The sequence below is a fragment of the Mercenaria mercenaria genome, chromosome 12 (assembly GCF_021730395.1).
Source record: "Mercenaria mercenaria strain notata chromosome 12, MADL_Memer_1, whole genome shotgun sequence".
In the NCBI taxonomy this organism is placed as follows: domain Eukaryota; kingdom Metazoa; phylum Mollusca; class Bivalvia; order Venerida; family Veneridae; genus Mercenaria; species Mercenaria mercenaria.
In genome coordinates this window covers 60,818,125-60,962,303 of record NC_069372.1, presented here as the reverse complement: position 1 = coordinate 60,962,303, position 144,179 = coordinate 60,818,125, and the positions used below count along the sequence as shown (strand labels likewise).

The 144,179-nt window shown below is 34.4% G+C and overlaps 1 protein-coding gene across 1 annotated transcript; it reads left to right on the top strand.

Moving 5' to 3' along the window:
- The first annotated feature begins 56,241 nt into the window (after positions 1-56,241).
- On the top strand, positions 56,242-106,678 carry LOC123534804 (atrial natriuretic peptide receptor 1-like). Its single transcript, XM_053520192.1, has 25 exons — positions 56,242-56,378; positions 72,860-72,966; positions 74,355-74,558; positions 78,937-79,086; positions 79,638-79,819; positions 87,016-87,141; positions 87,855-87,990; positions 89,724-89,845; positions 90,794-90,902; positions 92,138-92,219; positions 92,681-92,777; positions 93,148-93,235; positions 93,782-93,897; positions 95,720-95,824; positions 96,415-96,486; positions 97,950-98,115; positions 99,570-99,716; positions 100,292-100,475; positions 100,823-100,963; positions 102,076-102,268; positions 103,009-103,078; positions 103,977-104,096; positions 104,765-104,848; positions 105,112-105,203; positions 105,976-106,678. Exons 1-25 carry the CDS (start codon positions 56,356-56,358, stop codon positions 106,027-106,029), a joined length of 2,970 nt encoding a protein of 989 aa, XP_053376167.1. The 5' UTR covers positions 56,242-56,355; the 3' UTR covers positions 106,030-106,678.
- The last annotated feature ends 37,501 nt before the right edge of the window (positions 106,679-144,179 follow it).

Below are 144,179 nucleotides of genomic sequence, written 5' to 3'. Positions count from 1 at the left end.
GCGGCGTATGGTCTAGATTTAAAATAATGGGTTTGCCCTAAACGAGAAAAGAATTGGCAGGACTTATCTGAGGTTATGGAGCCTACATATCACTGAAACTGCCAAGAAACAAAATTTAAAAAGTAGGCACCATATCCATAGCGTAATTATACAATACCCAGCACTATGAAAGCGGGAGTATTAGAACCTCTCGCGCCGAAAAGTTCAAGCTGACGATCTAAACCGGATCAATAACACGACATAAAAGTCCTGCTGAACGATCTGAGAAGATCGAAATATAACAGCCCTGATTATCTCTCAAAACTCATATAAAGATGTACTATTACATTGCGATAAATTATAAACGCGGCAAGATTATGTATTATATCGTTACTTAAGTTTTTTCACTTATCCATTTAGTGTAATTGTACATTCTTTGATGTTACTAATGGACAATTTTATACAATATAATCACAACAAGATATGTGAGTTCGGGTGTGATTGGGAAGCCTTTGTCGACAGAACGTGAAATTGCCTGTTCATAAGTAATTACAATCTATACAATTCTTAATCCTAAAAGTACATTTTTCATATCTTGGTACTTTTGAGGTTGTGAGTACTGCAGTCTGGTGTTATTGTTGTTAAGTTTAGGGTCTATCTGACACAGTTTAAGTCGTAGTATATTATACTACACACAAACAAGACCAGAATACTCATTTTCATACGTACACCAACACTTGTCATATAAAAGGAAAAGTACAAAGGGACAAAGGAACATTGTGATTATTTAAGTTTTTCAAGAAGAGAATAGCTTGAAAAACACATACAGATTAAAACATCCATCTTACGGGTAGAAGTCGGCGACAACAAAACTTTTCACGCTTTTCATAGACACTAAATCAGCATAAATAAAAACCGTTGATGTATAATAATTGTCATTTATCGTATACATTTATCTCAAACGTAATAAGCATTATTTCAAATCACCCGCGGATAACACTGACATGATAATCTGAATATAATGTTTTTCCAGAGCTATATCGTAAGTACGTAGTCTTGTAAACAAAGAGCAATTCTTATAGAAAATGCGTTTAGCAAAATTACCACACATTGCCCTGATTATTGTGACAGAAATATTACTGTCAATACCACGGCTTATGAAATAAATTTACGGGAAATACTTAAATTTGGTAAATTCTGGAGAGAATGTTTTAAATTTATTCTTGTGTTCTTGTTAAAAAATAAAGGTGCTTTTTTGGGAACTAATATCTGGACAGGGCCGGTTTCTGGACATGTAATAACTGCTCTGTTTAAGCATTATTCATCCGTCATCCGTTTTAATTTCATGTTTGTTCTTCTTATCTGTTTAAAACCCTTTTCTTAATCAATGAGACACGAAGATAGTATTGCACATAGGCAATATTATTAACCTGCCGGTGTATGTATTTGTTAGGGATCGCGGGGTCGTGAGTTCAATCCTCGGGCGGGGCGTATGTTCTCCGTGACGATTTGATAAAAGTCATTGTGTCTGAACTCATTCGTCCTCCACCTCTGATTCATGTGGGGAAGTTGGCAGTTACTTGCGGGGAAGAGGAACAGGTTTGTACTGATATAGAATCCAGGAACACTGGTTAGGTTAACTGCCCGCCGTTACATGGCTGAAATACTGTTGATAAAACGGCATTAAACCCAAAACAAACAAACAAATTAGTTAAGGAGTAAATTTTAAACGTATATTCCATTTGTACAGTTGGCAATTGTTACTGGTATAAATTACATAAAATGTAGGTTTGTCTGTTGAAGCGCTATTTTTTTTCTATATGTATTTGAATTAGTTAGAATTCGTGTAAGACTAAATCCGAATGATTGAGTTAGCTTCTCTTACTTTCGTAGCTGTCAGGTTGTCTTAAGTATACAATGTTGGAAAGAAAATGATAAACAGATGAGTAATAATGTTATTTATTATTTCAACCCGAAAATAACAGCAGACCGTCGTCACAATATTCGTCCGGGTATTGGTCTACTACTCTTAAAATTATTGCTTTATACGACCATTTTATTAAAAGCGTTTGTAAACCAGCCTTTCATGTCACTTCATGGGGCTGATTGCATATTTTGATGCAGTAGGAGATTTTCGGTGTGAGTTTTATTTATATCAAATATTCTTAGAAAATAATGGAGGACAAATACGAAAATTGTCCGACTACTAGTTCCAATTTAATATATATATCACAAAATGACATATATTTCAAGTTGAACTTAGAGGGTGATGACTTCTAAAAAGCAACAGTTACTAACGAGACATTGCATGTGTCTGAAATCATTCGTCCTCCACCTCTGATTCATGTGGGGAAGTTGGCATTACTTGCGGAGAACAGGTTTGTACTGGTACAGAATCCAGGAACGCTGGTTAGGTTAACTGCCCGCCGTTACATGACTGAAATACTGTTGAAAAACGGCGTTAAACCCAAAACAAGCAAACGAGCGCATTAAGTTCACAGCAGCTTTTTTATTTATTTGTTTCTTTCATCTTTTATCCGCATTTACCTTTTAACCTTTTAACGTTAAGTGTAGTAACCATCTGTCAAATAATCACAATAAACATGACAATGCAGCATTGTAAATAACATTGGAAATAACATGTAATTTCCGGTACGTGGTAACGTAACCCGTGTTTCAGTTCCAAAGTCACATATTTTCAAGACCTCTATAACTGATTGCTTGCACTGTTTATTGTAAAGTTATCAAGATATAATGAATAGGTTCGAAAAGGTTATTCAAAAGAGGCGTGGGATAAATAATACAAGTCAACATGTCAAAGTACAAAGTGTATATTCTTTCTTCTTACACTGACAAAAATAAAAGTGCATATTACCTGTGTCATTAAAAATGTTGAGATTCGTGTTTTGTATACACACCAGTTTAGCGTCCACTTCTGAAATACGGTAACATATACGTTTACTCGAAAATAAACAACAAAATACTTGTTTGTATCATTTAGCATCAACGCTCCTGGCAATATCTGCAGTTATAGAGACTTAAGAGAGAGGCAGGTGTAGTAATATTATCAATGTAGATGTTGCAACTTAATACAGATACTAGAAATCTATTTATGGAAAGAAATGATATCAAAATTCACATAGAATAATACAATACCTGTTCTGTTATTTCATTATATTTCTCTCTCTATATATGTGAAGCAAAATGATCTTTATGAAATTTATTTGTCGTAATTTGATTTGCGTCAGGAAATTCAAGTAGATGGTAATGATAAATGAAAAACTAAAAATGATGACACCTAATGTCACTTCTATGCAACACAAGGTCGAAAGCATTTACATTGAGTGTTTCAACAAGAAAAAAGCGAAAGCTGTTGCATATCATTTACATTAGACTGAACTTTACATGGAAAAAAAAAAGAATAAAGAATACTTGAATGATCTATTCGTGCTATAATAAGCCAGTATCTTAAAGGAAAATATTGTAATTTTAATAAAATACATTTGCTCTTCTTGACCCCGTGATGACACAGTTATGCAGCGCAGCTTCGCACTCTCCCAATGTATTCATCGTAATAAATAAACCATTGAAAAAGTACGATGGTTGTTCTAATGGTGTGTCTGTGCAAATAACGAAATCAGAATCATGAGCTGATTATTCGACATTTCGGCTTGATTAGTAAAGCTACGATGCTCACTGTATTCTTCTATATTAGTAAAGGCCATTTATGGCCAAAATGCCAAATAAAGGAAAAAACTCGCAAAGAATTGATTTTTTGTGTAAGTATTATACAAGATGTATGCAACAACATATAAAAAGTATAGAAAAGTATCATGATGCAAAATGTCTATTTTTGGGGTTAAAGTGTTTAAAATATTAATGAAACTGCGGATTTCTGGAATCGGCTCATAACAACAGATTTTTGCATCTAACGAGGTCCAGCTTTGGCACTACATTAGATTACTATATTGTGCAAAATGTAAACTAACTAGAAATTTAGAAGAAAACAAAATGGCGTCCTAAATCCAATATGGCCACCATAAAAACGACATTTAAACCAGAATTGTCGTCGATTTTATGTCAAATTGTCTCATATCATTGCCTTTACATATAATAAGCTGGTTATTGCTAGTAACAGTATGCAGTTTACCCAAGATGGAAAACATACTGCCAGCAGATTCAATACGGTGCAATAGTGAAGTATACAGACAAAATTGCCGAGTCATTCGGCAGTAGAAATTGTCGTAAAGCTGGGATAACTTCCCTATTTATTACCAAAACATATGAGTATGGGTACTTTTCTTTCTTAGTAAGATCATTTCCCATATGATAATCATGGTTCTGAGGCAAAATTACAAAAGATGTTTTCAGTTAATTTTCTTTTTCATTAAACAGGAAAATTGCACGAAAAATATGGTAGATTCAAATAGTCCTCAGCCTTTTTCTTCCCTTTTTCTTTTTAGCTCTATAGAGCTATTTCCCTTATATTTTAAAATAATTTTTCTGAAATGACATGAAAGATCCATGCTTGACATGTAGGTAGCATTTCACAATGAAATAATAACATGACGGAATTTGTCATGGAAAATTATATCGTACACCACCACTACAATCTGGGGTCTCATTTTCAGCTGATTTTGCAATTTGTCTGTTTAACTGGAAATATTTTTCTTGCATCAAACATAACCCCCGCTTTTCTTTTGATTTTTATTCAGCACTGATAATATTCTTCAAGAAAATGTAAGTTACAGACATTCTAAATTGGTCCTGATGTGTGATATTGGAAATATGTCAATTTTATATACTAAATATTAGTATAAAGAGGAACAGCTATTTAGTGTGTAACGACATTATGTTAAATACAATTGTATGGTAAAAGAGAACCAACTATTTGTTAGATCAAGTACTCGTGTATTCAATGTAAAATATGTTCGAATTTGGACCAGCCAGAAACAAGTTCCACAAATAGCACCAGTCAAAGCACACCTCTGCTAGGGTATAGATAAGTAGATGAATTAGTAATTTACAATGAAGTCATTCTGTATCCACACATCAAGGATTCAACTTATAATTTATCCCAGTACCTTGAAAAAAGAGCTGTTGCAGCTACACTGTCAGGGCAGATAAATTATATAAAAAAGACGTTTGAGACTAAAGAAGAGTTGCAGTATTGTAACTAGGTTTCGATACGTTTGGTTTGGTAATCGTCTGAGTCAGTAAGAGAACGAGGTTCAACGTTATCGGCGAAGTACATCCAAGGCATTGGGGTCATTTTAATGCTATATTTTATAGCATATAAGCGTTGAGCATCCAGGAGTTATGGCAATCATACTGAGTTGCAGCTTCATGTAAGAGAACACCGCCTGAACATCTATGCGATAGAACACTCGTATGTTGTCGATTCAAAGACATTGGCTGACAGGAACGTAAAAAAAGTCAAACAGTATTCCCGGCCTATAGGAGTTTGAGCTGATTATCATTAGTTGAAGGTTGTTAGTTTGACATTGAGTGATTCGCCCGATTCCTGAAATCATTACAGTCATAAATCATTTAGGCGAGATAGCCAGAGAAAAAAATATTTATAAGGTACTGTATATGGTCTCACCAGCTCTAAGTTTTAACATAGGACAGTCAACATATAGCGATTGGACCCATTACATTGTTCAAGATACTAAAGGCGTAAGCATTTTCCTGTGTCATATAACTCGTATCCTGATATTTACATATGCTATGTGGAAGTGTTGTTATGATATAGATTCCTATGCTACTGCAAATCGTACTTTAGTAAAATGTATTCAATTAATATTTTTGTTAAAGGTTATGACACACTTAATAGCTGTTCTTTTTTTCATTCTTTATAACATTCACATATTCCCAATGACTGCAGCGCACATCAGGACCTATTTTAAATGTCTGTAACTTATCTTTTCTTGCAGAATATTGTCAAAACTGAATAAAAGGAAAGCAGGGGTCATGCTTGATGCAGAAAAAATATTTTCAGTCAAACACACAAACTGCAAAATTAGCTAAACAGTGAGATCCCAAACTATAGTGGTAGTGTATGATCTAAGTCAACATGACACATTCTGTAGTGTTAATATTTTATTGTGAAAATGCTACCTACATGTCAAGCATAGATCTATCATTTGATTTCAGCAAATATTGCAAAGAAAATAAGGAAAATAGCTCTAAAGAGCCAAAAATGAGGACTGTGTGAATCCGTCATTATGCCTATTAAGTGTCTGTATGCCTATAAGAAAAAACTTTTTTCCCAAGATTGTGCCAGTTTCAGTTGAAATATACATGCAAACAACCTAAATACAAGGTTTTAGTTTACACCAACAATTTTAAGGTTTTATGGCAATTTCAGTAACGTGTGACAACTCAAATTTTGGCAAAAATAGCTGTCACAACATAATTTTCAATCAGTTATCATAACTGTAGCCTACTTTTGCCCTGTTTTGACATTTTCTATTGTGATCTGCTACACTGTCAGGGCATATTACACATTTAAACTGTAAAATATGTTCAACTGTACCTCTAACTACTAGAAAATAGCAATCGTTAGGAATCCAAAATGCAGTTTTGAGAAAAAATACTGTGCATACACACAAATACATTGAAAATGTGGTCTTTTGTGTTTATCAATATTTAAAGCAAAATTGCAATAAATTTGTCATCTATCAAATTCTAGTAAAAGTAGACCTTTCCCATCCTCATCTGGTCAGATTTCATTTTTTACCAATGTTCCCTTGTATGTTACAGCACACTAAACAGCTGTTCTTCGTTATTCTATATAAAATTGTCATATTTCCAATGACTGCAGCACACATCAAGGCCTACTTTAAATGTCTGTATCTTACATTCTCTTGACGAATATTGTCAGTGCTGAATAAAAATAAGAAAAAAATGGGGGTCATGTTTGGTGCAAGAAAAATATTTTCAGTCAAACCATTATTAGCGCCATTTTCTTATTCGGGGTCTGTATTATCTAAATGACCCTGTGGCAGCCATTTTGGAATTAAGAAGCCATCTTGAATTAGTTTAAGACTGAAAATTGTGTGTTTTGAAATAAAATGTGTGTATCTTCTATGATGCTGGTCATTTTTCACACTATTTGAACTTTGTGAAATGCTTAAACGGTTTTCCTGTGTAATGAGAATTTAATGGCGGCCATCTTGGATTTTGGCGGCCATCTTGGATTTTTTAAAAATAGTCATGAGCTTAATTTTTTTTGAGTTATAATTCTCTACTACTATGCAAAATTTCGCTTTCTTAATAAAAATATTGACATCATTATGGGCCGATTCCAGAAATTCATAGTTTCAATTATATTTTTAAACTTTTTACCCCAAAAAAATGCATTTTGCACCATGATAACATTCTATACTTTTAGTATGCTGTTACATACATATTGTATAATGCTTTCACCAAAAGTCAATTCTTTGCGAGTTTTTCCCCTTTTTTCATAAATGGCCTTTACTATATGTCTAATGTTTCCTTGTAGACTGTATGGTTTACTTTATGTATTCTATGTGAGCCCGCCCGCTTAGCTCAGTAGGTAAGAGCGTTGGGCTACGGATCGCGCGTTCGTTAGTTCGATCCTCGGGCGGGGCGTATGCTCTCCGTGACTATTTGATAAACAACATTGTGTCTGAAATCATTAGTCCTCCACCTCTGATTCATGTGGGGAAGTTGGCAGTTACGGGTACTTGCGGAGAACAGATTTGTACTGGTACAGAATCCAGGAACACTGGTTAGGTTAACTGCCCGCCGTTACATGACTGAAATACTGTTGAAAAACGGCGTTAAACCCAAAACAAACAAAAACTTATGTATTCTATGCAGATGGTTATCATCAATATATCCATTCATACACTGCTGCTGAGAGTTGTTTTTGAAACGCTGCGTTCATGTTATATGCCTTTGTTTTAAACAATTCTTTTTTGTTCTGTACAAAGACTGTCTACCGTAACACTTGGCAATATGCGTGCATTTGAAGGTATATGTCTATCTGTACTGGTCAAAATTGATAATGAAATCCTTATTATGCTAGGCTAAGGATACAAAGAAGGGGACGAAACAGACAGAAGTTTGTTAGAGATTAATTATAATAACTTCATCTTCTGAGTCACTTAATAACCAGCGGTTGTGATGCCGCTTGTTTCGAACTTAGTCTTTTTATTGTCATAAAATTTTAAATGCATAGCTCAAAAGAATTAGTTATGCTTCAACGGGCTGCTGTTTATACCTCGTCCATCTAAAATGTATTAAAGAGAATGTTAAAGAAAAACTATAATAAAAAATGTTTGAAGCAAAACGAGTATTTTAGTCAAACATACACTCACTATTTCAATCAATAACGTGACAGTCCGACTTGTAAAAGTGATTTATGATCTATGTAATGAAATCAAGCTATGAAACATAAAGTACAACCATTATTCTGTGATGTGGTTTTGGAAGAAAGTAATGTTATAATGATGATAATACTATAACGGTAATATAAAGAAGCCCTGTCAAATAATATACACACCAAGGGCCCGACCAACAGAATAAAAAGAAATTTTTAACTAGCTGAGTTCCTGCGGACTGTAACTGCTTACATACATTGTGGTTACGAAATGTTACCTAGCCAAGTAGCAAAGTGATGTCACATTTTGCTTCGAAGTATTGATTTATCCGAGTCCTTGTAAATATGTAAATATCTAAGGGCGTAATTCCTACTTTGAATTGATTTTAGCATGAAATACAGAGATTTAAAATCTATATTTTATTTGAAAACATGAGGATTTACTACACGGTAAATAAATATGTGTTTTGTTTTTCATCATAAAATATTGCTGTCTGGGGAAAAGCAAATGTTAATAAGTCTTATCTAAATAAGAAAATGAAAGGATATTACTGATATATTAAAAATGGCCGCCAAAATCCAAATATTGCTTCCCATAATATGTAATCACACCAAATATTTCTAAAACAACGACGAGAACGCAACATATTTATACAGTATGATATGATTGGGTTTCCTTGCTTATTTATTGACATGTATGTAATGCTTGTTGATGTGCTATCAAAATGGCCGTTAAAAGGAAAATGGCCTCCGAAATTATGACCATGAAGAAGTATTTATTTCCCCTACTGAACCATCACTAGAAAATTAAATTAAAATCATGTGATAATAAATATGATTTGTAAAGTGTATTATTTCGACAAAATTTCAAATAACGAAATTCTTGTTATATTTATATGAGAGATATAATTTAAGAAACAACTATTTTACACATCTCATTTCAGCAACAGACAAAGATTTATATTTTACGTCATTTGTTAACAAAGTTAAGCATTATTTTAAATGAGTTATATTACAACTATTCCTATAAAACTAATGAATACCTGTACTATGTACTCTGCAAAAGCAAGTATTATATGTTTGTTATCCAGGTAGACAGTTCATAAAGTTAATCAACATTTGCCACCATTACTACCACATTGGCAAAGAGCTTTACATAGCATTGCAGCCCTCTAGATGAACAATCATTGATTTTTCAACAGCCTATGTTAAATGTAAGGTCATAAAACATCACACCATATTAAATATCTTAATCTAGGGTGTCCAACCGTTTATTCTCGTCAGGCAAACACACGTAAGGACTGAACACATACTATTACAGGTTTTCCAATGGTGAAATATTTAATTATTCTGGTGTCTGCTGTCGCACTATCAACATGTCGCATAGCTATTTAGAAAACTACCCTCTGATACTGTTAATTCTTTCAAAATGGAAACTTTCTGCGTCAGATGTACATGTGCCATAAACAGCCTCATAGGGGCCGTCAGAGCTAGAAATAGAAAATCCTTCAAATGACTTCTCATGAACTGCTTGATGGATCTGCGTCGAAATTTGTCTGTAACTTCGTAATAAGGTCCTCTCCTAACTTTGTTCAAATTAGGCCGCTTGGCCCTTTCAGATGTCACTGGAGCTAAATATACCTTTTAACCACTTCTTCTCATGAACCGCTGGATGTATCTTCATCAGACTTGGTCTTAGACATAATTATACGGTTCTGTCCGACTTAGTTGATCCCTTTTACGGGCTGCTAGAGCTAAAGTACAAATACCTTTTAAAGACATCTTCTCATTAACCGCTTAATAGATCTTCATCGGACTTTATCTATAGCATCATTATAAGGTCCTCTAAACTGGGAAAGCTTAGCCCCTATTATGGACCACAAGAGATAAAACTAGAAATACATTTTAATGACTTCTTATGAACTGCTTGATTGTTCTTCGTAAAACTTGGTCTGTAGCATCGTTTTAAGGTGCCCTACCAAATATTTAAAAATTGGGACCCCAGCCTCTGTTAGAGGCCTGTAGAGCTAAAAATTGAAATATCTTTGAACGACATCTTCTCATGAATACCTAAACAAAACTTGGTCTGTAGCATCATTATAATGTCATCCCCCGATTTTATGCAAATGGGAACGCTTGCTCCTGTTAGGGGTCGCTACAGATAAAAAAGAACCATTATTTAGAGACATTCTATTAATTCTAAAATAGCGTCAGCCTGCTCCAATTGTCTGTGTGAGCTTTTCCACCCAGTTTTAAAGACTTAAGAACCATTTAGAGATTAAAATGCATGTCATCTGTCACACCCATATATGTAATTAACTTCTACTGGCTCTGGAACTTTATATAATATTATTATTATAAGGTAAGGTGATGAAAACAATTTATGTTGCGAAACGAAACTAAACTGTAACATATATTTATGAATCACATTAGTTTTTCTACCACAATAAGTATCAGAATATGATCGGATGATATCTTTATTTTCATTTGTTTTGTCAATTCGATTCAGACTATTATTCATAGCTATTTGTTGGTACATTCTGCAAGGAATTTAAACAAAGAAAGATGTTTGCAGTTTCAACAAGCAACTCAATTTCTGTAACAATATTGCAAATTTTAAACAGTAAATATCTGGAATCCATTCAGATAAGTGTATAATATCAATATTTGCATAAAAAAGATTAACAAAACACAGATTAACTGGCGTAAAGAGTTTGAACCTCAACGTTCTTCAGTTTTCCATGAATGTCAGTCATTTCGAATTATTTCTGCTATTTTGATCTTTTTCAAACTTCCTTTCATTTTTGAAATCAAGAAGCAATATCCTCATTTTCTACCAAGTTTGAAGGAATGTGTTTAATGAAGATATTTTATATTTGGAAACAGTAGGTAATCATAAAATGCCTTCTGGTTATTCCAATGGCTATATATCCAAAAAGGGGAGTAAAATAAGATATTCCTCAAATGATATGCTAGCTTGGAAATCACCTTTTTTCGAAATATATCGTGTTTTTAATATATCTTTCATTAGTAATTGTTAAAGATGAAAACAAACAGATATATTTAACACGAAAACATCTTTCATATATTTCTTGCAAGTTATGGATCAATTTAATCTTGAACGTTAAGTGAAACAGCTCCACGGAAAGCAGTAACTAAATATTGATAAAGACGTGGAATAGATACCTGTCTCATCATTGGTTATAAGACAGAGAACTGAACATTCAGATTGTAAGAGAAAAATTGTTAATTCAAAACTGATGGAAAAACGTTTTAATGTGTATGTTTTGAAAATGCAGAATTAAGAAACATTTTAAATAGGAACACATTTATTTATAAGTAAGATATCAAACATATTTTAACACTTTATTACTCAATAATTGTGAATTATAATGAAGGATGAGATGAAGATTTTTCTCTTTTTAAAAAAAAAAAATACTTCAATTAAACCTTAAACCTTAAAAAGAAAACTTGAGACAATATGTTGTTGTTTTCAATTTCTGTCTTAATGTTATTAATGTGCGAAGTGTCACCGGAGCAGGTAAAAATCGGAATTATATGTGATATTACGCCAACAAGTTGGCAGTATTTATTCAAAGATGCAAGTGCGATTAACATTGCACACGACAAACTGAAATCTGATGGAATCTTACACGGAGACATCAGGTAAATATAACATAAAATTTGCTTTATTTATCATTTATTAGTTTACATACTTTTTTGGAGACGAACTAGGTAAAATTGAAGTGTTACACATTCAAACTATTTTCAAACATTGACTTACTACTATATAGATATTTTACAGAAGTTTCACATTTTTGTGGTATGATATATTTTACACAATTTAGATTTACGCTAATACGTTTTGTCCAGTCAAAAAACTACATCTATATTCAAGGCAAAATTTGATTTACTTCTTCTGGTTAAATAAAAAAAATCTTCTAAGAAAATTTATTCATATTAACTCAACTTTTGTTGAATCATAACAGTTGTTTCGTTCTGCAGTTCTGTATATAATTTCTTGCTATAATCTATAAAAAGTTAACTGCTGTATTAAGGTATGTCTTTTATTATTTTTGTTATTTTAAGAATTACTATTTTCATTTTTGATATCAATATGAATATTATGATGATGACTTTAATTAATATTATTATCAGTGTTATTATTGTTACGATAATAATAATATCGATGATAAAATAGTAATAATGACGATAATAAATACTGTTACACGCGAAGATTTTACCCCTTGGTAGGTATATTTCCACCATTGTTTTATTTTAACTTAAAGTGTTAACAAACCATTTTCACCTTAAAAATAGCTAGTGTTTTCCCTTTGTAAATGATTTTATCTTCCATAACATCTTAATCTAGAATTCATGAGTAAATTTTCAAACAATACCGCAAAAACACAATTATTGCTTTACTTAATATATCAATACTAATGCGTAGTTAGCAATAAAATATGATTTGCCATATATAGTGGTCACAAATATACCTTATAAATGGCTAACCCATATTCGTATTGTTTATTTGAAATGGTTCGATTGCAATATTTGTTTGGAACAAATTGAGCAGGATATAATAAATTTTAAAATTCTTCCCAACTGTGTTGATACCAGTGCGAGAAAGATCATAAAAAGTCAGTTTTGAGATTTTTTGTTGTTGGGTTTAACATTGCACCGACACAATTATACGTCATATGGCGACTTTCCAGATTTATATGGTGGAGCAAGACCCCAGGTGCCCCTCCGTGCATTATTTCATCACGAGCGGGCACCTATGTAGAACCACCGACCTCCCATAAACTAGCTGGAAAGCTTCCTCACTTGAAGTATTCAACGGCACGAGTAGGGCTCATACCAATATCTGTGAGCGGCAAATGATTAGAAGTCAGCGACCTTAACCATTCGGCCAAGGAGGCCCCGTTTAAGGAAATGTCACGGACAGTAGAACGCATGTAATATACATACTCAACACATCATCACGTAGCATTTTCAGCACGTCCATTCAGTTGTTTTTATAATGAAAACTGATAAAATATCCGTGTCCCTAACGATATGTACTGACTATAGATAAACAATGGCAGTGACAACGGTGTCTCGTAACAATGGATAGATAGCGGTTTCCATTTTGTTTAACTTCTGATACCTCTGATAAGTTTTAGAGTTGACCGTCTCTTAGGAGCCAGGGAAATCGATTCAAACATTCATTTATTTTACGCAACATTCACTAATTTGTGGGAATCATTAGCTCTGTAAACATCATAAATAACCAGTTGAATACAAATGCATTTAGAATGCATTTATCTGTTTTATTTAAAAACGTACCTGGCCAAAAATACGAAACTGGACTAACTACTAAACTATCCCAATGATACTGGAGTACTTTCAATATACACTAAACACAACTAAATTAGCAAGGTATATGTTTAAACATCATAAACACTGAATAAAAAAGTTTCTTCAATACACTTTGGCTATGAAATAACAGCCTATATCATTTCATAAGATTAATCATGAAAATCAAAAACTCCTAGTTTTTGATTTGTTGAAATACCATAAAGTGGACAATACCTAAAGCGCGTCTCCTTGCACTGAGAACACATCAAATTGACCTCAGGTCAAGGAGATGACCAACAACTCAGCAGAAAAAACTTAGGCGGATATCAAAATTATAACACTATTTATATTTTTATTTAAACAGATTAAATGTACCATTCTACAGAGCAAAACAATCAAATATGAATTATATACGGTATTTAATTACGTAGTTCCATACCAACGCATATGCTACCTCACAACCAAGATACTGACAGGCCCAATTTTCACTTTGAATTAATTAGCAATCAAATTACAAGACCATCAAAAATGTTGTAGTATATGGACTTAGGAAAACAGTCACCAGACCTAAGTGCCAATGATTAAATCTCTAACGGGAAATAATACAACCTAACGCAACAGAAGTCAACAAAGATGTCTTAGAACAAAGGCGACTTAAACTGAATCATACTCAGAGGCTGTTACCGTGAATACATGTGCAATTCAATTCCACATAAACCGTTAAGGGTTTGCTGGAGAGTAGAAAGAAAATTTAAGATATGATCACAAAATTTTCCAAGGGACAGGAGCCTTCCTTTAAGAAAATCATTCGTTTGGAATTATAACAGATAATAATATTCATCAATGAGAAAAGGTTTTCCATGAAAGCGCAGTCGTTCAACTGAAAATCCATGAAAGCGCAGTCTTTCAATGGAGACCTTTCAAGTGTATGGACTTGTAAAAATGTTTTCAAAACGGCATATCGTAAAAAACTTTGTCGTCAATTGTGACCTTTAAACAAATTTCAGTATGTACCTGATTTCAAACACTTATTGTTTAAAATATGAAATTACCAATTGGAAAATATTAATTGTTTAACATTTAAATATCCCCTTGTTGAAAGGATGTCCACGGACAAACACTTGTTTTACATATACCAATATCAATTCGTTGAAAAGAACGTCATGAATAAACCCTAAGTTGAAAAGAAGTCCATGGACAAACTATTTTGACGATTCATGTTGTGGATTGTTCTCGCTACTTTTAGCTCTGACAAAAACGGAGGCAGATATTATTGTTGATTGGAGGTAATTTTAGTTTAGTTTAGTTCAATCATGGTTTATTGCATATCTTTATTACATACATAATATACACATATCTAATACAAACGTATGAAAATAGCAAATGGGTTAGACTTTAAGTTATACAAACATGATAAACAGCCGTTCCCACTGCGTCTAATTATTTGTAGATTAAACGAACGGCGGTTTTTATTTCTTTTTTGTTTCTATCTTTTCTTTTCTTTTCGTCTGTGTCATTATTGGAGGTAATAATAGTGAAGATATAGCTAACTTAAACAGAGTTTATATGTCAATTTTTGTTTTGATTTATCAGCCATCCCATTTTTCTAAGACATATTCTCTTAAAATCATTTTTACTAATGAGTTCGCAGTTGCCTTCTTGTTGATTTCATGAATCAATTACTTACGATTATTTTAGGTTGTGTAATTGTATTTTCTTCATTTTACTGACTTGCACAATTACCGTAACAAAATGTTCAAAATGACGACAAATTCAAGTATAGACAAAATGTCTACAATGCATATTTTAATCCATGTTTCGTTTTAAAGAAGTTTTTTTATGCAAAAATGTAACAAAAATTGACACTACAAACATTTGTACATATCTTCTGAATGTTGAAAAAGATTTGAAAATTGTTTTAGAAATTTAGGTTTAGGAACCGCACATTGTATTTTTAAAATAACATGTTTGACTAAGTGCAAGATAGTATAAAAAATCAGATTGTCTCATTGAATGTTTTTCACCAATAGAGTACTACCCGGTCATTTTCTACAACCGCTCCTTAAAATCTCAAAAGCTAGAGCTACCTGGGTAGGCGTGAAATCTCTATAGACGCATAAAGACAACTTTTGTCGTTTACATTCAACCAATAGAGACAGTTTGGATCTAACAACTTCATTCAACTGCAAATGCACATGACGACCAATGCTAATTTACCAGTTTTGAAAATATCAGTATAATGAGATATTGTTATCTCAAAACGGTTAAAAAATGAAATTGAAAACATACCTAAGAAAGGTCTATAACAGTTTATGTATTTTCATTATTATTTTCATACGCATATCAGTTTTGAAATATGGAAGGGGATATCCGCCATTTAACACATTTTATTAGTTGATATTTCAATATGCCAATTCATTTCAAATGTGGGTTTTATAAGTGCATTATCCCTATTTGTATGTACATTAACATTATATCATTTGAATAATGACACTAGTCAATGTTTTTAATGAAATATTAAAATGTTTCAGTTATAAATTAATCAAAAAACTTCAAATGCAAACATTTTAATTTAAATTGAGTTGATTGTTTTACAATTGCAAAATTCAATTTCTTGTACATTTTTGTTGTTTTCAAAACATTGTTTATATTTAAATACATCAACAGTACTTTAAAAAACGGAGGCATAGATAAGATCTTATCTATGTGTCCAATAAAAACGAACATCATTCGCACAATGAAATGTTGATTATCAAACATATGATCGTCCTCATAATAATGACTGCAACAAAATAAGATTGTTCTCATAATAATTTTGACGTTATAAAACGAAGCCGAGAACCAGTCCGCATTATAGCGACAGAGATCGAAGTATAATAATTAACTGCTCCCTCTCCGGTGCAACGTCCATTTTCACCTCGTGAAAAACACAGCGACGAAGTGTTCAAACTTGCGAAATATGCATTTTTTAACATGTCTGAAAGTGTTTAGACCCGGCTCGAACCCCTATGACCATGATATATACAGGTATCATACATGGTCTTGTAGACTTAGGTCCTAGCTAAAGATTGAGACCCTGTTCGGGTACCTAGGATAGCCCGAGGGGTCAGGGCAGGTCGTACAAGGTCACAAGGTAGTGTTCGAACTTAGAAAGTCTGCCTATTTTGACCACGTCGGAAAGAATTTCAATAAAGTTCGACCCTGTTTCACCAAAACATATACATATCATATATTGATGTGTAGTTGTGGATCCTGGCTATCGATTGACACCATGTTCGAGTACATAAGATAACCCTAGGGGTCGGGGCGGGTCGTATAAGAACACTAACTTCGTATTTGACCATGTCTAAAAGGTATCGTCCGGGTTCGAGCCCCTATGCCAAAGAAATATACATATATAGTACATGGTCATATAGTATGAGTCCTGGCTATCGAATGAGACTAAGTTTGAGTATCTGACGTACCCATAACGGTCAAGGAAGACCATTTAAGGTCACCGGGAAGTGTTCAAATTTAGGAAATATGTCAATTTTGACCATGTCTGAAAGGCTTTAAACCTGGTTCGAACCCCTATGACCATGATACATACATGTATCATACATGGTCGTGTAGGTATATAGGGGTCGGATAAGGACACCGTTTTGTCTTCTAGTTTCGTATTTTGACCATGACTAAGAGATTTTCGACCGGATTCGAGCCTTTATGCCAAAGAAATATACATATATCCTTCATGGTTGTATAGGTGTATGTCCTGGCTATCGATTTAGACCATGTTTAGTACCTAGGATAGCCCTAGAGGTCGGGGCATGCTATATATGGCTACAAGATATGCCTCCAACATAGAAAATACGGCTTTTTACCATGTCTGGAAGGCTTTGGACCCAGTTGAATCCCGTTTGGCCAAAACATGTACCAGTTTTATGCATCGTCGACTAGGTATGGGTCCTGGCTACAAAGTAACACGATGTTCGAGTACCTGAGTTGGCCATGGGTGTCAGGAGAGTAATACATGGAAGTACGGAATTTCAGTTGATATTGACACTATGTTAGATTTTGACTTTTGTTCGAGTCTCTACATCTCGGGTACCTACCTATATGGATATGTTGGTAGATATCTAATCTTTACATTCAAACTACTTACAAGTCCATTTGATGCCATCAGGGCTTAGGACAGGTCTCAGAATGTGACCAAACTTGTTTTATGCGATAGGGTGCTGGCCAAGACTAAGCTGGCCCGAACAGGAAAGCCGTGAGAATTGCTCAAATGGTGTCACTGGACTGCCTTAACTGCTTTGAAAAGTTCATATTTGGCACGCTTCCTGTAGCTCCTGGCTTGCCCTTTGCAACAAGGTATCATTTATTGAAATCGGACATAAGTTTATGAAGATATGACTCTTCCGACAAGGTCTATCCCTAAATATAATATATGAAGTATGCATATTTTCAAGAAAAATTGTACATTTTGAGACGGTTCGATGGTAAATATATACAAATTACATATCTTTCTAGACAATGTTTAGACTTAATTTATAAAAGTTATTTAATTAAAATATCTTGTGTTGGAACATTCTACAATAATTTGAAGTTAATGAAAAACACGGAATTTTTCCGTACGGAAAAGTGCGGAAATAAAGCTTTTATCCTAAATTTCGTACAGACGGACGAACAGATTTTTTTTGTTACAACCTTTCAGATATTATATTTTGTATAAAAATAAGTTTTAAGTTTTTATTTAACGCCTAATAAATAGATTATATAAGCACGTTTTCCTTATTTTACGGCTAATATTTTACAAGCCAAAAATACCAAAGCTCAGCAAATGTTCCCGACAGCGTGTCCGTCGGGGAAAAATGATTTTCATATTCGTTTAAATGATAGTTCCAACTACTTATTAAAGGAAATTTCAATTTGATATCTTGTTCCTAACGCCTTTTATAATAAAATGAAATCGATACAATTTTCGAAAAAATGCGACAAAAATTACCGTTATATGGTCCCTTTAGCAAGTCTACAGATCGTACAGGCTGACAAAACTTACCTGAATCTATTTATTTCCATAGAAATAATAGATATAAACCAAACCGTGTTACTTTAGTTGTTGAAAAATATTTTTTAGATAAATAAGGTATATTTACGTGTTTCTTTTTACGTTTGGACCTCGCACCCATGTTCGAGCCCGAGCGACCCTTGGGATCGAGTTTAAACCTTGTGCTATACCTTTATGAAATAGTTATTGGAAAATTCTACAAATATACGTAACTTTTATTAAGATATCTTTAGTACTTTTGCCGTAATATTTGATTGAAAATGACCTTTTTTAAAAACTGATTTCAGGCCCGGGGCCAGAGCCCCTCTAGAGACCGGTCTGACCCAACCAGGGGGGTCCTGAATGTCTTTTATTTCGTAGTATTTAATAATATCTAGCTAACAATGTCAAAACCCTACGAGAAAAATACAGGTTTTGACACTTTAATTTCCATTTCAAAAATTCGATATCAGGGACATATCCGACACCCGGACCCTAGGTGTGGGAGGAAAAATGTTCGAATCTGACCTTAATCTTTTGCATATTGACTGCGTAACCCCTGCGGGATTTTGCCTGGGAGTGTCCATCATTCTAAGCTCTTTAGAAAAAATCCATGATTTTATTTGGTAGTCTAAGAGCTGAAAAATGAGATGGTGAAAAGTGAAAATCTAAAAAAAATGTATTATTCTGGTAACTTGGAATTTTCGACTTACTCATTTTTTTTGCCGTTGATTTTTTAAGGTCAGGGCTAGGGGTCGGGTCAAGACCAACCGTTTGGTAGATCTACTTGAGGATCAACCAAAGTCCGCCGGAAAATCCCGACCGGGTTCACTTTCTAAGTCGGAAAAAGACATCAAGTTTGACCCGTTTGAGCTTTGACTGTTTCTTTTGTTACTTCTATGTATTTTGATACTATGGTCATCATTTAAATGTTCAGAATTACCTAAGCTTTATTTTTGAATGGAACGGTTGCAGGCGGACTTATTTTCTTAGTATAAAATATTGTCGACACCGGTACATGGAGCGTTTATTATTTTTTACTGTTTTACGAGTTATCCCCCTTTACTTAAAAGGGCCCATTTTAGCGCAAAGAAACGAATTTTGCTTGACAACATACAATTGAAATGACTCAAATGTCATTCATATGACCAAACAAAATAAAATTGAAAGTACGAATAAGAAGCTTATCAATGCCATTTCAAGCATACTTAAAATGACAAAGTTAGCAAAAAAAGTTCTTATCAATAATTAAAATAATTGCATATAAAGTCCTTTAAATTAATTTTGACTCAACGGTTTTGACATTGATGGCATAGTTAGCAAATTGAATACTTAATTATTATTAAAATGTCTTCATATGAATTCTCATGACTGAATTATAAGAATCATTTTAATTTTCATTGGTTTCAACATTTAAAGTAGTGTTATAATGAAAATATCACAATTTACATATAAATAGGGATAATGCACTTCTAAACAGCAACATGGGAAATGAATTGGCATATTGAAATATCAACTACTATAATGTGTGAAGTGGCGGATATCCCCTTCCATATTGAAAGACCATATTTCAACTGCAGCAACTGGCTTTTGTTTTACGTTGTTAAGATTACAGAGCTAAGATGTCAAACAAGGTAGTGTCATGCACCACACAAAACATTTTTACGATATACATGTACCTTAAAGACACATCTGACAGTTTCCTATTTGTATATAGGCAAAACTTTTCCTACGGACAGAATTTCTTTAAACTTTATGTACTAACTGAGAATCAAGTTTAAAACGGAAATATGCATCAAAAATCATAGGTACCGGTGCTTGATCTTGAATGATCTGCCCTTGAAAATCAGAAAATACCAAAAACTCCAATTTTCAAAGGCAGATAATTCAAAATTAAGGCAAGGAAACTGTGCCTTTTAATTTATATTTCTGTTTTAGTCATCATTTGCATTCAGTATACAAAGTTTAAAGAAATTCGGTCTATGGGAAAGACCAGGACTTTGGGGTATCATTTTGTCATGTTCATAGTCAAGGACATTTGCCACAGTGTCTATATTAACATGGGGCAAATATTTCTTATGGACAGAATTTCTTCTTTAAACTGTGTTTACTGACAGAGAATCAAACCAAAAACAGAAATATGAAGCAAATCATAGGTACCCAGCCTTGGGCATGAATTGTCTGCCCTTGAAAGTCGGAAAATACTGAAACATCTATTTTCAAGGGCAGATAATTCCAGATCAAGCATCGGTATCTATGATTTTTAATAATATTTCCGTTTTAAACTTGATTCTCAGTCAGTATACAAAGTTTAAAGAAATTTTGTCCATAGGAAAATTTTTGCCTATATAAATATTGAAAACTGTCAGATGTCTCATTTCGACCATCTGTCACAGACATCATTTGTCACGTAGCTGTAGATTTCAAGAAAGGGTAGTAGAAAGTGACATGGTAATGTTTGAACTTAAGAATATTTCATCTGGATTGTTTTAGACCTGATAACTGACCCTACTGCCGGAACATACTATACATATAAATGTATTTATATATTACGGATGTAGTTGAAACCTAGAGTAGTTTTAGAGGCTGTAGGGTAGGCCATACATTAATGTCCGGTATTATATGTTCAAGTCCCCACATGCTGAGTAGAATGTGTGAATGCGTTGGTAAATGTATTCACTTCATATGTTTACTTTATTAACAAATGTGACCTTTGACAGATAGACAGACGTTCAAATCTTTAAGATATTTTCTCGTTATTTCGAATGATGTTTTCGTAATTACGAGATTGTTTTTCTTAACAATGCGATATTTTTTTAGAATTACGAGATCTTTTCTCGCAATTTCGAGATCTTTTCTAAATTTGATAAATAGTTTTCATTTAACATTATTCGGCTGTCATCTGTTTAAATCAACGACAGGAAGCAAGTAAATTTGCTTGTAAAGGATCTTCACTACTAAGCAATGGAAAGTTATGATTTTTACGTTTCTTAGTTATAGTTATTAGTCGCCGGTAGAAACCGGCGACTATATTTGATACACTTCAGGATTTTTCCACTGGTAGGAGAAGTTGATAAAATGTGACAATGAAATAATGATATTGTAAATAAAAGAAAAATATGACAGTTAATGAAAGACTTACATAAAGGAATTAGAAGCTGAAAATTGCGTAAGATTCTTATTATTTCAAAAGATAGCTTTATCGAAAATAGGAAAAATGTATAAAGAATTTATCCCTATAGCACATGTAGTATAAACGCGTGGAAGAGTCTAATCAGAATGATCTGATAACAGCCAGGTTTATGGCTAAAAGATTCTGACAAACATTGTGCCATGTGTGTTGTTTATGTAAACTCAATGGATTGTGTGATTATTGTAGGGTGTTTTACATATTAATGCATTTCAAACATGTATTAGAAATTAGCAGACTGATTACAGAGAGCATTAACTTAAACTTTGTTATTGAAACATTTTATTGAAATCTATATCAATCAAAAGAAATTATAAATATGGAAGTTACATAAAGTGACCTGTCTGTATAAAACAATTTTCTCTTTTTGAGAACCAGAATGGGGAGACAAAGAACATCTTTCATAATTAAACTAACAAGAAATATCTTTAAAAATGATGGTCGGCGAATTGTAATAAGGAAAGAAGTTTATGAATTTTTCATCTAACATTCATCTTTCATCTAACATTTTGCAAAACTAAACACCGCACTTTAACAATTTAAATGGTTCTCTTTTAATTTTTCGCAAAGGTTTCGTAGGGTTGCAATTTTGTTTCGTTTATCCTTAGACGAATAATTACAGCAGTAGTTTGATGAAGATTCATGAAGCGGTTCATGAGAAGAGGTCATTAAACGTGTTTATATTTTTAGCTAAATTGGCCCCTATCCTCATTTGTAACAAAATAGCAAGAGACCTTACAATATTGTTACACGTCGAGTTTGATAAAAATCCATTACATTTTAGTGGCTAATGCGAAAAAAGGCATATCTACTTTTAGCTATAGTGGTCCCTAATAGGGCCCAAGTTCCTATATAAATAAATTTGGAAGAGGACCTTATAATGATGCTCCAGACCAAGTATGACAAAGATCCACCAAGCTATTCATGAGACGCTGTATAAAGGCATTTCTAGTTTTAGCTCTAGCAGCCCCTAAAAGGGGTTAAATGTCCCAGCTGAACAAAGTTGGCTGCGGGCCTAATAAAGATGCTACAAATCAAGTTTGATTAGAATACATGAGAAAAAATCAATTAAAGGATTTTTTTATTTATTATTTTTATTTATTTCTAAAATAGGCCAACTGATCCCGCTTTAACAAATGCATATTCGCTATTCATGAATCTTTGGACAATGACGTCACACCTATAAAATAGTGAAGGTCAAGCAAAACATACAATTGTAATTAGTTCAATATTTCTGTTTCATAAGCATAGTTTGACCGTAGTCATGTCACATAGATAAACTGTATGCAGCGTACCTTCATTTCAGTTAAATGAGATTCAGTCATTATATAGCATATATATAATGAAACAGATTTCAAATGAGTTCAATATTTGCATACCATACTAAAGAAAGATATTTATATATAATAAATCAGTTAAATAATTTATAACAAATATATCAAAGCAAACAAGTACTCATTTTAATATGCAATCTGAATAAGTCACAAAAGCAAGAAACCTTTTCATATACAGACGACAATTGTAACATGGAAAATCTTTTAAAAAGCACTTTTCTACATAAAAGGCTCTTATCACACCCTTATTCATGTGATACGTAGCCCGTATTCAGCTCTTTCTTCAATTTGATATATGTTGGTATTTGAACAGGTTCTTATCATATTTATTAAACTTACTTATCATTTTGAGATATATCAATATTCTTGCTAAATATACTGAGCCAAAGTTAGCTTTAAAACTGTGAACAGCGTCGTTTAGGATAAACGCTTTGTCTACATTTCACTCAGCGTAGCACAATCAACAGAGTGAAAGAAATTGACACTCTCGACCAATCAGGCAGAGTGTTACATAAATCTTCCATTTTGATAAATTATCTATAATGCGTTATCAAGTAGTTTGATTTGTTAACTGAAGTCACGTGGCATAGGTAACGAAAACGAATTTAGACGGCGTCGCCGAAAAACATTATCAGTATTTGAGCCAACTCAGCGGGACCTATCTAGATGTTGTCAGTTTGATCTCAGTGAAAATTTGACAAGAGAGAGTAAATCTGAAATAATTCGTTCTCAACCTGAATTTTATGGGGAATTGTACGTCAGTTTACATTGGTTCACTTAACTGACACTGGATATAGCCTAGACTGGTATAGTACCTGTGTAAAACAATAAAAAAAATAATAAACAACCGGAATCTGTCAGAACAAGTGTTCGAAATTTAAGTAAGTTAAAAAAGAAACAATATAATTTTTTCTGCATATTTTTATTAACATCAAAGATAATATTCTGTGTAAAAGTTTCTAAAATCAAAATCCTTCTTTATCTTAATTTTGTCATTTTCTGTCTGTGTAAAACAGTGATTGTTACAAAATCCAATCCATTTATATCATTAACAAATATCTTCTAATAACATCGTGAAAAAGTTTATCCTGCAACTTCACATGTTACATGAAGTAGCTTGAAATATATACAACCTATTAATTTTTGATTTATAACTTTTGACTCTCATTTGTCAAAGTTCAAAAATACTATATATAGCTTACATATGTCTTAATTATGCAGATGTTAATATTTTTCGCCTCTTTTTACCAACTGTTAAGACATTTCACGAGCATTTTCTTTTTTTTCTTACTAAACTATTGCCAAAAAGCCTGATTATTTATTTAATGTATGTATATTACATTCATGTTTATTTAACAAAGATATAAACAAAATGCACCCAACATTCAAACTATCTCAGTAACTTTGCATTTTATTGCTTTAATTATAAACAATTTTTGCATCCCTGCCCAGGTACACAATTACCTGTAAGATTAGAATGTGCAAATGCAATCCGAACAGTAATTAAGGCTATGTGCTATAGTAAATCTCTGTGCCATGAATGTTTGTTATTAATATATAATAATAATAAATTCAGTTCACCGGCGACTTGATGCTCTGCATCAAAATTTTACTTGTTTACTATTATAGGCATTTGAAAAAGAGGTTATATATTATAGCCGAAGTGCCTTCATGACCTTTATGTATTCCGCTTTCTAAATGGTACAGCGAGATTAATTGTATCATAAACACGTTTCCATGACAATATAATTCACATGCTCTAGAAACTTGATTCTCTTATTGTCATCGTGTATATAAAATGAACATTTAAGTAACAACTTTGTGCATCGTCAAGGTGATTGATATCGGGTCACTCTAGTCACCTTGTTTCTGTCTTCTTAAATATTTATAAATATGCATTGTTCTTTTTTTTCTAGATTTTATTCTCTCCTAACAAGAAACATGGTATTCAAATATTTGACGGTGAAATGAATGTAAATGCAAATTTCTAACTTTTAGTGCATGTCAATTTGTGGGAATATGGGCCGCCGTGAGAAAAATATTGAGAAATATAGAGACCTATACCACATTGTAGATTGAAGTGAGTTATCGTAATTTCCCATGTATCTCTTTCCAGACACTCGACTGGAAAAAGTTATGACGTCATAAATATGGCGGCTTAAGAGAAAATAACAAAACGTAGGCTGCTGAATAATTACAGGTGACAACGTCTTTGAAAACTATGTTATGATTGCAAAATTGATATATTTAGTGACGGTAATGTTTATTCTAGCAGATAAAAAACACTTTTATGGAAAAGGATGGAATTCATTATGCTTAAAATGAAAAAAGAATATCCATAAATATAAAAAAATAACGAAAACGACTGAATAACGATATTAAGTGAGCAAATGTCTACTTAATGGCGCAGTATGTTCGATTTAAAATAGAAATAGTCTGATAATCTATCACTACAATAGTCGATTAGCATAATTATACATATGTATGTATCTATATACCCTTGTTATCTGTATGAGTGTGTCAGATCAGCTTAATGCCCCGACACTGTGGTCAGAACACAAAATCAATAGAAAAAATATCTGTTTCAATTTTAAGAATGCTTTTTCTAATGCATTTACACCTTGTTGTAAACTATTTTGCAGTGCAGATTCTCCTATTAAAATTGATAAATCCAATCAATTTATACATACTTCCCAGTAAAACTAAGTTAAAGACATCTACGAAAGGAATCAGCAGAAGATTTCTCTAAGAATGTTTCTGTCCAGCATACTAGTGGTCTATGATGTCATCGTCGTTTAGCGCTACAGTATATTTACGTTTTACAGAAGAAAATTTATAATACTAAAAACTACACCTTGAGTCCTTTCAATTAACAGGATTTTGTCACTAATCACATCCCTTCATTTTGTATTTTCAAGCAAAGCTCGCATATATGATCAGCAATATTATTTTCGATTCCTTAATTGCATATACAATTAGATTTGCTCGTTTCATAGATAATTTAACCTCAAATACATGTACCACTTCTAATTTATTAAATCATATAACTTCATGTCGAACTGATATTTACCTCATGTGAAAAAAATATTGCGACAAAGTATATGCAGACTCTGAAAAAAAAACATTCCCAGAAAAATTAAAATCCAGCAATTACAGGATGTGCTGTTCCGTCGTTTCATATAATTCCTTTACTCTTTACACCTACTTACCAAATAATCCAATGAATTAGAAAGGAACTGCTTTAATTAAACACCTTTTCTTGTGTATTTAATTTCAGTTGAGCCTTTTTCTGCTTGTAACATTGCTAAAAATAATTTCCGTGTGAACCTGTGAGGTAGTTTGTCAAAGCATCTCCTTATTAAACGATTTCGGTAAGGGAATGCAGTTTTCGGAGAGATAATAAGTAATCCATGAGAACTATTTCTGCCTAGATTGCCGTATGATTTAGAAAACGTTAAACACAGTTATGTGTGGCTACTATATGAAAACTAATTCACGCATTCTTGATGAAGTTTTCAAATACAAACAATCATTTGTTGCTCGAATAGTTGACATTTTTTATGTCAGGGAGGTGTAGTTTTTAAATGAAACTAACAATTCAAAGACTACAATACTGCATCGCTTGGGATTGATATATCTCCATATCTTAAATTTATTTACACTTTCAAGTGAGTTTTTCTCTATTCAGATGGGGATGTTCCCCATACAATCTTCTGCAATATATCAGCTTAGATAGCTATCTATTACTAGATACGTAGTTTGTCACAATCATTTGTAGGTCATGTTGTTTATCGGTTATATGCGACGTTTAATAAATACACTTTCCTTAACTTTTATATAATCTTCATATATTTGCAAGAGCGACTTTCAAGAATTCAATGAACGTTATCAATATGTCCTTTTGCAGATATACTGCTATTATCAAGTGCAAAAATATTCTACTAAATTTCACGATTGTAATTCAGACTTGTGTGGGTTTTTTTTTTTTAAAGTTGAATAGCAATTTAAAAACACTTCTACTACTAAGTGTATTAAAACAGTAGTTATTTATCAATTTTAGTGAAAATTTTCACATATGATGAAATGTTTTATCATATGCGGTTCTGATCCTCTTATTTGGAGATATGTTGCATTTTCGGTGTTCATTCTTTTGTCAGCTGGATGCTACACTTTCCTCTTTGATCGTGACCAACGAAAGAGGTGGACCACGCCATGACTGGTGGTTCTTAAAGGCCATTGGGACTGAGCTGCTTTGATATATTTCTACTTTCCTAATTTGTCGGTTCCTTAATAATGTTCTGCTGGTATTCTGCTTTCTGTAACGGCATGGGGAACATAGGCAAATGATTTGTTAAAAGCTTTAAGAAGATCCCTTGAAAGTATAAAACGCAAATAATCAAGATAATAGAAGACTTGGTTTGATTAAGTTTGTTCCTGAGAGGTTTAGAAAGGTGAAAAAAATCTCATGCCCTTTAGCACCAGCTTAAGCTGAATTATAATATAATGATATTTAACGAACTTTATAATACTAAAGGACCAGAGGTTATTTACATATTTAATGTAGATATTTACTCGATCATTTTTGTGTTTCAATTAATAGCGTGCCCTCAGTTTCCCTTGCGTGAATAAGACACTCAGCAGTCGGGGGATTAAGTTTACGTATAATGTTCTATAACATTAGAATATGGTGTAGATATAGAGTGTGAGCATTATTGCAAAACTACTGTTTAAGCACACCAGCATTGTTTTGCAACTGACCGTTCCAAGGCTTTGCCGCACTACGTTCCTTTATTTTACGTTTTAAGCTTTCTGTCTATTGGCTTTACTTAGTTCATGTATTTATCATGTTTCTACCTATACATGCATTGCTGCAGAGTTTTACGGTTCAAAGATGCATTGCATTAAGTTTATCACAAATCGGATCTGTTGAGAAATATTTTCAGTTTCAGAGAAAGAATGATGAAAGAAAGAAAATGAAATGATTATCCCCTGCCCCTGATGCCCCTCCTCATGCAGTTAGCAAAACATAATTACGGAAAGCCCATAATAAACGTTTAAATGCAGGTTTGATAAATAATATTGTTTATAGATACTTTTGTTACCGCTGAGCTGAAGACGAATTAAGTAAAACGCTTTCAGTGTTGATGTCAAGTTCGAATGCATATGATTAACCAGTAATTCTGAGTAATAAAGTCGACTATTATGAATCTAACTTTAAGAAAATATCTGTTAAATTTCCATCAGCATAGTCGTCTTGATCGTACTTAAATCTTATTTAAATAAAATTGCAAACAATACATGTAATATGCACATGTTCTAATAATAACAGCATAGACAATTACTTGTACCGACATTGATTTGTATTGCATTTTCGACAAAATCCTTTCCTTCTACATACTGATTAAAACCAGTTATTAATAACGTATTTTCCCTTATTGTATGTTATATTTCTTGTAACGTTTGGAAATAATCTTATTTCAGATTCAACGTCATAAGATTAGTCGAAAATATTTTATTTCAAGAGGTAGAAGCGACATGTAAAAATGCATTGTAAATTAGGTGGGTGGGGTACAAAATAAACAATTAAAATAACTTAAATATACTTTCTACAGAGAAAGTGCAAATATAATATATTTGATATGTCCAATTGGCTTGTTTAATAACATCATATCCGATATTATAAGTAATTTTACTAATATTTTCAATCATCATTCAGCGGTATTAATTTCGTAAACGGTCGCCATATTGATGACGTCATTTCCGGATCCAGTCGCGGTCGCCAGAAGAGATACATACATATAACTTTTGTCTTGGACCAAGGAATAATTTGGTATATGTGGCTATATTTCTCAACTACTTTCGAGCGGGATTAAGAATGGCCGTGGACTATTTCTTTTTGTTGAAAAAAAAATATATATAATACATCTCAACTGAAAAGTACAGGATAAACATTTTGTAATTTTGCTGTTAGCAAAAATAATATATGAAAAGATCCTCTGGAAGCATAGAACACAACCGAGCAATGAAATAGCGGACTAGGTTTGACTGAGTCTGTTCACGAGAGGTTATGAAACTCTTAACTAAAACTCCGTCTTGTACCTAAAACAGACTTTTTAATATTTGTTCCATGTACGTGTTTAAAATGTGAATAATAGCTACCTCGGTCACTTTTGAACGTATATTTTGAATTTTGCGCCACTTTTCAGACATAATTATATAACATCATCTACCGATTTTTATACCAAAAGTCATTTTTGCATTATTTTATGAAGCATAAATGTTTATGAAATGGTATGGTAATATATTTCACACATAGCTATTGCAATAAATATATTAGCGCTCAATATCTGTTAGTAGGCAATTTAAAATGCTTCGCTTGGCAAAATTGTGATAAATGTAATACAATATGTTAGACATGGCAAAAAGTCATTCAGGTACATTTAAAGATACAATGGTAAGATTAGATTTTCCCTGTGTCATATAGTATATCAAAGGTATATTTGTGTAATAACTCGAAATGTGCTTTGTATAGATATTTGGGACATGATGGGGTTTGAACAGATTTTTTCAAACAATTGATTTTGCTATTATTTAAGTAGGGTGCGGTAGATGCTGCTATATACTCTCCTTATAGGTTTGACATCTTAGCTGTGTAATCTTAACAGCGTAAAACAAAAGCCAGCTGCTGCAGTTGAAATATGGTCTTTCAAAACTGATATGCGTATGAAAATAATTATGAAAATATATAAAGTGTAAAAGACCTTTCTAAGCTATGTCTAGGATTTCTTCTCAAATAAAGGATTTGAATTTCGCGTTTCATGTTTCTATGGTATCTTACTATAGATTTGATTCTCTGATTCAACTCAATGTAATTGTCATTAAAATTATGTTTAGAAACTGATTTCAAAATGCAATCTGTAAAGTTGCCAGTGGTTTGTTTCAATGTTGAGCCGAGAACCAACCAACCAGATGATTTGAAAGTCATCTTTGTACCCACTGACCAAATTTGACTTGCAAGGACAATACATCATTTTAGCTATTTTCCCGCGTAGCTCACACAGAGAACACGGATTTATGAATCGAAAGGTCGTAATTCGATTCCTTGGCTAGGTGTGGCGCATTGATAGAAGACCATTTGTTCTCCACCTCTGACTCATGTAGAAAAGTTCTCAGTTACTTACAGAGAACAGATTTCTACTTGTACAGAATGCAAGGCATCGCATAATTGAAATGATATTTGAATTGGTGCTCAAAATATCGAAAACTTTCGTATTTCAGAAATTTTCACATTGTAATATATGATCTAGAAAAGACATTTATTCTTTTTCCTTGTTTTCTTTAAAACATTAATTGTAGGAAAATTTTGAAACAAATGTTGCCTTGACTTTTGTGGTGAAATTTCAGCACTACGGAATTTAAATTCCCCGTACAATGATGAATTCGAAACGGAACCAAACTTTTGTTCATGACAGGGCGTGGCGTTAAAACGTTATTGGAATAAATATTCAAGCGTTTATGAAAAATAATTGAACTGTTTTGTTGTTGCAAATGTACGTAGTCGTCTAACAAGCTAGTTGTAAAAAAAATCATATATATACTTAACTCAGTGTAAATCATGAACTAATATTTGAAGGATTTAATGAAGATCTTAAAGGCGGACTTAAAGGCATTAACTAGAAAATGGATCGAATGCATTATTTCTTTATCGAATTTTATTGATGAGGAAACCATGAAGTTATTTTTCTTTTTTAATGAATACTTAAGTTTTTGCTTACAAATCACGATATCTAGAACATTCATAAAAGTAATTGTTTTAAATGTTAAAAAAATGTTAAAAATACGCTCATTTTTTAAATTATCACTTTATACTGCAATTTTTATGATTGTTTTTCAGGGCGGAGAGGTTGGGGGGGGGGGGGGTAGAAATGTTGTTTTCCTATATAATTAAATGCAACATTATCCAATAGTAAAAACAAATGATACAATTTAAAATGCCTAATGAAACATTTTCACATTCGAGATTCATGAGAAGTTTTGCAAACATTTCATTTAAAACAAGCTATTGAAACGCTCCTGCATTTTAGATAAATGAACACACTAAATTATCAAATGACCTGTATACGGAATTGTTGATTGTTGACTGAATTATTTTGTTTAATACGAATGCAGTCATTATTGTCCTCTTCGGTTTCAAAATCATCTTAACAAAAGTTTAACCACAAGAACTTAGTTTACAAAATATAATAAACATCAAACTTTATAGTATACTTTCATACTGACGAAACATTTTTGCAATAAAGATGTGTCGCTATACGTACCACTGATTTTTCAATTTCTAAAATTAAAAGATTTTGAATTATGACAAAGATGAGGAACATTGATGAAATACGTTTTGGTGTAGTTTATTTATTTGTTACATTCTGTATATGTATATGTGCTGGAAATTCTGCAAGAATGGGTCTTTTAGTTAGTGAAAACAGTTGCTGTGACACCCTGTCCTTCGAGGACAAAGGCAGTGCAATTAATATCGCCATAGATCGTCTTAAATTGGATGGCATACTTCAAAAAGATTGTGAGACCAAGTAAGTGCAAATTATTCAATTTAAATGAGTAGCATTTTAGCATAGTGTAAAAGATCTATAAGTGTATTGTTGCAATGCTTGCTGCATACTGTTTACCTGTTCTGCAACATTGTTTTATTGTCCGAAAAAGAGACATATTCGATAGTACAACGTTCACGTGACAATAACATAAACACTACTCAACTAAGTGACACAATTTATACATTCACATCAAACTTTATCCCGTCTGAATTTGAATATTTCTCGTGTGATGAAGTAAAATGTCATTACTGTATATATATTTTGTTAATTATCGTGTCTTACAATACCGTGGAATTTGGGTGCTGCCTCCCCATCTCATTGATAAAAACTACTTGTATTTGCCTCCCTGTGGTACTAAATGTTGTAAGTCGTGAATAAGTGCGAGTTTATTTCATTCTTTTTTCAATTACTTGAGGATCAGTGCTGATTTTTTTTTTTTTTTTTGCAAATTTCGTGGTAACTTGTAAATTGTAGTTTCTTTATCAGTATTAATTTTAAATGAAGCTGTGGATGCCTAAATTAGACAGTTAAGTCTTCTAGCTCAGTGATTTTATTATGTTTTGACATACTGTGTGCATACTTAAGCTTTCCCTGTTGAATATTCATCACTGCTCAACCTTCCCCCAACATCAGACCCTTTTATCTAACCCTTACCACTCTACCCCCATTTTTCTGTATTTTGCATATATTTATAATGTACTTCTGGTTGGGTTTTTAAGCAGCCCGTCTACAATATTTTTCCGTTACAGCTTCTTTTTGTTGTGGGCCTACTTTGCGATGCATGGCTCTACGGCTGTGATTGGGGTGCTCTTGGCTTCCGGAAAATCTACCCTTACCTTTTATCTTTTTTCATGAATTCATACAGAGATAATGGTTACTCAATTTAAATTATTTTACGTCCGCATCTGCATTTAAGTTTCACAACTGATTTGATAAAACTGCTTACAAACTAATTCCCCTTTCGTATTATCTAAGTTAATATGCAACAACTTGAAAAAAAAACTTTTTTACAGATAATTTAGATATTAGATTGATCTTTAATATAACAGCTTTACATCGTATGAATACCAAAATAAACGCTTCTGTTAAAGTACGTGGCATACGACATAATTCAGTAAGTTGTGGTATCTCAATAGATACAAACTTTGCTCCACTCATTGCTGATTCACTTTTTATACGGTTTTGAACGAGATTTCGTGCTTAGTTTGTCCACAAAGGCTTAGTTTGACATTATTGAAGAACTGAATCAAACCTCAAGGTACAGTTGATATTTCAAATATTTACAATCTATATTTTTCAGAAATGATGAAACACTTGTGTCCAAAAGAATTACAACTTAACAAAGCTAATACTTCATATTTAGAAAGGTCATTTTTTATTAAATTTAACAACTGTTAAGTTAATTTAGAAAACAAACATAATAAAAGAGAAAATCTCCCATTTCAAATTGTCAGTTTCCTCTAACATATTGTCTATACATGACAACTTATTCATTTTGCAAGACCTTATGCAAGGTTGTTACTTATCACTAACTGCGGGCGGTTTTCATTAAGTTTTACCACTTCTCGTCCGAACACAAACCTTAAAACAATTCTAAAGCTTGGTCTTTCACAGCCTATATCTAGTTTATAACTTGGGGAAAGCTAAAACCTATAATGCTAATTTTAATAAAATATTTGAAACGTCTGAAAGATAATTTATCAAGAGACGATAAAATAAAAAATAATATACGGCACAGTGCAAGTTTGGTGATTGACCCCTCTATGGATAGTCGCTAAGGGTAAAATGACTACTTCAGTTTGAGAATATGTGATGCTTTTCTCCTAAACGCATTAAATAATTGTCATTTAATGCATTCAACAAATATTATCAACTTTTAGTTCATTAAAGATCTAAGAGAGTTTATAAACAAAGTCAAATCCTGAACTTTTCGTTTTTTAATATACAAGCATAGGAATGATAGAAGCACAAACAGAATGGATAACATTCAATATCGTCTGTGTTAAATTACTCCTCATCCCCTCTTTTCTGCTGAGTGTTTAAGTGATTCACTTAAGCGGATATGAAAGCTGTGGTATCAAATTTCAAATACCAGTTGTATTTATGCTTGTATGACATATCCCTTGTGATTAAATGAATAGCACAATGCAGTGTAAAAAGTAACAGCTTTCATATAAGAGTATTTAATAAAACGTGGTGTGTTTCAGATGAGAAAGGGTTGTTTACAGGGTATGTTGAGATGAAGTAACATTATCTTATTCTATTTAAACGAGATACGCAGTTCTTTTGAGCAAAGCCATAGTCTAGCAATACGCCTATTTAAAATTAAGAAAAGAAGAAATTCTTTTGGGGTATAGAGGTTGGGGCACGACATTGACAGTTGTCGCATTCATGTATGAGCTGGTAAGGTATGAGCTAATATGATGTAGCAAGTGGAGACCAAAGATATGGACTTTTGAAACTTTTCAAATACAACATATTTCTAGAATTGCCTGATTCCAAAACGATTACGAACTCTGACAGGTTTAACTGGTCCACATATTTTAAGAAACTTACATGCAAAACATTCTTCGCAGTAACTTTTATTGGATCTCTTTGCATTTTGTGAGTCTAAATTTGTTGTCCACTTTGCATTTGAGGTTTTTAGAAGAACCGCAGTGTCATTATTCGCAGTTCGTATGCAGTTTCTTTGCTATTTGTTATCTGTCTACCTGTAGACAGTCTTCCCATCAATACTCTTGACGACGATATTTGTTAAATTACCTTATAACTAATTATTCATCATTCATAACAACAAACATAACTTCGATTTGCTATTTTGTAAGCATACTTGCATCTATTGATGTCATTGGCTGTGGCAACTTAAGAACTGACGGCTCTCTACAATGTTCAACGACACTTTATTTAGTTACAATTTGGGGAGGCTGCGCTTTTTGGAACTTGGCATTCCATGTTGGATATTTATCTTTATTTTTTATAAAAAAACCGTTAGGAAACAGAACGCCATTCAGCCATTTAGTCATCAGAAGAAAGATAAGAATAATATTGATCCAAATAATATGGGAAATCAGAAAATCAGATATATACGTGTATGCAAGAGAAATGCAAAACAGTTGGCTTTGAGTTTTATTAAATCTCTACACGGCAAAATCTTATAATGAGAGAGATATCTGCGATCAAGATTTTCCATATATAGTTTTATTCGTTTATTTTAATCATATGTTCCGTTACAAAAATGTTTAATTCTTGTCATTTTATATGAAAATAAGTATAATAATAATAATGAAATTATAAAAGTTGTTTATTGTTCATTGGCAAATACTCATCATTTATAAAAGAAACTTCCCCTTCCCAGTTTAATCCAATAAATATATCCGCAGTGCTTGCTCAAGAACTATTTAGGCTGAACACTACTAATTGCAGGTCATATATAAATCTATATAATAATTAAGAAATGAAATGATTTTTGTTTCAATGACGTGACGTCATTTCCTGTAAACACGACGTCAAACGACGTAACGTCACTTCCCGTATTATTTCACATGTGTCTGCCACTCAATTTATGTGTTATATTTAACATTGGAACCGTGTGGAAATTTTGTTGCAAGCTTCTTTATCCATTTCTCCTGTACTATCTTTCTGTACGGCCTTCATGGTATAACTTTTGCAGTACTACCACCTGCAAGTCCCTTTCAGTATGACCTACAAAATGACGACTGATAGGCTTGTCAACCTGGGACCCTCTTTTCTTCTGGTTCAGTCTTCTTTTTTGTTACCAGAAGAAAAGAGGGTAACATCTGTACTGAACTGTACAAAAAACCATCAGACAAACAATTCTATATACAGAAAGCTTCATGTCATCCGGCACATACCAAGAAGAACATATATCAGTTTACGGAATAATCGCATTTAGCATGCGGCATGTTTGATTCTATTTTTCACTCCAGAACAATCGTTAACAATATGCCTAGGCTTTACAGTTTTAGTATAGGAGCTATCTGCCAGGAGACACATTCAGATACGGAGGATCTGGGTGCGATACCCTAGTTCTATCTAGACAGAACCCATGGTTGTTTAATATGGTGGCTTTTTATTTGGATGTAATTTCAATTTCCAGTGCCCTGGGTTGCCACTAGACAACCCGATCAACCCTATGGCCTAGGTATAAGAATTAAAAGAATCTGTGAAAAAGAACCTGACTATATCAAACACAGAGGAGAACTGAAACAACAGCTAAGAAAAAGAGGATATAGTAGTAAAGAACTTGAAGAAAGCTGCAACGGGTCGATAAATTAGACAGGCAGGAATTATTAAAAACAAAAACGAAGACTGAACCAGAACAAAAAAGGGTCCCATTGGTGCTGACCTATTCCAAAATGTTACCAGATATACGAAACATCCTGCGAAAACATCATAAAGTACTCTATAGTTCAGAACGTATGAGAACTGTCTTCCAGGAACCACCGTTGTTAGCCTTCAGAAGAGATAAAACATTGGTGATGTATTGGTACATGGCAAAACTAACAGAGCTTTTAGATCTTCTCCTGATATATGTTCCTGCCACATTTGCCTACTGACATTTAAAGGAGAGGTAGCTGACACCACAAACAGACACACACACCAGACAGTAACATATACCAGTTGTAGTGATATCAATCTATTGTATGGATTACTATGCAAACCATGCAATAAAACAGTATATGTTGGGGAAACCGAGAGGAGTTTGAAAGAAAGAATATGTGAACATTTACGTGATATCAAACAGCAGGTTGACAAGCCTATCGATCGTCATTTTGTAGGTCATACTGAAAGAGACTTGCAGGTGGAAGTACTGCAAATTTTATACCATGAAGACCGCTTTTACAGACAGATAGTAGAGGAGAAATGGATAAAATGCTTGCAACAAAATTTCCACATGGTTGCAATGTTAAATATAACACATAAATTGAGTGACAGACACATGTGAAATAATACGGGAAGTGACGTTACGTCGTTTGACGTCGTGTTTACAGGAAATGATGTCATGTCATTGAGACAAAACAAGTATTATATAATGGATGTACATAGCTGTATCGATGACTTTTCATGTTTTGATAAAGGCCAGGCGGCCGAAAATTCAATAAAGAGTGATTTTTAACATGAATTATTATATCTACTTCCCTATGGAAGATGTTTGAATGAATATAAATCTATATAAATCACACTTCAAAAAAGCTCTGCAAATCCATTTTTAGAATATCAGTTTTTGGCTGCCTACCATTTTTAGGAAGCTAATTGTTAGTTCAACAACAAAACAAAAAAGGTTGTTAATCTTTATACAGGAAAACTATGAAAACTCACCATCCAGAATACAGCGACTATTTCACCGGTTTCGGCTTGTTGACAGTGGTATCCTTCCACCACTTCCTGTTTTCATAATTGCCTTTTCAAAACTTATGTCTTCTACACAACTTACATTACTCATAACAGTCAACATCAGTGGGATCAATCTATGAAGAAAGTAAGGGAAGAAATTGCACTACATTTTAATTGGGTCTACTTGTGACTAGACCTCGGGGTATTATTTTGAATTGGTAGTGACCAGCCTTACTTTTTGGGAAGTAAGCGCAGAAGGTTTCATTCACAACGGTCAATAGGTAGCTGTTCAAATGAAATGGAGTTGTAAGAAATCAATTGTTTAATGAATGTGTTATACTGATAAAAATCATGATAATAATAATAATAACAACAACAACAATAACAACAATAATAATAATTTTCAGGTTTTGCAAGTAGTATTGGAATTCACATTGATAAATAAAAGTCAACTGGTGTTTAACCCTTTCGCTGCCAACGTAAAATTCAAAAGATGCCAAAGTGACGTCGATGACGTCGAAAACCGTTAGAGAATCCTGACGTCAGCGGTTATGTTCATGCTAATTGATGCCTTAATTGAATTGTTTTAAACTGGGTATATAATTAGGGGTTTTTGTCAGTAAATGAAATTTTCTTAAATCCGATCATATACAGGTTATTTGTTTGTGTAAGATTAGAGTATCTTTCACGAGTGAACACCGGATACAATATTTTCATGAGTGGTTTACCCACGGGTGAAAATGTAAGATATGGCGTTCATGAGTGAAAGATATTTTGATATTACATGTAAAAACAAACAAATTTTCTTTCTATTTCATGTTTTGACTAACTTTACCCATTTTATAGTTTCTTACAAGTGAAAAATATCTTCAATATTTAATATTTTTAAGTGTGAAAATACCAGATATATTTCACTCTAACATTTCGATAAATCACTGAAAAACATTTAATAATTCTATATGTTTAGCGCTAAAATTAATATTTAGGCAATACATGTTTCTCGGGTCGTGGGTTCGTTCTTGGGTAAATCACATATATAACTGTCAGCTTCAACTTGCATATTCTGATCACTCCTAATTAGGGATAAGGACAGACATTTTTTCTCTTTTGTGAAACATCCGGAGACATAAAACTATGAAAGCACTTTCTTACGATGTTACATATGACAATTTACAGAAGACAGAACATGCGCGAATGCCGAGAACTGTTGGATAACCCGTGAAACAAGATATTTTTACGCTGTGAAAAAAAATGTATATATTTCGTCTGTATATTTGGCGGATAAGAAAAAAAACAAGGATTTCTCGTTTGCAGTACATCGTATTTTACGTTCGATATATGACAAACAAATTTTAAGGTATTAGGACCCTAATAGTAATGTTTAAAAAATGGCATTTGCTGGGTATATTCTTACAGTTGACCGTGCTTCGCACTTAATTGCAAATTTTTAATAACTTTTACCGTGCCGTTTTTTATAAATTTTGTGTAATTTATGGTATTTCCTCAAGCTCAAGTAGAGACAAATTTCAAAGTGGTGGCCTTTATCCAAAACGTTTGCAGAGAATTCATTATACCATTATTTTTTATGAAAGAAACATCAAACTATTGGTAAACAATTATAAAATGTCAGTATCATTATTTCTAGGGTGCCTCGAGTAAACGGATTTAATGAGACAGAATTCTAACTCCAACATTGAAAAATTAAGGTCAAATCCTGCGGGTCTGTTTTGAATTTTGCTCACTTCATTCAAAAATAACCTTGGGGCAGAAGTGAAACCTACCTACATTTCTTCCACAATATGTAATCTAAAGAATGAAGGCAAAATAGAGAACTTTTACCGCATGTAACTCAGTATTTTTAAAGATGTCTAACTCTACCCCTTCTGTTTCAGAGGTAAATTCACTTTGAACAGCAAGAAATCGCTTATCAAATGAATTTTTTCCACTTTTGTACAATAAATCAATAACAAGTCTTGAAAGAAGTAAAAACTTACAAGAAAAAAAAGGAAAATAAGGAAAAAAATATTTGGTCCCAGTGGGGCTTGAACCTACGCCCCCCCCCCCCCCTGAAAATTGCAGTCAAAGTAGGTTTATGGTAGAAATTGTACTCTTCAAAAAGGGGGCCTAATACTTTAAAATTGATAACCGCTGTGGCAGCGTTATGATTTACATAGACAAATTGCCACACTTGATCTTTCCTATTACGAATACTCCTGAAACTCATTCAAAAAATGCTTTGTGGATGTTTAGAACTTTGAGCAAGATAATTAATTACCCCTTCAATCTCCTTATGAGTTGTGCATGATTTGAAAATATTTGAGCGTTCTTCTTCAAAGCAATTTTAACCGATTCAACTTTGTTTTCATTTTTCTTTTGCCTCAAAGGGACAGCCTCAAGACGAACAGATAGCAAACGTTCATTATTGTATACATATTGGATATGAAACGTCACAAATCATTAGTATTTCAAGTTTGATATAAAAATACGTGCAGCTAATTTATTCTGTTTTACATCACATTGACTGACTACCGCTTTAGAGAGCTTTTAGGCAAGCCCCTTAATGACATACAACATATTGAAGACAATTATAGTTATGCCTCTGAATATGTAATTATTGTAATTTGCAACAACAGCTCCATTACAATCATTGTAAACATAATATTAGACATTCTTAACTAAATAAAAAATATCAACAACGGTAGTTACTTTCAACATACATAGAACTGAAATAGAACTATTTAACGACTTTATTCAATGCTATTTTCAGAAGCGATTTAGTTACATATGGTTTTAAATTAATAAAAACTATGTTGATGTTTTTATGGATTAACCGATATTTTTTCACCAGCATTTTAGTTACATACGGTGTTTCTTTACCAGTATCCCCCGATTTTCAGCCGATCACCACGGGGAGCCGTGATATGTCTCGCCCAGGATCCGAGCTCCTGAATATGAATATAGAGCTTCCCGGCGAGCATAATATAAAGTAAATACATTTCATTGTACTTGTCTTTAAAAGTGGATATGGTATTATTTCTTTTAATTATTTTATTACGATTTCTTTACATAAACCTGAAAAAGAAGAGCTTAAACGCTGTCATGTTACAATAAATGATAATCGAGAGAGTTTTAGCCAATTTTATAGGGAATCGATCCTACCGATTTTCGTCGCTTCGAAGTCGGGATCGATCCCTCTACAGTAACATGCGATATACCGAATGTGATATATACTTTCGAATTAAAAAATTTGTACTTCCAACACGTGCACAGAGCGTCTGACTTCGGACTTTTGGAAGAATACGCTTTTTCCTTGTGACATAACTTTTGCGTCTTGCACATCAGTACAAATATAGGCAGTGCTGTTTTTTATTCCAAAATCTACCTTTAAATTGATAGGGAATCGATCCTGCGCGAAACGACGAAAATCGGGATCGATCCCTCTACGGTAAGATTCGATATACCGGATGAGATATATATTATCGAAAAATGTGTCCTTCTATTTCTCATTAAACAATCGAGCATTTTCATCATTTTTTTTCAATGGTTGAAAGTGCGGATGGAAATAAGTAACTCTCGGGTAACTGTTTTGCGGTAATGAGGCCCGGTTGAAGATGCGAATGAAAATATATGGATCTCGGGTAACTGTTTAGGCGGTATCGAGGCTCTGAGAGCCATATATTTCAATCCACACCAATTAATGGTAGATTCTTCTTCCTGCATACCGTATTCTTCAATTAAATATAACGAATGATTTCCTTTTAAGTACTATTCCATCATAGTAGCGTATGAATTTACGCATTCATTCATAAATTACAGTATGTGAGTCATCTTAAACCCAGAGGGTAAGTTCACATCGGAGCTCTAGGGAAGGGTAGGCTGTTGCGTAAATGATACTTACCCCCAACAGTAAAGTAACTGACCAATCAAAAATTGGGCCGTGGAAATATGTAAAACTTTTTTCCCTGCACATTAAGCGCTGTGATAAAAGCAAGGAACCAGTAAACCCTACCTCGCCATGGAGTTTGCGGAGTTCAGGTCTTCAACAGGGAAGGTACGATGGTGTACTAACTTATACCGTTCAAGCGGATTATCGAGTACAGAGTCAGTCTCTACTCTACCCTAGAGCTTCGATTTGAACTTACCCCGAAGTGTATGACGAGTTTTTCCAGCACCGGCAAACCTGTCTGGTGTGCAAGAAGTTTTTTTCCAGCACCGACAAAAACACGGGAAAATCCTGTCCAGCATGCAAGAAAAGGCATTGCGTTGCGCATAACATGTGTGACTTCTCTAATTTTAGAAATAAAAGTTCACGTACTGAGCTGTTACAATGTAACTATAATGTGAGCCTAAAGATCTACTTTTTACTCTTAACTCGGCTTTCCCTCTACTATGGAAACACGTGTGCAACTGTGAATAATCATTGAAAAAAATGTGAACGTTACTTTTCTATATTTCAAAAAGAGCCATGAAAGGGAAATTAATCACAAAAAAAAAACACAAAAAAAAACAATACATTGTACGATAAAGATGAATGTAGAAACTGTGTTCCGTCGTTCATTAAAAAAAATTGAAAATGTCCTAATTATCCTAATAGTATTCAATACCTAAACACATCATAGTTTAAAAGTTCTTTTGTTTTCATATCGACATCGTTTCAAATATTATAGGTAAAACTATATTTTTATTTTTTTGTCTGTACTTGAGTGCGCGTTGTATGCGTCGTTTGCATTCATTTTTTTTCAACACCGGCAATGATTATAATATCTTAATTAACTAATTATAACACACACATTTATATATATTTAGTATTATTTACATACTTCATTGGAAGTCTAGTGTATTTTTATCACGTCGGTACCGTACGAGGAATGTCTCGAACAGTCGCACACTTATTTATACAGTTCAAATTATTTGAATATTGATTCAGTCTCCTTCAAGATATGAAGTATAATCATATTATATTAAAAATGCAATAAAATGTTGTTTGGTTTTTAAAGTTAGATCGACATAATTGTATGTCATGTGGCGACTCTCTAGAACCATTGACCTTCCGTTTGCCAGCCGGATGCTTCCTCACATATAATAATTCAACACCCTAACGAACCAGCGACGGTGAAGGACAAGTGATTCGAAGTCAGTGACCTTAATCACTCTGCCAATGAGACCCCTAAACACAATTTAATAGGGTCTAACTGTAAAAATATTCTAGATTCAGATACATGTAAACATTACCCAAGCTGAAGGCACCTTAACAACAAAACCTTGCAAAGTATTACTTTATTTCAGGATCACGATTATTTCTATATCTGTAAAATATTCATCACAATTTTATGAAAGGGATAGGTTTCAAGTTTGTTAAACTGTCGAAACATTTCAAAGGCAGTGCACGACACTTTGGGAATTTCCATACACAGAGCGTGAAACGGACTTTTTTAGTAAAATATTAATGCCTCTAGTTTGATTCAATAGAACTTTGTTCGACTTTTTATTAGGAAATATCTTAGTTTTTAAATGGTTTGCTAGGCTGAACAAGTACTATCATCATAATATTTAGTAATTTGTTCAATGTATTTCGATTTACTGAATTAAAAACATTTCAATTGAATATTTCTTCTCGTAAAACTTGCGTTGTAGTCATTTTATCACGTTTCTCCGGTCAGTCGTATAGCACCCAAACCAACGATAAGTATTTATTATTTCGGCGGGAACTTTTGTTACGTTAACGTCTTTAAAGTGACGTCAACTCGAAAATTACGTCATAATATGCCAGTTAGATTGTTATGTTTTCATTTCCATAGAAACAATAGTATGTATATCTGCTTGGAAAATAATAACATTGACATCAAATAAACGGCGTAAATGTTCAGTTCAGATCGGCCCAAATCGGCCCTTGGCACTCAACGTAGTAAACAACATCGGCCCAAAATCGGCCCTTGGCACAGAAGTGGTTAACATGATCACTTTGGATTAAATCTGGCAAATTATCATATGGTTCATAACTCTTTAAACAAATATGTGTACATTAAGATATAAATTCATGTTGATAAAGTCAAAATTGTTAGCACGATTAAGCTTATAAAGTAAATGACTCATGTTATTTTGCGGGTCAATAGGTCAAAGGTCAAGGTCACTGATCCTTTTAAAATGGGTTTCTCTCAGTAACTTTAGAACCACTTGACTTAGAACATTCAAACTTGATAGCATGTTCGGGCTTATGAAGTCAATAGATCAAAGATCAAGGTCACAGGGACCTGAACACTCAAAACTATTTCTGCACGATAACTTAAGAACCACTTGACCGAGAATCTTCAAACTTGATCCCATGATTGGATTATGTTATTAAGTAGATAACCCCTATTGTTGTTGGAGTTAGTAAATAAAATCTATAAGTAAATCAAAGGTCAAGGTCACAGGGGCCTGAACCTTAAAAACATTTTTCGCTCAATAACTTAAGGACCACTTGACCCAGCATCTTCAAACTTGATTTGGCTCATGAAGAAGATGACCCTTTATATTTTGGACGTCTGTAGGTCAATATCATTGTGATCACAGGACTGAATAGGAGACAACCCATCACTGGGGCATACATGTTTTACAAACAGCTCTTGTTATCCATGTAATGAAGATATTTGATTATAAGGGGATTCCTTCTATAAAACTGTTTCATTTTTTTTTAAGAAACCGTACTAAGTAAAGACACGAATTTGCTATTTAGATATTTATTAGAATTTGAATAGGAGTATATAGGTATCTCGAAGAAATGAGAAAAATTTAACCATTTTACTTGGAAAGGATAACATACAAAGTCTTGAAGTGATGATACATAATGTCGACAAAATCTAACAAATCTTTAAAATAGGAAGCCCGACCATCATTTTTTTGTTAGCACTAAACCTGTCTACTCAATATTCTCATTGTTTCATCTTTTAACTACATGATTGTACTAAATTGTACACTCAGTTTGAAACGTATTTGAATTAATTGTGTATGTATCATTATTTGTGATGTTTTATTAGATGAAATGACAATGTATGGTATAATATAACAATACGTATTTGATTTTTCCGAGAAAGAATAGTTGTTTGGAAAATGCTATAACGTTTAACTTAATCAATTCGTCTTCTATATGGCGAAATACTATTATATGTGAGACAAGTAACTTTATAAGACAATTTAGCACGCTTATTAAAAAAATAATGTCGCAGAATGGATAAGTAGACGGACACCTTTGTTCATTAATTGAAAATCTACATTCCATTTATGAAAATGTCCGCAACCGAATATCATATTTCCGTATAAATAGCTTTATAATACACTTTAGAACGTTTATTGATGTCGCTGAATGGCTTTACGTCGATAAGTAAATGGACCCCTTTGATCATTAATTGAAAATCTTCATTTCATTTATGAAAATGTCTGCAACCGAATATTATATTCCCGTATTTAATACTTGACATTTCATAATACCGGATATATGATTGTAATGTCAGTTAAACTACATCACTTGATCACTTGGTGAAGGTATGCAACCAACATTAGTCTGCTCTCGTCCATTCTCTGGGTGAAGTTATGTAACCAACATTCGTCTGCTCTCGTCCATTTTCTGCTTTGTTCTGTTGTTTGTCTTCATGCCCTACACGATGCTTTTAGTGGTTGCAAAACTTCTGAAACTACTATCTTTCTGCTACTTTTGTGTTCCATCATTTCAACAATTTTGCGTCCAGCCTCATTTTCGTCAAAAACTGGAAGGCGCCCTTTTTCGGACACGGAATATTATTCTGCCGTGTACGCGTTTGTTAGTGATACCCTAAGAAAATATGTGGGGTCACTATGATAAAGGGGGCGCAAGCGTTATCCGAGTACCCCTATCAACCAAACTGACCCCACATATTTCTGTAGAGGGTCACTAGCAAAACGTATAACTGATACGTATTATCAACCACCTACTATTAGCCTTGAATGACATGAAACTCTACAAACCTTCCGCACCAAATATTGGGACTTACCACATGACCACCTTTTAACCATTGAAAATACTAGAATCTTATGGAAGGTAAAACAATAGTAAGTTATCAGATTTGTATCGAGAAATATGCACGAGTTTTTCAGAGAAGCTATTGCGACTATTACAGTGTGCTAAATTATTCCGCAAAAGAATGAATTCATATTTTTCGGTACAAAGATAATCATTTTTTGTTGCTTATTCTTCATAACTTACGAAATAATACACATTTTATACGTTAGGCTTAGAACAAAATGATAATTTTTGACATTAATGTACTTTATGGCGTCGCTACTTCAATAAATGTGGTGTCATTAGTGACGTCACAACCGGAATGAAACGTACGAGTTAATATGGAATATTGTAACTTAATGGTGTTGAAAAACGCGGATATAAAATATCAATTACATCAAATCAAGACGTTCTAATTCTACTGCAGTTAATAGGGATTTGCAGATTATGTGACTTTCGATTTTGTAACTGTTAGGTTAAAGAATTTATGTTCGTCTCCTTTATGTTTGTCTCCTATTATTTATATTCGTCTCCTTTATGTTCGTCTCTTATTATATATGTTCGTCTCCTATTATTTAACTCAAATATTTAATAAACATTGTGTCCAATTTTCTTCGAAGCAGCAAAAAACATCGGAGAACAGGTGTTAAGTGTATAATTTATAGACCCTATGACAAAACCTGTTTTGAAAAACTTTGACTACAGTAGATATACAATCTTTCCTTTAAGTCATGTGAAAGTACACAAGAGTTACGTAAATCAAACAGATACAGTCCGCTCTGTTCGCATTAAAACCTTTGATGTATGTTTAATAGCCTGTTAACATATAACAAAAGGCAAAAAAGTGCTTAAGCACTTAACATCAGAAGTGTATAAGTACAAAATCTTCAAAATGTACTTTATCTATTAAATCAGATCGCTGTAATAGGTGTAAAGTCATAAAATGTCTGGGGAAAATTAATAATCCATCAAATACAAAAGATTCTGAATGTAACATCCATATCGAGATCAAGAAAATTATTTACTGCTGAAATATTGAAATAAAACTTGAGTTGGTTCTCTTAATAAATTAAAGAAGCTGTAACTAATAATACACAATCTAAAATTGGAAAAAAAGTATATATCTGTACACGTAATACACAAACCAATGAGACTGGTAGTATATTGTCAACTTGAATAAGAGTATTTCATGGGCTCTAGAGGAGCATGCATTTTTTTCGCAGACTGACAATATGCCCTTTCATCAGCGCGTTATTTGTTTAACAAAAACCGAAGAAAACATCCTGGATCATTTACCAAATTTTAAAATTAAAAATTTAGAGTCTCCAAGAGTGGTTTAGTTGCTTTCTACGACACACGGTTTAAAACCCTTCTTTAAGAGTCATCTGAGGGGTTCGTTAGACAATACTTTTAATGTTTATAGGCGTCTCTTCAGTCGTCCAAATTTTTGGAACGCTTATCGTAAGCAGGCCCTAAGTCTCCCTAATCAAATCATGCGAGTGTCTGTAAAAAAAGAAATATTATCAAACACAGAAATATTCAAAAGAAATCCATTTTCGTCTGTAGATATTTTACATCGAGTGCTGTCTTGAGCAATATGTAGAAAATCCGCCATAATAGTGTCCGTTTGAGTGAGGGAGGTCGGGGCTCTATCCCTGGTCGTGTGTCATATCAAAGATGAGAGAAATTGTTATGGAAGCTCCTTTGGCTCTTAAGACTGTATTTTAATACATCTTTGTACGATATTTTCTACACAGTATTACGCGTAATACAGACAAATCACTTAAATCATAACCATATATAAAAGAGTTTTAGTGAAAATTGTTACTTTAATTATTTTGTTATTTTTTGTCATGTCGTAGGTGCATTATCAATGGATTCTATCCATATATTAAACACGTTGCTGGGAGACATTTCCAAGATAATGATTGTGATGCAGAGTTTTGATTAAAATTGGCTTGATATTTTGACAAATTGTTTTATTTTGAAGCAAACCTACTGTCTTTAGTCACGAACTTTAATATCCATTTTAGATATTGAAATGCTTCATATAGGCTGAACTCTATTTTCCCTTTACATTGAGTGGACTCCATGATCCCAAAGGACCAGAAAATATAACAGGGAGAGGTTTTACAGCACTTAAAGACGGGTGATAGGCAATAAAATCTATCAGAAGCATAGAAAGCGAACAGATAATCGTACTTTGAACTTCACTTTAATAATTGCAAGTAGTAGTTGACAGAAGAAAAGGTGTTTGCGTCCGTAAACATTAGATTAGATGGGCAGATATGTCAAGGATCATACTAGTATTATATTTTGTATCTTAAAGTGTCGGGGAGATATGGAAGTGTTATATCTTAAAAAAACATACCTGTCTTTGGGACGAGAACTTAGTTTGTATGTTTGTATGGAAACTCTTTTCCACTTGATATTTCCGTTTATCAGTTTATTGTCTCTAATTCGGAAAACTCGGTAAATAACTGACATGATCATTGCAAATGAGAACGATATTACCAATTCATTTGTTTAAATCTTCTGACTTCATTACCTTCTGTCGTAAGAAAAAAATATATCCAGATACATCCAATATACATTATTGTACTTGAGATAAATGGCTCTGAGAACTACTTCAATATTTTATTAATGTCACAGAAAGGCTTCACGTGGATAAGTAAATGGACATCTTTGATCATTAATTGAAAAGGATAATGTTAGTCAAGAAAATGCCTACAATGGTAAGAATAGTTATCCGGGTTTATTTCTTAACGTTTTTTACCGGATACATCATCTTTTATATGTTCATTAAATCAGATTACCTGATCATTTAAATATGAAGTGATGATTCTTCGTACATCTGTAAATAATGTTGCCGGTAACATATATATGTAAGAGAATTTCTAGAGCAATACGAGACACTATGTGAAACAGTTCACTACTGGCAAGTTTTGCGAAATAATACTAGATATATGTCAGTGGATTAGTCTCGATTGCCATATTCTATTCCACACTGCGAACAATCATGCGTGGCATTTTCGATCAGTCATCAAATACGTTACAAAGAATAGAACGTGTCCAGAAATTCTCAAAAAAAAAATATAATAACTGACAAGATTGTTTTGAAAATAAAATTGGACACGTGACTTTTGAACTCCTCAAAGTAACCATATCTGACTGTCTTAAAGCACCAATTGCCGTGTGTAAAGGTAATTTTTAGAACATCAGGTACTAGTTTTATCAAATACAGAGTCAAACCAAACCCCATTGCCAATCTCCAGTTATTTACACTCAAAATATTACCAGAATTTTCCTGAAGCAAAATGTTTGTCACTATTTGTTTATGTCGGCGAGTATTTAACAGTGTTTATTTATATTTAAATGACCTTTCGGCAAAGGTCCCCAATATTTATTGAAGACTGAACAACATGTAGACTGCATGTGAGAACAGAGCGGTAAACTTGATCCATATAAAGAAACATCAAGTAACTCTAAGCTTTTAACTTAATAGACAGGTAAATGACACTTGTGTGAAAGACATTATGATACCCGTAATTAGCTGCGTAGTGATTATTTAATTATCGAGATATGTATTTGACGATTTTTTTGGGGGGTGGGGGGTGTGGATGGGGATGGTAGGGGATATGAATCTCCTTCCGGGTCTTTATAGTGACCTTCGCAAATTAGAGTGAATACAAACTCTGTTATACTGACGTCCCTGTATGTTCATCTTGGTCTGCCTTGGTCGCAAAGGCAGAATCACTTGCCACCAGCAGGCTGAAGGTTAATATGCATATTGTTTGTACAGGTATCTGCTATATCAAATACCTTCATAGTGGAAAATGACAGAGAAGTGAGAAATTCTGTAAGGTAATACCACCACTTAAATCTCCGTAATGAAAGTTGTAGAAAACATCAAAAATGTAACAGAAACACATTTGTTCGTTATCTATAATTTATTCAGTATGATAAAATGTCACATGAACTTGATAGAGTAAGCAGATATCGTAAACCCGCGGAAAGAATATATGAACCGACGCTGTAGTTTATGATGCACAGAAGATAATTTAATCTAAACTGAATTTTTCGCTTAAGCAACTTTGCGTGCAATTCATGTATGAACTTTTTAGCAAATGTGGTTAAGGCATATTTTAAGTTTTAAAGGCATGGCATAATTGTAAAAATAATTTTGATATATGAATAGCAAAATATGTTTACTCTAAAATGTTCACCACGTGATGTAATGTTCTCATAAGTTTTTCAAAGTTTATTTCATTGAAATCTCAGTTCGTACACATAAGTCTGTGTGTATTAGCTGATATATGAAGTCCGCGTGCTGTGACTTGCGATTTACGCAGCCTTCTGGGTTGCTGTTTGTTTTTTGTTGTTGTTGTCGTTTTTTGTACTTTTTCTTTTTTTTTAGGGGTGTGGGGTGGGGGGAGACGTGGCTTGTTTTTTAAACTTTAATTCAAAAATACTATCTTTCATGCGGTCATTGTTAAGGAATAATTTTGTTTTCGTTTGAAAATACCACAAAATCTAATTTAAAGACTCATAATGACATTGTTTAAAATGTGGCTGCCATATTTTCCGTTATGTACATAAAATACATTAATTTATTGTTAAATCCTATTTCTGATAATTACTTTTTTTTATAATTTGTCAAAGGTTTGAATATTGCTGAATATTCTAGCACGTTTTATTGAATCTATTGTGTTATTACTTCTCTAACTATAACAGTTCATATGCAATATTAAAAGTGGTGCTTTTCTTACCATGTAATTACGCATAACATGTATTTGGGTAGCTGTTTCATTTGTTTTTAAGCATTATGGACCTTTAATCTATCGGTTGAATGCATTATCATTCAATTGTGAAATAAATGCTTTTATTTAATTATTACAAATTTGGTCACCTTCAGTATCTTGCATTTCTCCGCCAGAATTTAAGTTTCTTTCGCTAGAAAAACTGATAGAATTGTTATTTCTTTGCAAGTTTAATCATAGTTAACGTTTTTTTTCCTTAAAAAGAGAAATGAATACCTTAAGTGTCAAAGTAATTATGTAACAAGTTGTCCTTTCGCTGTGATACAAATCTCAATAAGAAAGTTTCAAAAAGAGGTTAACAATGATCCATCCTTGTTACAAAGATGAGGAAAGTGTATACAAGAAATGTCTTTTAAAAAAAGGCAAACGGCGTAGGGGTATGCTTAGCGCATGGAAAAATCAGAATTAAACAGGATGTAAAGACAGGAAAGATTTGGATATTCATCTTTAAACACATGGTCCATTTGCAAAGAAATAAGCAGCAAATTTAAATAATCAATTTGTATTCTTTCAGTGATAGAAGGTCAAAATGATTTGACGCCCTGTACTGATTCTGAAAAAAAAATCATGTTGGGTCAGAATCCCACTAGTACAATATCTCGACCCGCATACAACCAGTTGAACTAAAAATAAAAATAAAACCCTAGAAGATTTTGAATCACTTGTAACCCCAACAATTCTAATTACTCGATTAGGTTCTCAGTTTTAATAAAACTTAAAACAAACAATCAAATTGAAGTCAGTTCAACATTTGCAGCTTGGGAGAACATCAATAACTGTTGAAATCTTTTTTTTTGTGGGGAAGGGGCGGGGTGGGGGGGGGGGTAAAGTAATAGGTACATACTTATATATATATATGATGAAATAGTGATTATTTAATTTAATTTGCACATTATTGTTTGCTTTCATGAAATTTAAGATTTTTCAGCTTTCTTTAGCGAGGTACGCAACGGGGAAGAAAGTAACTTTCGATTTCTCATACAATGATAAATTACTAAAGAGTTTAAAATTTGCATAAATCAGTTTGGTTTAGGTAACAAAACTACTAAATATCTTCTATTTATTATGTGCCTTCTGATATTCAATGTCATTTAAGACATAGTAATAAATGGTTTATCTTTTCAGCGCGCGCCTGTTACATGCCCCGATTACTATAGAATATAGGTCAAAATCCATGTTATACAGCTTACGCCGAAAAACAGTTCGTGGTACATTTTATTTACGTCTTACATTTCACATCTTTATATGTGCTGGATCTTCTGCAAGCATTGGTCTATTAATAGCTGAAAATATTATTGCAACTACCTGTCTTACGAAGACAAAGACTGTTTAAAAACTTGACAACGATTTTGATATTAAGTAAATGCAATTTATTCCAGATTGAGACATGAACACTTAAACTTAGTGAAAATAAGCGTTAAAACACGGTTTTGCTATAAATTATTTCGATTCTAATACAGCCTTTATTGTATATGAAAGGACTGTTTATTGGCACGTGTGTGGCGTCAAATGGTAGGTCACCACGTTCCTTTGTTTAAACAAGCAAGGACCGGAAATGGTAATACGTCTTGCGAAATAGTTCAATTAGGGCAAATTATTCTGCATAGCTAACAGCCATCTCCGCGCGCGTGTGCGTGTGTGTGAATTAATTCAGTCAGTTATGCTATGTGAAATTTCCGTATAACGCTATTTCTCGATGCGTTCATGGTGCTAAATACCACGTCGATGTGACGTAAACGTAATACCGTTGTGATGATTAAATCATTGTTATAAGTCTGTCCCACCTAATTTTGGACCTCCGATAATTTATCTATACTGTATATAAAATGGTCAAAAAGGACATCGTTAATACCAGACGGTTAATATCTCTAGGCACCTTTTTCATTTTTTGAAAAAAATGAAAAATGAAGTTAAAAATCAAGATTTTATGTTTTTTCCCATAGACTTGCATTGTAAAATGACGCGACGTCAATTTCAAGATGGCGGCGTCCATACAAACGTCATTTGGGGGTTTGCTCACAGTTAGCGACGTCAGATATATTTATTGTTGAATAACAGACATGGAAAATTAAAACAAACTTTGTCCAAAACATGTAGTATTTCCTTGTACGGAAGACCCTGAATTAACATTTTACTTCAAATTAAAGTTATTTCCGTTTCAGGTTTTCAGCTTTTTTCTGAAAATGTGTCTGTACTTACCCGTTAGCATTGACGTAAAATAAATACATGTCTTAAGTCATTGTTTCAGCTGTAGATATCGTAATAGAGATGGGGACAGCGGAGATGCGCGCAACCCATTAAACTCATTTTCATTATTGGTTACTGTTGTTTATAATCGTATCAAAGGTTCGCAATTCGCATGATAACAGTCTGTTAAAAGGTTGTTTTTAAATAGCATGAATACATGTTTGTGTACTGCCTGACCGTTCGATTAAACCTTAAAACATTATTCCTTATTGCAATCGTATCAAAGGTTCGCAATTCGCATGATAACAGTCTGTTAAAAGGTTGTTTTTAAATAGCATGAATACATGTTTGTGTACTGCCTGACCGTTCGATTAAGGTAAAACATTATTCCTCATTGCAATTAATGATTTAAAATATACATATTTCAATTTGAGACAACCGCCTATATAAGGGACTACGTTAAACAAATTAATACTCGTAATTGCCTTTATTCTTTATAATAACATAATACCAGTTTTTTAATTCCATCCTCGCGTCTTTATATCTCATGCTCGGCCGTTCAGTGAAATCCAAAGTGGCATGTTAAAATAGTTTTGTGCTATTGATAGGCATGGTAGACCTAGAGACAAAATAAAAATATGAGCCGCGCCATGAGAAATCCAACATAGTGCATTTGCGACCAGCATCTGCGGAATCTGGTCAACTGCCTACTGCAATTAGAGAAACCGTTAGCGAACAGCATGGATCTTGACCAGATTGCGCGGATGCTGGTCGCAAATGCACCATGTTGGTTATCTCATGGCGCGGCTCATATGACCTTTCGAATGGGTATTTTGTTCTTCAACTAGATAAAAGAAGCCTGTTCAAGCGCGTCAGTTACTTTCATTTTCGATCATATAAAACAAGTGTTTTTTGTGTTTTTTTTCACCAAGAAGTACTTATTAGTCATAGCCTCTATGCCGTCTAAACAGCTGATCGCATGTATTGACATGCTGCCGTTTGACTGAGGCCCGATATGGGTAGCCGAATTCAGAGCTTTATGTATAGATCTAAGTACTTATACGAAACATTTACTTCTATTTCAAACAGGGCAGTACGTAGCTATATTGAAAATTCAACCAAAAACACGTTGAACGCAAAACAACAACAACAACAACAACAAAACACACACACACACACACACACACAAAAAAAAAAAAACCATAAAAAAAAGTTATTCCTTAAAATGTGATTTCTAGCAATTCAAACTTTATATCAGTGGCGTAGCTTCTATAAGGCACTGCAGGTCCGGGCCTGCAGATTATCCGAAAAAGTGAAAAAATAAAAATGCCAAATATGCAATAAAAATTGTGTAAGGGGGGTTAGGCTGTAGGAGGTAATGAATCAGTCACTAACTGGAGCGTACCTGGATGGGTTTAAACTGTGCGCTAGATATGAGCAGCATAGTTACGAACGAAGCAGCGATGCTGCGAGTATGATGTAGATGAGGGAGGGGGTCTCCATCTCCCAGAAAATTGAGATTTAGTGAATGTTTTAGGCAAGAGATGCGTTCTCTTGCTATATTCCAGCGTTAATTTATTTTGTTTGTCACATTTGTACTACAGATTACGGAGGTAATCATTTAAAATCATAGTTTAGCACACCGCTCATGCTTAATGGCAGGATCGTGACATTGTCTAAAAGCAAAAACTGCAACTCGAGCAGCCCAGGATATTTTGAGGAATACAACCATTTTTCGTATACTTTGTTTACAATTAAGAGTCCTAATTAACTTGACCATGAAATTGTGTATCGCTCTAGCACGGCTGAGACTTAGAACGTTGAAGAATCAGAGTTCTGTGAATTGCTCTACACCGTGACTATACTCCCTGTTTTCGTACATTAGACATCAATAGTAACAGTTGATATATGGTTATGTTTCAAAATATTTGTGTCACTGAAACACTGTGTCATTCTATGATATATTTTATTGTACAACTGCCAAGACCCGTTCACGCCAAAGGGGCCTAACACTATGGCAGTTTGGGTAACTGCATCTAACTGCTACACACGTGAAAAAAATCGTATATTCGAACCGTGTGCAAAGCAGTCGCTATGATTATTTAATTATCTATTTATTATTCATTTAATATCCTCCACAACGTCAAGATTACATAGGCAATGAATGGAACGAAGGTATACTGTTTTGTTTTGTTTTTTATCGTATTTGAAATCTTCGTCAATGCATTAGTTTAATGCATTGCGTCTGCATCCGCATTTTGGTAAGTTTTTGATACCTCGCACTTTAAAGGTATACTAGGTTTTTTATTTTTGTTGTAATCGTATTTGAAATCTTCGTCAGTGTTTAATTTAATGCATTGCGTCTGCATCAACATTTTGGCAAGTTTTTGATTATTGTATCTATGCACAAATTACAAGGGAAACTTAACATTTTTTTAGTCAGATTAAACATCTAATTGTGGCAAAGCATATTTAAACTGCGCGAATTGCTAAAAGTATTTTTGTATTCAGATCTGGATATAGATTGATAGATGTTATTGCAAACATTAATAAAGTCTTCGATATCACATAAGCAGTCACATTTTTCTTACTTGAGATAACTATGGTGGCTGATTTCTGCCAGTGTCGTTCTGTCGCCCCCGCCATAACGAAAGAACGACATTTTGCTCTTTTGGCGTTGTCTCGTTGTCGTTCTGGCGCCCCCGCCATAACGAAAGAACGACGTTTTCCTCTTTTGGCGTTGTTTCGTTCCCACGTTCTGGCGCCCCCGCCAAAACGATATAACGAAGAATGCAACGAGACAGAACGAAAGAACGACACTTATAAACGGCGCCATAAGAAACGTCGTCTTGGCGTTCTTTCGTTCTGGCGTCCCCGCCACAACGACGGAACGAAACAACGCCAAATGTGAAAATATCGTTCTGGCGTTCTGGCGCGTTTTCCCGGGAGATCATGCGCAGTGTTGTCATGTTTCGGCAGAGTAACTCGGAGTTACTCCCTTTTAGTGGAGACCGCCTTTGGGTTGTTCCTAATTCCATATCGTACCCGTACCGTACATTCATATTCGGCAACTTTCGAGTTTCACGGAGTGTGGCGGAACATAGATGAAAAAAACTCTATTTTTAGTCATATTTAAGGGGCTGTTGTTGTGGTCTTGCACGACTCATAGGTACAGTGGTGAAGAGCACATACTTTATGTGTCAAGCCGCCCTATACATTAAACACAGGTGTTGGGGAATGAAATGGTGTCCTCTGGTGTATTTATTAGTGGGTGTAATCCCCTCATTTTAGTGGGTCAGGGGCTCTCCCCTGGAAATCTTTGAAATACAGGCATAAAAAGGTTGCTCCCGGTGCAGGTTTTTTTGTCTAATACAGATCTTATAATGGGGGGTTACTCCTCTCTTGAAAGTTGTGGAGGGGGAGGGGGGTCAGGGGGCTCTCCCCCTTGAACATTTTGAAATACAGGTATGAAATGGTGGCCTCTGGTGCGTTTCTGTGTAAAAATTTTGAGAAAAAATTATTCCTTTAACCAAAATAGTAGGGTTCATCTTTGATGAGTTATATGAGTAATATGAGTAGGCCTATAGGTCACTTCTCAGCCAACTGAGACACTTTATGTAAAGGCCAAAATTTCAAATTTATTAAATATAAACGCACCTTCCGTAACCGGGAACGTCAAGGTTGTTTGTTTTTGTCAATGATAGAAAAATCCCTTTTTACACGTTTTCTTTTAAAGTAACTGTATCGATATGTTATAAAGGAAACAAATTAACTATTAAAGATTTAGGTCTGGGCTCAAAGTTAAAGTAAACTGAACCATTCCCGCCTTTGATTAAATTTATCCACGTAAATCTAGTCAGACTGGCACATTCGACAGATAATTTGCTTTATCCTCTTTAAATTCGGGGCTCGGTTAGCTTCAATATTTTTCTTAATTAATTATTGTTGTGGTAGCTATGCGTAAAGAGCCCACATGTGCCGCCTATGCACTTGATCGCTCGAGATTATTTAGTGACGTCATATATTGTATGACATATTAAATGGGAATTTAGAATTTTGAAAATTGTACATTGAACTGGACATCGTTTGGAAGGATTTAAGGATAAATGGAATAATGATTATGGCATAAAGGAATTTATAACTGAATATTTTGTTTAATGGCCGGATTCTTTCATGCAAAGTAAATTCTTTTTCTATTTTTCATTTTTACGTTTTTCAAAACTTCGTTTGTATAGATCTACTGAATTATAATTCTATTTCAAACCCATTCTGTTTCTTACGGGAGGAAAAATAGCTAAGTGTAAAAAAATAAGTGTGAAACGTCCCCAAGGAATAACACGTGAAATTTCTCGAAAATCTCCAAAACAGAGAATATTTGGCAATGGCGACCAGAAATAAACAACAGCGAATTCCCATAGAAAAACTGAAATTAAGGTAGTAGGAGTGTAATAGCAATATTTGCAAAATAGCATTTGCTTGGTATATTCTTAAAGATGACCGTGTTTTGCACTGCTTTGCAATTTTTTAATAACTTTTACCGTGCCGTTTTTTCAAAATTTTGTATAACTATGGTATCTCCTCTAGCTCAAGTAGAGACAAACTTAAAAGTGATGACCACTTTACAAAACGTTTGCAGAGAACACATTTTAAACCATTAATTTTAATACAAGAATCATCAAACTTTTGGTAAACAAATATAAAACACAAAATAAAAATATTAATATCATTTTATGTAGGGTTCCTTAAGTAAACGGACTTAATGATAAAGAATTCTAACTTCAACATTGAAAAATAAGGTTGAATCCGGGTTTCTGTTTTAAATTTTGCTTACTTCATTCAAAAATGACCTTGGGGCAGACGTAAAACCTACCTAAATTTTTTCCACAATATGTAATCTAAAGAGTGAAAGCAAAATAGAAAAACTTTAAAACCACATGTAACTCAATATTTTTAAAGATGTTAACTCTACCCCTTCTGTTTAAGTAGTAAATTCACTTTGAATAGCAAAAAATCGCTTATCAAATTATTTTTTTCCATTTTTGTACAATAAATCAAACATAGGTCTTGAAAGAAGTAAAAACTTACGAGAAAAAAATGGAAAATAAAAAAAAAAATTTGGTCCCAGAGGGTTTGAACCTACGTCCCCTGAGAATTGTAGTAAAAGTGGGTTTATGTTAGGAATTGAATACTCTTCAAAAAGGAGGTACTCTATTACACCTCTACTACCTTAAGTCGCACGGGAAAACCACACGATTGTTTCAAAAATCCTTGAAATTCTCGAGGGTGACTTTTTTTTTTTTTTATTCACAAAAACATGTTTTATGTTCTTTGATCCCATTTCATTTCTTCATATCAGCCCGAAGTTGAGGTCCAAAATTAGGTGGGACAGACTATAGTCATATTAGAATATCCAGTATAAATGTCTTGAACAAACTTGCAACAAAACAAATTTCTTTAGCGATTGAGTAAAAATATATTTGATGTATGATTTCAACTTTTTTTATCTTGCAAATTTAAATATATTTAATTCTGAATTTTGATAATTTTTATTACTGCAAAACAGTGCTAATGTCATTTTTAATCTTTTATATTCTACAATACTTGCTAGCAAAATGAATAGACTATGTTTATCCCTCAGCTGTATTGGTATCCCTTACATTATTACCTGCATAATACAGAATTTTAAAACATATTAACATCAGTACTCTCTGTGCCATCATAAATACAAGACATCTTAATCTTGTAAAGATAATGGGATATAAGCACACCCGACGGTTCGTACATGGATTATTTTTATATCATAACTTGTCTCATTGTGATTCGGTCAGAAAATTATTTCCAGGATGTAGTAAAAAATCTAAAATAAAATATTTTACATAAAACAAGGCTCTTTTCTTGCTTATATTCACATGTATTCTTTTTTTTGGAGGGGTGGGTAAATTACATTAGGGTGGACACCTGACTTCAGTTGACTTGCATTGCACTGCTTACCAGTCAGCATCCATTTTTCTTTTCATTATATGGATGTCTTGTGGAAAATAGCTTATACTTAAGAGACAATCTAGAAACTATATTAAAATGGATCTGAAGTGACTGGATTTTATATCAAGCAAACACTAAAGTCTCTTATTGGTAGGTTACCTATAAGCGGAAAATCATGTAATTTGTTCAAAGTGACTGCGACAAAGCGAAATTTTAAAATTATATTCAGTCTTATCACGTATAAAGAAGTTTAGGGGCAAAATAGAGATTTTTTTTTCATTTCAGTCCAAATTTTCGTACAGAAGGTGAAACGTTCTCCAAATTTCGTAATGTTCAAATACCGTATTTGTATCATTTAGACATGAAATTACGATGGGTCTGTTTGAAACAAGGCTTATTTTACCTGATCTGCATTTTAGCATTGACTTAAATGTTGTAATGCTCTTAAAAATGAAATAAAAATACTTTCACATATTGTTATGTTTGGCCAAACATTTGCCCTCGGGTGCTTTAAATTAAACGCGCATTTCTTGAGTGTTGATTTAAGTTGGAAATTCACGGACTGGTCTTACTTAAGGTTTTCGGTGAAATAAATGTGAAATATGTCGAAATAGATAGGGAAAATAGGTCCCCTTATAATCTACAACACACTTTGCTTCCCTTGTATTCAAAACTTGCTTAATAAAACTGTTCAATCCAAGCAAATATTGTGAGAAAAACTCATAATAGGTCCTTCAAGTAAATTCAGCTTTGACTCTACTAAGTTATTAGGTGATATCTTATATAAGAAGCAGCTTTTAGTTTTGCAAATGTACGAAGAATTATTAAAGAAAAGTGCGGAATCCTGTTCGTGCCACTTGAATTGTCGCCTCGCCAACACGCGACAACGCGATAATTATCGCGTTGTCGCCCTGTCCAAAAAATACGGAAACGTTTATGGGCCTCGCAATGTCGTGTAAGATAACGCAAATATCGACATATTTTCGTAAGAAATCAACATATTATCACAACAAGTCGTTATATTTTATTGACATATTGCATTCATTTTTTCAATGTTTAATCATTTTTTCTCGAGATCCGCGTAAGCTGTAATGATATCTCGACATATTATGTCGATATAAACCATCCATTTCTTGATTTTCTAACGCAAGTTCTCGACTTAACCAGACTATATGTATACAAAGTCACTTCAATGACAGTGAGCAGGGGTGTAGGAAGGTGTGTTTGGTTAGGATTCAGTATGTATGCGTGGATCAGGGGTCTCGTCAAGCAGATTATACGAATACACAATGAACATAAACATAAAATAAAAACGTGTAGTATCTCTAGAAAAAAATGCGGATTCACTGTATAGGCAGTTTACGAGTACTTAGGCACCAAATTTTCACTCGGCGGATCATTTGCCTTTCTATAAAGAGACTCGACAGAGCTGCTAGTAATAGCAAGACTAAAAATTTATTTCTGGTTTACGGCAATTTGTAAGTGCCTTAATGCTACTCGTTGACAGATAGTATGAAGCAGAGAATAACGTCATACACAGTTTGGATTATCTGTGAACAAATAACATATCACTAGCACATAACACATTTTTATCAACCTTTTCTGAGTGCATGTTCTTTCAAAAAAGCAACAAATAACAAATTAAACAGATAAAGAAAATTAGAAAAAAAAACAGTCTCACAGTAAAATATCCACAGTTTTACTTTCACAACAGACGTCCGTCAGATGTTGTGAAAGTGAAACAATTCTTTGATTTTTTTTTCTATTTTTATGGATTTCATAAATGAACACCAAGACACTTTTATATTAAATAACAAAAATGTTTTTCATAAAGTAGATCTAGGTTAAACATGGATTTCGTAATAAAAAGTTAATATTCAAATTTAAAAAAAAATACAATGATTATGTTTTATGAATGTATTTTATTAAAGAACGTTCGAAAATAACAACACTTTCTTAAACTAAAAATATAAACAAGTTTTAATATTTTTATGAAGTACATCTAGAATACAGTCGGATTTCTTTAAAAAGATGATTAAGGGAAATAAAAAATAAAATGTTGAGTTTTTTATGAAGTAGATTAAGACTGCTTGGGTTTCCTAAAATATCTGTTGCATTGCATTTGACGGACCAATGTGTTTGTAAGACTATCTGCTATCTATGTCGCCTCACATGGATTAGGAACTTACATACTATAAGCGGTCAGCTTGAATAGTGTATACTTTTTCATCGATAATTTCTGTATGTTTTATTCATGACAGGAAATATGGAACTTGATTTTTTTGTGTACATTCATATATCTTTTGTGTGTTGTCAGAATTCAAAGGAATTATGGTAACGTTACTGTTGTTTTTAGGAACCGCTTTTTTTAACACATCGCGCTCCCAAAAATTGCAAACTAAGTGCTGATTTATAGTTGTAAAAGTACAGTCTAACCTGCCCTACGGTCACTTTATATTGGCGGTAAGCCAGGCTTCTAGGAACAGGGTCAGTGCAACAATTCCCGAAATAATTTCCAAAATTGTGTTTATTCTACTGATTAAACTTCCAGCTAGTTGATTTGTCTTACTAGCATGGTTTTGGAAATGTCCACCCAATATGAAAATACTTCGTACGGGCCTGTAAACCCAAATTCCATATTTCAAAAGAGAGCAATTACTATATATTACGAGAACTCACTTTAGTAAATCAAGAAAGGGTCGTTTCATATCGTCATAATATGTCGAAATATCTTTATAGCTTACGCGGATCACGAGAAAAAATGGTTAAACATTGGAAAAATGAATGCAATATGTCAATAAAATATATCGACTTGTTGTGATAATATGTTGATTTCTCGCGAAAATATGTCGATATTTGCGTTATCTAAAGCGACATTGCGAGGCCCATAAACGTTTCCGTAAAAAACATATGTACATGCGACATTTAACAATCTTCGCGAGGTAAAGAGGGCGATAATTATCGTCTTAATTGTCGCATGTCTTTCTTAATTCTCGCGGCGTGAAATTGAAATCCAATAGACATAGTTGCGGGAATTAGTAAAACCTCGCATTGTCGCATTGTCGCCCGGTGTAGGGGATAATTTCTTACTACATCACCGTATTATTGATAAATAGCACCCAGGAAGAATTACATCGATCAATTTGTCCGGAAATTTAATCCCAAGCGACAGTGCGACAATGCGAGGTTTTACTAATTCTCGCAACTAGGTCTATTGGATTTCAATTTCACGACGCGAGAATTAAGAAAGACATGCGACAATTAAGACGATAATTATCGCCCTCTTAACCTCGCGAGGATTGTTAAATCTCGCATGTATATATGTTTTCGGACAAGGCGACAACGCGATAATTATCAGCAAACGTCAGCTGAAATTGGACTTTATTTGTTCGATAGTTTCATAATACTAGCAAAGTTTCAATATAACAGACATATGTTTTATAGCTATAGTGACTAAAGTCAGTTACTAAATAAGATTAAACTTGTATAAAAACTGATTCCCATCTGAATTACAACAGTTCATTAATGATCAAAGAATGTTTGGAAAAAAAACACACAACATTCACGTAAGTTATATCGGTTTCTGTTTTTCATGAGACTAAAATCATGTTATGTTTGTACAATTACCTTTTCTTTGTTCTTTATAACATAGATGCTTTCGAAGCAAAGAATGATAGAAATGACATTAAAATCACAAAAATCTCGCGTGATAATGTAAAATGTCATCTGTGTTTCGTTACTCCCCCACCATTTTTTGTTGAAATCCAGTTATTGAAGTGAATAACAGAAGTGGGTATAAAAGCTATGGTATCAAATTTCATATACTAATTGCTTTTTATGTCTGTGTAAATTATCTCTTGCAGCTATATGAGATTATTACAATGGAATGTCAACAACGTGTTTTCATATTACTTCCCTTAGAATTTTGCTGTCCTTTTGGCATTTCATTATCTTGCTCTAGTTATACGAGATATGTATTACCAAGGCAGTCTTTTGGGCAATAACATTACCCATCAATATGTTTATTTTTAACAACAATTCATTTGATGACTTTTCTTTACTCAGAAATTCAGGAACATTTTAACTTTTAATAGCTCGAACGATCTGGTGTAATTTCATCAAGGAATTTGCAAGTTTTTAAATACAGTTTAGAATAGCTCTGAGAGCCCCCAATATTGTTGAACACTGACATGTACATTTTGTCCACTGTCGTATTTTCATGCCATGTTAATTTGCTTGTAAATGTGTTTATCACGAGGAACTTTGAGTTCAGGTGAATAAAATTCTTTTCTGTTCTTCTGTTCTGTTCTGTGAAGCAATTGCATACAAACCCTTACTGTTGGCCCGGAAATACTAGGTATATTGGCATCTTATGAGTCCATACTCTGTTTTTCAGCTTGGCGTTTGGGCTGATAAAAATGCACCAATATGTCATCGCCTGTTATAGAGATATCTAATTCAATTATTTAAATAATTTTAAATTTTCTTTGTACACGTAATTTGTAATTAAGCCAATCTGTAATTGTTTAATCCGCCGACGTCTTATTTTCGTGATGAGAGGTCCCATGTGATAATGTTCTGAAGTTATGCTACAATTTGTCATCGTACTTAAATCTCTGACAGTATACCACATGTTTTTTTTTAATAATCGATTCTTTTAAATTGGCACTGGTTACAGCAGCAGACATTGGTCTTACCAGTGTTAAAATCACCTTGGACTAACCCCTTATCATCCAAATTTCCGATTTGAATTGAGAAATATATAAGATATCTTTACAAAGGACATTCGGACATCACTCTAATATCACACTTTCTCGTGGAAGATGCAGTTAGCATTTAAACCTACGATACTGCGAACCTCTCCTTTCCATATCATTTTCGAGTCTCGTGTTTAATATAAACCTGAAGTTTGTTGAAATTCTAAAGGATTTTTATTGATGTCAATGATATTTATGTCAAATGAATGGCGACTTGTTTTAAACGGTTTCTTTCTGGCTTCGTGTACTGCACAGTAATGGTAATAGGTCTGACACATCCTCGTAAATAGGGTTTATATTTATGTAATGTTTATTGATATAGCCAAAGGAAAGACCATCAAACGATAGATATAAACAATAGTAGATTTTAATTTCAAAGTCACTTTTCATTGAAATGTTTAATAAAAGTACGAAATCTGATATATTTAATCACTTTCATATAACAGCAACTCGCTTCAGGTGTTACATTTAACTTAATATGTCATAAAAGGAATAAATTTATAAAAGACTGTATATCAGTGAAGGCGTAACGCATGATAAATTTGTGTGATAAAATTTGCAGAATCTCGAGAGATTAGCTGGTACCCAAGCCCATACGTTTCCCCATGAGATTACCGTTGCTACTTGGAAACATAGCAGTCTGAAAGACACCTATATCCCTTGCCACTGTTATGGATAGTGAAAGGGTTGATGGTATTGGGTGGAACCATTAAATATTTGAATTATTGCCCTCAAGCTGGTAGGGGTGTATTCTGAATTGTGCACATTGTCTTGATAAGGGAATATTATAGCCAAGTCATATTGTTATCCTTCAAGGGGTTTAGGAGATATAGAGCGGACACAAAATTGTAAGCTCAAATATTTGACCAAGAGTTGTGACCTTGACCTTGAGCCAACACGGCTGTCTCATACATTCTGCGCATTGTCTTGATGAGGTGATTATATTTGACCAAAGTTTAATGATTATCCCTTAAGGGGTTAAAGAAATACAGAGCGGACACAAAATGGAATGCTCAGACCATTGACCTTGAGTTGTGACCTTGACCTTGAGCCAACACGGCTGACTCATAAATTCTGCGCATTGTCTTGATGAGGTGATCATTTGACCAAAGTTTAATGTTTATCCCTTAAGGGGTTTAGGAAATACAGATCGGACTCAAAATGGAATGCTCAAACCTTTGACCTTGAGTTGTGACCTTGACCTTTGGCCAACATGGCCGCCTCATGGGTTCTGCACATCGTCTTGATGAGGTGACCATTTGACACAAGTTTCATGATTATTCCTCACGGTGTTTAGGAGATACAGAGCGGACACTAAATGGAAGGCTCAAGCCTTTGACATTGAGTTGTGAGCTTGACCTTGAGCAGACATGGCTGACTCATGGGTTCTTCACATCGCCTTGATGAGGTGATCATTTGACCTAAGGTTTCATGAATATCCTTAAAGGGGTTTAGGAGATACAGAGCGAACATGAAATGGTACGGACAGAAGGACATCAATTCCTATAACCCCCACCACTCGTGGCGGAGGATTTACAAGCACGCATGAAAGCTGTTCTAACATTAATGAGTAATATGCTAAATTAGATTAATAGTATGTCGGTAAACGTTCATTTCCTTCCAGATTCCGTGCAGTTATGCGTAGGGATCGAGCCACATATACACCTAAAGATCAGACAGTACGCCCACGCCACTGTTACTGTATGTATCTGATCATGACATTCGATGCTGCTAAAAATATATTTTTATAGCTTCTATATGTACACTGTATATCAAAATCCTGCACTTGGTCAAAAGACTCGTATCGGGATAAATATATATATATATACTAGACCTGATATGTATGAGAACCATTTTGTTCGGTTGCGCAAACTGTTTAAATATTCTCCTAAAACGGACGCTTACCTTAGTAAGATCGTGAACTTAAGTCACACTGTTTGTTTGCGCTATTTGCTTCCATACGTTTGTTTAATAGATTAATTTAACGACAACAACGTCAGTCTTTAAGTATCGTGTATCGGCCGTAAAATGTCGACCCGTATTTCGGCTCTTTGTGGTAATTTGTCTGGACCTTTGGAACCATCGTATAGGCATAGGATATTTATGACCAATATTTTGTTATAGATGTAGTCATGTTTGTCACATGATGCCACATAAGTTTGAGAAAAACTGAGATTAAACACGACATTGTATTCATTATTATGCCATTGGAGTGAGAAAGTTGTGCTACCTTTGTATTTATAGAAATATTGCAGATTTATTCTTGACAAACTCGTGCTCCGTCTGTCATCAGTATGATATAATAAATGAATGTTTAATATCTATTAAAACACTACCTGTATTAATTCAGTAACCTTGCAAAATCAATCCAATTACATTGGCGGCTACAGGCAATGAACGAATTCCTCTCCCATTGTATTAGGATAAATTTTAAAGGAACTCGGATTTACTCCATTTAAAAAATGAATAAGTGGCTGTTGTTAATAAGTATTGAGGTATACTTGTAATCAATTTGCTTTTGTCAAAAAAAATATGATCTGGTATTTTGAAATACTGGTATGTCCTTGTGGCATTTATATATCTATTTCGCTAAGATCTTTGGTAAGATGAGAAAAAAACATTTATACATATACGTTTTGATGCTATGTATCTCAGTAATTTAATTACTTGCAAACACTTTGATTTTATAATTCATGATAAGTGCCAAATCAAATAAATAAAAAAATACATGAATTCTTAAATTTAGTTTCAGTTACTGAAGTTTATAAATCACTTCCAAATTACTACACTTTCTCAGTACTTTGTACCAAAATTTCAAATGTGCTTCGTTTAGAAGGAACCTTCATTACAAAGTACAGTACTGTCAATCAGATATTGAGAACTAATGAAAAATCGAAGTAGATATTTTGACGGAAGTCTCCCTTTCATAGGTTTTTGACGATAAGAGTCCAAGTTTTGATGTTGATACATAAAAGGTCGAAAGTGTCTATACCTATGACAATCTGGAAACGATTTATACATTTATTAAAACTAGACAATCATGAAAATTATCCTTTGCACTCGAGATGAAAAAATGTTTATGAACTAATTCGACCTATCTAAAAGACAATTGTGTAAACATGTGTTAAGCCTCGTGTTAAAATCTTAATCTTAATGGCTGTGACTAAATACAGAGTTGGTGCGCCCGTGACATATTACAGACTCCGGTATATACCGGATTAACTAAATTTGAACAAAAATGCCTTAAATGTATATATTTTGTAACCATGGTGATTCTAACCCTAACCTTTAGTCAATATATTATGCACATTATACACTAAATGCATGCGGACATGCAAAAAATGAGTATTTTTGCCGTGCGTTCCATTTGATAATAATGCCGCGCATGCGCCGAACGGCTGCACCAACTCTGCAATGAGAAACATTCAATCTTAATTAAGGTGAAAGTTGTTTCCTGCGTTACACCAGCTCATACTGGAGACGTGAAGTATCTTCAAATAATGAAGGGTATTTTAATGTATCGGGGGGATATGGATTAATGATTACGGAATCCCTGACAATAAAAGTGGCTAAACTGGGCGAAGATCAATTAGTGCATCATCTTTATCCACACGCGTTTCCTTTGCATTTAATCTGTAAAATGCAACGTGAGAGAGAAAATGATAAACAATTGAATTAATATACGAGGAATCTTTCAAAATATCTGCCACACTTAATTTACCCATCATACAAAACGTTTTTACTATGATAAAACAATTAAGTAAAATAAGAACTGACTTTTAAGATAGGTCGTAGAAATAAAGCGGTGTGTCGTAACCATGGAAACGGCTTCTGAAGCTGGTAATTGCGGAAACTCAAAAAAATTTCTTGGGTCATAATTCAAAAGGTAATAGTATTAGAAACTTGTTTTTTCCATATTTTCATTAAGTTATGAATACCTATTGTTTGCAGTGATTATATTCTAAACATCTTAATAAATTTCTTAATTGTCATCAGCACGTGCAGTTTTAGTAATTAGCACGTGCATTCAGTTGTAAACCAAGAAGGTGCCTCTTTTAATCACAAAATGTTTTTTTGAACTTAATTACAACTATTGCTGATTTTTGGCTTGAAAATATTGTATAATATGCATGCAATTTAAATTCTAAAAATTTTGATACGTCAGTTTAACATAATTTTATATATTAAGGCATGCCATATACGCTATTAATTCGCTTCCTTTTTCAATACATATGGACTTATGAAGTTAATTAATAACGCGTTAAATATCGGCTTGGAATATTTAATGTACATTATATGAAAAACAACAAAGTTTATTTGATTAATTGTTGGAAAAGATGTGGATAAATTGTTTTAGATTTGATACTTCTATCACTTTAATAATTCTCTCCATAATTCAGCGGAACCATATAATGAGAGTAAACTAGGCATAGAGTAAAGGCTTCCAGTGTGTGTAGAGCGGTTCTACCAAAGTGATGCAAATGTTCATATGGAAAGAATGTACGATAAAATTTGCGAAAAAAATAATAATGCTTTGCGTATTTCTTATTTTGGGGGTGGGTCACTTATTGTTACTCTGTTGAAATCTCGTATTATGCAATAAACTTCCGGAGATATCATCACCATTGGTATGTTATCAAGTACACTTCATAGTTTGTATATAGCCCGGATGGAAAAATCAAAGGAAAATACGATGTTTTTGAAAGAGTATGTCTGTATTTCTTTCATGCAAATTTGTAGTAGCTATACACATCCTCTGCATGCGGTTACGAAGAAAATACATATGTTAAAGTGACAGTTTGCAAAAGGATGGTCAGTAAATGTTATCTTTATATGTTTTCATTCCGGCTCCGTTACTTCGATAAGTCGCATATTTCTAGTTATTTTATATACAAAAACACTTTACAGTTCATTAACAAAATGAAAAACAAAAAGAAATCCAAATGATCGTTTTACTATGATGACTTACATTCTAAACATTGCAAAACATACAAATACCATAATCTCGTTTTAAGAAGCAAGCAGAACGTGAGTAGGGGACTATGTGTAAAGACGAATTTCAAGTGTTAATGAATAACTCCGGATGGCAAAACCCCGGATTTCCACCCCCACCCCCCCGCCGACACACAGACCCCCACCCCCCACGCACTACCCCTTAGTAAATTTGAGCAACTTGAATAAATCCTTGACGTCTCAGAGCTAGGATTAATTATTGCAATTTTGTACGACTGTTACGTTACTTATCAATACGCACACTATATTAGAATCAATTTGAGTGAAAATACCGAAATGGTACAAACTTACATTCTTCCTTTGTTTCATATAAACAATTAAATCTTGAGACCTCATTTTCAGTGCTTTACAGCATTTCGGTGATATAAAAACACATATATAGCCATTAAATATAACATGTCTTCTCACCAAAAATGAAAAAAAAATATATTGAGATGTTAGGTTACATATATTCAAGAAACATTATCTGTCTGAAAAACATCACCGTCTGAAAATACTGCAATAAAATTTGTCAATTAGCGATAACCGGTATATATGTAGTCATGGAAATTCACACTGAAAGAGATCTAGATCTTTTTTCAATACAATAAGCAATACAGCTAAACCAAAGCTATAACAGTCATCCTTGTCTGACTCATATACAAGTTGGAACTACATTTTGAATTGCAAAAACATATCTTCTAACACCATCTTAAATGCTTGGCGAACTTCTCTTTTCGTAACACTGGGGCTCATTGTCCCTGCGCAGTTAGTAGGGATCGATGCGCTATGCTAACTGCCAAATGCTAAATAAGAAGTTGTTAATGCTAAATGTCAATAGCTTAATGTTAATGTCACATACTTAATGCTAAATGCTACATACAAAATACTATATGCCGTATACAAAATGTTAAATGTCATTACAACTCTACATGCAGCCAAAGGAAAACACTGCAGCAATTACAAGGCAGAGACTGAAGCACTCATGAAGGCCGTCTCAATGGTTGAAGACTCAGCAGAAGAAAGCTCCTTAGTCGTCTTTCTCACAGATGCACTGTCTGTTATGGAAGTTCTGATCAACAATAAAGCTCCGCAGCTAGACGGGAGAATGCAGAGCCTGAGTATAGCCTTCAAACTAGCACTTCAGTGGATCCATCTCATTGTGGACTTGCAGGCAATGAAGAGGCAGACAAACTGGCTAAGCTAGAAGCTCAGTCAGAACAACCAACAAAACCTGTGAGTTACAAGGAGAAAATCACCATCATAAAGGCACTAACGAGACCAAAGATAGAGGAAGATGCTTTTCATCTCCTTGATCGGTCTGAACAAGTGATGCTGGTCAGGCTTCGCTCAGGGCACAACAAGCTCAATGCTCACATGTACAAGAAATACAGACTGGCACCATCGCCAGCTTGTTCATGTGGTGAAGAAGATCAGACTGCATAGCATATACTTCAGAGATGTAAAAGGCATGACCATGAGTAGCTGCGACTTGGCCGATAGATACCCCAATGCACCAGAAACTATATGGAGACATTGAGGATCTGCGGCAAACCACAAGTTTCGTCGAGGCTACTGGTCTGACAGTGTAGTTGCAAACGAGAAGAAGAAGATAAAAACAAATTATTTTTGTCAAATGATAAATAGTAATTCTCAAATTATCAATCTTTTTTATCTTTATCTCTTCAACTAATGAATGTAGCTTTTATTCATTTGAGAAAAAAATGTTCTGCCTTCCTAATTTAAAGCAATAACGTTGCAGATGTTGCAGGGACAACGAACCGAAACATTTTGCTGTAAAATGTTTATTATACAAGTTAAAGCATAGCAAAAGTTCCTTCTAGAGCACATTTATATAAATATATAATGATCATCTTGTAAAATTTTGGTTGCAATGTCTGTTGGTTATCAGTGTCTGGAACCCCAGGATCAGACACAAGGATACACTAGTTATTAAACATAAATTGTTAAATTCAACAACACAGTAAATCCGTTACCACTTTCAGTTGAGTAAATACGGCAACAATACATTGACCTGGTCAATCCTGTAAGTTTTCCAAAGTCAAAAAGTTTGACTGAACAGCTTGAAATATTACATCAGCTTTCTATTGTAATATTACATCAGGTTTCTAGGTCAGCTGCTCAGCCAAGTGTAACTTACCAAATTAAAGAGTCCCTTCTCAAGAGAAGGAACAATAACAGACTAAGATATGTAACAGAGACAAAGTTATGTAACGAAGGGAAATGATTATATAACTGAAATATTCAGCTCTTTATTTCAATGAAAACTTTGCAATGAGCATTTTGACATTTATTGTTTTAACAAAGAAACAAAAAACAAAAAAAAACACATTTATCATTGACAATTACCGTTCGAAAGTCAATACTTGAAATTAAGCAGTTCGTAAATAGCATTTTTATGCCCCCGGCATCTACTGATGCGGGAGGCATATAGTGATCGTCCTGTCCGTCCGTCCGTCCGTCCGTATCTTCACACATCACCTGACCTCAGTTTGACCTTGACCTCATTTTGGACTTAAGTTGCTTTATATGGGCCATCTCTTGGTTAACCAAATGGGACCGTTTCGTCTAGCATCAATACCCCTTACTAGAATGACTTGATACTAATGCAGATGTAACCTGTGACCATTCCTCATCTTCACACATCACCTGACCCCAGTTTGACCTTGGCCGTGACCTCATTTTGGACTTAGGTTGCTTTATATCGACAAGGATGCCACCGGGGGCATCAGGCGTTTATTGAAAGCAGCTTCTTGTTCATTTTGCATTAACATTTTTGCAGTTACTACTGGGCAATGGCCTTCCTTTGGCATATAGCATTTGGTATATCAAATGCCATATGCCATATCCTTTGTGCTAAATGCCTATAATTATTGCCAAATGGCAAATGCTACTCGTCAAATGCTTTAACTTTGTGAGTTTATGATCTATATCCCTTACTTACACTAATGACTGTTACTTTTAATCATTTGAAAACATATGAAGTTCTATCAGTCTGATTTGAAGCAATAACATGTTCTAAAGGTTATGAGATGACATGATCGAAACGTTTTACTCTAAAATGTTTTAAAAGAAATATTTTTAAAAGAGACAAAGTTACGTTACAAAGGCCAATGACTATTTACATGATGCATTTATACACTGATATATTCTGAATAAGTACTTAGCAATACGAATTTTGCATTTATTGTTTCGTATTTGCAATTAAAAATTATCATTTATTGTTTGACAATAACCATTTCACAGGCAATATTTGACATTAAGCATATAGCAAATAGCATTTTGCAATAACTGTTTGTCATTTAGCATTTGACAATTAGCATGGCACACTGGCTTTCCATAACCTTCCATAGTACTTAATAAATGTCATTTCGTTTTCAAAACATTTTGCATAAGGTGTTTGGCATTTAGCATTGATACCTGATATTTCGCAATTGACAAGTAACATGGCGCACCAGGTTTCCCCAGGTTTCCATATAAACATGAACATTAGCATCACTTTGGTAGAACCGCTCTACACACACTGGAAGTCTTTACTCTAGGGATAGTTTACTCCCATTATTGTACCGCTGAATTATGGAGAGAAGTCCGGTAATATGATTACTTATTAAAGTGATAGGAGTATGAAATTTAAAATACTTGAATTCGTAACAGTAATAGTAAAAATATCAACGAAAATGAGAACAATTTTATGCATGCATTATATTTTAAGCGTATGTATACAATTTTTTCAACAATTAATTTAATAAACAATTTTTTTCATATCATATATGTTAGATATTCCAAGCCGAGATTCAACGAGTGATTCCTTAACTTCATTGTCTATGTGTATTGAAAAGGGAAGCAAATGAATAACGTATATGGCATGTAATCCGTTGCATTAATATATGAAATGGTGTTAAACTGACGTATCAAAATTATTAGAATTTTAATTACATGCGTATTATAAAATATTTTCAAGCCAAAATTCAGCCATAGTTGTAATTAAGTCCAAAAAAAACATTTTCTGATTTAAAGAGGCTCTTTCTTGGTTCACAACTGAATGCACGTGCTAATTACTAAAATTTCACGTGCTGACGACAATTAAGAAATTCAATAAGACATTTAGAATATAATCACTGCAAACAATAGGTATTCATAACTTAATTAATATATGAAAAGTCAAGTTTCTAATACCATTACTTTTTGAAATATGACAAAAGAAAGATTTTTAGTTTCCGATATTACCAGCTTCAGAAGCCGTTTCCATGGTTACGGCACACCGCTAAATTTCTACGATCTCATTTAAAGCATCCACTTGTTGCCCAACTGTACTTTTATATAGGTGAAAAAGTTTTGTATGTTGGGTAAATTAAAATCCTTACACACGAAAGCTTCTTAAGTTATAAGCAATTATTAAGTGCATCAGTGCTTATCACATTCTTTACACTCAATCCCTTTAGAGCAATGATGCAGATGCAGTTTTAAAATCTTCTTCATGATCATCTTGCACGTACTTAGAATTTCCAGAAAGTGGACTAAAAACTTGTTTCATCAACTTAAAGCTATATAATATCATATAACATCTGAAACAGATTCCGTTTCTCTCATATCTGTTTCAGAAGAAAACGGCAGAAGTGTACATAATATTCATATACTAAAACAAAACTTGAAGTGTGTTCCACATTTAGTGAGAAGCCGCATTAATTACTAAAGCTTTCTCTATATCTTGCTTACAATTCGCATAAGTCTTATTAAAAAGTCTAGAAACGTAAGTTGCCGGAGCACGCGATTAAATCAAGACCCCTCGTATAAACCTGTAACAGATTCTGATACAACATTATTTCACTCACAGACAACACAGGCAATATCAATTAGTCTATAAGCCAACAATACCCTGATGACACACAACATCATCAATCTGTTTCAGTATTGTTTGGAAAGACACCCGATTACAGTCTGATGGAGTGGGGAACGTCGTCGATCTGGTCATGAATGAAAATGTTGACGTAATATTTGGTTCACCCTCATCCAGGGGTAAGTATTTTTTATTTTTTTTTATACAGGTAACACGTCTGAAAACGAAGACAGTAAGATACACAGGCTTTTGCTTTTTTATATTATTATGACGGCTTTCCTTTTTAACGCGTGTACACATGGAACGAACAGAACATGAGAATACAACTTCTGTAAAGAAATTGAAACTGAAGTACATGCTCTATTTCATTGCCACATTTACAATGATATAAGACAGGTCCTGTTTACTAAGGCAATACCAATAGAAGCAAATTTTACCAACTTTCTGATGTGGAAAAGATAATTTTTATTATGTCCAACCAGGAAATGATAAGGTGTACAGCCAAAACCTGTCATGATATTTTACAAAGAAGAATTTTATGTCTTTGTAAATAAGTAGTCATTTCTTAATACATTGATGTTTTCACTTAATTTTATGTAACCTTGAATACATTTTGCTAATCAAACCAACATTAATCTGATTAATGTTGGACCAGATTTCTTACACACATTTTCTAACTGTTGCATAGTAATGCCTGTTTTGCGTTTTCAGTATTTTAAGCTAAATTTTATGGCAGTTTTTATCTACAAAAGATTAGCGAAATGGATTCAAGTTTTAATTATGTAAAATATATCAAATATGTATAGATTTAGATTACAATAGTAGATGTAAATATCACATAGGGGATTGAACTAGAGGGTATATGTTTATCCTTTAATATAATAGTAATAACCCTTTTGTGATAGGATACAATATGGGTTTTTTTTTTTATAAGTGCAATATAATGTGGAGTTTGTTTTATATGATATAATCTCTGATATAAATTATATCATGATATATAGTCTCAAGTAACTCAGTATTGAGTGGCAGCATTAAATATGTTTTAAGATATTATATGTAATACATATATGTACTGTGATTTTATTTATGTATGCTGATGAGACTTGAATAAAATAAAATAATAAAAAAAAATCTGTAACAAAACAAAAGGTTCAGTTCAATGTAGTGCCATTGTATCAAATGTTATTTAAAAGTGGCTCTGTTGACATATTAGTCAGTATGTACAGTTTGAAAGCTATTAATCGTTTTGACTTAGAGCCATGCAACAAAAAAAACAAATACCAGAAGTAAAGTCAGATTCCTGTGACTTTGCCCTTTGAACCACATACCCAAAACTGAAAACTAATCTAGTGGCACTTAGTCGAAATCTGTAGCTAATATACTTCCTGAATTGATGTCCGGTGATGGATAATACTATTCCGTACTACTTTGTGTTTTATTCAGAAAGCTATCAGCTTTTTCATTTAATATAATACTCCTTTTAATTCAATTTTGTTACGTAGGGTGGTGTTATTATCATAAAATTGAATGCATTGCCAAATACCTGACATGGAGTACCTTGTTTCAGTTACTATACCAGCAGCACATCTAACTTCCCATTGGAATTTTCCGCACATTTCATGGGCAGCAAACAGTTATGACTTATCCGACAAGACATTGTTTACCACGTTTGTCCGAACAATCGGGCCTCTCAGCGAAACTGGAAAGTCACTCGTAACACTGTTCAAAATATTTGATTGGAGCAGAATTGGTTTACTGTACATAGACTATGGTAAGTTTCTTTAATACCATAAAAGGGATTCGTATACACATTTTATGTGATTATTTTTCTCTATAACAAAACATAAACATAGGTACCATGAAAATGAGAAAACGACCAGTGGGACAAACGTATTGATAGAAATATGATTTTTGAAAGATATTCAAACAAATTACCAAAAATATTGTACATTATTATTGTTTACTATTTCTCCAGTAACTAATACTATTTTCACTTTCTTTCTAATATTGCAATGTCATGTACACATTCATATCAACATTTCACCCATACAGTGGACGAGTAGTAGGGATAGAACGACATTTCCAATAATATAAACGTATTAAATATAAAAATATTAGAAATTGATGATAACCAAAAAGGAATAAATGTAAATGTTACGAGAGTTATGTTGATATCAATAAATGAAGTTTTGTTATTTAAACAATTACAGTTATATTACTGTATTCGCGCTACCTCAGGCAATACTTTCAAACAAAGTTACGTAATAATTTACATTTCCTTACGCTTTTGTAATTGAGTTGAAAATGAAAACGGTTTTAATCACGCTGTCATAATTTTGTTCACAATAAAGATAATTAGGGTTTGATTTACCCTTGCTGACTGCTTAAGATGCTTTTGTCAGCTTATTTATGGTAACTATGCATTTTTTACAATCTCAAAATAAGTGAAGTATAACTTAGTATCAAACAGTGAAGATTCTACAGTTTTACTTGTATCAAAATGGCACATATATGAACAGGTGTTGTAATACCTGACAGGAAGAATTAGTATCGGTGTAATTATATTGATCTGTATTATCTATGTCTACAAGTAGCTTAATGGTATATCTTCCTTGTTAACCTATTTCTTCTTTCACGTCTGTGCCTTGTCGTGAAATTCCATCCACCAAATATATTCGGTTTTATTTCATACTCTCAATATAAAATCAACTTAAAATGGTATCTTTTGAATATGAAAATTACAAAAAAATGTGATTTCATTATCAATTATGACATAGAACAGTAGACTAACGAAAGTGCATCCAAGCTGAATGCACAATTACAGTCCGAAGAAAAATGTGTCATAGTAGTAAATCGAAAATTCAACTCAACTCAACTCAAATAGTTTATTGCGTTAAACATACAATTATATGCTTATAGCAAAAACATATATATATAAGCTGAAGACATGGATTTACAAGGAGTATAAACTACACAGTAATGGTGAAATATAGGTTAGACTAAATTCATACGACTGAATTGACAACATGTTCATTCTCTAAACAAGTTTGCAAAATATAAATATTTCGATAAACCTTTAACAACTGTTTTTGAATCTGACATTAACAAATTGGTAAATTTCTGTAATGTAGGCCAAGTATAATAGTAGTGTTTCAAATGTTTTTTTTCTTAAATCCATGTACTTATTACATGTAAGCAAAAAGTGATATTCATTTTCTATTTGCCCAAAATTGCAGTTTTTACAAATTCTTTCATTCCTTGGCATACCTGTATATCTACCCTTTTCAATAGCCAAGTCATGAGAGGACGTTCGAAATCTTGTTAAAGCAATTCTGAATCTTTTATCTTTTATAAAATCTAGATATTTTTCAAACTCAAAATTATATTTCAAAGTAACGTACGTTTCTAAGCGTCGGGAGTTGTTAATAGATCCATACCAGCTTTGATAAAAAATATCAAGTATTCTTTGATTTATAATATTATAGTTAATCAGCATATTAAATTGATTTTGCCAAATATACGACAAACACATCGAGTATAAGTTTGATTTGAAATGCTCAGTTGCATTTACTATATGTATTATTTTGGTCGACATCAGTTTTTAACATCTTATAAGTTTTGAACAGTATTGAGTTTTCTTTAGATGTTAGTAACTTAACCCAGTATTTAATCATGATAAGTTTTCTATTTGAATGTTTCTCATTGCAGAGTTGGTGCAGCCGTTCTGCGCTTGCGCGGAATTATTATCAAATGGAACGCACGGCAAAAATAGTCATTTTTTTGCATGTCCACACGCATTTAGTGTATAATGTGCATAATATACTGACTAAAGGTTAGGGTTAGAGTCACCATGGTTACAAAATATATACATTTAAGGTATTTTTGTACAAATTTAGTTAATCCGGTATATACCGGAGTCTGTAATATATCACGGGCGCACCAGCTCTGTATTTAGTCACAGCCTTTCTATTTATACTCATCGGAACTCTACCAAGTTCTCCGTAGAGCGCACTTAAATTCGTAGAACGCTTAACACCTAGTACTTTTCTACAAACTTTGTGTGTATAAGTTCGACGTCCGGTCCTGAATGATTACCCCAGATTTCTGCGGCATAATTTAACGTAGAAGCAACCAATGAATCAAATAGTTTAGACTTCTGTGATATTGGTAGATCTAGCTGGTTACATACTACAAAAAGATTGTGTAATGAATACGAACCATGTTGGGCAATTCTTTTTTGTGTACGATTCCAATTACCGTTTTTATATAAATATACGCCTAAGTTATTAAATGCGCCTACAAGTTCAATGCGATTGTTATACAAGTAGAAATCAAAATGAGTATGTCGACCCTTTTCAAAGATCATTACCTTGGTCTTGTTTACATTAAGACGTAGACCCCATAGGTTACTATATTCTTCTATGTCATTCAACATAGACTGTAAAGATTTTGGGTCGTGTGCAAATACAACTGCGTCATCGGCAAATAACAATAGAAATAGCTGTAAGTCATCAATGTTCAAAATACCATCGATATTTGTATTAACGTTATTAACTATATCATTTAAAAAGAAAAGACATAAAATGCTACTGGCCGGATCGCCTTGTTTTACCCCCATGGTCGAGTTTATAAAGTCTGAGTTTGTTGATTTGTAACGTATAAACGACTTAACTGATAAATACATTGATTTAATTGCTAGAATAAACTTTGTGCTTACGTTCGCATTTAGCAATTTTTGCCACAAATAAACTCTATCTATTTTATCAAACATTTTCTCCCAGTCTAAGAAGGCAACATACAATTTCTTTTTACTTGCTAGACTCTTAGATATGAGAGCATGCAAAATAAAAATACAATCAATAGTAGATTTATTCCTTTGAAATCCAAACTGTTTGTCGATTAACTTTTGGTGTTTATCAGCCCAGTTTGTGAGCCGTGTTACAAGAAGTTTTGAGTATATTTTTGATATAATATTATTTAAAGTGATTCCTCGGAAATTCTTAGCTTCCGAAGCACCCCCTTTAAATATTGGAATAATTATACCTTCGCTCCAACTTTCTGGGAATGAACCGTCGGTAAATATTTTATTGTATAGTTTAACAAGAAGTGGAGATATAATATCAAACGAATGTTTAAACACTTCCGCTATTAAATGGTCGGTCCCTGGGCTTTTCGAATTATTCTGAGCAAATACTGCATTTTTTACTTCACTTTCCGAGAAGTCTTTGTCTAAATCGTTATCAGAAACATGTACATCAGAAAATGTCATATTATCACCAATGTTACGATCGTTTGGTGCGTTAGAGCTATACAAATTATGAAAATGTGTAAATAAAGAATCAACTGTAACATTTTGTGAATCTTTAGAAACAGCTTTATATTGCGATTTCACACTTTTCCAAAAACGTTTTGGTTGCGATTTCGCTAGATTTGCTATACGCTCGCCTTCTTTACGTTGAAATATACGCTTATGCCTTTTCTTTAATTTCATGTATTGTCTTTAAGCATTTAAAAAAGCCGTTTTGTTTTCAACTGACCTATTTCTTAAAAATGAATTTCTAGCTTTATTAAAATTTTTACGTGCCAGGAAGCAATCCTGATTAAACCATTTCTTTTTACCATCATTATTTAAACCAACACTTGGTTTTGATGAACGTGTTTTTCCAAATACGCTGAATGCATTATCTTGCATAAATAAAGTAAAAGACCGCACCGTATCATCGACCGTATTGTTATTCAAATCTGATATAAGGCACTCAAGTTTTAAACTATTGTCAAGTAGTTTCGATCGAAATGTATTAATGCTCGTATCATCCCACGCGATAAATAGTTCCTGGGCGGTACTCTCGTCACGTGATACATTCGGTGTGCTTCTACGTTCTATGCAAAAATGAATATATATAATTTTATATATTGATAGAATAAAGTGTCACTGTTTTGTCCAAATGGCCAGCATTCTGTATAAATTTACCGGGGTCGAAATATCGTGACTTATACATAAATAACATTGGGGAATCGATGAGGATTAGATCTAAGTGTTTACTATAATAACAAATCAAGTTGTATTTTTCCAATTCATTGCCAGCGATGACAAACTAAGAACTTGCATTATGAAGTAACAATAAATGATGTTGTTTTTTTCTTTACAGGGCTGTGTTTATATAGTGCTACTGGTATCAAAACCCAGTTTGCGGAAGCAAATCTGACCATTATTCAAAGTATAGCGTATCCATATAATACGATCATAAATGATGTCGTCATCGACGAGTACCTGAAACATATCAAAGGAACTAGCAGAAGTACGTTTATTCTTATACTCCGTTTTAGCATTCTTCCCCATCGACAATCGTTCATTCTTCTCTACCGACAATCGTTCATTGTTCCCCATCGACAATCGTTTACAGAAAAGTGCAGTATCATTTCAATTAATGACCTGAGACTGCTTATCTTATGTTTTACGTAAAACGAAACAATACCTACGTATCTGCTGATAAAAGAGGTAATAAAAAGAGCAAATCTTTATTAAACAAAATAATGAATACACTGTATGTATGAAATGAACTCAAGTGACAGTGTATTTCAAAGTATAATTTCAAAATACAAAGACTCTTTAAATTAAATTAATGATGAACAGATGAATAGTTGTTACTAAATTTAATGCTAAATGTATGGAAATACTTTATACAGTATTAGACTTATTTATATACTGAAAACATAAATGTTGCATGTATACAGTATATAAGACATATCTATATACATTTGTACTAAATAAATGTTTATATAACATTGAATATTAAATTAAACTTTAAACATGTATAACTCTGATTATGTGTTTTTTTTTGTATATTAGTAATATTCATATGTGTTGATGGCGACCTGAGGCGTTTCATGATACGGGCGTACAAAAATGGAATGTGTAATGGGGATTACCTTTTCATCTACACAGGGCTTGATACACCAACAATATCTGTGTGGAAAAATGGAGACTCAGATGACCCTATAGCAAAGAAAGCTTTTAGATATTTGTTATACGTAAGTATTCTGAATAAGAAGAAAAAAGTAAATGCAAAAATATGCCATTTAGTCTATGTTGCATCATATATTTTTCACATTTTTAATTTAAAGAATATTTTGTCAGATTGGGAAATATATATTTTTTGCATGAAGTTGGATAGTCTGACAATTGAATTTATATTTTGGAAAGTAGATTTTTGTGAAGTTTGCACAAAACCAATTTCTTGAAGTCAAAATGCGCATGTCGTATCACTGAGAACACTATATCCTACATCATTAAACGGCATATTTCATACTCATATATGCCAAAATATTTAGAAACAGAAAGTAAAATGTTTCTCATGACTTATCAATAAATGGAAATTAGGCATTTGGAACGTTTTGGCGTTAAAAACGTAAACAAATAAGTATAGGGAGAGGATAACCTTAAGCTTATAAAGCTTCCTGTCCAATCCTTTATTGTATATATGCAATCATGGTGTAAAAATATTGCAAAATAAAATATGTTTAAACCAAACAAATAAGTAAATTTTTACGACGTATCCGATACAATTGAAAATATTAGAATTTCATTATTACTACTAGATTCCAAGCGATCTTCAAGGGAAAACGTAAGATATCGACATGGTAACCTACATTTGACTTTTGTTATTTAGCCACGACTGTGTCGTTTTCCTTTTTACAACCTAGTGAAATGTCGAAATGTCTTTAGATCAAAACACGTTGCACATCATTAATGATTAGGACGATGTTCAAACCTGTTTGTTACTATGGTTTCGAAGAAATTGTTTATTTGAGAAATGATATACTTCATTTAGTGATTTGTCGTTGAATAAGTTCAGATGCGACTGATGCGTATTTGTGATATAATAATAATAAGAGAAAATCATTGTTGATATACATTCTTTCGATCCTAACACGTTATTAAGGTTTACATCCTATATGTTAGAAGATATTCACATTTTATGTGATTTTCTTTTCCATGTTTGACGCTATAACAATAACTGTGACGTACAAACTGTTTGTTGGTAAATAACAAACAGTTTGAGTCTCCAGAGTTATTAAGAGTCACCTGTGGTGTGCGAGGATTATAGAAATTGGCTTTGATATGAGCGGAGAATCAACAGATAATGGTAATTGTCCCAGAAACATTGCAATTATGACTGAAAATCCGTTTGAATTGTTGACCTCGGAGGAAAATGGCGGAGTGAGCAATGACTCCGAATGGACAAAGGTTGTTCAAGATAGAAAGCGGCAGCGTATCAGTACTGCTAGTAACACAGATTCAAATATGACTATTGATAATCGTGAATACCAGAACTTGCCTATTGATGATAAATTGTCAGTTATGTTTAGTGAAATCGGTAATATTGGTGAAAAGGTTGATCAGTGTTTGGGTATTCACAGCAAGGTCCACAACATTGAAAAACAGATGAATGAAAACATGACAAGATTGACTTTATTAGAGTATAAATCGGTAGATTTAGAAGCACGGAGTAGGCGCAACAATTTGATCTTTGGTGGTATTCCTGAATCACAAAATGAAAACTGTTTTACAACAATAGCAAACTTTATGAAAAATCACCTAGATATTGAACCTTGCCCTCCTATATCAAGAGCAAACAGATTGGGGCGCTTCAAAAGGGGTTCAAATAGACCGATTATCGCCCATTATATCAACTCGAGTCACACTGAACACGTCATCTCCGTAGCAAACAGATTGAAAAACACTTCATTCAATATTAACAGAGATTTTCCCAAAGAAGTTGCTGATGCCCGGCGAATTCTTTGGCCTGAGTATAAACAGCTTAGGCATGACTATCCTGATAGTAAAATCAGTATTGTTTATCCAGCAAAACTTCTGAAGGATGGTAGAGTTTACGCTGATATGTTTCCCAATTGGAGCCTCGTCATGCAGAGTGATCGTTTAACTGTAGACAAGCCAGTGTTTACAAACAACCGACCCACGCAAGTTCGTGAATCTCGTGATGGAAATTCCTCTGCCAGTCAACGTACAGGGCGTAGCAGGAGCAAATCACCGCTTGCTCCCGATCAGTCTCATCGCTCAAGACGCGATGCGGTGTCGCCACGGCCAACAAGGAGTGTACGTGAGCACGCACCTATCAGACACTCGCCACCGAAAACTCCAGTTTCGGAAGAACAAACTGCCAGGAACGATCCTGGTATTCGACGCCCATGGGATTCGAGCTCTACACAAGGAAATCTAACGCATTAGGACATTAGGGGGGGGGATGTCTTCCCATCTGAAATTAGAAACAAATCTGTGAAAATTTGTACATTAAATGTTAGTGGCTTAAAAAAGCGAATTCAATATCCGGATTTTGTAGATTTTGTGACTTGTTATGACATTTTTTGTGTATCTGAAACACATACAGATTCCACTGATATTGTTGATATACCTGGCTATACTTTTATTCCGAAACATAGACAACAAATTTATAAACGTAAATCTGGAGGTATTGGTATATACGTTCGTGATGAAATCATACCATTTATTGATGTTTGTCAAAATGATTCCGAATATATCTTATGGGTTTCTATTAAGAAAGATTTCCTCTGCTGAGATGAAAACATAATTGTAGGAGCTATCTATTTACCGCCTGAAAATTCCCGTTTCCTCAAAGAAGGTTATTTTTCAGAATTTGAAAACGAAATCGCCGGAAAATGTTCCACTTATAAATATGTATACTTAGCCGGAGATACAAATGGTAGAACTGGTAAACTGGGGGATTTTATTCCAACAGATACGTATTTAAATGAATATTTCGATATTGATGAAGAAGCTCAAGCTCATTTTAATAAATACACTTTTCTAGAAAACTTGTCAGTCCCACTCGCACGAAGCTCATGCGACACTAAAACTAATACACACGGTCTGCGTCTTATTGATATGTGCAGAAATAATAACCTTTTTATTTTAAATGGTAGACTATTTCAAGATCTAGATAAGGGTGCTCATACTTTTAGAGATAAATCTGTTATTGATTATATCATTACATCAGCTGAATGCTTTGAAAACATAACCGATTTTGGTATCCTACAAACTGACTCCCTCTTTTCAGACGGCCATAGTGCACTTTACCTGACAATATCTGTCCCTGATATCATACATAAACAAGACTGCAGGCAAACCCGCACTAAAGCGCCGTTATGGAATGCTAGTTTGAAATCTACCTTTATTGACAATATTGAGAGGGAAAAATTGAATTTACTTACTAACAAGCTATGCACTGACCAGTGTACCCCTCAGTCAATAGAATATGTCACTTCCCAACTCTCAGTAATATTCCATGATGCAGCCGATCATAGTTTCCCTAAAAATATACATAGGTATGATAGTAAAAATAGTACAAATAGAAAACCATGGTTTGGTCCAAAATGCCATCAAGCTAGGCAAAATTACCATGAGGCAAAGGAGGACTATAGGAAATCTCCAAATACTGATAATAAACTTAGACTTCAAAATGCTAGTAAAAGCTACAAAAGAACCATGAATTATTTTATCAAAAAACATAACCTGTCTAATCAAAACAAGCTAAGGCAGCTAAATGATAAAAGTCCCAAAAAGTATTGGAAATACCTTAACGGTCTAAGGTCAAAGAAAAAGGATGACCCCTCTCCTTCTGTACAAGATTTTTACGAGCACTTTAGGCAAATAAATGAAAATACAATTAATGACCGAAGATTTGAGCATGGCGGTTCTCAGTTAATGTCCACAAATAATACATTAAATGCCCCAATAACAGAAGAGGAAATATCCAAATGTATTTCAAAGCTCCATAACTCTAAAGCGTCAAGTCCTTTTGACAATATTATTAATGAATATATCAAGTCATCTGAGAATATTGTTCGACCTTTTTACTGTCATCTGTTTAACAGTGTCTTGAACACAGGTTTTATCCCAACTTCTTGGTTAGAGGGTATAATCATCCCTATTTATAAAAATAAGGGCGACCCTAAAGACCCAACCAATTACAGGCCCATTACTATACTAAGCTGCTTGGGGAAGCTCTTCACATCCATATTAAACCAAAGATTAACTAGGTTTTTGGAAGAAAACAATATTTTAGATGAAAACCAAGCCAAGCTGGGTTCCGAAAGGGTTATTCCTGCACCGACCATATATTTACTTTGCATTCTTTAATTGAAATTGTCAAAAAGAGAGAACAAAAGCTATTCTGTGCTTTCATTGATTTCTCCCAGGCCTTTGATAAGGTTTGGAGAGCTGGGTTATGGCATAAACTCATGAGAAACTCCATAGATGGGAAGTTTTTCAAAGTAATTAATAACATGTATCAAAACATTCAATCTTGTATTTCACATTACGGTCAATTTCCGGATACATTCATATCCGAAATTGGAGTCAGACAAGGCGAGAATCTTTCGCCCGTCCTCTTTTCTCTATTTTTAAATGATTTACAATCTTATATGCATGTAAATGGTTCCGTCGGCATTGAGCTTAAAGATCCTATAGACTTATCATTATGGCTTAAACTACTGATCTTACTCTATGCAGACGATACCATTATTGTATCAGATTCACAAACAGATTTTCAAGAAAGTTTAGACATTTTTGATAACTACTGTAATGAGTGGCACTTAAGGGTAAATATTAGCAAAACGAAAGTTATCGTTTTTGGAGCCCGCCAATTAAGAAATTTTAACTTTAAGCTCGGTAATAAGCAAATCGATATCACTGACCAGTATCATTATCTCGGTGTTACCTTTTCTAGTAATGGTTCTTTTCTAAAAGCTAGGAAACACGTAGCTGAACAAGCCACCAAAGCTTTGTACTTGCTTTTTTTCAAGATCCTCAAATGCTAATTTACCAGTTGATTTAATTATAAAACTATTTGACCACACAGTCCTGCCAATCTTAACTTATGGGAGTGAAATTTTTGGATTTGAAAATCTTGAAATATTAGAAAAAGTTCACAACGAATTCTTCAGAAAAATAACTAAAGCTAGGCGCTCAACCCCTATTGCATTTTTGTATGGCGAACTCGGCAGATACCCCGTTTCAATAATAATTAAAAGTCGTATGATATCTTATTGGAACCGTTTATTAACCGGTAAATTTATAAGTATATGTTAAATCAGCCGAATGTAAATTTTAAATGGATAAAAAAGATAAAAGACATACTCATTTCTGTTGGTCGCCCCGATTTATGGGAAAATCAGTTTCAAATTAACCAGAAAAATCTCCATAAACAAATAAAATGTACACTTATCGACCAATTTTAAGCAGAGCTGGCATGAGCAACTTCAACAGTCAAATAAGGGACGTATTTACTCTAGCTTTAAAGAAATCCACCAGTTTGAGCCATATTTTTTGAAGCTTGAAGAACAAGAATATATAAATATTTTTAGATTCCGAACCGCAAATCATTTATTCCCAATTGAAACTGGACGGTATGATGGTACTCCAATTAATGAAAGGAAGTGCACTTTATATTATGGAGATCAAATAGGTTCAGAGAAGCATTATTTACTAGACTGTCAGTATTTTCAACGCGAAAGGGAAACATTCCTAGTCCATGAAGCATTAAACGCTAGAAATCACGACTCAACGTTTAAGAGTCTCATTTCCTCAGCATCTCACTTAGTCTTAAAAATTATTAGTAAGTTTGTAGCTGTTATCATGAATAAATTCAGGCGCTAGATATACCAATACCTCCCCCGCCCCAAACTTACAGTCGTCCAGAACCGCATGGTGACTGGCTATCCAAGTCTAAAATAAATTAATAGCCGCGTTCTTTACTAAGCCTTTTGTAGATATTTATTTACGTTAAAATGATAACAAGAATTACATGTTAGTAAGTTATAAAATTGTATACCTTTTAAGTACTTGCAAACATCTTTCCTGTCCAGTTGTAAATATATGTCAATTTGTCCATTAATAGAATTATTAGCGTCTAGACTCAAGTCATGATCCGTGACCTGTGACACATTCATAATGTCTGGTCCGAGTGCTATTTTTAGTAACAACACAGGTGTGTAACAAGCTAAACAAACTTTACCTGTGTGACTGCGTACATGTACTAATAAACTTTGATAATGTGCAGTTGAGTCTAATATGTCAGTGTTCAAAGATATCGTCTAGATCTATTGCAAAGCAATTGGATTTCCTGTATTGGACATAAACAATGTCGATTGTTTCAGGTCCAATGCCACATTAAAAGTTTATTAGTATATATTAAATAGGCTTATGAATGGTTTAACGACTGATATGCCACAGATTTATATGATGTATTATTATGTATTTACTTAACAATTTATCAGCAAATACGACTACGCTTAGAATTATGTTTTAATATACAAATGTAATATTTTAACTTAGCATGCTAATAGTTTCTTAAACAGAAATGATTATAAGCGCTGCGAAATGACAATATTTTAGTCAGTATTTATAAGTATCCCTAGCTCCCCCCTCCCCATCGGAGATCTGAAGCATGTATAATTGTTCTATTTCAATGCTAAAACTAGTGATTTGACCGGAATGCCTTTTTACTCTTCTTACATTTGTATATATGTTAAAACCCCATGCTGTATTTTTTATACCTGGGTGAAAAAAAAGTTTTGTTCTGTTCTGTTCTTTAATAGGGAAATAAATCTGACCATCTTAGAATTACACAGCTTCTCTACAATTCAATTCTAGATGATAAATATGTTGTTTTATTTTATGTTTTTCGGTGGTTTATCGAAATATAACGGTGAATAATATCCTGATAAACTCACTGGCCACTCAGTGAAAATTATCAAATCTGATACCCGGATTAATGTCAAAAAGTTTACCGAGCGTACTGAAAGCCGGAAACAATATGACGATGACGTCGTTAAAATGACGTCATCTTTGCGATGCTTCCTGATAAAATTTCCCGCAAATTTCGACATTTTATTGAAATAAACACAACAAAAATAAAGTTTTAGACATAAAATAAACAGAAAAATTGTTGGTATCGATGTAATATCACGGTAATTTCACTCTTGAACTCCAAAAGTTGTTATTTTCAGTCGTGGCTGTGCCACTCGTGAAAATATCACTTTTGGTGCCCACTCGGTGAAATTATAACGTGATATTACACCGAAACCAACAATTATCCTCTATATTATCTTGATTATAATGACGGAAAACTTTTGAAATTATTGATGTAAAGACATTTATGTTACTGTTACGTTGATGAATTTTACAGATAACAACTGCGATGTGGGTTGGAGACGACGGTAAGAAACGATTGGAAGAGTTTAATATTGAAGTGATTGAACGCATGTCTGAACCGCCGTGGAACAGTACATACGCGAAGGACAACGGTATAGAGGTATGTGATGCCCTGGAACCTGTACACCAACATCGCTTTTAGGGGTCTTTGGCTTGTTATTGGACAAAGAGCAATGCCGTGAACAGGATCAATTATATATTTTTGATAACGACTGTCAAGTGAATATATTAGCATAACAGCATATTACTTCACTTGGTCCGGTTTGGAAAATTATATTTTACATCATTTCATTTGTTTATTTGATCTGTTTGTTTTCATGTGGATTCATACGCTCGTGGCGATGGATTCCATCAGGAATGAGGTGTCGAGAGTAATTGATATAAATTGTAGAACTTCCTTCACAATCGACCTAAAATACATTATGTATAAACTAAGTATAAACTAATTAAGGTCATATGGTAATACATTATCTTTCATGGTCGTGGAAGTACCCAGAAGATCTTGGCTGAAGCCCGTAAGAGAACCTACTGTTTTACTAGTTGACCAAATAGCTTTCTCCAAGTGTGTGAAGGGTAGATCAGTGACAGTATGAGTTCGTTCTAAAAGGCCCCTGCAAATTCGTAAATAATAACATTTATATCCTTAGCAAGAAGTGACAATATTGTTTGCACTGGAAGCTTATGTTACATCAATTTTAAACACTGGACTGACCGACACAAGTTAAACATCTAACACGGGTACGCCTGAACTTTTTTCCCTTTGACAAACTATCTTCAGATATCATTCGACACTATTCGTAATGTATATTTCAGGCAGGCTCCGGAGCTCAGAATTTATACGAAGCCATGTATCTTTACGGTCTGTGGTTAAATTATTCTTCGGAGAACAATATTAGTAAACGTAACGGTCGAGAATTGCTCAAGTTCACGAAAGATCTATCGTTTCCAGGTAACTGACATAAATTAATAGCGATAACATTTGGTATTGCTACAGTTGTGGCATCTTTTCAGGTACTATGTAACAGTAAAAATTATATAGTTCTATATAAAATGTTTAAGTTGATTGTGCAAGACTGCTTCTTTCAAAACAACAGCAAACAAGATGCAATGGAGTGTGAATATTAAATTGCACAACACATGTGTGGCATTCTTGCAAGTACCACCAATGCCGATAAACGACTGGTGTTGAATTGTATTCTCATTGTTGCACATTATAAAGTGCGCGCTAAAGTCTAATTACACCGACAAAAATTATGTCTTTTCCGATCAAACAGTCGTGTTGGTACCAAATTCAGACCCGTAATTACACTGAGGCATATAGGGGCACTTGCTTCCATAAGAATCTCTGCAAAGAGTTAAAAACATGTAGAAATTGTGAAACCGCCAAGTACTGTAAGTAACTAATAATCACAGAGCGAATAATTATTGCGTTTGTATATTTTGCCAAACCTATAAAATGTTCCTATTTATAATTTTTCTCATTGAATATTGCTCTATGACTACTGGCCTCAAATTGATAATTCATTAAACAAGCAAGTGGTTCCGTATTAAGCTTTACTTTACGAAGTATATAGAGAGCTATCCTACTCGCCTCGGCGTCGACGATGTTGGTTTTGATGCACTTCTACTTTGTCTCTGTTACCATTTGATGGGTTTGAACAGTTATTCCTCATCATTATCCACACCATATGATAGACGGGTCAAAATTCTCGTACCAATATATTAGGTTAAAGTCTTGGTGCACTCGCACTCTCTCTCTCTCTCTCTCTCTCTCTCTCTCTCTCTCTCTTATATTTAGTTCATGCCTTGATACACTTATGCTCTGTCTCTTTTATTACTAAATACATTTGACTTCAACGTAAACCCTTGTCCAATATCCTCATCCATATCGGAGTCATTAAACTGATTCAATAGATTCAATGGCAGAGTGTTTGCTTTGATGGTCCGGTTCTGTACCAGTTATAACAAAGGTATGAAAAGTGGAACTGGTAGCTCCCTTGCTTGGCACTCAAACATTTTCAAAATTGTACCAGGAGGTAAAGTAGGCACAGTTCAGTATCAGTTACTTGATACCTAGTTTGTCCACAGGCGCTTGAAGTTCTATCAATAAATATAGGCATTACCATATCCCACCCACCTAATACTAGTATACTATGAAATAGTACGATCTCACCAAGAGATCTAACATGCACATATATTTCATTGACAGAGCTTGAAACACCTGTGGTTTGTCACACAAGAGACCTGTAGCTCGTGTAGTATGTTGATTATATGCGACGTTAAATAAAGCTTACTTGTACCTTTACTTTATAACTTTACCAGTGAGAGCTCCATTTTCCTCAGCTCAGATGAGTCCTATTATACCATCCAGCATCGAAACAGTCGAGCGTACTGTCTATTGTCTGTGTGAGCTGTACTTGTGTATTTTCATTGCCTAATTAAATTCCTTAAACTTACTAATACACTGTACAAATATGTCGTGAAAGGTTCATTTTATTTATCCAACACGCTTCAGGCATTTAAGCCTTCTGCAGGCTTGTCTGCTTAAGGACAATAAAAGAAGTTTGTCTTTAATTTTTATAAGGGGAGAAGGGCATTTTTTGGCAATGAACCTCGTCATCTTTTAGTTTTTAAGACAATTTTTTCTGGAAAAGCATATATGCTTATTTTCTATTGCTTTAGGGATCTCTGGACCGTGTGATATGGGTTTAACAGGGGACAGGATTCCTTATTTCTGGATCTATCAATTTGTTGGAGATAACAGTGAACTGGAAATCGTTGCTCTTTCAGAAACCAAAGTGAAGGTACATTTGCTCGGTTAATTCATTAAATGAGCCGTGCCATGAGAAAACCAACATAGTGGGTGTGCGACCAGCATAGATCCAGACCAGCCTGCGCATCCGCGCTGTCTGGTCAGGCTCCATGCTGTTCGCTTTTATAATCTATTGGAATTGGAGAAACTATTAGCGAACAGCATGGATCCTGACCAGACTGCGCGGATGCGCAGGCTGGTCTGGATCCATGCTGGTCGCAAAGCCACTATGTTGGTTTTTTCATGGCGCGGCTCATTTATCGTCTACTTATTCTTTCGGTTATTAGGTAATACATACTACCTACAGTTCGATTTCTAGGTCATACGTGTTTACACGTTTTCAAACCAAAATTTCTCTACTTACAAAATGACCTTTCTAATTTTTGATTACATTTTTTTTTTGGCTTGAGCTCACGTTTTTCTTATACTAGAAACACTAAAATATTGCAGCCGGAGTTAAGGTTACAAAACGCAATCTTTAATGTTTACAAACATGATGTTTACAAAAACGAACTGTATGTGTTATTTTTGTTTTGACAAAATTACAATGTAATCATATATTCAAGGTAGTTCTGCACGTCCGGATCAATATTTTTTTACAATGTTGAATTGATCAAAACGTGATTTTTCAAAATTTCAGAATATATATAGAAAATTCGCCATATAAAAAGATAGCATCGTGCGCTTGCTGATTGTTTTACTAGACTGATTTGAACAATTAGGACCTCACACAAGTTTTCATAATTGGCAGTAACGTTGCTGTTTAAATAAATTTACTCACAGGTTGCAATTAATTCATGAAGCAATTTTCATTTTCGTTTTAGTCCAGGCTTCATTCTACGTTATCCGGATAAAAAAGCATGTATATGTAGGCCGTTCTTGACAAAGTAATACTCAACATCAATCGTTTATTTGTAAATATTTACATTTGTATTTTCAGAAAATAACGGAGATTGGCAGATTTAAGTGGTACACCTCTGATGGACGTCCACCTAAAGATATCCCTATCTGTGGATATTTCAATGAATATTGTCGTGAACATGAAACAGGTAAATATGAAAATAAAAATAAATACTTGTATCCAATTATAATCGGATTTGCTGATTGATCCGTCTAAGAATTCATTTGTTTTATTTAATAAAAACCCGTGTTTTAACTTTATTAATACACGAAAAGAGGTTATATGTCCGCGGATTTATTATTCTGCTGACGTATAACCGATTTCTTGGTCGCAACAAAAACATTGACTTCGTCGCACGTTAACGTGGCGTCATTTAAGCGTAAGCATGTTTGAATAGAAGCAAGCATATTAAAATGAGCCGTGCCATGGGAAAACCAACATAGTGGGTGTGCGACCAGCATGGATCCAGACCAGCCTGCGCATCCGCGCAGTCTGGTCAGGATCCATGCTGTTCGCTAACGGTTTCTCTAATTGTAATAGGCTTTGAAAGCGAACAGCATGGATCCTGACCAGACTGCGCGGATGCACAGGCTGGTCTGGATCCTTGCTGGTCGCATACCCACTATGTTGGTTTTCTCATGACACGGCTCAAATGTTGTCTCATTCAAACCAGTCCAATTTACCTAATAACATTAACAACTTCGTGTCATATATATGCGATCCAGCTGCTTTCAAAAATGAAATAAATCTACTTTTCAAAATCTGTCAATACTGAACAAAAAAAAGCTATCTTATCATTTGCTATTTTGCCAATATTAGAAAAATTAATGCAAATACATTTTGGAAATTCAGCATACCTTTAGAACAAATTATTAGAAATAACATATCAAAAGATGACGCAGCGATGTGACATTATTCATTTTTACTACCTCATGCCTTTTGTAGAAGTCTAACTGGTGAATACAATATCAGTTCATATTGACATTTTAACTAGAAAATCATTAAATACCACACAAATATGTTAGTATAGAAATGTTTTAGAGGGGACACTACAACCGAGCTATTTCATTTTCTTCCAGCATAATATTTTGCGCTAGTTTGTAAATTGTAGGTATATTAGCTTACATTTTTTTTTACTTTTCAAAAATGGGTTGAAGTCATTAATTGAATTAATTTACAATTTTTTTCTGGTGGCATGGTTTGATTTTGTTGAAAGTTGGGCATTGCAAAAATGCTGTGTGTTTATGCACATCAAACTTTGAGTACAACTAACTTTGTTTACTTTGTTTCGTTCGTTATTTTACTTACATTTTTACAGCAAGAGTCGGTACATCACATTGATCAAAGGCTTTTATTAAGTTGAACAAATCTGTTTCATTTTAGATAACACAGTGGTAATAGTCGTTGTATGTATGTGCGTTATCATCCTAGCGGCCTTGGCAGTTGCTTCTGGATTTATTGTCAGGTAAGAATAATGTCAGCTTAGAGGCTGCAAGAATTACTCAAAATGAAAATGTCCGTTTAAAATACGTAGATTCTTGGAAGCATGGAACACGGCCGAGCAAAATAATAGTAGACACGGTTTGATTTTTTGAGTCTGTTAATGAAATGAGCAATACCCCCCCCCCCCCCCCCCCCCCCCCCCCCCCCCGGCGTAAGCGTGTTTCTACATTTATTATAGTAAAATTGCATTGACTCCATGATCCCAAAGGACCAGAAATTCTAATAAAAGTGTTGGGTTTTTTCTTTCTGATAATTTTGTATGCTATATTTAGGGAAAATGCAGTCCATAAACATATTTAGTTTTGTTTTGTTTCATATTATAATAACATTTTCGGCCTCGATGTTCACCCCGTAGCCTTCATATAGGTCTAAAATCAATACCTTAACTGTTAAATGAATAAGTAATGAATGTATTTGTAACAGGAGACGCAAGATGGAAGAAGAACTGTTATACAGTGTGTGGAAAGTTAAAGTTGATGATGTGGAACTGCAGAAATCTAAAGTTGGCTTCGGATCCAGGGTATATAAAGTACTTCTTCTTTGTAAGATCAAGAAAAGTGTCACGTGGTAGATATTGAAAAATACCGTTAAGACTAAGGTAGTCTAAAAAGACGTAAAATGCGATTGTATACATAATAAATACTAAACTCAAAGGTGCCTTAGGATAGGTGTTGGACTCCAACTGTTATAGAATTTAGAAAATTTTTGACTGTTCATACAAAATATGGAAAACCCAGTATTCAAGCATATTGCTTCTACCAGTTCCTTAGAATATACACCCTTAACAAAAGACATTATTCAATCCCGTGGGATTCTGCTGATGTTGTAACACGAAAAAAAACACGTTATTTCTACATACAAAAGAGAAAAAAATGTTTTTCATATTGTAGATGAATATGAAGTCCTTGACAGCCATACAGGAGTCCGCGAAGGATAGTGAGTCTCATCGCAGTTCTAGATCTATGAATGACATGAATGGTGCGTTCAGTGAATTCTCTTGTATAATTTTTGATAGAGATCATTGTGTTTTTGTGTCTTATATTTTTTCAATGAGATTCTTTCTTCGTTATGGACATCCCTATAAACAGTAAGAAATTTGCGTAAGTGCGCGCGTGTGTGTGTTTGTTTGTTTTTTTATCTTCTTTGTTAAATGAACCATTTCATATCATGCTTAGTAAGGACTTTAAGACTATTTTATACCTGTACTTCGTATTAGTGATACTTTTGTTGAATTAGTCACATGTGTAATGTAACCAACTGATAAACCTACCTTATGTATGAACAGTTATGCACAATCTATCATATATATGCAAGGCAATTTCAAAGGACAGTACTAACGGGCTATATCTGCACAGCCCCCGTTCCTATGACTCACAATCTTAAATCTGCACCTGAACATAGTACTAGTTGATTAAACCCTTAAATAAAATACAAAGTGGAAAGGTTTGTGTAATCCCGAGAACATAAATGCCAACAGTATATTTGTTTTCATGAAGTTTACAAAACTCTACTACATATTTTCAGTAAACGCGGAGGTTCTGATGACAACCGTTGCACTTTTCAAAGGACAGACGGTATGTGTGAGAACGGTTCGCAAGCAAAGTGTTATTGCAAAGGAAGATCTATACAGTCTGAAAACGGTATACCTTATCATAAGTTTTAAAAACCGCAGTATTGTCTGTTTGTGACCTCTTCAACACTTTCAGTTCTGTAACAGCGAACAGTTTACTTAACAAGTGTTTCTAGTTTCTGGACCAGTACTAACTTGTTTTATGCAAGTAACTGCAAACTTCTCCGGTGGAGGACGAATTAATAAATAACTTTAGACTAAATTTCTTTCTAAAATCATTATGTCACGGAAAACATAGCCTTGCCCGGGATCCGAAATTACGACCACGTGATCCGTAGATCAGCGCTCTTCCTATTATGCTAAACGGATGGGCTAAAAAAGAAAAAGAGTACACAAATGAATCCTCAGATGTTGTAAAGTGTGTCAGTAAAATAATATTTTTATGCAGCTGACACAGGTAATAGATGAAATAGCAAATGATGTAGCCTTATAATTTCAACAGAGTAGGTGGAAAAAGTACAAACTGTTGCAATATTCTGTACTGGTGAATTTAGGCTGCTTATACCTTAAAATGTCCTTTACACTGCTTGTATTAGTACTTTAAATACAAAAAGGACATTGGTTACCAATTACATATTTTGTTCATCCTGTTGATTTCACACGTTTGATCATTTTCATTCTCAAATGCGATATTATAATTTAATTTATATAAATGATTCTTAGAAATGAAACATCGTTTCATAGAAGGCCTAAATTCATACTTTGGTATGTCTAATGATTAAATTTTGGCACGTTTGGTAAACCAGAAGAAATGGCGTAACGTCATTTATCCGGATATCGTCGTACGGAAACGAAAATCATTTTATGAATTAATGTCAGTTTGTGAGTAAATTATTAAAACGGCAACGTTATCATCTTTATGGAGATAAAAAATGATATTAAATAGTTTGAAACGTGATTTAATTCCAAACAATGTCTTCAAATCAGCTTGAAATGTGAGGATCTCTAGAATCATGGGCATATATTTAAAAAACAAGCACTCAGACCAGTATATTTTATTTCACAATATTATACATCATATGTTGATTTATGATTTTAAGAAGTCTCATTAAATCAACATTATAAAAAAAATTCTATTCGCAAAAATGTCATCACATTTGTAATTTTACAATACACTCGCATTATCAAAACTTGCGTGAGGTCATTTTTTTTTTTCAAACATCCTAGCAAAAATGGGTACATGAGCTTGTTTTTTTTATTTGCCGAATTTTCTGAGTTTATTCTGAGGTTTTGAAACATCACGGCTTAATCACGTTTTACACTGTGAAAGTTCATATTAGAGCATCGCTAGAAACCAGTACAAATAGAATACATACATAAACAGAAAAACACTAATTGTTTCTTGTTAATTACTTAGTACGTATAATGGAACGTGTTTTAACTACACATGAATTTAAAACTTATTATACTATCATTAACTATTAAACTGGTATTGAATTTAAACGAAATTATTTAGAAAATCTTTAATGTTATTTCTAAGACAAAAAGGAACAACATGATTATAAATCTTGTTTCCGGAAATCCAAGTATGGAGTATAAAGATAATTATCATGCAAACATGTACTATTTCAAATCCTAAGAAATAAATATTAAAACAGTCCACAAAACTGTCACTGGGATGAGAGGCACGCATACATTTTGGCTAGAAACTATAGTAAGTAACATCTATGCAGTAAACGCCCAATGAGTAAGCCGGACATTCTAGCATTTAGTTCACTTGAATTGCAAAAATCATACCAGAACATTGAAAAAAAAAAGTTTAGTATTAAAGGAGTTGAATAAATATTATGTTGGCCAGCGACCTTTACTTAGTGAATTATTACATTTTCCAGATGCGTGAGATGATGCACGAAAACATCAATCCATTTCTTGGAGCCTGCTTTGACACGCCGTCACCTTTTATGTTATTTCTGTACTGCCCAAAAGGAAGTCTACAGGTAATTAAATTCAAGTCTATGGAAAGTCATATATGTGACCCGATAGATCGGGTTTGTTTCTCCAGAAAGAAATGTTTTAAGGACAGTCGTAGAGTTGTGTTATTGCACGACGGTACGATACGACGCTGGACGCGGGGCGAAATGATATGAAGCGATTTCATGCGAGAGGCAACATGCAAAAGTATGGATGCATTAAAATGTCATCAGTCGTATCATAGGTACCATCGCGAGTCGTGTCTAACCGTCGCAGCAAAATGTGGCCCGCCGTATTTCATCGTCGTTGCTCGCAAGTCGTATCGTATGGTCTCGCGTCAACACAACGCCGCGATAGCCTGAACAAGAGTCCGCACATTTGTAGGTGTCAAATTGTTTAAGCTTCTTGCGTATCAGCTTCTTCTATTTCGTGTTTTACTTTTTTGTAAAAATACACATCCGTCAACGGTAATTAGAATTCTTACTATTGTTCTGCTTCCAAAGCTTTGTGTTGTTAAGCAGCTGGTATCGCAACTTTTTCTTTCAGTTTACGTTTACCAAATGGAAGATAGGTGTGAATAAAATATAGTTCTTTCTTTTCATGCTATAATTTCTAGGATGTACTTGAAAACGACGAAATCAAGCTTGACGCAACTTTCAAATATTCTTTGACAATGGACCTAGTTCAGGTATATTTTTTTATCCTTATTCCATATTTTATCATTATTTCTTGCTTTTGTTGCTCTCTTTATTACATCTGATTTCTCGCGAAAAAAAATCCGATTTGCATGTGTCAGAATGACGTATTTCTTTTTAACTAAATATGATATGGCATGTTAGAGAAACTTCATAACTGGGTCAGCATTAGAATATGAAAATTGTTTTAGTAAAAAAAATGAAACGATCTATCAATTGAACATGCATTTTGCGTGATGTTTGAATTCATACATTATCGCAAAAATCTTAGAGTAAATAATTTTACAACGAATGGCAATTTTCTTGTCAGAATTGAGCTGATACATTTAGAAAATGACATAAAAATAGGTTTTACAGGAAATAATATTACTTATATCACTCTCCAGATCAAGGAGCTCATGCTAACTGAAGTGCAAAATCATGTTAACACTAATTAACCAAATGGAAACAAGTACTTGTCATCTTAACCTATGACATTTCTCAAGAAAGAAAAAATTGTTATTTCAGAATAAGTTTATATAGATCAAAATATCACGCGATTTCTTTTCAATAGTGAAATGACAAATTCCAGCCTTGACATTTGAGCTAATAGCAACTGAAACTAGTAAAATGAGAAAAAAAACGGGCAGCGACAGTCTATCAGATTTTAACCAAGCTTCGTTGTAATTGCTACACCTAAAACCTTTGAAATATCACCTAAAGGTGACAAATGATCTAAGATCTTCGATAAGTACAGTTTAAAATCTATAAGAAGATCCTATAAAACATAGAAATAATAGCGGGTTTGGTTTGACTGAGTCTTTTCATGAGAGGTAATGAAAAGTACAATACCCCTCACGCCCCTCTTGCACCACCTAAAGTTGAATTTTAATACACAGATATTGATAGACTTATGATGCCAAAGACCACATTGCTTGCTATTGACTCATATATATAGACGTTAACGTCTTAAATGAGGTTATGATAATGAAGCATACAGCAAGAGTTTGTGGCATTCAACTGAAGTTTGTTTCTTCTGTAATTCCGAAGAGCATTTTACACTCGAACATTAATTGGAAGGAACTAGAAGAATGATTCCCGCTCGTAGTCGTAGTTCATAGAGTGAACAGTTTAAAGACAAATAAATGAAAAAAAGGGACAACTGATAAAATATTTAAGCAAATAAGTAAATAAGCAAATATGTAAGTAAATATTTTATTACAATGACATCATTTCAATATGAAGACCATCGATAGTAGAGGGAACTATCGCGAGTAGGTATTTGATCCTTATATTAACCTTAGATTGATGATAATGGGACACTTATTGTCTCTAACATCGATCGTTGAATCTATCGTTACTTCTGTAATTGATTATTGAATATAAATCAATCTTTTATTTTGGATAACTTTGAGGGTAAATTTGAGGGTTACATATACTTGAAAATGGGAAGTCAACTTTTAAAACTTTTTTCAAGGGGATGATCTATATACACAACTCTAAATTGTCCGTACATGGGCGATTAAAAAGTTCGAATTGTCTTGTGGACAACAGATGGATGCTAAAGATAACAGACTTTGGTCTTGACCGGTTTTTGGATCACAATGAACAAGATAGTACGGAGGACCATCAGAAGTACAAAGGTATCCAAGAATATTTATTACTAGACGTTTCGTTTGTGCGTATAAATTTATATAAATTTAAGATATAGCGGATATTTTGATTGTTTCAGTGTATTTACCATATGAAGTCCACATGATATTTATAGCACAGGAAGTGTAAAATGTGAAAATGTCAGACAAGTGGTGTTCGTGAATGAAAGAAGATATTATCCTGGTCTTAATGTGAAATAACTCAACTTCCGATTGACTTTCATGTTCGCTCTTCTATTTTCTTTTGAAGTACTTACTTCAGGTATCACATTTTTGATAATTTGTTAGACGCAGCTTTCAGTCATTCCATCCCGGGTAAAGTCTTGGTAAGGTTAAAGGTCAAATTTACAAATCAACATCGGTATCGACTTAATATATTTATACTACTTTGAAGAATATTTGGATAAATTATAAAATATGCCTAAGGTCAATATATCTATATGCCTTTTCAAATCTTTCTTATTCCATTGAACAATTTGATACTTGATAGGCGAGTTTTAGACCAGCCCAAAATGTGAAATTAAAAAGGCAGCAGCATTATAGGGAGATATATGTGTGTTGGCTTACTTTCACATTTAAAATCACGAATATTGAAGAATTATATCACATTTCTAGCATTTTTAGTCAAATTAAGAATCGAAGAAACATTTGATCACAGGGTAATGTTATATGAACCAGGACTATAGGCTTTTTAAAAGAAAAATCAGAGATTAAAAGACGATATTAATAGGATTTTTAAACACATTTCGTGAAATCGTGAGCTATAGACGTATTTACGTAAAATCAGGAATTAATGGAGCATTATTTATTTTGTATTTTGCAAACTTGTTAACATTTGATAAAACATGAATTGAAAGAACAATTTTACTAAATTTTTACACAGATTTTCGTAAAAGTGAGAATTAAAGACATAGTTGTACCAAATCTTGAATTAAAGAAAGACCCATTTTACTTTGCTTATAATCATCGTGTTGGTAAAATCAAGAATTAAAGACAAGTTTCCTTCAAATATGTAATTAACGAAATATTTTACATTTTACTAAAAAGAACATGGATGTCCTGTAGGTAAAGCTACATTCCTAAAACGCAGCCTCCCCAAAGCGCAACCCACATCAAGCAGACGTACACACAACAAGCACGCGAACACACACACACACACACACACACACACACACACGAACACGCGCACACACACTAGGACGAAACTACCAAAAGCAAAGGAACACAGTGGGCACCGCCTTCGAATGGGCGGTGGCAAAACCACCACTGGGAAACTTTAACTGCTTTATGGTGCGCTGCACACCTGTTTTAACAATAGAAGACAGGTATATTCTTTTGAAATCAGAATAAAGAATAAGAAAAAAAACAGCATATAACTATGTATTACGAAACGAGAACAAACATTTTACTAGGTGTACTTTTAGACTTTCTTTTTGATACTATAGGAATGTTATGGACAGCACCGGAACTACTGGAAAACAGCAGTCGTATAAAAACAAAAGAGGCGGATGTTTACAGTTTTGGAATTATTCTGCATGAGATTTTCTACAGAATGGGAACGTTTGCAGGCATAAGTCACATGACAGCCAAAGGTTTGTCAGGTTTCGCAGCAGCATTGACTGCGGTCTTCATCAGTAACATATAATTTGTATTGAATTTAACAGATATAAATATCAATGTTTATAATTTACAGAAATCATGTATTAAATAAAATGTACTCTTTGAAAATGTATATAATGTATATAAAGTATTGTTGCACTAGTGAAAATTTTATGCTAATGTGTCTATTACATTTTCAACTTTTACTTTCAAAAACTGTTGTTTGCGATGTACCCTTCAAAAGAAGTTCTTTTTGTTTTTAAGATATGATTCTACATGTCTATAAGTTTAACCTTTAGCCTGCTAAATATCTAAAATGGACTGGTCCATCATTCAGTTTGGGCAATACCATTTATTATTCGAAGGGTGTCCACTGAAAATTGACTGACAAAATAACGAACAGTGCAAACCATAATGTGCAGGCTGATCTTGGTCTGCACTGGTCCCAAAGACAGAATCACTTGCCGCCAGCAGGCTTAAGGTTAAAACATGTGCTAGTATGTATACCTATTTATAAAAAAACAAAATTCTACGTTTAATAAAAAAATATTCAAAAACGGCTTTCCAGATATTGTTGGAAGGGTAAAGAATCGCGAGAATGACCCTTGTAGACCGGAACTCTTCACTGACATTCAGGAAGTGTCGCCAGAAGTTATCAAATTGATGCAGTTATGTTGGCTTGACAACGAAAATGAAAGACCATCTTTCAATATTATCAAATCTTTCATAAAGAAAAACATACAGCATGGAAAGTGAGTTTCAAATTTATTTAATGCTGTAAAACCTTTTAAGGGAGATTATGCTACTTTTCATAAATTAGTACCCTATTCTTTATCTGATAAATAACATTGCATATCTCCCTTAAAGGAAGTTTTAAAAGGTTATATTTCCGGCATTTGCTTTCTAGCATATACAGATGTCAATATTTTTTATTCGATCTTGCCATATGGTCCACTTAATACTCAGTTCTACTGCTCCATGCCCTTACTAAGCGTTACAAGGATTTTTTAAACATTTTCTGACATCGAAAATACAGGTTCTTGAAAGGGCGATGATAATATCAATAGATCTATATTTCGTTTCTTAAACAACATTACAGGAGTTCCAATATAGTGGACATAATGCTAAATCGACTGGAGAAATATGCCAGTAATCTAGAAGAACTAGTAGACCAACGAACTCAACAACTAATGCAGGAGAAACAGAAAACAGATAAACTTTTATACCGGATGTTGCCGCGGTAAGCCATTCATCATCTCATAATACCCGGTGTTATTGTTTGTACCAGATGTTATTAATTAACTGGTGTTACCCGTTAACCAGTTCTTTTCATGATTTTATGGATGTTACTGCGGTAAACTATTACTATCTTTAAACCAGCTTACTTGGTCCTGTCATGGTATTCCTTACCTTTTCTGGAAAAGGACAGTAGGTCAAACTGCAGAATACCTTAAATGACATCTCCTAACAAACTATGATCGCAATGTTGCTAAATTTGACCTTACGCATCATTACAACGAAATCAACCAAAGGTATTAAAAAAAGTATGATTGCTTGAACAGAATGTCGGGAGATCATATATTTGAAATTTATTTGTCAGTGCTACAGAATCCATCATCACCAAACTTTTTTTTAAAGTTTCATGGACTATATCTGGTCATGACAGCCAAAATAAAGCGAGCTCGTCGTACATTACAGTATTCTCATTAAGTAGTCAATAAAAGACGTACTTCCAAGTAACAGCTACCAAACTCGCTTCAAATGGTATTTTTTTTTTTGCGTATTTCCACTACAATCAAATTAGCTAAAAACTCGAATTAAAGAAACCCTTCAAACGTTTTTTTTTCAAATTATCTTACTGAATGTTACCGAACGCCATGAAAAACATTTTCCACTTGTATATAGTGAAATTTAATTGGTTGTCTAACAAGGTTGGTAGTTAAATTCATGGAAATACATTTAAATGACATCTCCTCGTAAATTCTTATAATAAAGATGTGTATGAAGAACAACATTCAGAATTAATTGCCAAACAGTAACAGTTGTTTGTTAAAGATGCAGCGATTGTTCATATTTTCATATATGAAATTTGGGTTCAGTATATATAAAGTCATCTTGCCCAAAACTTTGAAGTATTTTCTGAAAAGTGGGCCAAGTGAGCCTCACCTCACTGTCCTGTCTTCAGACATTGAATCGGACCATCATGACACTATTGTCTACAATCAGTTCACATTTTTGTTAAATCTTATAATAAATAGTTATAAGTACAAATTCAAAATCAAAGCCGGGATATGGAGCCACATAATACTACAAACATACAAAATAAACACTGAAAGTTTGTTCCAATTTCAGGAGTTGTGCTGATAAACTGAAGCTCGGGGAAAACGTGCTACCAGAACTGTATGAAGCAGCTACGGTGTTCTTTTCGGACATTGTTGGTTTCACCACACTTGCTTCTAAAAGCTCGCCGATGCAAGTCGTTGACCTTTTGAATGACCTTTATACCTGTTTTGATGATATAATTTCAAGCTACGACGCTTATAAGGTAAATCATATAATACTAAAATGATTTATTATAGTTCACTATTGCAGGTCTATAACGAATGGATATGTGGACAATGTGATATTCATGGGATGTCATTAAAATCTGTGACCAAGCAACATAATATCATACTCGGTTTGATTGAGTCATTGAAATGTGCAACACCCCTCACGCCCTCGAGTACGGGCTAAAGCGTAATTCTATTTATGTAAAATATGATTATTCTAAGCACCCCCCCCACTCCCGAAAAAAACAACAGAAAATGTACAATGTAAGGTATGGTAACTCCAGAAGTAACTTCTCAGCCAATATATTAATATATTTGTTATCTATATTGCGTCATTGTTTTAATCAGTACTGAATTAAATAAAAGTGAAAAGCAAACGTCCGATTTTAACGAGGAATATCAAATTATATTTTTTGAAAATAGTGTATATCTTTTCAGCTATATACTTTCATTTTTAGTGACCAGAATTGCTTTAACTTGCCATCTTTGATACGAGAGACTGTCTTTTGCAGTATATACGTAGAAATGTTTGAATGAACCGTTTTACAGTTTGTAAGAACAGAAATGATCAATTTGAATGTCTCATCCTGTGAAACTTTTCAAGGTGCACATTTTAAGATTTATTTCTGCTGAAATGATCACGAGTGTTATAATTTAAAAAAAAATGATAAGAACTTGATTTTACATTTTTATAGGCAGAAACTATAGGTAGAACTTGATTTTACATTTTTTATAGGTAGAGACTATAGGTGACGCCTATCTTGTTGTAAGCGGAATACCAACAAGAAACGGAGATCTCCACGCAGGTTTTTCATTATCTATGTTTGGATTCTCACATTGCATATCCATTAAATTATTTTCATAGTACTACATACTGTTTACACCAAATTTCCTTGCCACAAAGGATAAAGCTGTTCATAATACATTCTTTTATTTCACTGTCTATGTTACTTAATAAGTATTGAATTTTAAAACATTGTGTTAAAGGACTATATGTTACACTGGTAATAGCTAAATATGCCATCCACATCAAGATAATATAAGAATTTCTTTACTTAACGTCGGTTTTAACAAACATATTAAACGCTAGCTAATACAAGCTATTTTCCGACAAAACAAGACTATCATTTAACATACAAACAAACAAACAAACAAACTCATGTTAACATGCTGTACCAATTCACGAAGTTATGAGATAGTAGAAAGGTATCAAACTTTGAAAATCAAATAACTAAAAAAAAACCCCTAAATTTAGAAGAACCCGATGGGAACTGTATTTACAGCGTAAACATTTTTATATCTCTTGTCTTTGATTGTAATTTGTTCGTGATAAGAATTTAATTTGCATATTTAGGCATTGGATCAGGAATATTTTTACAGCGGTCAAATCTGAAACTTAAAAAAGCAATTAATTTTAATGTTAACTATTGCAAACATTCCACATGGCCACAAGATGGTACTGGCTCGGCGCAATTTGACTGGTTTGAAAAGATATAGGAAGCATGTAATATTCAACTGGTCAAAACGCAATCAGCAAAAATTTCAGGCCGAGATCTTTGAAAGAAAATTTAAGCATTTGATTGTTGTCAACCCAGTAGTCATGTGTGATTTTTGGCATCGTGTGTCATCTTTTTGATTCAAAAACTTTTACAAAAATGCTGCTGTAAGTGTCATTCATAAAATTTTCTGATACTTTTTAACCAGGGATAATTGCTGACATGTCTATCGATATGATTGCCGCTACTGGGAAGTTTAAAATAAAACACTTACCGGATGAAGAAGTCCAAGTTCGTATAGGCATGCACACTGGACCATGTTGCGCAGGTATATCCTATGTGAATTATTGCTGTTGTAACACTCATTTACTATATGAATATGCTATATTTTAACTTAATCTTTTTCATTTAATGAAAAGTTAATATTCTTTTATTTTGACTTTCATTGAAATTTTACGACCCTACAAAGTGGCAGCCATTTTTTCCATTGAAGCATATTAGCATCTCAGTAACTGTAATGGTGGTTAATCTTTCAAGGTCAAGAAATTTCGGTAAGTCCCAAACGATCCGCCATTTTCTGAAACTTCTAAAGCTGTCCTTTCTTTTTTTTTTTATTAATGAACTTATTTAAAAAAAGAAAGAAAGAAAAAGAAAAACACTTTAAAAGTTAGAATTATGGATGTTGAAGTATCATTAAGGATTGTTACACATTTTCTATGACTTTTACTTACAGCTATGAACTGAATACTGGTTAATATAATAGTGTATGTGTTGCATTTCACTGAATCACTGACTTTGTTGTTTTACAGCAACTTATATGAATTAATCTCCTCTAACAGTACAAGTAACTTATAAACAATTACGCAAAGTTAAACTAACAATTTGCTTCACAGCTGAACATTTCATAATGTCATATTTAGAATTGGTTGAGTTTGGGATAGATATCTCAAAATAACAGATTTGGTATAATCATCTTTAATTTTATGGTATGCTCAGGTGTGGTAGGACTGTCGATGCCAAGATATTGTCTGTTCGGCGACACCGTCAATACTGCAAGTAGAATGGAATCTAATGGCTCAGGTAAGATATAGCATTTCCCTTCTGAATTAAAAAAAAATACAGAAATAAATACTTTTCAAATTACAAAATAGTGCAAATCGAGTGGTGACATGAAGTTTTAGCTCCATTTAATGACTGGCCTAATAGTCTTGTTTTATTTCAACATACTATAGTTCACAAAAAAAAAAAAAACGATTTCTACAAACAATAAAGTTTTTTTATATCGAAACAAACTTCGTGTATCGAGAAAATGTTTATGAGTACATGTTACCAAATTACTTCAGCGAACAAGATTCATCTCAGCGAAACAGCCCATAAAGCATTACATTTACTGGGAGGATACGAGACCTCTTTCAGAGCTGAAATACCAATCAAGGTAGGATAATGAAGCTGCTCAATTTCTATAATGAACTTGTCTAGCTTTCAATTTAGACAGTACCATTAACATCTAAAAGGGGAGCTTACCAAAATGATATTGCCTGAATGGCGAACAATACAGATAATGATCAGACTGCGCGGATGTGCAGACTGATAAAGTAAATTTTATTTACTGTCGCTTTGTGAAACAATTAACATAAGCTCTGTAGAGCTTTTGGGCGACCCTATTTTAACAACAGTTAAAACCAATTATACCTCACCCCCAGCAATTTGCTGGTACCCACTTACAGCTGGGCCGACTGAGATAATCGTGATAAAGTGCCTTGCACAAGGACACACAGCAATGGGAGTAGCCAGGATTCGAACCAGGGGCCTTCACCTCCGTAGGAAAGCGTCTTAGCCCTCTCGACCACTGCGACCACTTAAAATATCATGATTATGATCTACGCTGGTCGCAAAGGCAGAATCAGTCGTGTCCAGCATGAAAAAGGTTAAAACTTTTTTATTGTTTTGTTGTGAATACTTTTAATATATCGATTTGAAAATACCTCATTCATCCGTCACAAATATTGAAGTTTATAAAGGCACGTCCTCGGCTTTTTTCAACGCAAACTTGGTGTTCCGTGCAAAAACCTGAACCTAATGAAAAATATTTGTCTCACTAGTACAACGTACATGACGAGAAGTTAGTATCTTGACCATGTGACATATTTCTATAGAATTCAAACAGAGGAGATTCAAAAATGATTGCAGTTCTTCTAATTTTACAGGGTAAAGGGCTGATGCGGACATACTGGCTGGAAAGTTCACCTAACAAAGGTTAAAGGACCAGCAAAACACCAACATTCACACTTAATCTAGAACTTAATTTTATATTACAAAGCATATCACATTTATATGATATTTGATATGAAAAATAGCAGCAGAGCTTTGTAAATAGCTACATGGAATATATTTCAATGTATGTACGTGTCTCATAAGCCATCTTGGCTGGTCCTTTCAGTAGAGATGAAACTATAATAAAACAAACACTTTACTTTACTTTTGCAGTATCCAAAACAGAAAAAGGAGGAATAGTATCTCCATCAAAATGTAGAGACATAGAATTATTTGATGTCAAGCAAGTAATTGTTAATGTCATTAAATTAATAGAAGTTTGTATCATTGTTGAACACAGCGCAATGAAAAACTATCTCAATAACATATTGGGAAGATCGAATATCAGTACCATTTTATAATAGTATGTTCAAGTTACAAGAACTCCGTTTAAAATTCATTCAACTTTATCATTATACCAGACCAAGTATATACAAATCAGTTGAATTATTCCAGTCGAACAACATTATGTGTATTCTTGAATATTTAGGAAAATACATTAGCCTAGGTAGCAAACTGAGACACCAGTCGCTCCTTGCTTTATTTGATACATCCATAGTGCAATTGACTTTGTTTTCTGAATGCATGTTTGAGTTCTGTGAAAACTTTAGGGTATATATGGTACTGCATAATCAAACAAATATGTGCAAAGTATGACAGGTTTTATACACTCAACAAAATTCCTAATCGGTCAGTTTATATTGTATTACTATTTTGTTATTAATGCATGTATTTACAAGAAATTTCACATACCGACATTTGAATGGGTACTGCAGCTAATTATTGATTTATTTTTGGCCGACTCACGGCCAACGTAACAGCATTAGGCGTTTTGACCAATATAGCATATTTTGCACGTGCAGGGCATATGCACCAATATGCTCGTGTTCATTAAAACTTTTGGCACTATTGACGAATGTCCTGCTAGAAAAACACATAACATGGTGAAAATGACACAAAAGCAACGCGCACGAGCTGTCGGAATTTTACAACAAAATTCAAAATCGGTCACTTCAATTAATTGTACTTGGGTTAAATTTCGTAAAAGGAGCTCGGATGGTCGATAGCCACCGGTTGAAGGTTCTAGATCTTGTAAACGGAAATAAGGTTAAAAATGGAAGTAACCATCAAAGTAATAGCTACAAACAAATTATATCAATACTGCTTTGAAATTGCAAAAATAAATTGCCCACGTGTCGTTAATGTATCCCCGGCTAGAAACATTCCGACAGCTTGATCGCGTTGCTCTTGTGTCAATTTTACCATAATACGTGTTTTTCTTGTAGGACTTTCGTCAGTAATGACAAAGGTGTAAACGGACACGTGCATGTTGGTGCACATGCCATGCACGTGCAATAACGCTATTTGTTGAAACGCCTAATGAGGTTACTTTGGCCCTAAGTCGGCCAAAATTAAATTAATAATTAGTTACAGTACCTATTCAAATGTCGGTATGCGAAATTTCGTGTGAATACAGGCATTATTTTACAAAATAACAATACAACATAAACTGACCGATTAGGAATTTAGTTGCGTGTATATAAATCTCTGCTTAATTAGTGAACATCTATTATCCACACAAAGAGGTCTACAATGTCAATATATTTTTCGTGCCCTACACATTTTTTTGTGGGATGGGGTGCACCTAGGGTTGCCCTTGTCCGTCTCTCCGTTCAAATTTGTGCCATGCATTTCTCAAAAAGTACTTGACCCAGAGTCATCAAACCTCACAGGATTGTTAGGTTAGTCGTTAGTTGTTAGTCAAAAACATCCATGAAATGGGCTTAGGTTTGTGTCGTCTGTAACACCAGACCAGAGTTATAGCAAATGACTTAGTTAAAAATATGAAAGAAGAGAACAAAAGTTTGTGTCGCACGTATATTCGAACGTATTTGACCTATGATCATGAAACATAATAAAAATATTATTTGAAGCATGTGAAAATGTACATCTGGGGTTCTGTTCGGGATTTCTGTCGGTCAGACCAGAGTTATGGCCCGGGAATTTGTTATATAGCATGTGAAGTTGTGCATCTGGATTCTAGGAGCACAACGTCTATCTGTTCCTCATTATTCAGTGCCTATGCTGGGACTCCAAACATTGGTTTTTCCATTTATAGATGTCTATATGCTTCGATGAACGTGCTCAAGGACTTTGCAGCTTTTGTTTTGTAAGGTTTAACGTCGCATCGACACAATTACAGGTAATACGGCGATTTTTCCAGTTTTTCATGGTGGAGGAAGACCCCTTGGGCCCCTCTGTGCATTATTTCATCCCGAGCGGGCACCTGGATAGAAACACCTACCTTCCGTAAGCCCTCACTTGAAGAATTCAACGCCCCGGGTGAAACTCGAACCCCGATCGGTAAAGTCACTAAAGTGCAAGTGATTCGAAGTCAGTGACCTAACCACTCGGCCACGGAGGTCCCCCATACATTGTAAAGCACTGTAAGTGAAGTTACATTTGACCCCGTGCTAGGTAGCTAGAGGGATTTTGCAAATTTCATTACATCTCCGACATCTCGGGACCTTCCCTTAGATGTGTTAAACCTGAAATTCTAACTTAAGAGGACGAGGAATAATTTCTGAAATGTTGTTGTCATATATAACTGGGATACGGTGAAGGTTATTTAAGACAAAATTCTTAAAGACATCTATCAATCACGCTTAAGTGATTGTGTTATGCATCTAGAAAAACAAGACAAGTCACGTAACCTCTGGAATGTTAACAATGTTTTTGCTATGGTTTGAGCTAATTGCCTTGTTTTTAAACGTTAGTCAACCCCGTTTCACATTGACATAGATTTTACTGAGACAAACATCAACAAAAATTTCTGTGATTTGATCTTGTGAACTAGTTTTTGATAACCCAGTATCAAATTTGACCTAAATTTCATAAAAATAAGAAATGAAGGGTCATGACTCAACCGAAAATCATGGAACATGAAGATGATCGTTAAGTTTATGAAATTCCTCCAGGTACAGCAGCAATTGCACACACAAGTTCACATTATACACATCTAGGAAAGTGACCACAGACTTTCTTTGGCAGACTTGTTTTACGAATCAGAATAACTTGAACAATACTGGATGAGGTCCTCCAAAGAACACTAATCACTAGCACGATAAAAATTAAAATTCGGACCCGAAGTTTTTGACAAGTTCTCCGCAGGGTTTTACAATGTACATATAACATAGCCCTCTGTCAGCCATGTTTCAGAGGGTCACCTAAAGAACATTTCTTTAAAAACATTCTGAAATCTGTCTTTTTATTCAGTTGTCATGACAACCAGTGCTTTGCTTGGAATATAATTTTTGAACCACTTTGATAGAGTATCATCCAATGAACATATCAACTTCCGCCAAATGGTTTTAACAGTGTTGACAAGGTTTTTCTATGAAGAGAAGTGTGGACATTCCGGCTGATGACGGAAATTTGGCTGAGTGATCACAATAGCTCACCTCGAAAACATCGTTGTAACATTATCCCCTTATATGACAAATTAATAACAATTAAAGCCCTAGTTTCTTATTTTGCTTACCAGATCGAAAAATTCAAGCATTCTGTCTCCGCTGACATTTCTTATATACCGAAGTATTCATCACCAGTATTGTGGAACATAAGAATATGATCTAAAAGATGAACACAGGTTGCAAGTTTTTACCCTAATTTATTTATTTATCAAACAGTAAAGACATTTGTAAAGCAATCAACACATATACATACACACATAAAACTTTCAAAACATAAATAATGGACACAGAATATATTATCCACCTCTCTTAACCATACAGATGATTGTTGTCATATAACAAAAAATACACAAATGTTTAAAAAAAGAGACCCAAATGGGCTTAAGTCGCTCAATTTAAACGTTCTTTTGACCGGATCTGTTGAACATCCATAAAGCTACATTGATTAGCCCCTAAAACTCTACAACCATTTGGACTTCTCGAGAACTGACCATTAGTTTATAGTAATTTTCGAATTATAGTGTTTTTTCGACTTTGATGAAAGCTTCAAGATTATTGTAGCTTCCTGTAAAAATAAGTAATAAGTCATGGTCTTGACCCCCGTTGTGCTCGAACCCACGATCCCTGGATTGAGCAGCCGACACCTTATCCACTAAACCGCTGCTCCCCTTGAGTTTTGACCATTAAAGAGGTTCGGTTAAGCATAAGAAGAAATCGTTTACGTTTTTTGTAGCCTTGTCAGCTCCTAGAAGGGACCAAACTGAACCATTTGAACAAACTAAGAGGTCTATACAACGATGCTACAGATGCTACAGACCAAGTTTAGATACATCTGACAACTGGTTAATATTTTATTGATATATTTCCTTGTTAGCTCTGGCGACCCCTTAAAGTGGAGCTATCAAAACCAAGTTTTTCTATGATTAACCATATGACATCGTGTACATAAACCTATAAACGAGTTTACTAACAACGAAGATATTGAAAAGAAATATTACGTATCTAGGATTAAAACCCAAGATCTTTATGCAAATGCTACATTTTATATCCCCTGCCAAACAAAGTTGATGGGGGTATATTGGAATCACACTGTCCCTCTGTTCGTTCGTCCAATTCTTCTGAACATTACATCTATACTATTACTTCACTACTAATGAAAAGGTTACGAGAAATTTTATAGACCTAGACCCAGCTGTTCGAAACTTCAACATGCTGTTAAACTAACCGCCTGTTAAATTTTGACTCAAAACATTAGCAATGATGGGAACCACTAGTATGATGTTTTAATTTTACTGTAAAGACGTTTTAGTGCTCATAATTCTAAAATAATAATGATTTACTAAGTCCTCTAAAATATCCAAATGTAACTCTAAAAGTTAATCAACCGTTAGTTTGATCCCCTGTTAAAGTTTCGAACAACTGGGCCTTGGTGTTCATCACCCGAAGAGATACACATTACAGGATAATCCCGGTCTGAGATTCCAAAGGGCAGAAAGCTTTAGTATTTTGCCGTTGCATGATATTGGCATACGCTCGTGAGCACTACTTCTCCAAAACTGACAAGAGTTTTTAGACTTTTAGTACATGACCTACAGATTGTGTATATCACAAGTTAATCCACGTTAGTGGATCGTCAAGGGAAGATAAATCAACAGTAGTTATTGTTTGGATTGATTATTTTGTCCAGTGACAATGAGCAGGCTGGGGGTATTAGTTGATTATTATATCTTAAAAAAAGAACAACCTTGGAAGAGTATCATCCATTGCACATCTTGGCCATGTTTCAGCAACTTTTGCCAAATCCTGGTTTTAATAGTGTTAGCAAGGTTTTTCTATGAAGAGAAGTGTGGACATTCTGGCTGATGACGGACAACTATTGAGTGATCACAATAACTCACCTAAAACATATCGTGCTCAGGAGAGCTACAATAGTTGTAACATTATCCCATTATATGACAAACAAGCATATTCGATGAATTGGTATCACTCTGTCGCCAACGGCGAATGCTAAAATTGTAAATGTATAGGAATACATCGTTGGGCGTCCGGCGGATGTTTGATATCCAAAGGGGGGTTGCATCCGTTGTAATCGTTGGTTATATAATGTCATAATCCGTGATTTCGATATTATATCAATTCTGGCGGGCATCTTTACTATAAAAGGTTTGAAAAAGTATAAACCAGGGGAAGACAAATAAGTTGGATAGATGCTGATAAATTACTAGTACGTGATAGAAATGCATGTGGATTTTGTTACGTGAATAAAGAACAATTAAATTTTGTGAAACTTGTGTAATTGCTAAAATAAGTACTAAAAGTAGAATAATTACGATGTGGTCCTTTACTTTGTGTAATCAGTCTAATGTCTATAAAATCAAGAAATGTGTCACCACACCCTCGCCAAATGGGTTTGTGTTGAGTAATGGCAGAGAAATGTATCGGGCAAAAAGTTAAGGATGTTTCTAAGAAGCAAATAATTTCATTAAAATTGAACCTAAAAGAAAAGAGTCCTTAAGAGAGAGCACAATCAAGTAAAAAATCTGGAACGTGGGTGGTGACGGTGGGGAGGAGGGGGGGAGTGTATACAACTTTGATAAATATTCATGTAAGGTTTGAAAAATTAAACAAGAGGGCCAACATGGCCCTAGGTCGCTCACCTGAGTAACATACCATAACAGTGTAAATATGTCTGACCTAGTGATTTCATGGATACAAATATTCTCACAAATTTTCATTTATATTGCACCAAAACTGTGGCCTCGAGTGCAAACAAGCATTTTCTTGATTTGACCTAGTGACCTAGTTTTTGACACTACATGACCCAGATTTGTACTTTTCCAGTATTTCATAAAAACAAACATTCTGACAAAGTTTCAGGAAGATTTCAGCAAGAAAGTGGCCTCTAGAGTGTAAACAAGTTTTTCCTTTGATTTGACAGTATGTATATAGTATATTAACAAAAAAACAAAGTCTGTAACTGTACAGATTTTTTTTCTGAAAGAATCTTACATACACCATGCAATATTGTGTCTACAAGCGGACAGACAGACAGGCAACCTGAAACCAGTATACCCCGCCCCCTTACAACATCGTCGTTCTGGGGGTACAATAATAAAACCTCAACCTCTATTTGGAACAAAACGAAGTAAAGTTGATAGACCCTTGCTACGAAAAGCGGTGAGAACAGCTGCAAGGCTGAATACGACCAGAGAAATGAAGTCAGTTATTGACAAGAAGTCGATTGAAATATAGGAAGAACATAAAAAAGTTGGAAACAAATAAGTTAAGGTAGGAGTTGCTGATGAAATTCAAGTTAGGTGTGATGACATAGACAGAAGTAATAGTATGGAATTACGTAAGATGTTTGTTTGTTTTGGGTTTAACGCCGTTTTTCAACAGTATTTCAGTCATGTAACGGCGGGCAGTTAACCTAACCAGTATTCCTGAATTCTGTACCAGTACAAACCTGTTCTCCGCAAGTAACTGCCAACTTCCCCACATGAATCAGAGGTGGAGGACTAATGATTTCAGACACAATGTCGTTTATCAAATAGTCACGGAGAACATACGCCCCACCCGAGGATCGAACTCGCGACCCCGAGATCCGTAGACCAACGCTCTTACCTACTGAGCTAAGCGGGCGGGCTACGTAAGATGAGTTTGTATTAGAAATGGTTAAATTAGAAAGAAGGCGTGTAGAATTAGAATTTGCAAAATTATAATCAGCAGAAAGAATGAAGAATAAACTTCAGTTTAAGAAGGAAATGAATGAAAAGGTGGTAACTATCATCAAAGAGTAATTCTACGTCTGTTTTAAACAATATGTGAATACATGCAGGAGGGTAGATATCTGTGATCGAAAATACATTGGTTGTTATTTGTTTTTTTCTTTGATAAAACGTTAATTGTTTATACACATATTTTTGGTTTATCACCATGTTATGTCAGTTGACTAAAAAAAGATCTTGTCAGAAATATGATATTTTGTTACTTTACTAGTGTTTTAACATGTGGGACGCATGTAAACGTAGGCGTGGGTAATGTAATGATTACACAAAGCTGCTTCCCTTTACTTAGTAAACGTCATTTGTAATGCTAAAAGAAGAGACGTTGATACACCAAATTGTATCTGTATTACATTTATCTAGTACATAGTTCTGACTGGTAAAACAGGTTTAAATCAATTCGTCATTAGGTTTCCGCAAATCTTGAGTCACTTATATGTTTCGAAAGCATTACGAAGCATCATTCAGTCAACGCTCAATAAGAAAAGACCAATATTAATATGGGATAAACCTGTTACCTCTTATGGTTAAAGACCATGAATTGTTTTCCCAAAGACTTACATTATAACATTATGGCGTGTATGACCTTCCATAAATCGAAACATGTATATCTAATTACATGTATTTCAAGAACTATCTTAGCTCTAAGAAAATATTGGACGAAAAACATATGAATAGTGATACTTTAAGTAATTTTCGTGTGAATGAGATGACCCCCTGTTTACACCGTTGGCAGGGCGGGAGAAATTCGTTTGATAAAACTTTGTTTTTCAATACACATAAAATGTAGGAAATTTTGTCAAAATGTATAATAAAATACTGTAAATGCAGTAAAAAAAAAACAATTTTGAAAAAAAAAAAACAATAACTTCTTTGGTTTGTTTACATGACTGACCAATAAGAACGCACAGACGTTACCTTATTCCCAGGTATGCACTTACCTCATTCCCTCTAATTTTTTTAATTGGTGGTCTCTGACCTTATATAACAAGAGCTGTCTGATGACAGTGCGCTCGACTTTTCTCAGTTCTTGACTCTAAATTAGGGTTTTGCCAGTAAAAACTTTATAAACTTTAACCAAACATTTCTAAGTTAAAAAGGGGCAAAACTCTGTCAAAATTCATATCAGAGTATGGGAACTGTTTCTCCTGGTGTAGGCTTTGATAGTAAGTAATTATTTTAAGTTTCAAGTCATAAGCTTTGATAGTAACAGAGATATTTGACTTTATCAAAATTTGTAACCAAAAAATTCTAAGTTAAAAAGGGGCATAAGTCTGTAAAAATTCAAACCAGGGTTATTTGGACTATTTCTCCTAGTTTAGACATTGATAGTTAATAACTATGTTAAGTTTCATTTATTTATTTATTTTATTTGGGTTTTATGGCGCACCAACACAGTATAGGTTATATGGCGCCAAACAGGACTACAAATTTTGGTTTCATATGTTAAGTTTCAAGTCAAAAGCTTTGATAGTAACAGAGATATTTGACTTTATCAAAACCTTTATCCAACACTGTGAATGGTAACATACAAAGTCAAATAACATAAAACTTCTTTACACTGGTACATGGTTATTACTACAATGAAAACCCTCACCCCATACCAAGTGCGTTTACATTTGCAGGTAACAATCCATAATCGGACTAGCTTCTGGCTAGTACTTTCTCTGACAGAAAACCTTAAACAAAATTGAAATCTGTGAACATAGACAAACTCTTCTCAGGTCTCTGAAACAGATGTATTTTCTACCCGGATATCGTATATAATTATTATAATATAGACAATTATGTTCCTTGCAGTGATTTGAATGGTTTTTAATAGGACAGACTTAAAACTAGAAATTGCTTTTGTAAAAAAGCGCATGTCTCCCCCCAATGCAAAGTTCTATAGGCAAGAAGTCAATAGGGGTCAGGAGCGAAAGTCAAAGAGACACTGATGGTTGGCTGCAACAGGGATCATCTACTTGGCATGACCAGTCATCCCACTAAGTTTCAACACTCTTGGCCTAGTGGTTCTCAAGTCACTGTCTGTTCAGGCTCCTGTGACCTTGACCTTTGATAAAGTGGCCCCAAAATCAATAGGGGTCATATACTCTGCATGTCCAATCATCCTATTAAGTTTCAACATTCTAGGTCAAGTTGTTCTCAAGTTATTTTCCGGAAATGATTTTACATGACCAGGCCCCTGTGACCTTGACCTTTAATAGACTGACCCAAAAATCAATAGGGGTCATCTTCTGTGGATGTTCAATCATCCTATATAGTTTCAACATTCTGGGTCAAGTGGTTCTCAAGTTATTGATCAGAAACTGTTTTCCACGTTAAGGCTCCTGTGACCTTGACCTTTAACAGAGTGACCCCAAAATCGATAGGGGTCATCTACTCTGCATGAACAATCATCCTATTAAGTTTCAACATTCTGGGTCAAGTGGTTCTCAAGTTACTGACCGGAAATGGTTTTCAATGTTCAGGCCCCTATGACATTGACCTTCAAAAGAGTGATCCCAAAATCAATAGGGGTCATCTACTCTGCATGACCAATCATCCTATGAAGTTTCAACATTCTGGGTCAAGCCGTTCTCAAGTTATTGATCGGAAATGGTTTTCCATGTTCAGGCCCCTGTGGCCTTGACCTTCGACGGAGTGACCCCAAAATCAATAGGGGTCATCTACTTTGCATGACCAATCATCCTATGAAGTTTCAACATTCTGTGTCAAGTCGTTCTCGAGTTATTGATCGGAAATGGTTTGCCATGTTCAGGCCCCTGAGACCTTGACCTTTGACGGAGTGACTCCAAAATCAATAGGGGTCATTTACTTTGCATGACTAATCATCCTATGAAGTTTCAACATTCTGTGTCAAGTCGTTCTCGAGTTATTGATCGGAAATGGTTTTCCATGTTCAGGCCCCTGTGACCTTGACCTTTAACGGAGTGACCCCAAAAACAATAGGGGTCGTCTCCTTCATAAGCCCTAGCAACCTATGAAGTTTGAAGGTTCTAGGTCAAATGGTTCTCCAGTTATTGCTCGGAAATGAAGTGTGACGTATGGACGGGGCAAAAACAATATGTCTCCCCCCCAGAGGGGGGGGGGGGGGGGGGGGGGGGGAGACATAATTACGAGGTTTTGAGGACAGACTAAATCTACTTGCTAAATAGTGCTTTTTTACAAAGGGGTTTACAGTACAATGTCAGCAGACAGGAGGAACGTACAAGGAGAATTTTATTTGGAGTGAAGCGTATGTCGAAGACATCATATCAGTTAATAACAGCTAATAAAAGCGGAGGAAATGTCATTCTTGAAGTGTCAAAACAAAGTCTCGAACAGTCTCTGAAAACAAGAGGGCCATGATGGCCCTATATCGCTCACCTGTTATCATTGCACTTGAGGACAAGAAGGTCCTCAGAAAAAATATCTAAGTCCAAAGGACAGGAACAACAAAGGGAAGAAATTAAACCAAAAAGAAAAAAAAATTCTTACAAGGTACAGATATGTCAAAATACACCTAAAAATTGGAAGTACCATCCATGTTGTACCACAGAAAAGTGGTCTCAGTTTTTCCCTACGGCCAATAATAAAAAAGTTACTGAAAACAAGCTTTTTATAGTAAGGTAAAAGTGAAGTAATTAAAAGAAAATGATTGTAAGTTAACAAAAGAAGGATCTGCCAAATAAATCTGTTGACATAAATGAAATTTCAGATCAGTATCTTCATTAGTTGCGGAGATATACCCATTTTAATTTGAAATAAAGGGAAGTAATTTGAAATAAAATCTGCCCATAGTTATCTACCTTCATTGGCTCAGTCCAACTAATGACAATAATGAAATTTCAAAAAAGTCCTATAAGTACTTACTGATATAAATCCATTTTGATTACAATCAGGGGAGGTAATCAGATATAAAATAACTCTGGAACCTACGAATGGATCTGATTTGTCATGGAATCCAAGATTTATTGTTGTTGAGGATATTTTGGAAGTTTGTATAAAATAAAACCGTAAATGAAGTCTCTATATGGCTGCAAAAGCCAAAATAGCCAATTTTGGACCTTTAAGGGGCCATAACTCTGGAACCCATAAAGGAATCTGACCAGTTCAAGAAAGGAACTGAGATCTTATGGTGATACAAGTTGTGTGCCAGATTGGTAAAAATCAAATTATAAATAAAGCTGCTATTGTGTAGACAAGGTCAAAATAGCTAATTTTGGCCCTTTCAGGGGCCATAACTCTAGAACCTGTAACGGGATCTGGCCAGTTCAAGAAAGGAACCGAGATCTTATGGTGATACAAGTTGTGTGCAAGTTTGGTTAAAATAAAATCATAAATGAAACCACTATCGTGCAGACAAGAAATTGTTGACGGACGCACGAGACGGACGCACTGACGACAGACGACGGACGAAGGGTGATCACAAAAGCTCACCTTGTCACTATGTGACAGGTGAGCTAAAAACAACAAAGGACCGAATATTTTTCCCTAGAGGAGAGAATAAAGCACAGGGATTAAAAAAAGAAAATCTTGTAATGTTCATGGCAACTTTCACCACCCGATTGTATTTTGTTAGCTGCTACTAGTAAAAAATTTTATTTGGAGTGAAGCGTATGTCAAAGACATCATATCAGTTAATAACAGCTAATAAAAGCGGAGGAAATGTCATTCTTGATGTGTCAAAACAAAGTCTCAAACAGTCTCTGAAAAAAACAACAAAGGACCGAATACTTTTCCCTAGAGGAGAGAATAAAGCACAGGGATTTAAAAAAGAAAATCTTGTAATGTTCATGGCAACTTCCACCACCTGATTGTATTTTGTTAGCTGCTACTAGTAAAAAATTGTTAGTATTGGCCCAAGAATACACCAAACGTGAATCGCCCTGGCAACAATACACATTATTCGTTTATGACAAATGATATGCATGACATGTTTTTCAATGTCAGTTTTCCATTTTCTAGTCGACAAACACAAACGCTACATACATGTATAAATAATATCGTCGGGAAATCCCACAGAAAATAATCCAATATATCGAGAGAATCGCTGATGACTTCAGTTTGGGATGCTGACAGACTCCGTAATTTTTAATGTTACGTCATCATGGAACAGAAAATAATATCAGTATTGTACTATAGCCATTTTTAAATTTACGAACCCTCGATCGTACGAACCATGAGTCTTGGAGATCAATAACAAGATTCAGATGGAAAGGGTGAGTAATGCTTAGACAGAGTAATTAGCGAATGTACAACTGTCCATGGCTACAGCTTCAAAATGATTTGCACCTAAAAATGTCGCCAGATCAGGGGTTCGGAAACCATTTCTCACCCTGGAAAAAAATGTGTCAATCTATCTTAAAAGTAAAATTCACGAATTTTCTTAAAATGTAGGCCTAGGTTGTAATCACGTAGTTTAAATTTTATTATCTCTATAATAACTAGAAAATGCTTTTGTAAAAAAGCGCATGTCTCCCCCAATGCAAAGTCCTATAGGCAAGAAGTTAATAGGGGTCAGGAGCGAAAGTCAAAGAGACACTGATGGTTGGCTGCAATAGGGTTCATCTACTTGGCATGTCCAGTCATCCCGCTAAATTTCAACACTCTTGGCCTAGTGGTTTTCAAGTCACTGTTCAGGCTCCTGTGACCTTGACCTTTAATCAAGTGACCTCAAAATAAGTAGGGGTCATCTACTCTGCATGTCCAATCATCCTATTAAGTTTCAACATTGTAGGTCAAGTGGTTCTCAAGTTATTTCCAAAAAATGATTTTACATGAACAGGCCACTGTGACCTTGATCTTTAATAGACTGACCCCAAAATCAATAGGGGTCATCTTCTGTGGATGTTCAATCATCCTATATAGTTTCAACATTCTGGGTCAAGTGGTTCGCAAGTTATTGATCGGAACTGGTTATCTGTGACCTTGACCTTTAACGGAGTGACCCCAAAAACAATAGGGGTCATTTACTCTGCATGAACAATCATCCTATGAAGTTTCAACATTCTGGGTCGAGAGGTTCTCAAGTTATTGATTGGAAATGGTTTTCCATCTTCAGGCCCCTGTGGCCTTGACCTTTAACAGAGTCACCCTAAAATCGTTAGGGGTCATCTACTCTGCATGACCAATCATCCTATGAAGTTTCATCATTCTGGGTCAAGTGGTTCTCAAGTTACTGACCGGAAATGGTTTTCAATGTTCAGGCCCCTGTGACCTTGACCTTTCACAGAGTGACCCAAAAATTGTTAGGGGTCATCTACTCTCCATGAGCAATCATCCTATTAAGTTTCAACATTCTGGGTCAAGTGGTTCTCAAGTTACTGACCGGAAATGGTTTTCAATGTTCAGGCCCCTGTGACCTTGACCTTTAATGGAGTGACCCCAAAATCGATAGGGGTCATCTACTTTGCATGTACAATCATCCTATGAAGTTTCAACATTCTGGGTCAAGTGGTTCTCTAGTTATTGATCGGAAATGGTTTCCATGTTCAGTGCATGTTCAATCATCCTATGAAGTTTCAACATTCTGGGTCAAGTGGTTCGCAAGTTATTGATCGGAACTGGTTATCAATGTTCAGGCCTCTGTGACCTTGACCTTTAACGGAGTGACCCTAAAAACAATAGGGGTCATTTACTCTGCATGAACAATCATCCTATGAAGTTTCAACATTCTGGGTCGAGAGGTTCTCAAGTTATTGATTGGAAATGGTTTTCCATGTTCAGGCCCCTGTGGCCTTGACCTTTAACAGAGTCACCCTAAAATCGTTAGGGGTCATCTACTCTGCATGACCAATCATTCTATGAAGTTTCATCATTCTGGGTCAAGTGGTTCTCAAGTTACTGACCGGAAATGGTTTTCAATGTTCGGGCCCCTGTGACCTTGACCTTTCACAAAGTGACCCCAAAATTATTAGTGGTCATCTACTCTGCATGAGCAATCATCCTATTAAGTTTCAACATTCTGCGTCAAGTGGTTCTCAAGTTACTGACCGGAAATGGTTTTCAATGTTCAGGCCCCTGTGACCTTGACCTTTAACGGAGTGACCCCAAAAACAATAGGGGTCATTTACTCTGCATGAACAATCATCCTATGAAGTTTCAACATTCTGGGTCGAGAGGTTCTCAAGTTACTGATTGGAAATGGTTTTCCATGTTCAGGCCCCTGTGGCCTTGACCTTTAACAGAGTCACCCTAAAATCGTTAGGGGTCATCTACTCTGCATGACCAATCATTCTATGAAGTTTCATCATTCTGGGTCAAGTGGTTCTCAAGTTACTGACCGGAAATGGTTTTCAATGTTCGGGCCCCTGTGACCTTGACCTTTCACAAAGTGACCCCAAAATTATTAGTGGTCATCTACTCTGCATGAGCAATCATCCTATTAAGTTTCAACATTCTGCGTCAAGTGGTTCTCAAGTTACTGACCGGAAATGGTTTTCAATGTTCAGGCCCCTGTGACCTTGACCTTTAACGGAGTGACCCCAAAAACAATAGGGGTCATTTACTCTGCATGAACAATCATCCTATGAAGTTTCAACATTCTGGGTCGAGAGGTTCTCAAGTTATTGATTGGAAATGGTTTTCCATGTTCAGGCCCCTGTGGCCTTGACCTTTAACAGAGTCACCCTAAAATCGTTAGGGGTCATCTACTCTGCATGACCAATCATTCTATGAAGTTTCATCATTCTGGGTCAAGTGGTTCTCAAGTTACTGACCGGAAATGGTTTTCAATGTTCGGGCCCCTGTGACCTTGACCTTTCACAAAGTGACCCCAAAATTGTTAGGGGTCATCTACTCTGCATGAGCAATCATCCTATTAAGTTTCAACATTCTGGGTCAAGTGGTTCTCAAGTTACTGACCGGAAATGGTTTTCAATGTTCAGGCCCCTGTGACCTTGACCTTTAATGGAGTGACCCAAAAATCAATAGGGGTCATCTACTTTGCATGTACAATCATCCTATGAAGTTTCAACATTCTGGGTCAAGTGGTTCTCTAGTTATTGATCGGAAATGGTTTCCATGTTCAGGCCCCTGTGACCTTGACCTTTGATGGAGTGACCCAAAAATCGATAGGGGTCATCTACTTTGCATGTACAATCATCCTATGAAGTTTCAACATTCTGGGTCAAGTGGTTCTCTAGTTATTGATCGGAAATGGTTTTCAATGTTCAGGCCCTTGTGACCTTGACCTTTGACGGAGTGACCCAAAATCAATAGGGGTCATCTACTCTTCATGACCAATCATCCTATTAAGTTTCAACATTCTGGGTCAAGTGGTTCTCTAGTTATTGATCGGAAATGGTTTTCAATGTTCAGGCCCCTGTGACCTTGACCTTTGACGGAGTGACCCCAAAATCAATAGGGGTCATCTACTCTGCATGACCAATCTTCCTATGAAGTTTCAACATTCTGGGTCAAGTGGTTCTCTAGTTATTGATCGGAAATGGTTTTCAATGTTCAGGCCCCTGTGACCTTGACCTTTGACGGAGTGACCCAAAAATCAATAGGGGTCATCTACTCTTCATGACCAATCATCCTATGAAGTTTCAACATTCTGGGTCAAGTGGTTCTCTAGTTATTGATCGGAAATGGTTTTCAATGTTCAGGCCCCTGTGACCTTGACCTTTGACGGAGTGACCCCAAAATCAATAGGGGTCGTCTACTACAGCAGCCCTACAACCCTATGAAGTTTGAAGGTTCTAGGTCAAATGGTTCTCCAGTTATTGCTCGGAAATGAAGAGTGACGTACGGACGGACGGACAGACAGACGGACGGACGGACAGGGCAAAAACAATGTCTCCTGGGGGAGACATAATAACTAGAGCTATCACTTAAGGTGATGAATGTACCCCCCACATGCACTGACACAGTACATTGCAATTTGACGCACACAAGATTGCATAATTATGTGGACTGTATGTATATAAACTGTATGTATACAGTATAGTAACAAAAAACGAAGTCCCATAACTATGCAGAATATTTATCTAAAAAAATGTAACATGCACCATGCACAACTAGGGTTGGTACTGATCACTTGTGTGAAGTTTCATTAAACTGTGTGCAAGGGTTTGGTAGATTAGGCATACACAAGATTGCATATGCAGACTGTATGTACATAGTATGTTAACAAGAAACAAAGTCACATAACTCTGCAATTTTTGTCGCTGAAAGAACCTAACATGCCCCATGCACAACTACTGTTGTTACTGATCACTTGTGTGAAGTTTCATTAAATTATGTCAAGGGGATGAGGAGAGATGGTGCGCAAAAGATTGTGTCTATGTATATAGTATAGTAACAAAAAAACAAAGTCCCATAACTCTGCAAAAAAATTTTCTAAAAGAATCTAACATGCCCCATGCACAACTACTGTTGGTACTGATCACTTGTGTGAAGTTTCATTAAAGCGCACAAGATTGCGTCTACAGACAGACGGACAGACAGACAGACGGACAGACAGACAGACAGACAACCTGAAACCAGTATACCCCCCCTTACAACTTTGTTGTCGGGGGGTAAAAAAAAATGCCGGAAATATCACAGATTGAAAGAGAATAAATTGTTTCAATAAACTCAAGAGCTTCTTCTTTTTTTTGTTTTAGCCATGAGTCGTCAGATTGGTGCCAAGAAGCGTCCGTGTTATGACGTGAAAATATTTGATCACGCTGCTGATTTGGTCAGAAGCAAGAACATCTCTCTGAACCGTGCATCAAAAGAATATGGTATCCCTAAGACTACTCTCTATGACAGAGTGCATTACAAGTATGATGAACACAAAGTGGGCACTAAAACTGTATTGACGTCAGATGAAGAGGAGCGTATTGTTAAATGGGCTGTTCATATGTCAAAGATAGGGTATGGGCGCACAAGGAAAGAGTTGGTAGCAATTGTGAAGAAAATACTCGTTGAAGATGGGCGAGTCAATCCTTTCAAGGACAATAGACCAGGGAAGAACTGGGTTAAGGGTTTCTTCAAGCGCCACCCAGAGCTGTCGCTCCGCACAACTTTACAAATTGGCAAGGAAAGAGCAATTATCTTACCGGAGAAGATAAGAAAGTGGTTTGAAGATTTCAAGTCATATATTGAGACAGAACTTGGCGATACAGAGTTACTGAAGGATCCATCAAGAATATATAACGCTGACGAAAGTGGATTCTCACTTTGTGTTAAAGGTAATCAGGTTGTTGGGTGTAAGGGTGCGCCTGTTGTATACCAGTAAGGCAACAGTGACAAAACACAACTCACTGTTATGGCAGCGGCTAGCGCGACGCACTGGCGCCAGATCAGAAAGAAAATGCCTCTGTACATGTTATACCCTACCCCTAAGTATTCTATAAGAACCATGGTCATGAACGGGAAAATATACTAACCCATTTCAATCGCGTATTTCATACCTAAAACACGCAGTTCAGTTAATGTGTACTATTTATATTAAACAAGTGGTAATTTATCTTCCATTGTGTACCGGTCACATTTCTTCAATACATCTTATCTTAGAAAAACAACGTGTAGTTTACCGTTTTTCAACGTTACACAAAAAAACTTGCTTGAACTTCCCTGGTGAAGTTCCGTTCTAGATTACAAAACCATTCTGATTGGCTGATGTGAAAATGTATATCAGTCGTCATTTTACTACACGTGTACGCTAAAATGTTTATATGCAGTATAAATGTGCAAAATGAATTAAATAAACAGAATAGATGTATACCAATGTATGATTTCAAATTCAAAATCATATACAAGATGAATTTCATTCATCATTTCGAGTCTTATCGTAAAACTGTGAATATATTGCATTCTGTTTTTGTTTGTTTACATTTCGCTTAACATGTGCACACTGCCGCGACCTCTAGACCGGATGTTCATTAGGGGAGTTCACACAAGTTTTTTCTGTAACGTTGTCTAAAGCATAAAATATATGGAGCATCTCTGCAATATGGAATATTGAGACAATGTGACTGGTGCACGATGGAAGATAAATTATTGCTTGTTTAATATCAGTAGTACACATTTACTGAACTGCGTGTTTTAGGTATGATATACGGACCATGAAATACGCCATTGAAATGGGTTAGTATATTTTGCCGTTCACGACCATGGTTCTTATAGAATACCTAGGGATAGGGTATAACATGTATAGAGGCATTTTCTTTCTGATCTGGCGCCAGTGGCGCGACGGGCCATTTTGTTCCCCCTATGATTGTCTTTCCAGGACAGAGATTTTCTTACAATCCGCTTGAAGGTTTTGAAGAAGCAGCACTAGGACGATCTTCAACTGGCTGGATGGATTCAGAGGTGTTTTCCCAGCAAACACACAATGTTAAGACAACGTTGTGTTTTAGTTGTATGTTAGTTGTGTTATTTTACAACGTTGTGACAACGTGGAGAACTATTCAAAATAGTGATTCGAAATGTATAGGAGGAAGTCCTATGCAAGCAATGTGTGAATGTACTGAAAAGACCCTATAAAAAGACACACTGAGTTTTTATCTGAATCTTGTAAAATCTACAACTTTAGTACAACGTTGTGCAAACTCTGGGCTACAACGCTGTGTACGTAACAGTGCTGTAACGTTGTCACAACGTTGTTAAGTAATGTTGTCACAACGTTTTACTCAAGTTTGAATCACAACGTTGTTAAGGTAACGTTATATTAACGTTTTTACAATGTTGCCAATTTTCAGTGAAAGAGTAGTTATGAAAGTATATTCAAAACTGACAGTTGCCTAGAAAAGCCTGCCTACTTGTGGAGCTACCGAGGTCGCCTGCTCAGCAGCTGTCAACTGCCTCTTGAATACGAGAACTGCTTTGCTACTCCCTTATATACTAATTGTTTTCGCTCGGTTGTGAAGAATAAAGCTTCGTCGAATCGAGTCCAAACCTGGGAAAACCTTGGAATGGCGTTTAATGAGGACGTTAACTGTCATGACCCATTATTAGGGTTCAAACCCACGTCTCCGTGGTAAGCAGCCGACACCACCACTCCCCTTCTGCGGCAAAACATTGCCACTTATATAGGTAATTTGTACAGCATATGCTGTATGCAGGTCTAGAATTTTCTCTTTTTTTATGGACATTCTGTAAATATATTTACAATCCATAAATCTGAAGTCCAGAAGATTTTTCAGTATAAATTTATATAGACTGGTTGTATGAGATCTGTTAAAATTACAATTTAAATCATAACTGCAAGTTAAAATGAAATTTTTCACTTATTACATTAAGTATGTAGATTAAAAACATAGAAATTATTTCATACAGATGGATCACTTTATTTTTTTCACATTTTCCAAAATTTAAAGTTGTCAATATTGACAGAAAATCACAAAAAAAGCCTTCTTATGCATTCTAAGTTTAACCCTGCAGTTTTGACTAAATTGTAATTCAGATACATGAATACACCAAATCTTTAATTAAATTTATTGACCAAATGAAGTTTAAATTAATTACGGATAGAATTGAGCTTCTTCTAAAGAGCAGTTCAGCTCAAAGGAGAAATACAAGTTCCCAAATATTACTGAGAGTGTCATTTTTTAGAAGGATAATATGCCCCTGCCCCCACCCTACCCCCGCCTGATCATACCTGGGATCTACGCTTAAGTAAATTATGTATTTATGAGGGTACATCAAAAATACTGATGACCTGAACTTCAAACTTCTGAAAAATAAGCTTGTTTCTTGAAATAAACTAGAGCTATCACTAAAGGTGATGAATGTACCCCCACCCACCCCTCATGCACTGACAGTACATTGCATTTTGACGCAAACAAGATTGCATAATTATGTGGACTGTATGTATATAGACTGTATGTATACAGTATAGTAACAAAAAACAAAGTCCCATAACTATGCAGAATATTTATCTAAAAGAATGTAACATGCACCATGCACAACTAGGGTTGGTACTGATCACTTGTGTGAAGTTCATTAAATTGTGTGCAAGGGTTTGGTAGATTAGGCACGCACAAGATTGCATATGCAGCTAGACTGTATGTACATAGTATGTTAACAAGAAACAAAGTCCCATAACTCTGCAATTTTTGTCGCTGAAAGAACCCAACATGCCCCATGCACAACTACTGTTGGTACTGATCACTTGTGTGAAGTTTCATTAAATTGTGTCAAGGGGATGAGGAGATGGTGCGCACAAGATTGTGTCTATATGTATAGTATAGTAACAAAAAAACAAAGTCCCATAACTCTGCAATTTTTATATCTTGAAAGAACCTAACATACCCATGCACAACTACTGTTGGTACTGATCACTTGTGTGAAGTTTCATTAAACTGTGTCAAGGGGATGAGGAGAGATGGTGCGCACAAGATTGTGTCTATGTATATAGTATAGTAACAAAAAAACAAAGTCCCATAACTCTGCAATTTTTTTTCTCAAAGAACCTAACATGCCCCATGCACAACTACTGTTGGTACTGATCACTTGTGTGAAGTTTCATTAAACTGTGTCAAGGGGATGAGGAGAGATGGTGTGCACAAGATTGTGTCTATGTATATAGTATAGTAACAAACAAGAGTGCAAGAATGTCACAATATACGCCCGTCACAGCAAATTTCTTTACTCTAGCACCTGTATTTGCAAATGGAATTTTAACTTTGTGGTTGTTTAGTAATAACTAAGTGTTTTGTTTTTCTAAGTCCACAAAAAAACTCCTTACCAGGTAGAGATACCTTAAAATACACCTAAAATTGGAAAGTAACATCTATGTTGTACCACAGAAAAGTGGTCTTGGTTTTTCCCTACGGTCAATTATAAAAAAGTTACAATATAAGTTATTTATAGTAACAACTAAGGGAAGTTAATCTTAAAAAAAAAAAAAAAAAAAAAAAAAAAAAAAAAATCAAAAAAAAAATTGTAAGTCCTCACAAAAATCTTTACCAGGTAGAGACTGGTCAAAATACACCTCAAAATTGGATGTAGCATGCATATTGTACTACAGAAAAGTGGTCTCGATTTTTCCCTATGACTAGTAATGAAAAAGTTACAATATAAGCTATTTATAGTAACAACAAAGGGAAGTAATTCGAAAGAAGGGAACTGCGCATGACACTTCGTCTCATGATGGTGTATAATTGTGTCAAGTTACATCAAAATCCCTCAATGCATGAAGAAGAAATGCTTCGGACAAAGTCATTCTTGTATCTGACATTTGGCCTCTAAAAGTTACCTTGACCTTAGACCTAGGGACCTGGTTCTTGCGCATGACACTACGTCTCGCGGTGGTGAACATTTGTGCCAAGTTATATCAAAATCCCTCTATGCATGAAGAAGACATGCTCCGGACAAGGTTTTCATTCTTGTATCCTTTGACCTCTAAGTGTGACCTTGACCTTAGACCTAGAGACCTGGTTCTTGCGCATGACACTCCGCCTCATGGTGGTGAACATTTGTGCCAAGTTATATCAAAATCCCTCTATGCATGAAGAAGAAATACTCCGGACAAAGATTTCATTCTTGTATCCTTTGACCTCTAAGTGTGACCTTGACCTTAGACCTAGGGACCTGGTTCTTGCGCATGACACTCCTTCTCATGATGATGAACAATTGTGCCAACTTTCATCAAAATCCCTCTATGCATGAAGAAGATATGCTCCGGACAAAGTCATTCTTGAATTTGACCTTTGACCTCTAAGTGTGACCTTGACCTTAGACCTAGGGACCTGGGTCTTGCGCATGACACTCCGTCTCATGATGGTGAACAACTGTGCCAAGTTTCATCAAAATCCCTTCATGCATGTAGAAGATATGCTCCGGACAAGGTCTGTGGACGCCGCCCGCCCGCCCGCCAGGGGCGTTCCCATAATACGTCCCGTTTTTCAAACGGGCGTATAAAAAACAAAGTCCCATAACTCTGCAATTTTTTTTTCTAAAAGAACCTACCATGCCCCATGCACAACTACTGTTGGTACTGATCACTTGTGTGAAGTTTCATTAAATTGTGTCAAGGGGATGAGGAGAGATGGTGTGCACAAGATTGTGTCTATTTATATAGTATAGTAACAAAAAAACAAAGTCCCATAACTTTGCAAATTTTTTTTCTAAAAGAACCTAACATGCCCCATGCACAACTACTGTTGGTACTGATCACTTGTGTGAAGTTTCATTAAATTCTGTCAAGGGGATAAGAAGAGATGGTGCGCACAAGATTGCGTCTACGGACAAACGGCCAGACGGACGGACAGACAGACAGACAGACAGACAACCTGAAACCAGTATATCCCCCACCCCCGTATATCTTTGTTGTCGGGGGGTACAATTAGGTTATTTTAGTGTCAATATTTTGTTGTTGTTGTAGTATTTCATTATGTAAAGCTGACTTCGTAGCGATAGGTTCAAATCTATATTTTGCCATTGTAATTTCGTTTATTTCAATTTAAGTTGTCGAATATACTGTAATATCATTGAACTTAAATATTTTTTCGTAAATTTACTTTGAGTATCTCCTTCTTAAAAAACAACGTTGATTCGGATGTACTGACACCTGAATATCTGCATGCGCGCCGATGTTTACAAAGTCCGTCAGTATTTTTGGTTTCTTTTGGTGATACTGTTACACATTAGAACAACTGAATAAAATCTCTTTTCAATTAACTATCGATATATCTGGTGTTTTACGTAAGACTGAGGTAAGTACATATAAATTATAATACTTATACTTTAGATCTATCTTGATAATTCTTAAATTCATTTTGGTGCAAATTTAAGTTATCCCAAGATTTGGGCCAAGTCAAGATTTTGTTGCAGATCAAATAGCCTACATACGTGTTTGTTAAATCTTTGTACATCTTCAGGCCTTTTTACATGGAGAGGTGGCATAAAAAGTTTATTCAATGAGTACTGTCTTGTTCTTATAATGCGATCTACTTTAATCGTGGGCTGAGCGCGAAACTATTGTAACTGTATATGAATAAAGAACAAGATACAATAGTTTCGCGCTCAGCCCTCGTTTTGTCAATACGATTGCTGTAGAACTGATTGGACCTACATATTTACAATAGTTTACACTGTTCAATGTTCTGGTTTTTTTTTACAGTCCCAGTATTACTGCACATTCGGTAGCAAAGATGTTGACACCACATGTCGTCTGATGATGACTTTTACGGGATGGAATAAGGTTTGGTCATTGTATTCCCTGAAAGGAATGAGAGGAGAAAAGAAACTGGAAGACCTGGCTATCTGCAGGCCAATGCTGGCTGCAGGTCAATATTGAGTAAGTTCTGTCTACTGTTACAGTGTGGAGTAAATTTGCTTTTAACATGTCCAGAGAAATATTAATGAATTAATTAAAACAAAACATTCAATATTATTACAGAAAGGTGTGACGGGTGTGGCTGCTGCAGACAGGGAGGATTTGACGGTCAGCCAGAGGATTTGGAGATATACTGTAATGTCTTTAATGTGGACTTGCGTGTGATTTAAGTTTTCACAAGGGTTTTAGTGTGTGTGAAAGTATGTCAGTTTTCAAAATTGAGCTATGACAATTTGCTCAAACTACATAACTCAAAGAACTTTGAAGCGGTCTTGTTGATGTCATGAGCTTTTGTTTAATACCAGTATTGGTGATATAGGCCCATTATTATATACTGTAGAAAGTGAACAAGTTCACTGCTGATACAGATTATCATACAGCCTTATCTCTGAATGATATTTATGAACCAAAAGAAGGCATAAAAGAAAAACATACAGTAGTGATTTTAATTTTTGATATTGTTAAACTAGATCTGGGCCTGTATTCATAAAGGATCTTAGTAAAAAAATTATCTAGAACTTAATATTCTTCAATCAAGTCAAAAACTTTGCACGCTCTTTAAATATTTCACAGCATGACTACAAACTTGTATATTATACCAAAGAAAAATAGATTGGCAACTTGAAAGGCATATAGAGCAAATCTCGCCAACATCACATGGCAACTGAATGAGACCTCCTTTTAGTAAGCATATTTGATCAGAATTGATCAAGTCAGCAAACGCTTTGAAATAAGAAAACTTGATCGTTTGTGTATAATGCTAATGGTACTTTTTTAATAATGTTATCAGTATTTTCTACACAGGAAAGCAATGAATTTTTGATTGGAAGTCGGAGAAATCAACAGTTGTTGAAAAATGGGTTCAATTCGGTTTATTATGCCCCAGTGTAACATTAAATACTGACCACATTGAAAATTGACCCCATAGATCCTTTTCAACGTTGAGAATTGACCCCATCAACATTTCAACATTAAATTTTGATCAATGGGGTCAATATTTAATGTTACACCGGCTGTACCGCCAGTTTAATACTTTAGTAAGCATCTGTTGATTTGATCACGACTGATCAAATCGGCAAACACTTTGAAATAATATAACGTGAAATAATATAACGCGCTAACACGAGCTGACGCAAGACTCTCTCCAGCTGCCATTCTGTGTATTTTATAGTTCTTTCATTATACTGAGTACTCTGAAGAGTAAAATTAAAATGATTGAACTCCCTTTAATATTGAAAATAAACAGGGTAAGGAAAAACATCAAGTAAAAAAAAAAACCTGAACTAAATAGAAAAGTTTGCCAAGATGCTTTATGAATAAAGGCTCAGATAAGCTTTTCATGCTGACTGATTTTTTTAGCTCTGCTATTCAGAGAAAAGCGGGGCTGTTCTACTCGCCCTGGTGTTGGCTCGGCAGGACTTTTCTTGGTTAAACTTTCCTGCAACCTTTGTTTTCCTGTCATATCTTTGTTACTATTGCTTATATCTTACTGTAACTTCACATAAACATTGCCCAGTGTACAAACAAAGTATGTACAGGGGCTAGGCCAATTATACCCAAGGTCAAGGTCACCAATGTGTTATACTTAGGTTATTTTTAAGGTTAAAGTTTTTTGGCAACCTTTGTTTTTCTGTCATATCTTTGTTACTATTGCTTATATCTTACTATAACTTAACATAAACATTGCCCAGTATACAAACAAAGTATATATAGGGGCTGGGTCCATTATACCTAAGGTCAGTGTCACCAAGGTGTTATAGTGACATCTTTGGTTATTTTTAAGGTTAAAGTTTTTTGGCAACCTTTGTTTTTCTGTCATAGCTTTGTTATTATTGCTTATATCTTTCTGTAACTTTACATAAACATTGTCTAGCAAACAAAGTATGTACAGGGGGTGGGCCAATTATACCAAAGGTCAAGATCACCAAGGTGTTATACTTTGGTTAAGGTCACAACCTTGTAATACTTGGAATTATTTTAATGTTAAATTTTTTGGAAAGCTTCGTTTATACCATACCTTTGGTACTTTAAAAGATAGTGACTTCACTTTATCATCATCATTTGCATGTGTGGTAGCAATCCCAATAACTCTAACATGTGTTCTTGACAGAATTATGCACCTTGATGTATCTTCCTTTTAAAGTAGAGGTCTCCTATTGAGACATATATTCATTTTACTGTCAAATCGCCAAATAGTGGAGCGCGCTGTCTTACGGACAGCTCTTGTTGTTGAGACCCCTTAGAGAATTTCAAATTTGTTGTCGCAAATCTTCACTCTGATGTGTTGCACACAAGTCGCATCCATATAACCATGGTGAAGGTCACACTTTGGTCAAAGGTCAAAAGAGAGTTGATTTTAACACATTCTTTGTTTATTCTTTTACTATTTTTTATCAGAAAATCAAATTATTGATCGTCTGCGTTACTTAAATTTTGTTTTTCTCAAAAACTGTCAAAGGTAACCATTTGAAACTTGGAAAACTTGTTCACTTTTACAAATTTTATTCACTGCAATGCAGGTAACCCTGTGATTTGTTTTTACAGAGTTAATACCTCTTACTGTCTGTCAGTCTCCAATTTCTCAATTCAATGTAACAAGGTATTTTTCTTTTTTACAGTGGTGACCTCATTCTGTTGACTAGGTGACTTTCAATGATTTTTTTGTTGAGCTATTGCCCTTTTTCGACCTTAAATTTTCATTTTTTTGTTGTTGTTTTTTTTTTAATCCAATTACCCAGTATCTTATCATAGGTATTGACATGATACTAGACATAATTTATTGTGATGACCCAATTTGTTAGACAAGAGGAGGTAACTCTATCAAGGATCATTTTCTAAGAATTATTGCCCTTTTTATACGCCCGTATGTAAAATTGGACGTATTATGGGAACGCCCCTGGCGGGCCGGCAGGTGACGTCTGGAGCAAATCTTCTTCAAGCATGGAGGGATTTTAATGAAACTTGGCACTGTTGCTCACCATCATGAGACAGAGTGTCATGCGCAAGAACCAGGTCACTAGGGCTGTTCAGTGTACGTGCATCCATGCGTGTGTGTGTCAGGATTTGATTGTCCGGACTGTAACTTTGAAATGCATGGAATAATCTCGTTTATATTTGGCATGAATGTTAACCTCAGTGAGACGGAGTGTCATGGATACAAGAACGAAAACTTTGTTCGGAGAATTTCTTCTTCATGCATGGAGAGATTTTGATATTACTTGGCACAAATGTTAACCACCACGAGACGGAGTGTCATGCGCAAGAACCAGGTCTAAGGTTAAGGTCATACTTAGAGGCTAAAGTTCAGATACAAGAATAACTTTGTCCAAAGCATTTCTTCTTCATGCATAGAGGGATTTTGATGTAACTTGGCACAATTGTACACCATCATGAGACAGAGTGTTATGCGCAGGTCCCTTCTTTAGAATTACTTCCCTTTGTTGTTACTATAAATAGCTTATATTGCAACTTTTTCATTACTAGGCGTAGGGGAAAATCGAGATCACTTTTCTGTAGTGCAACATGAATGATACATCCAAGTCTGAGATGTATTTTGACCTGTCTCTACCTGGTAAGATTTTTGTGTGGACTTTGTATTTTTTGGGGTGGGGGATTTTTTTTTAAAGATTAACTTCCCTTAGTTGTTACTATAAATAACTTACATTGTAACTTTTTTGTAACTGACCATATGGAAAAACCAAGACCACTTTTCTGTGGTACAGCATAGATGTTTTTTTCAATCAGTAACTTGAGAACCACTTTACCCAGAATGTTAAAACTTAATAGGATGATTGCACATGCAGAGTTTATGACCCCTATTTATTTTGGGGGTCACTGGACCTGAACATGAGAAACAATTTCCATTTCATAACTTAAGAACCACTAGGCCCAGAATTTTGAAACTTGGTCGGATGATTGGACATGCCAAGTAGATGATCCCTTTTGCAGCCAACAATCATTGTCTCTTTGACTTTTGCTCGTGTCCCCTATTGACTTCTTGCCTATACAACTATGCATTTGGGGAGATATGCATTTTTCTTCAAAATCATCTTCTAGTTAACCTTTGCCGAACTTGCAGCTCATGAAGTCCGTATTTACCTTGTTCCTGTGGGCATGTCATTGTATTAGATTCTGTTATCGTTAAACTACATAAGCTTTTTGTATTTAATTAAACTGAATTATCGTTATCGTTAAACTACATAATCTTTTTATAATTTCGGACTTGACTTATCGTTATTGTTAAACTACATAAGTTTTTTGTATTTGATGGATTTAAATAATTGTTACTTAAGCTTTAAACTATATTGTATTATCAAGGGGTGCGGTATTCCCATATACTGCTTAAGGGATTACTTTCGTTGTTTCTGAACTTTAACAAATATTTTAGTAAATTTTATAATTAGATTTTGAATTAAAGTATGTAATTGAAATTTTGTTTTGCTTATTTATTTAAACATGAGCTGTCAAAAGTTGGTTGTAATTTGGTGGTTTCACAAAGTTAACCAACAACGTTGTCACAACGTTGATACGACTCCACATTTTTACGTTGTCACAACGTTGTATCTGACCGCAACACAATGTTATGCCACAACGTTGTTGCAACGTTGACACAACTCCACACTTTTACGTTGTCACAACGTTGTTTCTAACGTTGTCACAACATTGTCACAACGTTACTGTGCTTCCTGGGTTGCGACTGGTTACAAAATGTCTTTGTTCCAGCTGTTAATGCTAGGAACGTAAAAAAGCCACTTCTTCTGCTAGTAGATGGTCATAATATGCATATTACTACGGAGGCATTAAACATGTGTATTGAGAATGGTATTGAGTTATACTGCTTGTTTGAAAATTCATCTCACTTTATGCAGCCTTTAGATTTACACCTGTTTAGTTCATTAAAGCCTACCACTATACCAAAAAGCAGTATCATAGGAATAGAAGATGGTAACCGTTGTGATTCAGGTTACCAGGACCTAAAAAAACAGGTATTAGAAATTGGCCGGACTCTTGACAATATCAGACATTGTGTGTTACTTTGATAATGTTAACAAGTTCATATACATTTAATGAAGATTTATGAGGCAACATTGTTTGGACAAGTTAAAAATAATTACTATATACTGTATATATCTCATCAGAATATGAGTATTCTATATAATTATTTTGACCTTTCCTTTAAGTAGTGACAGCAGAGCCACTGAAATTGGTAATTGTTGCTCCAATGAAGAAAAGTAGTACGTCAATTTTAGTTTGTTGCGGGCCACAATGGTCAAGTTCTCTAGATCACTGACAATGATCCATGTACAAAGTAGTGATTATACACTTTTTTTGCGTTTTGAAGGTGATCTAAACTCAAAGTGAATGTGCATATGAATGTGTGTTTGGACCATCTCTCATAATTTATTAGTCCCCTGCTGGTTGAAAACCAGTTTTGTGGACTATACTAAGGAATGCACTCTGTCTGTCCGACCATCGACAATTTTGTGTCTGATCAATAACTCTGTATCCCGTGAAGGGATTTCAGTATTAATTGGAACAAATTTTTGCCATGACAAGACGATGTATCCAAACCCTGACCCCTATCTCAAAGGTCAGAAAGGTCAAGGTCACACTTGGCAGTCAAATGTAAACATGGCACAAACACTTATTTTGTGTCTGTTTTGTCATGCAGGAATTTTAATACTGCTTGGCACAAATGTTCCACAAGATGAAACAACACGTCATGCGCAAAGCTCGGACTCCTTTGTTGTATGGAATTTTTCTGCAGATTATAAAAAGTTACCACATGTTTGAAAACATCTGTAGGTTTTTATATATGCAAATTTTACATTTTGAGGATTCTACTAAAGTGGCATAATGGTTAATAATTGTATGTGGTTCTACTGAGCAAAAGCAGCAATTAATAGCAGAATTGGTATAATTTAGATACATACTGTCATTTTGGAGTTTCTAATACAAATACTTGTGTATTGTCATATTATCTTCCTCACAGACTTGGTCAGAAGTGATACAGACAAGAGAGTTATCATTATTCGATTAATTCTACTTCTGGGGTAGAAAATAAATCGATCATTCAGATAACATGAGCACCGCCTTGCGGGTGCTGACGCTCATCTGATTTTTTTCGTATACTAGAAATATTGTCCTACCCATGATTTTCTAAGTCTAAAAAGGGCCATCATTCTTGCAAAAAGCAGGATAGAGTTATGTTTCTTGATGTACAGTGTCCACTTATGATGGTGAAAAACTGTTGCAAGTTTTAAAGCAATAGCTTTGATAGTTTATGAGAAAAGTTGACTTAAACATAATATTCAACCAAGAAAATGATTTTTCTAAGTCCAAAAGGGGCAATAATTATTGCAAAAAGCAGGATGGAGTTATGTTGCTTGCTGTACAGGGTCAGCTTATGATGGTGAACAGGAGTTGCAAGTTTTAAAGCAATAGCTTTGATAGTTTAAGAGAAAAAGTTGACCTAAACATAAAACTTAACCAAGAAATCTGATATTTTCTAAGTCCAAAAGGGGCCATAAATCTTGCAAAAAGCAGGATGGAGTTATGTTTCTTGCTGTACAGGGTCAGCTTATGATGGTGAACAAGTGTTGCAAGTTTTAAAGCAATAGCTTTGATAGTTTAGGATAAAAGCTGACCTAAACATAAAACTTAACCAAGAAAACTGATTTTCTAAGTCCAAAACGGGCAATAACTCTTGCAAAAAGCAAGATGGAGTTATGTTTCTTGATGTACTGGGTCTGCTTATGATGGTGAACAAGTATTCTAAGTTTCAAAGCAATAGCTTTGATAGTTTAGGAGAAAAATTGACCTAAACATAAAACTTAACCAAGAAATCTGATATTTTCTAAGTACAAAAGGGGCCATAAATCTTGCAAAAAGCAAGATGGAGTTATGTTTCTTGCTATACAAGGTCAGCTTATGATGGTGAACAAGTATTCCAAGTTTCAAAGCAACAGCTTTGATAGTTTAGGAGAAAAGCTGACCTAAACATAAAACTTAACCAGGCAACGCGGACGCAGACTCCGACGCCGACAACCGCTCAAGTGATGACAATAACTCATCATTTTTTTTCAAAAAATCAGATGAGCTAAAAAAGCATAACAGGAGCATTGATCCCATTACCACTAAAATTAATCAGGAAATAGTTATAAAAAAAACTGACAAATGAAGTGCATATTTTGAAGGAAACACTTAAAAAGTTACGGCAGTACAAGATGATGGATACTATTAAGAGGCAATATTTATACCGTCAAAACAACAAATCTCGAAATGCAAAAATAAATTGTCAGTTTAATACTACAAATGTTAGAAAACAAACTTGTGAAAAATCTGTTCAGTGCAACATTTCTAAACAGGAATTGAAAGATCTGAAGAATGAAATTGAAATATTACAATCTGAAAATTTGAAATTGAATGATGAACAGGAGAAGTCGAATACACACAGTAAAACAGTTCAGACATTTATCTCAAGAGAAAGCACAAAAGGTAAACCATATTCCAGCAAGTTAAGAGAAATATATTATTATCTTTTGTCTTTAAATGTTGGTGTTAGAAATATAGGTCCTGTCATTAAAAAAGTTTTGACACTTGTTGATTGGGAGGTAAGTGGCTTACCAAGTGTTAAAACAGTATGCAATTTTAATACAGAATTAGGTGTTTTAGCTAAAAAGCAAGTGAATGAAAAACTTAAAAGTTCTGATAATTTAACTGTACACAGAGATGCTACTACAAAAAAGGGTAAACATTATTATGGAATGGAGATTTCAACTGAAACAGAAACACTTACTGCTGGTATTAAAGAAGTGCATATGTACCAACAATTGATGAAATCGTGAATGACATTTCTTTCTGTTCTGATGAAAATTCTGATCATTATTTTTACAATAACGTTAGAAACTGTATGACAGACAGATGTGCAACTGAAGGAAAAGTGAACAATTTAATGAAAGAAAAAATGTCAAATGATCTAAATGAGTTCAAATGCACTACACATCCTATTTTGCAGTTTTCGGAAATATGCGAAAAAGAAATCCAGAATATTGAAAAAGAAAACAAATTTGAATTTGATATTGACAGTCAGTGTTCTTTTTATAACATTTTAAAGAGTATATCAAAATTATTTTTCAAAGATGGATCTGGTGACCCTCTGTTAGCCCTAAATTACTTGAAATCCAAAGGCATAAAGACATTACCTTTAATCAATTTTAGAGGAAATAGATTTAACACATCATTTTACAACTCTGCAGGGGTATACTACATTAAAGATTTAACACATCATTTTACAACTCTGCAGGGGTATACTACATTAAAGATTTAACACATCATTTTACAACTCTGCAGGGGTATACTACATTAAAGATTTAACACATCATTTTACAACTCTGCAGGGGTATACTACATTAAAGATCTCTTACTAGACTGTTTAAGAGATTCTAAATCATCTTTAAATTACATTCAGACAACAATTGTTAAATGTTTAAACAACAAATGTTTTCTTTCCATTTTACGTGCTATGGGCATTTTGGATAAAATTGTCACTGAACCTTATTTTTCATTTACAACCAACACAGACAACAACATTTTGGAAATGACTGGAGTTTGTAGCCTTAACACAGGTACACATCAACCAGACCTGTTATTAAATAGAAGGGTTAGTCTTTTCTTTGGTCCAGAAGTTAAAAGGGTGGATGCTGTATCAACATGTCTTTTCAAATCCTCTGAAACTGATTCGCTGACATGTAAAGTTTTAAGCAGATTATGTCAAGCATTACATGATAAATGTCAAAGGATTTTTAAGGATTACTTACCAGACGGGAAAATGTTCTTTCACAGTGAAAAATTGCTTGAAGATTCAAAAAGTTGTCCAATCAATAATATTACCATTGAACGTTTAATGGCAAAGTTAGATTCAAATTTGAAAACATCACCCAACATAAACATAGATCATCTTGAAAATCGTGTTCTTTATAAAAATAACAAAACTGACTGCTGGCTAGAGAAGAAAACTGAGGAAGAAAAAGAAAATGTAATTAAATGTGCCGTAAATAAAAGAAAACATATAGAGATTTACAGTAAAGCCAGAAAAAAATCACTGTTTGAAAAATCTTTACAAATTATTGAAGAAAGGATAACACGTAAGGAAGAAATGGAAGAAAGGAAAGCTAAAAAACAGAAAGTCCTTGATGATCATGTTAGTGAAAATGGCGTAATGAAGTCAATGGATGACATTATCATGAAATTGAAATCTATCAACACCAAAAAGGAAAAGTTACAGTTTTTAAAAAATCAAATTAATTACTTGAAACAGACTGTGACAGTCTCATGTACGGAAAAGTATTTATTTCAATTTAGTTATAAAGGAAAACAAAGAGATATTCCTACCTTGACAGAGCACTTGTCAATTATTATGGAAAAACAACAAATACAACAAGGGGAAAAGTGAACATCTATTACTCATAAGGTGAAGTTTTGGCAGTTCTCAAGTTCATTGTTTTTGCATGTTACATATAACAAGAGCTGTCTGATGACAGCGCGCTCGACTATTCGAAGAATTGATTGAAGAATGGGGTCAAAATATTTCCACAGATATTCAGACAAAAGAAACTAGAAAATGCTTTTGTAAAAAAGCGCATGTCTCCCCCAATGCAAAGTCCTATAGGCAAGAAGTCAATAGGGGTCAGGAGCGGAAGTCAAAGAGACACTGATGGTTGGCTGCAATAGGGATCATCTACTTGGCATGTCCAGTCATCCTGCTAAATTTCAACACTCGTGGCCCAGTGGTTCTCAAGTCACTGTTCAGGCTCCTGTGACCCTGACCTTTGATCAAGTGACCTCAAAATAAATAGGGGTCATGTACTCTGCATGTCCAATCATCCTATTAAGTTTCAACATTGTAGGTCAAGTGGTTCTCAAGTTATTTCCAAAAAATGATTTTACATGAACAGGCCACTGTGACCTTGACCTTTAATAGACTGACTCCAAAATCAATAGGGTCATCTACTCTGCATGTTCAATCATCCTATGAAGTTTCAACATTCTGGGTCAAGTGGTTCTCAAGTTATTGATCGGAACTGGTTATCAATGTTCAGGCCCCTGTGACCTTGACCTTTAACAGAGTGACCCCAAAAACAATAAGGGTCATTTACTCTACATGAACAATCATCCTATGAAGTTTCAATATTCTGGGTCGAGAGGTTCTCAAGTTATTGATTGGAAATGGTTTTCCATGTTCAGGCCCCTGTGGCCTTGACTTTTAACAGAGTGACCCTAAAATCGTTAGGGTTCATCTACTCTGCATGACCAATCATCCTACGAAGTTTCATCATTCTGGGTCAAGTGGTTCTCAAGTTACTGACCGGAAATGGTTTTCAATGTGCGGGCCCCTGTGACCTTGACCTTTCACAGAGTGACCCCAAAATCGTTAGGGGTCATCTACTATTTATGACCAACCATCCTATTAAGTTTCAACATTCTGGGTCAAGTGGTTCTCAAGTTACTGACCGGAAATGGTTTTCAATGTTCAGGCCCCTGTGACCTTGACCTTTAATGGAGTGAAACCAAAATCAATAAACGTCATCTACTTTGCATGTACAATCATCCTATGAAGTTTCAACATTCTGGGTCAAGTGGTTCTCTAGTTATTGATCAGAAATGGTTTTCAATGTTCAGGCCCCTGTGACCTTGACCTTTGACGGAGTAATCCCATAATCAATAAGAGTTATCTACTCTTTATGACCAATCATCCTATCAAGTTTCAACATTCTGGGTCAGGTGGTTCTCTAGTTATTGATTGGAAATTGTTTTCAATGTTCAGGCCCCTGTGACCTTGACCTTTGACGGAGTGAATCCAAAATCAATAGGGGTCATTTACTCTTCATGACCAATCATCCTATGAAGTTTCAACATTCTGGGTCAAGTGGTTCTCTAGTTATTGATCGGAAATGAATGGTTTTCAATGTTCAGACCCCTGTGACCTTGAACTTTGACGGAGTGACCCAAAAATCAATAGGGGTCATCTACTCTTCATGACCAATCATCATATGAAGTTTCAACATTCTGGGTCAAGTGGTTCTCTAGTTATTGATCGGAAATGGTTTTCAATGTTCAGGCCCCTGTGACCTTGACCTTTGATGGAGTGACCCCAAAAACAATAGGGGTCGTCTACTCCAGCAGCCCTACAACCCTATGAAGTTTGAAGGTTCTAGGTCAAATGGTTCTCCAGTTATTGCTCAGAAATGAAGTGTGACGTACGGACGGAGGGACGGACGGAGGGACGGACTGACGGACGGACGGACGGACAGGGCAAAAACAATATGTCTACTGGGGGAGACATAATAAATAGATTAGACAAACAATGTTCCTGTATTACTTTGATTTCGATAAGTCTTGCACTAAATGGCAATATATGAGCTAATTTCAAAGTCCAAAAAGGGCATTAATTCAGTCAAAACAGTTATGTACTCTTGCCTACAGATGGAAATCATAATGATAAACAAGTGTTCAAAGTTTAAAAGCCATATGTCAAATAGTTTTGACAAAACATGGACTTGCATGAAAACAGAACCAATTTCAAAGTCCAAAAAGGGCCATAATTCAGCCAAAATACATGACAGAGTTATGTTCTCTTTCCTACAGATAGAGACTATTATACTAAACAAGTGATAAAAGTTTCAAATCCATATGTCAAACACTTTACAAAAAATATGAACTGGTACGAAAAACTTAACCAAGATTTCTAAGTCAAAAGGGGCCATAATTCATCCAAAATCCTTGATGGAGTTATGTGCTCTTGCCTATAACTGGACATGGTGATGGTAAACAGGTGTTGCAAGTTTCAAAGCTTTACCTCAAAAGACTTTGTCAAAATATGAACTGGTACGAAATATTAACCCAGATTTCTAAGTCAAAAAGGGCCATAATTCAGCCAAAATCCTTGACGGAGTTATGTGCTCTTGCCTACAACTGGACATGGTGATGATAAACAAGTGTTGAAAGTTTCAAAGCTTTATCTCAAAAGACTTTGTCTAAATATGAAGTGGTACGAAATACTTAACCAAGATTTCTAAGTCGAAAGGGGCCATAATTCAGCCAAAATCCCTGATGGAGTTATGTACTCTTGCCTATAACTGGCCATGGTGATGGTAAACAAGTGCTGAAAGTTTCAAAGCTTTATCTTAAAAGACTTTGTCAAAATATGAACTGGTACGAAAAACTTAACCATGATTTCTAAGTCAAAAGGGGCCATAATTCAGCCAAAATCCTTGATGGAGTTTATGCTCTTGCCTATAACTGGCCATGATGATGGTAAACAAGTGTTGAAAGTTTCAAAGCTTTATCTCAAAAGACTTTGTCAAAATGTGGACTGGTACGAAAAACTTAACCAAGGTGTGACGCCGACACCGACGCCGTGGTGAGTAGGATAACACTACTTATTCTTCGAATAGTCGGGCTAAAAACACATTAGATAGTTTATTACATCATATACTAATATATACTAATCAGAGGTTGTAGGTCATTGTTTAAGGTTTTAGGTGAGATCATTGCTAATCTGTTAATTTTTTCATTATTTTACTGAATATGTACAGTGAATGTTCAAGAATATGCAATATTTCAGACAGTCCTGTTATATAACTTGTCATTTTGTGAATGTAAGTTTATGTAAAATCTATATAAAGCAATAAGCCAAATGGCAACACAATCTGACAGGTGATTTCTTAGACAAGTTGCATTTACATGAAATGTCAATTTGTAGAGTTAACCGACTTGCTGCATAATAATACAAGGCAAGTAGTTGCTTGATACATATGACTGCTGAGACAGGTTGGACTGTATCATATTCTTTGTTTTATTTATGTTAATATGCACAACAGAAACTGGAAAAGGCCACACACTTAATTCTCTTCACTTATAAAAATTGTTAACTTTATAGTAACATACAACACTGTATTGGTATAAAACTTTATTACCACACTGAAAGAAACTCTCACTTGTTTCTATTTCATATATGTTATTAATGTACACTATAGTGATTTGAAAGTTTCTTGGAAGTTAGAGACTTACATTAGCAGACTATTTTGACTGGATGTATGTCCATCTTTAAAAGTCCCTTTAATGTGTGTGTGTGCTTGACACATCTTGAGTTCTGCTATCATAAATAATAGATATTCAAGCTCATTTACCACCTGCATTTGTATCTGCACACGATAAGTGGGAGTTATAAGAAGTAGAAATGTAAAAAAGTATTGATAATAGTTTTAAAGATATTTGCAAATGTATACATGATATTATTACAAACCTATGTAAGTCATTGCAGAGTTGGAGCGGTCTTCTACACATACCGGAAAGTGATTACCAATTGTAGCACACGGCAAAAATATGCATATTTTTTCATGTCCGCACGCATCTAGTGTATAATAAGCATAAAATACTGACTAAAGGTTAGGGTTAGTATCACCATGGTTACAAAATATATACATTTAAGATATTTTTCGTCACCGGAGTCTGTAGTTTATACCGGCGCTCCAAGTCTGCATTGAGTCATAGCCATTACAAACTGCCATATTTTATTCTCAGTATATAATAAAGTTCAACTTTTGTATTTTCAGAAGTGCTACAAGTGTTCTGTCATGTGAAATGGAATTTACACCAACTGTGCTGCTTTATGTATCTTTAAAAGTGTGAGACAAACATGCACAAGCTGTAAACTGAGATGGACCCAAACATGAAATATTATGTTGACTTTCCTATGTATTATCATCTATACAGGATATGTGTATGAGAAGACTATATACATATATTGTAAAATCATTTTATTTTATTTCCATTATGGCCTGCATGTAAGAAGCAACTATTTATTTACCTGTTACCTTAATAGAAATGTTAAATTTTGATAAATCTAATTTAAAGAATAACCTTTTGTTAGACTTTTAAGTTTAATATTATGTGCCTGTGATATATTTATGGGACAAACAATTATATTACATAGAGTAATTATTTCATTTTGTTAAGTAAATTTAATTCAACCCTTAAAGCCAAAATTAGACATATTAATTTTAGATGAATATGATATTAAGTAAAACTGAAGTTTGACATTTTTATTTAATAGCTATTGATAATTTTGTCAGTCTGAACCAAACTGCTTAAAGCTTTGATGGGAAATACTGAGGTCATTTTTATTATTTTTACAACACAAATTTCTGAGTGAAAATTCTAAAGAGCAAGAATCCAGTTTTTAAAGATAGAATGTATTGTCAGTGGACAACTTCCCAACACATCTAAAACTTTACTAAAATCAGATTGACAACATTTTGAGTTGTAATACTGCCAAGATGGTATTTTTGTTCTATGAGAGTTTCTACAAGAGAGAGTATTTGTATTATACTTAATATGTGATCAGGTATTATAACAAACATAATATTTCTGTTGATTTTGAGATCAGTAGGTCAAAGCAAAGGTCAAGGTCACAGAGACCTGGAACAATTAAATAGTGTCTGGATGATAGGTTAACAATGATTGGGCCAAGAATCACGAAAGTTGATAGGGAGGCTAGTAATGGGCAGCAGAAGAGCCCTTAG

Excerpts from the sequence above, each read along its gene's own strand:
- LOC123534804 (XM_053520192.1), top strand. The coding sequence starts at position 56,356 with ATGGCCGGATTCTTTCATGCAAA. Across the intron at positions 79,087-79,637 it reads TATCAAAGGAACTAGCAGAA|TAATATTCATATGTGTTGAT; the intron begins GTACGTTTATTC and ends TTTGTATATTAG. Across the intron at positions 99,717-100,291 it reads AAGTCACATGACAGCCAAAG|ATATTGTTGGAAGGGTAAAG; the intron begins GTTTGTCAGGTT and ends ACGGCTTTCCAG.